The following is a 144,179-nucleotide window of genomic DNA, read 5'->3' on the forward strand; positions in this document are numbered from 1 at the left end:
AGGCCTGTGTCCGTAGCCTATAGCCTATTGCGCACAGGAAGAGAGAGGTTAGAGTTGTGTAACAGAAGTAAGAAGCTAAATATTAGCTAGATATTAGGCCATTCATTAGCTAAATAGTAGGGCTATAAATATTTACCTGTCAGGTGCAAGTGGAAGGAAAAAGTTAACAGATTATGAAATGGCACATCTGTGCGTTCCTCCAGGCTTCACTCGGCAGTCCCCGGGCATGCAAAACTTGTTATTAGACAATAATTTTTTTTTAACCTAGGCTACAGCAGCATGTATTTGTATCTAGTGAGAGTCCACAATTATTGTCTAGGACTTTAAACTGCAGTGATGTAGGCTAATTTGAATAACCATTTGAAAGCATGTTTCATTCCGAAATAATTATCTAAGCTTGATTAGGCAACCATTTGGTTCAGTAATTGGTATTTTCTCAACAGGCCAGTCATAGTGTGTGAGGATGTATCTGCGTTAACAGAAGCCATCGGAAAATATGGCCTTCTCATACTGATGGAAAATAAAACACTAGTATACAGTGCATTCAGAAAGTATTCAGACTCCTTGACCTTTTTCCACATTTTTGTTATGTTACAGCCTTATTCTAAAATGGATGAAATTGTTTTTTCCCCCCCTCATCAATCTACACACAATATCACATAATGACAAAGCAAAAACAATGTTTTGCAAATTTATAATAAATAAAAAACTGGAATCACATTTACTTAAGTATTCAGACCCTTTACTCAGTACTTTGTTGAAGCACCTTTGGCAGAGAGTCTTCGAGAGTCTTCTTGGGTAGGACACTACAAGCTTGGCACACCTGTATTTGGGGAGTTTCTCCCATTCCTCTCTGCAGATCATCTCAAGTTCTCAGGTTGGATGGGGAGCGTTACTGCGCAGCAATTTTCAGGTCTCTCCAGAGATATTAGATCGGGTTCAAGTCCGGACTCTGGCTGGGCCACTCAAGGACATTCAGAGACTTGTCCCAAAGCTACTTCTGCGTTGTCTTGGCTGTGTGCTTAGGGTCTTTGTCCTGTTGGAAGATTAACCTTTTCCCCAGTCTGAGGTCCTGAGCACTCTGGAGCAGGTTTTCATCAAGGATCGCTCTGCACTTTGCTCCGTTAATCTTTCCCTCGACCCTGACTAGTCTCCCAGTCCATGCCGCTGAAGAAAGTCCCCACAGCATGATGCTGCCACCACCATGCTTCACCGTAGGGATGGTGACAGATTTCCTCCAGTCGTGATGCTTGGCATTCTTTAGGTGCAGGCACCACCAAGCCTGTTTTCACTTTGTCATTATGGGGTATTGTATGTAGATCGCTGAGGAAAAAAAATATTTAATACATTTTAGAATAAGGCCATAACGTAACAAAATGTGGAAAAAGTCAAGGGGTCTGAATACTTTCCGAATGCACTGTACCTTGAGTCTGGATAAGTCTTTAAGAGCTTATTCTTAAAACAATTATTCAAGCTCTGTCAAGTTGGTTGTTGATCATTGCTAGACATACATTTTCAAGTCTTAGCATAGATGTTCAAGTAGATTTAAGTCAAAACTGTAACTAGGCCACATTCAATGTCATCTTGGTAAGCAACTCCAGTGTATATTTGGCCTTGCGGTTTTGGTTATTGTTCTGTTGAAAGGTGAATTTGTCTCCCAGTGTCTGTTGAAAAGCAAACTGAACCAAGTTTTTCTCTAGGATTCTGCTTGTGCTTATCTGCATTCTGTTTCTTTTTTATCCTGAAAAACTCCCCAGTCCTTTATGATTACAAGCATATCCATAACGAGATGCAGCCACCAATATGCTTATAGAGAGTGGTAAAAAGGATTTTACCTGTGCTTAGCTCTATTTATTTTCTTTTTATTGCAGATAATACACAACTTTACATTTCTGTGTCACCAGAGGATTTTAGCTCCACGGATAAATTATTAGACCGCATTAGTGATTTAAATTCTTGGATGACTCACTACTTCATCCAGCTAAATCAAGACAAGACTGAGGTACTTATTGTTGGAGCCAAAGCACAGAGAGAGAATCTGGCCGCACATTTTAATTCACGTCAATAAAGACAAAACACCAGGTTAAAAACCTAAGTGTTATTTTAGACACAATTTTGAATTACACATTAGGAATGTGACTAAAATAGCTTTTTACCACCTGAGGAATATTGCCAAGGTGCGGCCGTTTCTCTTTCAGGCGGATACAGAAAGACTCATCCATGCTTTTATTGCAAGCAGGCTTGACTACTGTAATGCTCTCCTGTCTGGTCTACCCAAGAATGCCATTGGTCAACTGCAAAACATACAGAATGCTGCAACACGGGTACTGACCAAGACCAGACGGAGAGCACACATTACACCGGTTTTAAGGTCTCTGCACTGACTGCCTGTGAGTTTTAGAACACATTTTAAGATTATTCTATTGGTTTTTAAATCAATCCATGATTGTGCACCCCAATACATGTCAGACATGCTTTTAAGTTATGTACCCAGTAGGTCCCTCAGGTCCTCTGGCACTGGCCTTTTAACTATCCCAAAGCCTAGGACCAAAAGGCATGGAGAGGCAGCCTTTAGTTACTATGCCCCCAGCCCTCTGGAATAGCCTGCCAGAGAACCTGAGGAGGGTTGAAACTGTGGACATATTTCAAATACATCTTAAAACACACCTCTTTAGCTTTGCTTTTCCTTTGGGTACTTTTTAGTTGTTCAGTTTGTGTCATTATTGAGTTTTTTTATCTAATGTTTGTTGTGTAGTAAATATTTCAGCTTTTATTTTCATTGAATTTTATTCGTTTTTTCCCCCCTGTAAAGCACATTGCGTTGCATTCCATGTCTGAAATGTGCTGTATAAATAGTGTGATTTGATTATTTGTATCCCAAAAACCTAGTCCTTGCCGATGGCAAGCATACCCATAACATGATGCTGCCACCACCATGCTTGAAAATATGAAGATGGGTACTCAGCAAACATAATGCTTTTTATTGAGGACAAAAAGCTAATTTCTTTGCAGTATTACTTTAGTGCCTTATTGCAAACAGGATGCATGTTTTGAAATATTTATATTCTGTACAGGCTTCCATCTTTTCACTCATTTATTGTAGAGTATTGTAGAGTAACTACAATGTGGGTGATTACTCCTTAGTTATCTCCGTTCACAGCCATTAAACTCTAACTTTTTTTAAATCACCATTGGCCTCATGGTGAAATCCCTGAGCGGTTTCCTTCCTCTCCGGCAACTGGGTTAGGAAGGGCGCCTGTATCTTTGTAGTGACTGGATGTATTGACACACCCTCCAAAGTGTAATTATTCAACATGCTCAAAGAGATATTATTGTTATTTAACTAGGCAAGTCAGTTAAGAACAAATTCTTATTTACAACAACAGCCTAGGAACGGTGAGTTAACTGCCTTGTTCTGGGGCAGAACGACAGAGTTTTACCTTGTCAGCTTGGGGATTTGATCTAGCAACCTTTCAGTTACTGGCCCAACACTCTAACCACTAGGCTACCTGCCGACCCAATGTCAGCTATTTTTTACCCATCTATCAATAGGTGCCCTTCTTTGCGAACCATTGTAAAACTTCCCTGGTCTTTGTGGTTGAATCTGTGCTTGAAATTCCCTGCTTGACTAAGGGACCTTACAGATAGTTGTATGTGTGGGGTACAGAGGTGGGGTAGTCATTTAAAAATAATTTTAAAACCTCTACAACCTCATGCTAATCACATTAGCTCAACCGTTCCGCGGGGGGACCGATCCCGTAGAGGTTCAACACTATTATTATAGTGATTACATGCAACTTATGTGACTTGTTAAGCAGTTTTACTCCTGAACATTTCAGCTTTTAAATTTTTTATTAATTTGTAAAAAATTAATAAAAACATAACTTTGACATTGTTGGGTATTGTGTGTAGATCAGTGACTCAATTTTAAATGTTGTAACACCACAAAATGTTGAAAAAGTCAAGGGGTGTGAATACTTTCTGAAGGCACTGTATTCAGGAAGGTTTACCGTGCGCTCTACCTCCGCTTCAATAGAACCCGTTTTTGATTGGTTGTAAGTGTTTTATCGTCTGAAAAAATAGATCTGAAAGTGATCCAAAAGATAGCTCTTGTTATCGTTCTCCACTTTCTTTTTGTTATCATTGTAGTCTGAACGCTCCTGTTCACTTGAATTAGAAAGATTTGAGTTTATCTTTGTAGTTATCGTCCTTTGTGTAGACAGACGGTCCTTTAGACAAGTTGTAAATGCAACAAGTACTGATATTGCATCATATAATAGCACTCGCAGCTTTTAAAGAAAACAAACATGTTGATATTTATGGTCTGTTTACATGTACAGTATTTTAGAGGAAAATGTGTATAAAACCCATATAAACTGTATTTATAATTATATAAAAATATGTTTTGTTGACGTTAATTCTATTACACAATCACATGCATTACTTTTGTTTTCCTACTAGTAGCCAAGTACAATAAAATAGTCAGTTAACCGATTTCAATTCTCACAAGACATTTTATTGGCTGATTGATGTCACCCTGTTCATCATAGGCATGTTGCCACGGTTACATCAGGAGGTAGCAGAGGGACACTCAAGACCACTTCTGAAGATAATTTAATGCGAAATTAAATCAACTTTTCCGAGCACTGAGGTCAGTCGTCATTTTGGCCAATTGGTAGTGAAAATTTGTTTTTCGGTATTGTCATGCCAACACAGAGGGCGATATTCTTCACAAGTCAGCAAAAGCTGTCTTAAAGGGGCACTCCGCCCTTTTTTCAACATCATCTCCAGCACTACCCCAAAGTGTGTAAACTGAGTGTTTCTATGTTTTGTAGTCAAGAAGATAAGTATTTCCGATGACGTCATCCGGAGACATTGACGTCATCAACTGGTGTACGTCATGTGATTTAAAACCAACTATGAGCAGGAAAGGTTCCTTTACTTCCACACTTTAACCTACACTCTTAATATGTTGGTTAAAGAGATCTCACTTTATCCATTTTATAATTGTATTAGTAGTACAGAAGAAATTATGTTAACTCTAAAATTGATCTTGGAAAGTGTAAAGCCTCGTGAGAAAAGAAAATTAAATAGTTTTTTTAACGATCTAACGGGACATAAATAATGATGATCCATTACAAGTGTCTCTTTGAGGGCTGAGTGGTTTGTGGTTTAATAGTAATGGAGTGGAATTTAATCACACATACACACACACACACACACACACAAACTTGGTGACGGAGGACGCTAAATAAACTCACAGCAAGTGAAATTGCCCTGCACATGCAAAATAGTTATTAACAGACACATACGTAAACAGAACATGCGCACCAATCCAAGGCACTGTGAGGTTATTTTACACCTGTGAGAGACCCAATAACAGCAAACACTTGATTAACCCTGTTTCCATTGAGGCCAGTCCTCCTACACTTCCTCAAAACAACCATTTGAGTGTGTGGGATGTGTGTGGTCATTGTCATGGTGTACACAATCATTTTCTTATTTTCTCCCTTCCCACAGGAGTCATAGAACTCAACACAGCGGGATCTCACAGTACTGGGAATAATCACTATTTACCTCAAGTTCATTCCTAGGGGTGTTTTTTTCTTCTTCTCGGTGTACCATTGAGCACGACAGTATGACCACGTATGGATAATAACTGTTGTGTTCTTTTTTTTTCTTCCCCTTGTGCTATCGAGTCTTCCCTTGGGAGTTAAAAGCTTACCAATTAATCCCACGCTCTTTCTCTCTCACGTACAGTTACACACATGCACACACATTCCCGAACCCAACCTTATATATAGTTGCCTTCTTTAGCTTTCATCAATCCTATGTGCATCAGTCATTTGCCAAAGGAGAACCTCTCAAATACTGGTGTGATCTGCCGAAACCAGTATCAAAAGCCTTAACAGAGAGATTCATAGGCACACCTCTTTTATTTTTTTTCTTTATAAAAAAAGTACACGACTTTGTCCGAACGACGATCCGGTTCCATAGCCTTGCATGCGGAGAAGAAAACAACGAATGAACGTGTAGAGGTGAGTCTCTTGTAATCTAATAATGTGTATGATGCTAACACATTACTATATGAAGCCTTTTAAACATACAACTTGTGACTAAGTATAGTCACCTGTCAATTCCATTGACTATGTTACCAGTCTCAATCTCAATGGCAGTTAGCATGTTAACATGTCTTGCATCCCAAATGACTATTTCTAAGGCTGGGATTCAATCATTTGCAGATAGTGAATTTCCAGATAGCGCTTTCAGAAGTGCATTTGATTTACACAGCAGACGGAGGGAGTTGACAGTTGATATGAAATTTGTCAGTCTGGTTGCATGCACTGGACAACTTTTCAGCTAGGTTTGCCGTCGAAACACTATGGTACTGAAGAACTAGAACCGTTTGTCCCTGTAGGAGAACCCTCTAAAAAAGGTTCTAGATAAAAAAAACTTTTTGGTTACAAATAGAACCCTTTCAAGGGTTCTGTTTGGAACCAGCGATTCTATGTGGAACCAAAAAGGGCTGAATATGATCCAAAAAGAGTTCTATCTGGGGTTCTACAGCAGAAAACCCTTACTGTCAAACCACGTGAATTTCACGTGAACTTGAGAAGTGTTCTGAAAGCACGTGTTTTCATGTGATCACATGTGAAGTTAAAGTGATAACATGTGACAACATGTAAAGCAACATGAAACTACACACATGAAAGCGTGAAGTGTTCCAAAAACACCTTTTCACATTTCCACATGTGAAAGTTTTGGCTGAAGGGTCACATCAGGATTTCAAAATTCAATGGAGTGCTGCACAGATTTTCTTTTGACAAATTTGCAGGTCAAAATCAATTTGCGGGCCAGAAATAGTGCAGTAAACATTATTTTTTTTTTTACAAATATGTTTATTATCATTTCTACATAGTGTAATTTCTATTTGGTTTTAGACGTTCACTAGCGGCCTGGAGTGTTTTTTTTTACCAAAAAGAATACTCCCCCACAGCGGGCAGGATTGAATGGGATCGCAGGCCGGATCAGGCCCACCCCTGTCCTACATGGACAATTGGTTCCAAATGCCACTCTTTTTTTCTGAGTGTAGATGAAACCAAAGTGAGTCCCATAAAGGTGAACCACAGGCAGCGCAGATTATGTTTTTCAGCTGTCCCCATAGGAGAACTACTTTTGTTTCCAGGTACAAACCTTTCAGGTTCCATGTAGAACCCTCTGTAGAAAGAGTTCCGCGTGGAACCCAAAGAGGGTTTTACCTGGCACGTGGAACCCAAAAGGATTCTACCTGGAACCTAAAGCATTCTACCTGCAACCAAAAAGGGTTCTTCAAAGGGTTCTCCCATGGGGACAGCTGAAGAATCCTTTAAAGTTCTTGATATCATCTTTTTTTTAAGAGTGTGGCAGTCCTTTGAGAAAAAGTTGCTGAGTGCCTAAAATCCTTCTGGACCTATGAACAAGGAAGCTTGACCTTTGCCTGGGGATCAAGCATTCACCAGCCATTCAAGAGTTTACATTAAACCCTGGTGTGGCAAAAAAAAAGTCAATTACATTGTTTTGTTGGACAGTTTGTAATGCAAAAAGAAACTAAGGAAATTGTGAAAAGATATGTGTGATTAAATACCTATTGGGCTTTTGAGGAGATGTCCATGCATTAACTCATGCTCATTGATAAACCAAGTGCCCACCCCTTTCCTGTTTGGTACGGTAAGTAAAAAGCTGTGACGCTGAGAATTCACATCTATAATTATATTTCCATAATTCTATTTTGATTCATGTCGGAGACTATCAGGATCTCTATTGGTTATAAATGATAGTGACTCGGAACTTCTGTGATTTACTTTCCAGAGTTATAAATTCCTTCCAGAGTCATTCCAGATTTATTCTCTCTGGCTTCCCTGTTTTACAGAATTTACAAGAAAGTGTATAGAAGCCCCATAACTGGTGGCTTTTATAAGAAACATATAAATGGAGGGGATTGAGGTCTTCATTATGTTATCATATGTTAGTATCTATGGACGACCCACATTAGCATGCAAAGCTAACCAGGATCTGCTGAACAGAAAAACATTACCAGAGACAAAGAATTGTGACATTTTATCTGGTTTAAACATCCCCTCCACAGACATTATTTGTATGAATTTTCCAGCCAAGATGTACCGCCTGAGCCAATGGTTTTCCATGAGAATATGAACGTCATTCTTCTTCTGCCATGCTGAATTGCACCGCTCCTCGTCTTTTCAAGTTTTCTTTTAAAAACCGCACTGGAGGTTGTGACTGCACGCTATTGAAACATGCTCGTTTTGGAATCTGTGCATGCTTTCTTACCCTGCGCATATATCTCAAAAAAAGTAACTTGGCAACATAGATGAGTTATTAGTATACCGTAAAACATGAAATATTGACCATGTCTCTGCCATTTGTTTTATAGTGCGGTTGCGGATTGGAAAACGGGAATAGCCTGATTATAGACAAAGCCTTTTGGATGTCCATGTAAGTGTTGTGGGTTTGGATAATGCCTGTTGTTTTGGTTGGTGATAGGCCTACACAGGAGATAAGTTATTATACCGTTGATTGTTGTTGAGGCTGAAGAAAAACACTGTTATTGTTCAGGCGATATGTCCAAATTGTGGGTGGAATCGTTAACTTTTTCATAAAAGCATGAAACTTGGCACACACACACAGTTTGGAGCCCTGAACATTTTCAAAAATGGAGCTATAAAAATAAAAAAACAACCACTGTGGGTAGCCATTTTTCTATTCCGCCATATCCGGACAATCTATTATTTTTCTTGCCCAAATCTGAATTGTGTTACTTAATGAACTGGTTTTAAATTATTTTGAGATGATTTGGGCATGAAATGTAATACATGCTAAATAGGGAAGATACATGGGGTTAGATGAGGAAGTGGTATGGAAATGCTAATATTGCTCATTGTGGTGAAGTTTAAAATACTAGAACTGTTGATGAGGTTAAGTCTTTCCCCTTGGTCACACGTATTATCTAATGGAGCACCATGCCCTGACCACATTGCCCTGAGTGGCACCAGCTTGGCTCTGTCTATTACCATGGAAACCACTCTCACGGTTTAAGATTGTCCCTCATTATCACAGTTTGCGTTGGATTGACGCTCTTGTGTTGAACTGATGTGTGTGTGTGTGTGTTTAGGTTATGACATTGATTTATGTAATCATGGCCACTCTTTACAAGGTTAGAGAGGAGACAAACTGGTCTTTAACTAGTCAGTCAGTCATGACATCCATAAACATTGAACCCTAGATAGGCTGATGTCATAGAGCACCCCCCCACCCACTGGGCAAATCATCATTTCTGAATCATAATTTTTCCCCCCACATCATTTAATCCCAAAAATTCAATGTGGAAAACTGAATCAATGTGGATTACTGATTTGGATTTGCAAAAAGGTCATCAACGTAAGGGATTTTTATTTTATTTTTTTACCCAACATTTAACATAAATTCAATGACAAGGTGACCCTGTTTGGTTGATTTCACATTGAATTCACATTAGTTGGCAATTCAATCAAATGTGTAAATCAAAACTAGACGTTGAACTGATGTCTGTTCCCAGTGAGCCTATACATCAGAATGGCACAATTTGTCAGTGATTTTAAATGATTGGAATGTCAACTAGAATTCTGATATAACTTATATAATGTACTGATATATGTGTGATATGTGATGACATCAACAGTGTTTATTATTGCTTATTATAGTAATTAAAAAAATACAATAAAAAATACAATAAAAATTAAGGAAAACGTTTTAAAAACTAAAACTATAATAAAAATAATATTTTTGATTGCAAAACGAACCAAAAAATCAAAATCATAAATTATGTAACGTTTTTATTATTGTTTGGGGGGGGGGGGGGGGGGGGGGATCGAATGGGATTTGCAAGCTTTTTTTGTAATGGGGTTTTCGAGCTTCTGATTCTGGGGGGGTAAATGCAATGCTACCAGAAAATGGCAATGTTTCAAATAAGCCTAGTATGTGCATCAATGTCACTACTTGTCACCAGAGAGGAAGAGGCAAAGAGAGAAGATGATCTCTGGCTCAAAATCTGTCCCCGCAAGATAAGAGGTATATGAGAGACTGTCAAATTATGCAAGGCTTATTTGATGAGATGTTAAGGTTGTTACACATTTACTGATATAAGTGGCGTTCGGGAAAACTGTAGTTCACACGCGTATCTGCCCTCTCATTGGCTAGAATAGCTTGTCTCCTTCCGTCTGGGGACATGTATTTTTGGTTAGAGCGGTTACTTGAACATCTTGCCAAAATACTAGATAAGTTTGCTATCACTAGCTAACAACAGGGAAGAAATCTGTCAGAGACAGTAGAGAAAGACAGAGACCCGTAAAAAAAAATCTGATTGTGGCGGGGCCTCTGGTCTGCTTGTTGCGCTTGTCCTGCAAAGGGGGTGCCCCAGAGCGGTACGTCTCACAGGCAATATTTTTCTGGTCGGGGCAGGGTGCAATAAGCAGACAATGGTTACATTCCACTGCTCAGACACTGCATGCATCAACCAATGGCTGCGTGCCACATCATTGACTGTGTCATCGATTGACATGTTGCTATAACATATGATGAGGTTAGCTGATACTTAAATACTCATCCAGGCGTTGTAAAATCTGTCAGGTAGTCAGCGACGTCTATGCTCTGGAATGCGGCCTAAGATTGATTTATAATTGAAACCTAACCGAACCTATGACTATATTATCTTATTACTGCCCCACGGTGGCATGAAGTGACATCCACAAACAACTCTAGCCATAGGCCTACAACACATGAATGGCTCCTAGCTTCCCACGCATATAGGCTATTTTATATCCCTAACACTAATACTGAAACAAAATAATATAAAAAACAAAATAGAAATGTTTTTTTTTTTTATCAAACTGAAACGAAATTAAAAATGATTAAATCAATTCTGAAAACTAAACAGAATTTCAAAAAAAAATCTAAACCTATAGAATCAAAAACAAATATAAAAAATCACAAAAACTATAATAACCTTGTTTCGTTCCAATGAACAAATAGGCCTGTCACATTGAGTTGACATTTGCTGTGCTCAGTTGGACTCTTTTGGGGGGGGATGTCAGAAAGTTCAATAGGCGTCAAGTCGTATTTAATGAAAGTGCATTTATTTCAAGTGTTGAGTCAAAACACACTTAAGTTCATTCCAAAATCTATCAAATTGATGTTATATAGCTAGGTGTTTTTCTGGATGGCATCTGTTTTAGTGACCTAATGTTTCTTGTGTGTGTGTCATTCTTATTTACATTTTTTTAAAGATAGCTTGTTCTCAGCCGCTTCACCTGGTATAGAAAAAAAATGAACGAATTCAACTTTGTTCTTATACCTTTGAGTAATAGTTTTTAACTATTTCAAATCACGTTATTTTTCATTGTATATGATTTGCAAATTGTTTTTCTCGTGGGATAGAATCAGGATCTACTATGCATAGAACCTTGTCCACATTTTGTAAATATGTAGGTCATTGTCAGATTGTGAATTGCGGCTGTAGAGAGTGTCTTTCGGCATGTGTGTCACTGTGTCATGTTTCACACTGTGTTTAACAATGAGTGTGTGTGTGTGTGTGTGTGTGTGTGTGTGTGTGTGTGTGTGTGTGTGTGTGTGTGTGTGTGTGTGTGTGTGTGTGTGTGTGTGTGTGTGTGTGTGTGTGAGTCCCTTATTGTCGAGTCATCTCCCACGGTCACATGCTTGTCAGAGGGCTAGAGGAGGAAACCCAATCGAGGGGAATGGAAGTTGGGGGAGGGTTTGAAACCTTAGTTGGTACTCAATGGTTGCGAGTGTAGAGTGTGTGTGTGTGTCAGGGCAGAGTGTGTGTGTGTGTCAGGGCAGAGTGTGTGTGTGTGTGTTAGGGGGTGTGCAGAGCCGAGCCAGTAATACAGAACCAACCAGTCTCCCTCACTCTCTCTCTTGCTCTGCTTCTCTCTTCATCCCTTACACACACACTGCCTCTTCCTCTCCCTTACAGACACAATCCCTCTCCCTCTCTCCCTCACACACACACTCCCTCTCCCTCTTCCTTACATTCACCACTCCCTCTCCCTCTCTCACACACTCCCTCTCCCTCTCACACACACTCCCTCTCCCTCTCCCTTACTTTCACCACTCCCCTCTCCCTTTTCTCTGTGTTCTCTCCTTGCCTGTCTGAATTCACAGTGGGTTTTGACTCTGCACTACGATGTCTGCAGTTGCAGGAAGCTCTCTGCAGTGAGCACGCCGAGGTAAGCTCTGTCGGGCTCTCTCTCTCTCACTCACACACACACACACACACACACACACACACACACTCACACTCCCTCTGTTTGGGGCAGTCGGGTTCATTGTCTCCACTCACCATGATTACGTTGTTGACTGCAAGCTCACAGACACACAGCTCAGACTCCACTCACTTCTGTGACTGTCAGTAAAAAAAAAAGAAGTGTTATACATTAACTGTAGCATCGTGAATGTTTTTCAAGTAGAGATTTGCTCCAGCTATGCTTGTTATGCTGCGGTTGAAGCCCCTCGCTGTACCTACACTTACCAGGAGAGTTGCTCTGGATAAATGAAATTATTTAAATGTATGCATCGCCATCCCCTTATTCCCTTAAACTCTGCTGTCTTTCTCATTTTGGGTTTCGGTGTGAAGAAGAAGAAATGTCCTCTGTCCTTTGTAAATGCAAGCCTCTAATAAGCAGTTGTAATGTTATCGTGTCACATAGGGAGACACAGAGGAGGTTTTGTTAGAGTTTGGCGTGTCATTGTGTGTGAATCTGTCGCGCATGCAAGGAATTGGAGGGAGGGAGGGGGGGGGGGGGTGTTCCTATCTGTTGAGTGAAGTGAAAGAAGAATAAGAAAAAATGGGAAGTGTTCCTGTATTTTTATGACTGTTTCCTGTTGGACGGTAAGACAGAATTCTCTCCGTTTTGTACCTCCAGCTGACTAGCTTGAGTCTGCATGAACTTTTTTGTTGAGTGAGGAGGGATTTTTTTTCTTCTCTGCCATTAACACACACAACATGTACTGAGGGGGATGCGATGAAAAATCATGTCCTTATGCAGCTTTCAGTTTGTACTGAGCTCTCAATGTAGTCTTTGTCTTGTGAGGTAACACCTGTCTCTTTCGTTTCTATACATTTTCCACCAATCCCTCTATTTGTCTCTTTCTTTCTCTCTTTGAGAGGAGAGGAATGATAAGGTCTTGAGTTACAGATGGTGTCTAACCCATGATATCGGCTATTTACGGAGACTTCAACGTTACACCTGTGTAAAGCCACATTGTGTCTTACTTCAGCAAAAGGAAATCGTTGTGAATGATAATGACCAAATCAAATGTTATTTGTCACATGCGCCAAATACAACAGGTATAGACCTTACAGTGAAATGCTTACTGACAAACCCTTAACCAAAAATAGAGTTTTAATTAAAAAAATACCTGCTAAGTAAAAAAAAAGAATGTGTGGGGGCACTGGTCATTCGAGGTAAATGAGGTAATATGTACATGTAGGTGCCCAAGAATGTAGGTGCCCAACATGTAGGTAGAGTTATTAAAGTGACTATGCATAGATAATAACGACAGAGAGTAGCAGCAGCGTAGAAGGGAGGGGGGGAATGCAAATAGTCTGGGTAGCCATTTGATTAGTTGTTCAGGAGTGTTATGGCTTTGGGGGTAGAAGCTGTTTAGAAGCCTCTTGGACCTAGACTTGGCGCTCCGGTACCACTTGCCGGGCTGTAGCAGAGAGAACAGTCTATGACTTGGGTGGCTGTAGTCATTGACAATTTTTAGGGCCTTCCTCTGACACTGCCTGGTATAGAGGTCCTGGATGGCAAGAAGGTTGGCCCCAGTGATGTACTGGGCCGTACGCACTACCCTCTGTAGTGCCTTGCGGTCGGCGTCCGAGCAGTTGCCATACCAGCCAGTGATGCAACCCGTCAGGATGCTCTCGATGGTGCAGCCGTAGAACCTTTTGAGGATCTGAGGACCCATGCCAAACCTTTTCAATCTCCTGAGGGGGAATAGGTTTTGTCGTGCCCTCTTCACAACTGTCTTGGTGTGCTTGGACCATGTTAGTTTGTTGGTGATGTGAACACCAAGGAACTTGAAGCTCTCAACCTGCTCCACTGCAGCCCTGTTGATGAGAATGGAGGCGTGCTCGGTCCTCCTTTTCCTGTAGTCCACAATCATCTCCTTTGTCTTGGCACCACACGGCCAGGTCTCTGACCTCCTCCCTATAGGCTGCCTCGTTGTTGTCGGTGATCAGGCCTACCACTGTTGTGCTATCGGCAAACTTAATGATGGTGTTGGAGTCATGCCTGGCCATGCAGTCATGAGTCAACAGGGAGTACAAGAGGGGACTGAGCACGCACCCCTGAGGGGCCCCCGTGTTGAGGATCAGCGTGGTGGATGTGTTCTTACCTACCCTTACCACCTGGGGGCGGCCCGTCAGGAAGTCCAGAATCCAGTTGCAGAGGGAGGTGTTTAGTTCCAGGGTCCTTAGCTTATTGATGAGCTTTGAGGGCACTATGGTGTTGAACACTGAGCTGTAGTCAATGAATAACATTCTCACATAGATGTTCCTTTTGTCCAGGTGTGAAAGGGCAGTGTGAAGTGCAATAGAGATGGCATCATCTGTGGATCTGTTGGGGCGGTATGTAAATTGTAGTGGGTTAAGGGTTTCTGGGATAATGATGTTGATGTGAGCCATGACCAGGCTTTCAAAGCACTTCATGGCTATAGACGCGAGTGCTATGGGTCGTTAGTCATTCAGGCAGGTTACCTTGGTGTTCTTGGGCACAGGGACAATGGTGGTCTGCTTGAAACATGTTGGTATTACAGACTCAGACAGGGAAAGGTTAAAAATGTTAGTGAAGACACTTGCCAGTTGGTCAGCACATGCTCGGAGTTCACGTCCTGGTAAGCTGTCTCGCCCTGCGGCCTTGTGAATGTTGACCTGTTTAAAGGTCTTACTCACATTGGCTACGGAGAGCGTGATCACACAGTCGTCCGGAACAGCTGATGTTGCTCTCATGCATGTTTCAGTGTTACTTGCCTCGAAGCGAGTATAGAAGTAATTCAGCTCGTCTGGTAGGCTCATGTCACTTCCCTTTCTAGTCTATAGACATACTAGCGTGTAGCCTCTAATTTTTGAAAATACAAACCTCTTATCTTACAAAGTTAATCTTGCCGTTATAGAATATGCTCAAATATTATAATCTAGGACCAGGTCCCTCCCCCTGTCCATGTAACTAGGATCTAAAGGGCAAAACTGGACTAGCACTCCACCTCTGAGACACTTTGAGAACACCGGCCAAGGTTACACAAACCAAAAACAAAATCAATTTTAAGCATATTTTATAACGGCAAGATTTACTTTATACATGACGTACTTATGTAAATAAGTATTTTTTTTTTTTTTTATACACAAGCAAACATTTCAAAATAAACTTTTGCTTTGTCGTTATGTGGTATTGTGTGTAGATTGATGAGGGGGGGGGGGGGGGAGGAATGTAATCAATTTTATAATAAGGTTGTAACGTAACAAAATGTAGAAAAAGTTTTAGGGTCCGAATGCACTGTAGCCCTATTGTCGCTGATCAAAAGTAATGTACTACATAGAGAATAAGGGGCAGTTTGGGATCCAGCCCAAGTTATTATAGAGGGCAAACTAGGCCAGTCAGCTAGCTCTGATCAACTTTGACCAAACCAGGGAATGTCAATTACTCAAGATGGTGGGAATGACATGTACTGCAGACCTTATGAGGTCATGACCTTATTTTCAAAATGCCCTAGTGGTTGCCAACACTATTGACCTCTATTTTGATTGGATGATGATGGGCAACGTCGTAGACCAGAGAAACACTTTGAATGAACGAGAAGGAAATGAATGGAATAGAATAGAGTTTCTAAGAGTGGTTCTCATCTGCAACCATCAAAGCAGTTATGCTTTTCAATCCATTGCACCCATATTTAGGCCATTTTACATTCGCATCAGGGCTCACAATCCGATAGTAAGTCTGCCCCAGAGTGCCTGAATATTAGATGTGGTTTGCTGCTGAGTCACTGTCCTCTGTTACCTTGAGTCATACTGGTAAAGGAGAGGAGCCGGGGAGAAGAGAACAAAAATATATTATTCTGCGGTTTTCTATTTTCACTTCTCTTTTGTAGGCCTTCTCAGGTGTCATACATACTGAAATATACTGTATATATGCTATTTAGTTGAATATAAGCCTTCTCAGGTGTCAAACATACTGAAATATATATGGTACTATATATGCTATTTAGTTGAATATAAGCCTTCTCAGGTGTCAAACATACTGAAATATATATGGTACTATATATGCTATTTAGTTGAATATAAGCCTTCTCAGGTATCATACATACTGAAATATACTGTATATATGGTATTTAGTTGAATATAAGCCTTCTCAGGTGTCAAACATACTGAACTATACTGTATATATGCTATTTAGTTGAATATAAGCCTTCTCCGGTGTCATACATACTAAAACATTTTGTTACGTTTACAGCCTTATTCTAAAATGTATTAAATACTTTTTTTGCTCATCAATCTACACACAATACCCCATAATTACAAAGCAACAACAGGTTTTTAGAAATTTTTGCAAACGTATTAAAAATTTAAAACAGAAATACCATATTTACATAAGTATTCAGACCCTTTGCTATGAGACTCAAAAATAAGCTCAGGTGCATCCTGTTTCCATTGATCATCCTTGAGATGTTTCAACAACTTGATTGGAGTCCACCTGTGGTAAATTCAATTGATTGGACATGATTTGAAAAGGCACTCACCTGTCTATATAAGGTCCCACAGTTGACAGTGGATGTCAGAGCAACAACTAAGCCATGAGGTCGAAGGAATTGTCTGTGGAGCGGATTGTGACAGGATTGTGTCGAGATCTGGGGAAGGGTACCAAAAAATGTCTGCAGCATTGAAGGTCCCCAAGAACACAATGGCCTCCATCATTCTTACATGGAAGAAGTTTGGAACCACCAAGACTTTTCCTTGAGCTAGCCGTCCAGCCAAACTGAGCAGTCGGGGGAGAAGGGGCTTGGTCAGGAAGGTGCGGAGGTGGAGATGGGAGAACCTTCCAGAAGGACAACCATCCCTGCAGCACTCCACCAATCAGGCGTTTATGGTAGAGTGGCCAGATGGAAGCCATTCCTCAGTAGAAAGCACATGACAGCCCACTTGGAGTTTCGCAAAAGGCACCTAAAGAACTCAGACAATGAGAAATAAGATTCTCTGGTCTGATGAAACCAAAATTGAACTCTTTGGCCTGAATGCCAAGCGTCACGTCTGGAGGAAACCTGGCACCAATCCCTATGGTGAAGCATGTGGGTGGCAGCATCATGCTGTGGGGATGTTTTTCAGCGGCAGGGACTGGAAGACCCGTCAGGATCGAGGGAAAGATGAACGGTTAACCTTGATGAAAACTTGTACCAGAGTGCTCAGGACCTCAGAATGGGGTGAAGTTTCACCTTCCAACAGGACAACGACCCTAAGCACACAACCAAGACAATGCCGGAGTGGCTTCGGGACAAGTCTCTGAATGTCCTTGAGTGGCCCAGCCAGAGCCCGGACTTGAACCCGATCTAACATCTCTGGAGAGACCTGAAAACAGCTGTGCAGCGACGCACCCCATCCAACCTGACAGAGCTTGAGAGGATCTGCAGAGAAGAATGGGAGAAACTCCCCAAGTACACTTGTGCCAAGCTTGTAGCATCATACTCAAGAAGACTCTTGAGGCTGTAATCACTGCCAAAGGTGCTTCAATAAAGTACTGAGTAAAGTGTCTGAATACTTATGTAAATGTGATATTTCAGTTTTTTGTGGATTTGTTGAATTGTTTTTATTTTTAATGCGTTTGAGCCAATCACTTGTGTTGTGACAAGGTAGGGGTGGTACACAGAATATAGCCCTATTTGGTAAAAGACCAAGTCCATATTATGGCAAGGACAGCTCAAATAAGCAAAGAGAAATGACAGTCCATCAGTACCTTTAGACATGAAGGTCAGTCAATATGGAAAATTGCAAGAACTTTGAAAGTTTCTTCAAGTGTAGTTCAAAAACCATCAAGCACTATGATGAAACTGGCTCTCATGAGGACTGCCACAGGAAAGGAAGATCCAGAGTTACCTCTGCTGCAGAGGATAAGTTCATTAGAGATACAAGCCTCAGAAATTGCAGCCCAAGTAAATGCTTCACAGAGTTCAAGTAACAGACACATCTCAACATCAACTACTGAGGGGAGACTGCGTGAATCAGTCCTTCATGGTCAAATTGCTGAAAAGAAACCACTACTAAAGGACACCAGTAAGAAGAAGAGACATGCTTGGGCCAAGAAACACGAGCAATGGACATTAGACCGGTGGAAATCTGTCCTTTGGTCTGATGAGTCCAAATTTGAGATTTTTGGTTCCAACCGCCGGGTCTTTGTGAGATGCAGAACGGATTGTCTCCACATGTGTGGTTCCCACCGTGAAGCATGGAGGAGGAGGTATGATGGTGTGGGGGTGCTTTGCTGGTGACACTGTCAGTGATTTATTTATAATTCAAAGCACACTTAACCAGCATGGCTACCACAGCATTCTGCAGCGATACGCATTTATTCTGGTTTGCGCTTAGTGGGACTATCATTAGGTCAATCATGACCAAAACCACCTGCCACCTGAACAGCTTTTTCCCGCGCGCTTCACCAGCTGGCCACCTGGTCCATGATGGTCTTCTCATTCATGGACTTTCATTCATGGACTTTGCACTATCATCCTAGAACTGTACATTGCTCTTTTGCACTCTCTGCACATTCTTGTATGCACCTACCAATTTGCACTCTTCCCACGGACTGACTCTTACATATATATTTTCCCCATTACACATAATTCTTAAAAAATGTATTGTTTATACACATTGCACATGCCAAATTTATAGCTTAGTTTATAGTTTTACAGTTTAGTCTGTAGTTTTTAGTGCATTCCAGTTATTGTGTATATTCACCAGGCCAAATTCCTGGTACATGTGATTCTTAACTGTAAGGAATAAGTAAAAAACAGCACACTGGTTTACAACCTGGACTCAGGGGTAGACGTAAGATAGTAAATGTAAGGTGATTCTTAACTGTAAGGAAGAAGTAAAAAACAGCACACTGGTTTACAACCTGGACTCAGGGGTAGACGTAACATAGTAAAAGTAAGGTAATTCTTAACTGTAAGGAAGAAGTAAAAAACAGCACACTGGTTTACAACCTGGACTCAGGGGTAGACGTAAGATAGTAAATGTAAGGTGATTCTTAACTGTAAGGAAGAAGTAAAAAACAGCACACTGGTTTACAACCTGGACTCAGGGGTAGACATAACATAGTAAAAGTAAGGTAATTCTTAACTGTAAAGGAAGAAGTAAAAAACAGCACACTGGTTTACAACCTGGACTCAGGGGTAGACGTAACATAGTAAATGTAAATCTGTCTCCCTCCATTTATAATGATATGTTATGTTTTGTATGGTATGTATTAATTTGTGCATTTCTATCATCTATTTCATATGTTAAGAATGACAAGTTCTACAGCTGTACCATAAAGAGCATCCTGACCGGTTGCATCACCGCCTGGTATGAAAACTGCTCTGCATCTGACTGTAAGACATACAGCCCAGTATATCACTGGGGGCCAAATTTCCTGCCGTCCAGGACCTATATACTAGGCGGTGTCAGAGGAAGGCCCCGAAAATTGTCAAAGACTCCAGTCTCCTGAGTGGCACAGTGGTCTAAGACACTGCATCTCAGTGCTAGAGGTGTCACTACAGACCCTGGTTTGTTTCCAGGCTGTATCACAACCCGCCGTGATTGGGAGTCCCATAGGGTGGCGGACAATTGGCCCAGTGTTGTAGGGGTTAGGATTTGGCCGGGGTAGACCGTCATTGTAAATAAGAATTTGTTCTTAACTGACTTGCCTACTTAAATAAAGGTTAAATTAAAAAACCAAAGTCATAGACTGTTCTCTCTGCTACTGCATGACAAGCAGTACCAGAGCGTCAAGTCTAGGTCCAAAAGGCTCCTTAATAGCTTCTACCCCCAAGCCATAAGACTGCTGAACAATTAATCAAATGGCCACCTGGACTATTTTCACTTTAACCCTACCTACATATACAAATTCCCTCGACTAACCTGTACCCCCGCATATTGACTCAGTACTGGTACCCCCTGTATATAACCTCGTTATTGTTATTTTATTCTGTTGCTTTTTATATTCTATTACTTTTTTACTTTAGTTTATTTAGTAAATATTTTCATTAAGTGCTTGTAAGGAAGCATTTCACGGTATCCCTGTTGTATTCGGCACACGTGACAAATACAATTTGATTTGAATTGCAATTTGTACAATATGTTACGAATTTGCAATAAGTATGATATGTTACAAATTCATTTTTTTGTGGCTACTGTTAGCTAGGTGACTAACGCTTCCGTTACCTAGGCTAAGGGGTTAGGGTTAAGGTTAGGATTTAGGTTAAAGGGTTAAGGTTAGGGGCAGGGTTAGCTAACACGCTAAGTAGTTGCAAAGTTGCTAATTAGCAAAAGTTGTCCGTGATGATATTCGAACAGGCAACCTTTGGGTTGCTAGATGTTCGCGTTTTACGCCAACTAATCCACCCGACCAAACCCCCTCCTTTCATTTTTACATTAAGTAACCTTCTTGTCTTATGTAACCATACCAAACGTAACATATGGCTTGCCGTCTTACCATCATGCCCTAAAATCTAAAGTAGAGTCCCTCCTGGCCAGTCAAATATCTTCAGAGTACACGTCACTTTCCAACAACCTTATGTTCCGTGAATGGCTACAGTGCCAAAACTTTGATCAAGTCTGACCAAACACGTGTAGCTAGGGTCTTCTATCCATACGCTCACTAGCGTTGCGTAAACAATCATCTTTTCACACACACATTTTTAACCCCATAATCCCTGGCAGGTTGCCTAACATGGACCGTGTGTAGCGCTTTGCTTCAGTAACAGGGACCACCGCTTACAAATCCACCATGGATTGACCTTAACATTCCACCGACCCACATCAACAACAAAGGCAAGAGTAGGTACAACGTGGTAATCTCCTTCATCCCTTTTGCCATTCTCATTGTTTAAATGCTGGCTGGCGAATCTGGAGCTTTTTTCCACTCAGCGCTTTTATTATCGATTTTATATTATTAATATCTGATTTATCCTTGATCCAGCAATACTGTCCGGAGGCTACGTATGGAGGGTGTGACGTAATTGCAGAGCCTTCAGAGGCTTGCAGAGGCCAAATGGAGCTCTGTACGACGATACGGTGCGCCTCACAAAGTTTTGTAACAATGCGGAGGGCTCCGTATAGTTCCGCATTGACATGATTAGTTGACGGTAGGTGGAGGGCGGGAGGTCCTGTATAAACACAAACTCACTTCCTTGACAACTTCCTTCACAACAGCCCTGCTCTGCTCCGCGAAGCGCAAGAAGAATGAAAGCCCTGACTTCTACAGAGGCCCTATCACAATAAATGCTGTATGGCCCATTGCAGAAGTCAAATTGACCATGCAGAGTCTTTTAGCTTTTTTGCATCTATGAGGGAGGAGGTGGTGCCAGGGGTTGAGGGTCCTCGCCAGAAATAACCATGGTCCCTTTGTGTAGCCTTCGGATGCCTCATTTATCAACCGTACATTTCTCACTAAATTCTGGCATACGTGGAGATTCTAGGGTTTGCCTGCGTTACAAATGATTGGGATTTATCACTGTTGCACGCAACATATACGCAGAAACAGACTGCTGTATTTGTGCGCTTGTGAACAAGTTTTTACAACCCCACCTGGAAAACGCCCTCTATTCACCTTTTATGGTAACAAACACGCCCTCTATTCACCTTTTATGGTAACAAACACGCCCTCTATTCACCTTTTATGGTAACAAACACGCCCTCTATTCACCTTTTCTGGTAACAAACACGCCCTCTATTCACCTTTTATGGTAACAAACACGCCCTCTATTCACCTTTTATGGTAACAAACACGCCCTTTATTCACCTTTTATGGTAACAAACACGCCCTCTATTCACCTTTTATGGTAACAAACACGCCCTCTATTCACCTTTTATGGTAACAAACACGCCCTCTATTCACCTTTTATGGTAACAAACACGCCCTCTATTCACCTTTTATGGTAACAAACACGCCCTCTATTCACCTTTTATGGTAACAAACACGCCCTCTATTCACCTTTTATGGTAACAAACACGCCCTCTATTCACCTTTTATGGTAACAAACACGCCCTCTATTCACCTTTTCTGGTAACAAACACGCCCTCTATTCACCTTTTATGGTAACAAACACGCCCTCTATTCACCTTTTATGGTAACAAACACGCCCTCTATTCACCTTTTATGGTAACAAACACGCCCTCTATTCACCTTTTATGGTAACAAACACGCCCTCTATTCACCTTTTATGGTAACAAACACGCCCTCATTTGCTGTACGATTTGTAGATGTTGGAACTGGGCCATGATAGTTCCTAAAAGAGAAGCGCAATGGCAAGTTTGATCACATTTCTGTAAAAGTGTGGGCAGAGTGTGTTAAGTTTTTTTGCAGTGACTTTTTCAAACTTAAAATGCATGCCGCCTATAGCGAGATACTGGCCGTGCATTCTGCAACATTGATTGATTGTCTATTTGAGCCATTTAAAAGTAAATACTTCAGCCATCACTTTTATACAGAAGATGAATTGTTGTTCAGTATTTTGTTATTAATACATAGTGTTTTATATCTTCTGCCTTGGTGGCTCTGAGATTTAATAGCCTATGATGTCGTGCTCCAACTGCACAGCATTACTGTAGCCTACCCATACTGTCAAATATTTTAAGTAGGCTACCGGTCTATTTACTTTTATTTATTTATTTATTTATTTTTTAAATATATATTTTTAAATTTTATCCCATTTTCTCACCAATTTTTCGTGGTATCCAATCGCTAGTAATTACTATCTTGTCTCATCGCTACAACTCTCGTACGGGCTCGGGAGAGACAAAGGTCGAAAGCCATGCGTCCTCCGAAGCACAACCCAACCAAGCCGCACTGCTTCTTAACACAGAGCCTCCAACCCGGAAGCCAGCCGCACCAATGTGTCTGAGGAAACACTGTGTACACCCTTAGTTAGCGCGCACTGCGCCCGGCCCGTCGCTGGAGCGTGATGAGACAAGGATATCCCTACCGGCCAAACCCTCCCTAACCCGGACGAAGCTATGCCAATTGTACGTCGCCCCATGGACCTCCCGGTCGCGGCCGGCTGCGACAGAGCCTGGGCGCGAACCCAGAGACTCTGGTGTCTATTTACTTTTGAGCATGCTTGGCTATTGAGGGATGGATAAATGGTAGCATAATATTTATCCTGCAATATATTATTTAGGCCTATATAATAAAAGTAAAATAAACATATTAGGCTCCATGCTTCTCTGAGATCTCCTTACTAAATGTAAATGCCTTTCTGTTATCATTTGGCCCACATTTAAAAAATTTTTTTTTTATTAATCTTCCATTATTAGATTTCCTGTGCATCAAACCACCTCCATTTCTCCTAAGGGAACAATACACTGGATTAACCAGCATGGTCTGAGGTATACTTGGAGATGTGCACACTTTCCTGGAAAAACTGGGGCATGCTGGGTTTAGAGTCTTTTTTTGTGTGCACACACCTTTTGATAAATGAGGCCCCTTGCTCTCTGGGGCTTTAAACAGTCAAAAATAGGTCGTCAGAGATGTCAACACTTCACTTAACGCTGACATGTGCAGTATGATGCGGTTACAATGCATTGTAAAACGTGTTATAAGAATACCGCTTTTTTTTTTACTGAGAATTCTTAGCGATACCTCATTATAACTGAATTTCAGTGTGTTCAAAAGAGGTTAACAGCCCCTGCCGTGGGTTCTCCAGAGGGGACTAGAAGTAAAGTCAGCTGGAAATACTTTTATGTCTTCTATAGTGTTCTTTATGATACAGAATCAGTGTGCCGGGAGCAGTATCGATTTGATATCAGGGAGAGATGGGTCATGATTTAGTCCTCAGATGGCTCTTCCACTTTAATGAAATGAAGGTTGAACTGAAAGGGATGATAACGTAATCAGAGACAGACTGACACACACACACACACACACACACACACACACACTGCTACAGTATGTAGGAGTAATATTGAGACTTATGTCATCCCCTTATTGCTCTCTTACGCGCGCGTGTGTGTGTGTGTGTGTGTGTGTGCGTATGAAAGGGATGATACCGTAATCAGAGACAGACTGACACACACCCACAGACTGCTTCTGTATGTAGGAGTAATATTGAGACTTATGTCATCCCCTTATTGCTCTCTTACGTGTGTGTGTGTGTGTGTGTGTGTGTGTGTGTGTGTGTGTGTGTGTGTGTGTGTGTGTGTGTGTGTGTGTGTGTGTGTGTGTGTGTGTGTGTGTGTGTGTGTGTGTGTGTGTGTGTGTGTGTGTGTGTGTGCGTGCGTATTTGTGTGAGTCTGCCTGCTTCTGTGTCCTAGTCTTTGAGGGCTTTCAGAGTTACCACTTCACCATAAGATGGATAATTAAAGATGAAAGTCGTACCTCAAGCAGATGCAAACACTCTGTAGTGAGTGACGACAATATCCACACATGAATTATGCTGTGTAATGAACTCCCCCCGTGACATCACATGATTCAGCACGTATCTGCACTGTGGATCCACCACCCCTACTCCAAAATAATAATATATGATTGTCACATGTTATACATACATAATATATAAGTATCATATCATTCCCAACCAGGAAGTGTCAGAGGATACCTTTAATGAACATCCTCCATCCCGTTTCTCCTCCCCAGTTTACGGATGTACTATTTCCGAAGGCAGTAACCTTGCAGCAGTGACCTTGTTGATGTAAACCGTACTGACACTCTTATACTCCAGTGGTGAGACGGAGTATTTACACTTATCACTTGAAGGAAGAGAGGGGTACATCGCAATAGTCTGAGGTGATGCCCTCTCAGTTCAGTAGATGTAACGGGTCAAGGATGAAGAATGATGAGGAGAGGAATCACCCTGTAGACTATTGAGATGCATCCATGGGAAACAGGAGATATGGCTCCCATTTGGATTATACAAAAGTGAGAGAAACTTTAAACGAGACCAACATAATGTCAATACTTGACCTGAATTTGCATAGCATCACAATAATGGTGTGGAAAATGCTGACTGTGTCAATTTATTTACTGAAATTATTTGGGTTATACATTCGGGGGATTTCCAAGTGGACTCTGCCTACACGATATGGCAACCCCACTATCTGACCACGGGCCAGGACAGGGTTTCTGCTTCCTCTCCTCATCCCTCATTCCTGACCCGTTACATCTACTGAACAGAGAGGGCATCACCTCAAACTATTGAGATAGTGGCAAGCCCTCACTATCTGACCACGGCCAGGACACAATCTGCCAACCCTGACCCTCAAGCGCTGCGTTGGGATGTTCCTGCGTGTATGAACGTCATCGAAGGGAAATTTGTCAAGATATTGTCCTGTTATCTAAATACCAGGTACCAATCTGGCAACCCTGACCCTTAGTCGCTGCTTCTAAAAAGCATACACAGACTCATGATAACTGCTATATGTTATTCTCTGTTGAGGAAAAACTCTCCAACTAACAGAGAAGCTCTACACTGTTTTAAGTGTTTATGAATGTTATCTCACTTCTATCAGAGATGCGAAGCAGTGAGTGAACTCGGTCAGTGTTATTGGGCTGGCACTCGCACCATTGTTTGGCGGTAATGTGACCAACTGTGCTTCGACACGGGTCAGCTTCGCACCACTGTACTGTTAGCCCACTGAGCTAAGGCCTAGGCATTCGCTCGGGGAGCTAATGTAAGTCTTCAGATTTCAGGCAAAGTTACTCATCACGTAAACCAGGTGGCCACTACCATAATAGACCATGGTAACACCAGCTAAGTGTTACAAGATGCTGCCTGTCCAGCTGAATGGATTTTCTCCCTCTGGAAAAATACAGCCATTGGATGTTGTGGTCTTGCCAAGGTGGATACATCCTAATCTCGTCTAACCCATTCAGAACAAGTCAATGCTTAGCAGTGTTTTCATGTTGAAGCTATCACACATGTTTTCATAATGAAACTATCACACATGTTTTCATAATGAAACACGCTCCCATAAACTCAGTGCTAGAGAGATTTATTGCTGTTGTTATTTGCCACTGTGTTGGCCCCATTTAGAATCACAATACTGTGATTGGCGCAGCGGTCTAAGGCACTGCATCTCAGCTGTAGAGGCATCACTACAGACCCTGGTTCGATCTCGGGCTGTATTACAACCGGCCGTGATCGGGAGTCCCATAGGGCGGCGCACAATTGACACAGCGTCGTACGGGTTAGGGGAGGGTTTGGCCTGGGGGTAGGCCGTCATTGTAAAATAAGAATTTGTTCTTAATTGACATGTTAAATAAAAGTTACAAAATTACATCTTGTTGTTCACTCAAAAGGGGTTGTCTGTAACGATGTGCGCTGAGAGTCGGGAAGCAAGTTCAGGGAGTGAGTATTTTAATAAATAAACACAACATAATACAAAATAAGAAACACGAACAACGTACAGACATGACACAGGAACAGAAACATCTGGGGAAGGAACCAAAGGGAGTGACATATATAGGGAAGGTAATCCGGGGAAGTGATGGAGTCCAGGTGTGCATAACGTTGGTGACAGGTGTGCGCCATAACGAGCAGCCTGGTGACCTAGAGGCCGGAGAGGGAGCACACGTGATATTGTCTCATGGTCGATATGGTAAAGCCTTTAATATGGTTAGGGTCAGGACCCTGTGACCTGTCCAGGAAAAACCCTAACCCTACTTATAACTGTTATATTATTATTTTGTTAGGGCCCTGACCTTTACCCTGGTCTGGTGACATGGCCCTAAGTGTGTAAATGATATTGTGACAATATTGTTATGGACTTATAATCACTATGTAGGAAGTACAATGAAGATGTTCATTGATATCATTTAAATCACTACCCAAATTAAAATGTGCAAATAAAAAAAAAGAGTGACTTAATTTACCGATATTAAATTTGATCAAGACGAACAATACAATTCCTGTCCTTTTGTTGTTGTTGCAGGTTATGCTTCTCCAAAGTCCTCTGTTGAGTCAGAAACAGAGTGAAAAGGGCTAAGGACTGCGTCACGACATACTGCCCTGACCTCGTGACCCCGCACGGAGCCATGAGTAACCCTAAGGATGCCAGCGACGTCGCCACCAACACCAAGACCGCGGTCACGTCAGCTGTGAGTTTAAAACTTTACACATTAGTTACTCTAGACCAGGGTTTCCCCAAACTCGGTCCTCGGTGACCCCAAGGGGTTCACGTTTTGGTTTTTGTCCCTAGCACTACACAGCTGACTCAAATGATCAACTAATCATCAAGCTTTGATCATTTGAATGAGCTGTATAATGTTAGGTCACAAAACAAAACATGCCCCCCGTGTGGTCCCGAGGACCGAGTTTGGGAAACGGTGCTCTACACACACGTTATTTGACATTTATTTATGTATTTATTTGTTGGTGTTTTTACTTATTGGTCAGGTAATGCTTACATTGCACCCAGTAGTACCTGAAAAGCCAATTCCATGCTCTATTACAAATGAATCAAAAACCAAAACCAACTACCACCCCCATGTGTATGGCTGTTTGTTGGAGACTGTTCCGCTGTGTCGTGACCCCAACGAGTAAATGTGGTTGAAATGACATCATTACAACCATTATGACATAATTTCAATCAGTTTTGCTCAGTTTTGCCTGCTGGGGACATGAGCTAAACCCCGCTAGCTAAGACCCAGTTTTGCCTGCTGGGACATGAGCTAAACCCCACTAGCTAAGACACAGTTTTGCCTGCTGGGGACATGAGCTAAACCCCGCTAGCTAAGACCCAGTTTTGCCTGCTGGGACATGAGCTAAACCCCACTAGCTAAGACCCAGTTTTGCCTGCTGGGGACATGAGCTAAACCCCGCTAGCTAAGACCCAGTTTTGCCTGCTGGGGACATGAGCTAAACCCCACTAGCTAAGACCCAGTTTTGCCTGCTGGGGACATGAGCTAAACCCCACTAACTAAGACCCAGTTTAGCCTGCTGGGGACATGAGCTAAACCCCACTAGCTAAGACCCAGTTTTGCCTGCTGCGAACATGAGCTAAACCCCACTAGTTAAGACCCAGTTTTGCCTGCTGCGAACATGAGCTAAACCCCACTAGCTAAGACACAGTTTTGCCTGCTGCGAACCTGAGCTAAACCCCACTAGCTAAGACCCAGTTTTGCCTGCTGGGAACATGAGCTAAACCACTAAGACCCATGAAGTGTTTAATTTTTTTGCCACTGTTGGCTAGTTCTTCTCAGACATGGGTGATATGTGGTGGTACGACGCCCACACGCCAGCATTCCTGCCTAGATTTACTTATTAATACCAGCTTTGACTTAACCCCAATGCTCATATCGGGGGTGGGAGGGAGTGCTTGTGGGTGGGCGGTTAAGGTGGTCGTGATGACGCTTGCGTGACTGGGAGTATGTGTGTGTGTGTGTGTGTATGTGTGTCTGATGAATGCAATTTCCTCCCCCTCTTGTCCGTTTTGATCTTTGAGGGATGGTTGCTCTCGGTCAAACAATAGACAGCCCAAAGAATTGCAGCCCAAATAAACACCTTTCATTACTATGGCAACCTGACGGACCATACGCACCTGTCAATCACTGCTGGGGTTGGTGGGGCATTACCACTCACTGGCCTTTAGCAAGGTTTTGCTTACGATCTTTTCTCATCGATGCAACTCCCCAACGGGCTCGGGAGAGGCGAAGGTTGAGTCATGCGTACTTCGAAACATGACCCGCCAAACCGCGCTCCTTAACACCCGCTTGCTTAACCCGGAAGCCAGCTGTACCAATGTGTCGGAGGAAATATCGTTCAACTGACAACCAAAGTCAGCCTGCAGGCGCCTGGCCTGCCACAAGGAGTCGCTAGAGCGCGATGAGCCAGGTAAATCCCCCCCGGCCAAACGCTGGGCCAATTGTGCGCCGCCCTATGGGACTCCTGGCCAGTAATGACAGAGGCTGTAGTGGCGCCGCAACACTGCAATGCAGTGCCTTAGACCGCTGCACCACTCGGGAGGCCAGAATTGAACTTTCAAAGAATGTGTGGAATACACTGAGTATAACAAACTTTAGGAACACCTTCCTGATATTGAGTTGCACCCTCTTTTTACCCTCAGAACAGCCTGAGTTCATCGGGGCATGGACTCCACAAGGTGTCGAAAGCGTTCCACAGGGATGCTGGCCTATTTTGACTCTAATGCTTCCCACAGTTGTGTCAAGTTGGCTGGATGTCCTTTGATACACACGGGAAACTGATGAGCGTGAAAAACCCAGCAGCGTTGCAGTTCTTAAAAAAATACAATTATTTACCCCTTTTTCATGCTATCCAATTGGTAGTTACGGTCTTGTTGCATCGCTGCAACTCCCATACGGACTCAAGGTCGAGAGCCGTGCGTCCTCTGAAACACAACCCAACCAAGCCTCACTGCTTCTTGACACATTGCCCACTTAACCCAGAAGTCAGCCGCAACAATGTGTCGGAGGAAACACCGTACACCTGGCGACCGTGTCAGCATGCACTGCGTCCAGCCCACCACAGGAGTCGCTAGTACGCGGTGGAACAAGGACATCCCTGCCTTGCCAAGCACTCCTCTAACCCGGGTGACACTGGGCCAATTGTGCGCCGCCAAATGGGTTGCCGGCTGCGACAAAGCCTGGACTCGAACCCAGAATCTCTAGATAAGGATTTAGACCACTGCGCCACTCAGGAGACCCAGCACTACAGTGCTCGACAGACCGGTGTGCCTATCATCTACTACCATACCCCATTCAAAGGAACTTAAATATTTTGTCTTGCCCATTCACCCTCTGAATGGCACACATACTTAATCCATGTCTCAATTGTTTCAAGGCTTTAAAAAATCCTTATTTAACCTGTCTCCTTCCCTTCCTCTACCCTGATTGACGTGGATTTAACAAGTGACATCAATAAGGGATCATATCTTTCACCTGGATTCACCTGGTCAGTCTTTGTCATACTCGGTATATTGACTCATGTATTCAGTAAGTCAAGTGACAATGTCGTCCTACCAACAGTAGCCTCTATGGATACTGATTCTATAGCCAGCAGAGTTCCTCACAGAGTATCTCATTAACTTAAACAAAAACATGTTTTAATGTGTGTGTCAGTGTGAGAAAAAAAATGGCCTTGTGTGTAAAATTACAAAATAATTAAAAGCTAGAGGTTTTCCAGAGCTCTAGTAATTGAACCAATGTTGTCCTACCAACAGTAGCCTCTATGCAACTAATAATTAAAAGCTACACCTCTAGTAATTGAATCAATGTTGTCGTTCACTCACTGTCCGTGAGTCTGTGTTCTTCAAGGAGTTACACATTAGCCGGGCTTAATGTCACTGTTGGTGCTTGACTGGGAATGACAGTATTACCATACATCTATTTTGTCTAGGTGTTTTATGTTCCCTGTGAGGTGTGTGTTTGATTGAGAGTCACAGTTTGTTCGTCTAGTGTGTGTGTGTGTGTGTGTGTGTGTGTGTGTGTGTGTGTGTGTGTGTGTGTGTGTGTGTGTGTGTGTGTGTGCTCTGCATGCGTAGAACCCCAAGGCGGCCTGGTAATCTGCACAGAGATTACCTGCAGTCCCAAATGGCACCCTATTCCCTATATAGTGCACTGCTTTTAACTAGAGCCCAATGGGCACTGGACAAAAGTACTGCACTATATAGGATATAATGTGCCATTTGGGACTCCGGCTATGAATCTTATACGGGGTCATTATGTCACCGGACAAGGTCTACTTCCTGTCTGGACGGACTACTCTTGTCATGTGACCAGAGGCGTTCCAAAAAACTGCCCAAACGTAGCTTTTCCCTGCTACTTTAGATTGCCCTTTTTGTTGTAATGCTCGTCATGAGCAGCTAGCGTCCTTTCGCTACGTGACTGTGACAGATAGCTGATGCTACATGGACTTCCTGCTTGAAATCAAGGTGAGTGCCCTGTGGGCTGTTCCAGACAGCTGGATCAATGAGTTACTGGCTAACTGTTCAAAATTACTAGCAACTTATTATGTAAAAAAATATATAGACCAAAAAATGTACAAGGTACAATTGATTCGACAACCAATATCCAAATATAGCTTTCTTAATCAACCAGAAAATCAAGATTCATAACCCACAGGACACACACTGGTTGAATCAATGTTGTTTCCACGTCAGTTCAATCAAGTGACGTTGAACCAATGTGGAAAAGACGTTGAATTGACGTCCGAGCCCAGTGGGATGTGGCTGTTTATCAGAGTTAGCTGACTAACTTAATAATTCTATGGATGTAGCCATCGGGGTGAACAACGTTGATAGAGGCAACAATAACAGTGTTCTTTCATGAAATGATTTAACTGAAACGGTTTAATAAGTAACTTCTACAAATGATTGAATGGACTTGGCACACCATCAATTCCTGATCATATGTGGAGTGGAAAAGAAAAGATTCGACAAGAAAATCACCTTGAAAATATTATATTCAACACAGTTTTGATTTCATTCTATTAAATGATTTAATCATAGCACAATTATCTATTTGTCCAGACAAGCTGTACTGAGCCCGCAATGTGATGCCAAATTCCTGTTTATATAAAACATTGATTTGCTGTTTCCAGTGAAACATGTTGTTTCCAACCTTTAAAGCTCATACACAGTGGTCTAATCACTACGGACTGTAGTTTAGTGAGACTCAAGGTCTCCTCCCCTTCAAATGGATAACTGGATAACATACTGTAACTGGGCAAAACTGAACGTTTGTTTACAGCAACCTTCAAGATCTTCACAACACATTCATCTCAATCACGACCCAGCTAATATCACTCAATCAGTGTGAACATCACAGTAAAGACAAAAAATCAATTCTAAGAATAAGTATATCAGGATAGTTGAACGTGAAGATTACTACAACCCTTCTCAATCAAAAGGGGTTTCAGTACGTATTTATGTGGTTAACATTGTGTTACAAAAAATGATAACCCGGGAATTGGAATAACATCACGGATTGGATCCCAACACACCGCAGGGGGAGAAAAGGCCACGAAAGAATCAGACGCAGTTACATAACACCACAACAGACTCTTAAAACCACCTCCCAACACAGCGGGTCAAACCAAATGTCTCTGCCTTTGGTGGGAAAATGAACAGCAACACAGCCTAGAGTTTCAAATCTTAGTGAGCAAAGTAGCTGTTGACTATGGTTTTGATTCATAGGTACGTCAGGTATCTGGGGGGGGGGGGCAGATAGCCTACTAGTTAGAGCATTGGGCCAGTAACAGAAAGGTTGCTGGATTGAATCCCCGAGCTGACAAGTTAAAAATCTGCTGTTCTGTCCCTGAACAAGGCAGTTCACCCACTGTTACCCCAGTAGGCTGTCATTGTAAATAAGAATCTGTTCTTAACTGACTTGCCTAGTTAAATAAAGGTTAAATAAATAAAAAACATTAAAGAAATATGCATGTATTCACTAAGATACAAGTTGGGACAACTGTAGGTTACAATATACAACAAATGATGTAGATGCCAGCCAACCAGCGAAATCAAATATATCAAGTTATCACGTGACTGTAGTAGCAGTGCCTGCCTTCCATAAAGGATGGACTATTTATAATACAGAGACAATTCAATAGCAGGTCTCAGGAGGCCATTCCATTTCTATGCTAAATGTAACGCTACACAGCCATTCCTCAGTGTTATAGCTCTCTGGCTTTCTTTAAAACTCCTTCGGGATCGGTGTCCCGTCCAAGGGACGGTTGAGCTAACGTAGGCTAATGCGATTAGCATGAGGTTGTAAGTAATAAGAAAACCTCCCAGGACATAGACATATCGGATAGTGTCAGAAAGCTTAAATTCTTGTTAATCTAACTGCACTGTCCAATTTACAGTAGCTATTATATATAATACCATGATGTTGTTTGAGGAGATTGCACAATTTTGAACGTGAAAAGTTATTCATAAACAAACTAGGTACATTTGGGCAGTCTTGATACACATTTTTGAACAGAAATGCAATGGTTCATTGGATCAGTCTAAAACTTTGCACATACACTGCTGCCATCTAGTATCTGAATTGCAACTGGGCTGGAATAATACATTATGGCATTTCTCTTGCATTTCAAAGATGATGGGACAAAAAAATACAAAATAACCGTTTTTTTTATATTATCTTTTACCAGGTCTATTGTGTTATATTCTCCTACATTCCTTTCACATTTCCACAAACTTCAAAGTGTTTCCTTTCAAATAGTATCAAGAATATGCATATGCTTCCTTCAGGGCCTGAACTACAGGCAGTTAATGGGGCAGATCCAGCTAATATCATATCTACTTAACTGTAGAAGACAAGTCCATATCAGCTAATATCATATCTACTTAACCAACAGTGCAGTTCAAGAAGAATAAAACATTTACCATGTAGACTAAAATAAAAAGTAATAATAAAAAGTAACACAATAAGAATAACAATAACGAGGCTATATACAGGGGACACCGGTACCGAGTCAGTGTGCGAGGGTACAAGCTAGTTGAGGTAATCTGTACGTGTAGTTGGGGGCAAAGTGACCATGCATAGGTAACAAACAAGCAGCGAGTAGCAGCAGTGTACAAAAGGGATGTGTTTGCTCCATAAAAATAAATACATGTGGTAGTCACCTTACAGTCTGTGGCTTTAAATTGAGCCCCTAATAGTGTTGAAATATTTTTCTCGTCGATATTGTATGTAAAAAGAAGGTGTAGGTAAGGTGGGTGACTTTCAAGAGGAGAGTAGAAATTATCAAGCAAAACAAGAGATTAATCCGTGAGCTAGTATTCAACAGATTTAATAGGTTGTTTAAGCAAGAGTTTTTTGACCTCTATTGGAGTCAGGTGTTACTGATTTAAATTAAATGAGACACATTAGTGTGTGTGTGTGTGTGTGTGTGTGTGTGTGTGTGTGTGTGTGTGTGTGTGTGTGTGTGTGTGTGTGTGTGTGTGTGTGTGTGTGTGTGTGTGTGTGTGTGTGTGTACGCACTATGATGACTGTTTTTTAATCATTCTTGAGACACTTTTTCTATGTGTGTGCTGTAGTATAGTTGTACGATATTAAGATATTTACTTAAGTAGCACTAGTAATTAGGTCTCGTATGATTTGGACTGTTCACTTTTGTGACCTTTTCATAATTGACCTGTAGTATCACTCAGCTCTTTTAAGATTCCCCTGATGCAAGCATCTGAAATGATATTGCAAATGGAAATGTCAAGCTCTGAGCAGATGAAAAATGTGACTGTTGTCCCGTCCCTGAGGAGCTGTGTCATGAAACAAGATGGCTGCTTAATAGGGAACCTGAGGTTAATCCTTTGTGACGTAGAAACGTTTATTGTTGTGAGGATGTGGTCTGTTGATTTATCTTAGGACTCACTGCTCAGAGAGGGCATTGCCGAATCACAGGAAACAACTTTTACTTTCACTCACTGGGTACCTGCCCGAAGGCTGATATACTGTGTGTAGCTATGCTAGCATTAGCTCAATGGTACCATACCTTTTGCATTTGCGATTGTGGCTCTGGTTAGCATTAATATTACGATGACTAACCCTTGCATTTTGGGTATTTGTTTCTCCCCTATAGATTGTGCTATGAGTTTGAGACTATGTTTGATTAAGTCAAACTCGTATTAGCATAGATTGTGGCCTATTTGATAGAGGTTTTTTTTGTCCTGTATTCAAAAAATAAAAAAACCTTATGAAGGTAAAATGTCTAAACGACACCAACCTAAGTAACAAAAGGATGCAGGCTTGAGCTCAAACTAAGTGAACCAATGTCTCCTTGACTTTTCCCTTCCTTTTATCTAACCTCGTAGCCTTACCACAAAGAGACAAAACCTCAGAGACACTACTGTTTATGTAGCCATGGGGGTTGCGTTAACCCGAAGGAGGCTAGCCTTGGGCCTGTATTCATAAAGTTCTTCAAATTAGCTGATCTAGGATCATCTGTCCATGTAATATTATTTATTATGATCTAACAGGCAAAAACTCCTACTTTGCGAATATGAACCCTGGCATCGGCGGGGCAATATTTCCCCTGCTACCCAGAGGTGGGCCTCCTCTGAAAACAAACTCTGTTGGATGGACCAAAAGCATGCGAGCCACCAGTGAATCCTTGTGATAACATCCCCTAAGTTCTACCCTTATCGATTACATCCCACAGGCAGCAGGGGGCTGTAGCCTCCACCCTCAGCCCCGTTGTCAGAACATAAGTCAGTTTACTGTTCATGGGGGTGATCTGGTTCAGTTTCATAGCATTTCATAACATTTCAAACTGTTTGTTTGAATAGGGACAGATACAATTAAAACATTGACACATTGAATACACAATCAGCCGGAGATGCATTGCATCATGACCCTTTAAGCATATGCTAATGTGCATTGTTGTCTCTGAGATGAGAATGATAGGTTTGTATCTGGTCATCACTGTTTTCTTAAATAGTTTTCATGGAAATACTTAGTCTCATAATGATGCGGTTGACTTGTTAAGATCTTGATATTGTTTACAGGTTGGAAGTACAGTGCTTGGTTAAATACAGCCTATGAATTTTATATATATTATTTTAGTAGAGGGCAACGTTTTAAAAAATATTTTTATTTAACTTGGCATGTCAGTGGCAGACTTTGTTGTTTTGTTACCACTTTACCTGCATTTTATTTTATTTATATTTTTTTACCTTGATTTAACTAGGCAAGTCAGTTAAAAACTTCTTCAGGATGGGTGGGTCCCCGGCGGGATGGTTGAGCTAACGTAGGCTAATGTGATTAGCATGAGGTTGTAAGTAACACAAACATTTCCCAGGACATAGACATATCTGATATTGGCAGAAAGCTTAAATTCTTGTTAATCTAACTGCACTGTCCAATTTCCAGTAGCTATTACAGTGAAAGAATACCATGCTATTGTTTGAGGAGAGTACACCGTTTTGAACATGAAAAGTTATTAATAAACAAATTAGCCACATTTGGGCAGACTTGATACAAAATTTTGAACAGAAATGCAATGGTTCATTGGATCAGGCTAAAACTTTGCACATACACCGCTGCCATCTAGTGGCCAATCTAAATTGCACCTGTGCCGGAATAATACATTACGGCCTTTCTCTTGATTTCAAAGATGATGGTACAAAAAAACATTAAAAAGTTTGGTTTTTTCTTTGTATTATCTTTTACCAGATCTAATGTGTTATATTCTCCTACATTCCTTTCACATTTCCACAAACTTCAAAGTATTTCCTTTCAAATGGTACCAAGAAAATGCATATCCTTGCTTCAGTGCCTGAGCTACAGGCAGTTAGATTTGGGTATGTCATTTTAGGCGAAAATTGAAAAAAAAGCCCATGTGTGTTTTAATATATAGGAAATTTAGGAGTGTATCTATGGATGATATGTCTTTGTTGGTACTATAAGTTTGATACAGCAATGGCCCTGGTACAATATGTATATATATATATAAATATATATATATATATATATATATATTGCAATGAAATTCAGTACTTGAAGTAGTATCAAGTCAGTCACCTGGCATGTACCAGTGACTTTGTCTCCCCCTAGTGGTGTCTATGATGTCATGCACTTTGCACTTCCATGTCTACCAATCATATCCTCTAGCCTTAAAACTTAATTCTGGACCTCGAAGCCAGTTCCACTGAATTTTTTTCATGGTTCCCCTCTAATCAGGGACTGATTTATACCTGGGACAGCAGGTGTGTGCAATTAATTATCAGGTAGAACAGAAAACCAGCAGGCTCCAGACCTCATAGGGTAAATTTGAATACCCCGGCTCTATAGCATAGCACATGAGCAGTTTAATGACGATGCACATTTACTGTTAGCAATTATGCAATTGGCATGCCTTTTCTTGAATGTCCTAACAAAAAGTTGCTCTAGATGTAATGTAATGTAATTGTAAATCCGTGCTGAAATCATCACTAACCTCTATCCACCCATACCCTCCTCCCCCCACCGCCGCTAGCCGGTCCAGCCGCCGCCCTCTCCTCGGCGGATTGACGATGACGAGGACGAAGAGCGGGACCTGAACAAGACCCTGGGAGTGCAGCGGTTCCAGCAGATCCTCCACCCGCCGGCCCGTGGACCACCAGAGAAGCACCGGGCCTATAACGAGGAGGACTTTGAGTGTGAGCCACCCACCACTGATTTAGCCTAGTTACCTTTCACATCGATTCAATCACTGTTTCATGCAGTGACCATGTAGGGCTATGTAATTACATTGTGTTTGAAAATAACCTGCATAGACAGAGACAAATGTGGCAAATGTGTGTTCGCTTAATATGCACATCCCTGCCAGTTAAATACCATAGGACTTGGATAGGGAGCCATCTTCTCTACCCTGTGGAAATGACCACACTACTGTGGATTCTGTTTGTCTTTACTACGTTGACCCTGTGGAAATGACCACGCTACTGTGGATTCTGTTTGTCTTTACTACGTTGAACCCTGTGGAAATGACCACGCTACTGTGGATTCTGTTTGTCTTCACTTCCTTGTTTGCGTTTGACATCAGTCATATCGATCAATGTCTCCAGACCACCGCCACTCCTCTCATCACATCCACCACCCGCTGTCCAAACTTCCCCCGGAGGGGAAGAAGAAGAAGAGCAACAAGAGGAAGAAGGGAACGGGACGGAGAAGAGGATCTGGGGCCGGAGGAGCTCCCACCATAGAGGAGGACGAGGAGGAAGAGGATGTGGAGGAAGAGTCCTACAGCCAGTACGATGGAGAGGGAGGGCAGACCACCACACCTGATACAGACATGGACACACAAAACGAGGATGTGCAGGTGGAGTCACAAGCTTATAATGGTTTATACAGTACAAAGGGTATACACACCATACATACTATAAAACACGCACACACACACACACTATAAGACACACACGCACCCTATAACACACACACACACACACACACACACACACACATACACACACACACACACACACACACACACACACACACACACACACACACACACTATAACACACACACACACACACACACACACAAACACACACACACACACACACACACACACACACACACACACACACACACACACACACACACACACACACACTATAAGACACACACACACACACACACTATAAGACACGCACACAGACACTCACACACTATAAGACATGCACACACACACACACACACTATAATACACACACACACTATAAGACACGCACACACACGCACATGCACACACTATAAGACACACACATACACTATAAGACACGCGCACACACATACACACACACTATAAGACACGCGCACACACACACACGCACACACACACTATAAGACACGCGCACACACACACACACACACTATAAGACATGCACACACACACACACACTATAATACACACACACACTATTATACACGTACACTCAGCTCCTTTCCTTTTGAATAGGTCGTCTTCTTCCTCATTGACCCTAGTCTGTCCTTTCTGTAGTTCTTTGTGTCTGAGGATGACTGTGCCAGTGCCACTCCTACTCCCACGCCAAGCCAGCCTGGCAGTGCCAGCTTTCCCAGACGCCTCACCATCGTACCCGAGACTGCCCTGGGCACCGACCTGCCAGAGGACGCCACACCTACTGAGTGAGCAACACACACATGCACAGACTGATATAGCAATACAAACATTAATACGAATTCACACAGAGCCTCTGTCTGTATATCTGTCTGTCTCTCTGCATGTCATTGCCATGGTACCAGTAAGCCAGTGGATTCGGTGTCGGCCCCTCACAAAGGGAGGAACGGCCTGTCCTCCGGCCCCTCCCGGGAGTCCCCCAGCCCCTCCACATTGGGTTCCATACCTCCCTCCTCCAGAGCCCCGCCCCCTGGTGGTAGCCGCAGCTACGACCTGCAGGAGCGCCGGCGCTCGGGCAACATGACGTGTGGGCTGCAGGAGCATCACCAGCGCCAGGCCACTGACGAAAGCGAGGCACAGATGCTGGGGTCCGCCGACCTGGATGGGATCAAAAGTAAGTACCAATCAGTCAGTCAGTCAATCAAGTAATCAATCACTTTTTTCCGACCTTGAACCGACCTTGAACCGACCTTGATTTCAATGACTACACAGAGGGATGATTCCCATTTCACTGTGACATCATATAAGGATTTAATGACTAAACTATTAACTTTGGTTCTTTAACATGTTTTAATAACTAAACTATTACCTTTGGTACCTGTGAAATGTTTTAATGACTAAACTATTAACCTTGGTTCTGTGACATCATTTCAATGACGAAACAGGGGATTCATTTTACTATTACTACGACACCATTGCAGCACCATTTTAATGACTTTACAGGAGACTAATGTTATACATTACTGTGACATCATTGTAGCATTATTTCCATGACTTCACCTGGGATTAACTTTGATATTACTGTGACATCATAGCAGATCTTCCATGAAAACACAATGGGATTAACTTTGATATAACTTCAGATTTTACCATGACATCACTTTAGCATCCCTACATATGGCTATCATCATTATGACAATTTTTTCATTTCTGATAACACTTTACTGTGACATCATTATATGGCATTAATATGAGACCATGCAAGCAAATTACAAATTATTTTTGATATACAGTGCCTAGCGAAAGTCTACACATCTATTGCAGAATTTTGGAAAATGGATTACATCTTTTTTTTATGTAATCCACAACCTACTCCACATTTTCAAAGGGAAAGAAAATTATAGAAAGTTCAAAAAATATATAAAAAAATAACCTGAAGATGTTAATACGTGGTACCTTTGGCATTACAGCTGTGAATCATTTTGAATAATATTCTACCAACTTTGTCCTACAACACAACTATGGGGCGTCGTACTCTCGCAAATCACGCCTGACACGGCCAATGAAATACGCGCCTCGCTGAAAGTCACGCCTTCCACAGGTGATAACTCTGAGGCTCGGATTAATTCCTTCCAATTCTTCAGCTCTTCACCTCGAACGATTCATACCACAAAACAAAAACAATTGTGCCAACTAAACTGTCACTTTGTCGTAGAGCGTGCTCACCCCCTGAATGTTGTGTGCTGGAGTTTGCATTTGTTTTGCTAGTTTCCTAACTACAAACCAATTACTTATTCTTTGGATTGGAGGCCTGGCTGTAGCAATGAGTCAGATGGCTAACGCGACCGAATGACAAAGGCTAACAAGCCAGGTTTGGATTCATGACCCAGATAAATAAAAAGATACCCACGATTGTTGTTTTGAATGTCTCGGCTCGGTGCATGCTCTGGCTGCCTTCGCTCTAATCAGTTTGTATGTGGGAATGACGGTGTCAGTAACAGTGGCTTGCCTGCGGCTGGCACTGTTCTTCTAGTGTCCGGCGTAGGTTCTCTTGACAATTGTGTAGCATTCTTGAGGGGGTTGGTGTTTCCGATAGTGACCTCCTCTCTCTCTGAGTTGTGGGATGCGGAGATGGATTGGGTCTTTGGTCGGGGCAAATGTCTTGTCTGCCTGGGCGGTAGTTGCCCCCGCTCATCCCGGCTTTCTCCCGGCGTTATAGCAACTCCATTCCTATTTCCAGTTCCTGGAGTTGGAGGGAATGGAGGAAGCGAGGCTTGTGTGTACTTCTGATGAGGAAGAATACCCCAAACTCCAGAGTGAGGGGCCTTAGCATAGGTCTGAGCGATTAATCAAATTTCAATCAAATTTATTTATAAAGCCCTTCTTACATCAGCTGATGTCACAAAGTGCTGTACAGAAACCCAGCCTAAAACACCAAACAGCAAGCAATGCAGGTGTAGAAGCACGGCGGCTAGGGAAAACTCCCTAGAAAGGCCAGAACCTAGGAAGAAACCTAGAGAGGACCCAGGCTATGAGGGGTGGCCAGTCCTCTTCTGGCTGTGGCGGGTGGAGATCATAACAGAACATGGCCAAGATGTTCAAATGTTCATAGATGACCAGCAGGGTCAAATAATAATAATCACAGTGGTTGTCGAGGGTGCAACAGGTCAGCACCTCAGGAGTAAATGTCAGTTGGCTTTTCATAGCCAATCATTCAGAGTATCTCTACCACTCCTGCTGTCTCTAGAGAGTTGAAAACAGCAGGTCTGGGACAGGTAGCACATCCGGTGAACAGGTCAGGGTTCCATAGAAGCAGGCAGAACAGTTGTAACTGGAGCAGCAGCACGGCCAGGTGGACTGGGGCAGGCAAGGAGTCATCAGGCCAGGTAGTCCTGAGGCATGGTCCTAGGGCTCAGGTCCTCTGAGAGAGAGAAAGAGAGAAAGAGAGAGAGAATTAGAAATAGCATACTTAAATTCACACAGGACACTGGATAAGACAGGAGACATGCTCCAGATATAACAGACTGACCCTAGCCCCCCGACACATAAACTACTGCAGCATAAATACTGGAGGCTGAGACAGGAGGGGTCAGGAGACACTGTGGCCCCATCCAACAATACCCCCGGACAGGGCCAAACAGGCAGGATATAACCCCTCCCACTTTTCAGCGATCAGTGCGTCCCTCCACAAAAACATTACTGTGACAACAGTTCCCCCACGTTTGGTTACTGCTAAACGGGATACCATGTCAGCCATTGCCAGAGCCCCTTGTGCACATAAGGGGGCTTCATGCAGGCTATACAGTCTTGTGGAAGCACTACGTATGTTGAACGCTTGTCCATGTTTAAACCCCTAGAGTTGATTGACACAATTGAAGTAACATAATTTTAAAAATCGCATCAGAATCCCTCAGTTTAAGCTAGAGATATGTTTTTCAATCCACCACATCCGCCAATATCGCACTTCTACATCTGCGGTGAAAGGTGGCAGAGCTATGAAAAGCTGTCTGTCAAGTTGCTAGCTGTGCCACTAGAGATCCTGGTTCGAGTCCAAGCTCTGTCGCAGCCGGCCGCGACTGGGATACCCATGGGGCGGCGCACAATTGGCCCAGCGTCGTCCGGGTTAGGGGAGGGTTTGGCCGGCACGGATGTCCTTGTCCCATCGCGCTCTAGCGACTCCTGTGGGGGCCCGGGTGCATGCACGCTGACACGGTCGCCAGATGGACAGTGTTTCCTCTGACACATTGGTGTGGCTGGCTTCCGGGTTAAGTGGGCATTGTGTCAAGGATCAGTGCAGCTTGGTTGGGTTGTGTTTCGGAGGACGCATGGCTTTCGCCCTTTGCCATTCCCAAGTCCGTACGGGAGTTGCAGCAATGAGACAAGACTGTAACTACCAATTGGATAGCACGAAATTGGGGAGAAAAAGAGGTAAAAGTAATTTTAAAAAACAGACCATGAAACATCCCGGAAATCGTTCTACAAACTATTATGACCACTCTATGGACAACGGGAGACTCTCACGAACACGATTCCTTTGTTTTCGGGCACCAAAGCTCCAACGCCTGCCACTTAAACGCATACAGCCCTCCTTGATTATCCTCGGCCAGAGTTTTGGGGTCTGTGGTCTTGGCTACTATTCGTCTGCAACGGCGTATGCATTTAAGCGGCAGGCGTTGGAGTTTTGATGCCATAATAAAATAATTTATAAAGGAATAATAAAGTAATCCTTTTCAGAGTGCTCTGGGGAACATTTGAATGTTCCTACAGGAGCAAGGTTATTCATTCTCCACTTTGAAAGTGTATATGGTGTCTATGTCAGTGCGTCATGTAGGAATTGATGGCTTGTGACCTGGCGGTGAGGTTCCTAAAAGGGTGTGCGCTGTCCTCAGACTTGTTCTAGACCTATCGCGCTCCCACTTTGGATATTAGCTTTGCTTTTGGATGCTCTGTGTGAAGCCCCTTTGAACCATTGGAGTCTGTGGATCTGAAGATCCTCTCCTACAACAAAAGAAACTCCTCGCTCGTGGCTTTGGCCTCGGCTAAACACGTTGGGGATCTCCACCCGTTATCCATACACCCTTCCTGTATGTTGTGTCCTACATTTACATTTTTTACATTTAAGTCATTTAGCAGACGCTCTTATCCAGAGCGACTTACAAATTGGTGCATTCACCTTATGACATCCAGTGGAACAGCCACTTTACAATAGTGCATCTAAATGCCGGCCTTTGTTCCATTGGTCATGACTATGTCCTATAGGTCTCGAGCTTTGAGCTATTGCCCATTTCGCCTCCTCCATTTGCTTCTGAGAATCAATGGCGGTTACATGCCCTGTGTCCAGTACGAGCTTTACACGCTTACATTAAGCGGACCTGGGATATCTGGTTAAGTGACCAGCTTCTTGTCTGTTTTATTAATCCAGCTTGAAGGCAGGGCACTCTCTAAGCAGCGTCTATCCCACTGAATTATGGGAGCTATCTTCCTGGCATATAGCAGAAATAGGTAAGGGTTAACTAACGGTGTACTCCCCCACTCCACCAGGGGTCCGGCAGCGTCTTGGGCTGTTATGGAAAGGGTTAACAGTAGGGGATATTTGTTCTGTGCGCAACTTCACACTTTTTTGAGAGGTTTCATCGCTTGGATGTCACTGTTCCCAGTGTAGCCCACACAGCGTGTTTATAGCTGGGACAGGATCAGGGTCATTAGGCTGCACGCGGTGTGCACAACACCCAGACTACAGCATCTTGCGAGGTGGAGGTCTGGGTGGTCTGCCATGGGCCGTTTTCATTTGGTATTTGTTGGGGCCAGATTTTAATTTCCCCCGTAGTTGTGTTGTACCCGAGAGTACTGACTGAATTGGAACGTAACGTTACGACTATAACTACTTTTCCCTGAAGGAAACGAGGCACCTCGCCGCCCAGTTTTGGTCTCTCGGTGAAGAGCGATACTGATATAAAGGAATGAATCCGTGCCACGGGGTTATCGCCTGTGGAAAGAGCCTTGTCAGGCCTGATTTTGAGTTCTTCAATCGAAGCAGAGAAAGAACGACTTCTCCATAGTTGTGTTGTATCTCGGTTCCCTCCGGGGAACAGTAGTCATAAAGTTACGTTTATTCACCAGAGTGATGTCCTATTTTTGTTCATCAAATATAACCTTAAAATCTGTGTGGTAATTCGGTGGCAAATTAAGGTTGCAATTAAGATCAGCAAAAAGTACATTTATTTGCCGTGTTGTCTTGCAATGTCACTTGTTGCTAACCGAATGGATGATATGGAGTGGATTATTTAACACAGGCTTGCTTCTTTTCACTTTGTCATACAGGCCAATATCAAGTTTATTTTATTTTATATAGCCCTTCGTACATCAGCTAATATCTCGAAGTGCTGTACAGAAACCCAGCCAGAAACCCCAAACAGCAAGCAATGCAGGTGTAGAAGCACAGTGGCTAGGAAAACTCCCTAGAAAGGCCAAAACTTAGGAAGAAACCTAGAGAGGAACCAGGCCACAATAATGTGGAGTAAATGCGATGTTGTTGATCCCTTTGTATTTTCAAGTATTGTGGTGGCAGCATCATGTTATGGGTATGCTTGTCACCATCAGGGACTTGGGAGTTTGTCCGTATCAAAATAAATTTGAAAATAAGCAAAGCCCAGGTAAAAAGTTAGAGGAAAACCTGCCATAGTCTTCTGAAAACCCTGGGATAGAGTTAATTTTTTTTCTGTGGGCCAATTACTCAACGTTTTATACCAAAGATACACCATAATGGCTTTCCAAGAGGTGCTGAGTGGTCCACTCTGTTTTTACTGAAATGTGCTTGAAAACAGAAACAAGGTTTTAATATTGTTGTCCATCAATGATTCCCAACCAAATTTACTGAGCGTCAGCAATTTTGACAAAAGCAATGGATGTATGTTGCCCTAAGAGTTGTGCAAGGTTGGAAGAATATTCTTCAAATTATTAACAGCTATAATGGCTGCCAAATGGGCTTCCACCAGGTATTAACTCTGGGGTGTGAAGACATACACAATCAATACATCTTCACTTAATTCATTTAAAAAATGTTCTATACATTTTCTTTCACTTTGAAAATGTAGAGTAGGTTGTGTAGATCGGTGGGGGAAAATCAAATTTAATCACATTTTTTAAATTTAGTTTTAAGGCAGCTAAATGTGAAGACTGTGCAAGGGGTGTATAGACTTTCACTAGCAACTGTATCTATGTCATTATTTAGACATTTACATTTATTTATTTTTTTACCTTTATTTAACATGGTGGAATTACTCAGATTTTAACCTATTAATTTATTAGATATCTCGTAAACATCACTTTGGCTGTATGTTAAGGTATTTGTCAGTAACTTTAATGGACAACTCATCCAAATGATATCACCTCTAGGGAAAATGAAAGAAACTGAAATAAAGCTTTGACCAATAAATGTTTTTATGTCTGTCCTTACCCTGATGAAAAGCTTACAAAACCCTAATATTTAGAGACAAAAAGCCTATTCTCCACAGTCAATTTGCATTTGTTATCTTAAATCTGAGCCCAATATGGAATTGATTGTTCTGTGTACAGGCAAACAAGGCTGTCCATCCCACTGTGCACCGTCGGAATGTGAGCATTTTCAAAGAGCACAAAGCTGCCCACCACTGTACTACTTTCCCAGTTTTGCATTGTTTGGTTCATGTTCAGATAAAAGTCTGTGTGTGTGTGTGTGTGGTGTGCGTGTGCGTGTGTGTGTGATGTGTGCTCATCCGTCATTCTTTGGAAAACAATCATTCATTTTGCCCCAAAGTGAAGCAAGGTTTGTTGCTGTGTTCTGAAAGTCAAAAGGTTACAACTGCGCCCTTTCTTTGTGTCAGAGGAAAGATTTTTGTAAGTATCCATGATATAATATACAATTCAATTATTATGAGATTGTTATCATTTATAATACTATATGTTTGATTATCTTTTCTTTGGGTTTGACTGCCTGTTTAAAGTTCTTGCGTTTATTTGCAGGTTTGTAATTCAGATCTACTGATCTAAATGGTTAGTCGTGATGTTAGTTTGATAGCCACGAATCTGCCTCTATTTGAGCTATGAGAAGTGAGTAAAAAAAAAACAATAAGTCGGCTAGTTAATAAGGGTGGAGTTGGTCTTGATTCACTAGTCTCACACACCATGAGTCCTTGGAAAGCTTTCCTATTGTTAAAAGCCAATCCTGAAATGTTGTTTTCACGAAAAGTACTCCCGTGGGAATCTGAGTGTGTTCTCACCGGGATTGTTAAAACACACTGCAGCGGGCAAAACTAGCTGCAAATGACGTTAATCTGATGTCTTTTGTGACGTGATGGTCATTTGTATTCTGATAGTAAAAAAAAAAAGGATGTTTTTAAGACATAATTTTAGTGACCAGAAAATTACATCTTTAACTGTTTGTAATCTGGTCAGATAACATCCAAAATATGACGTCTTTCTCAGACAGTTTGATGTTGTCATTAAAAAAAAAAATATTTGTCTGATCTGATGACTTAACAAACAGAAAATCAGTTTGGGACCAGAAAATGACTATCTCTCTATTTTTCTCTTTCCATCTCTCTTTCTCACTGTCCCCACTCCCCATGTCCCCTTTAGGCCACAGGTTCGAGGATGTGCCTGCGGTTCGCCGTCACCTGGTCAGGAAGAGCAACAAGGGTCAGGTGGTACACATCAACAAGGACCACAAGGAGCCTAGTGCCCGCAGCCGCAAGTTGGATCGTACCCCACATGAGGTGGGTACTAGGGGGGTGGGGGGGGGGGACTGGTTTATATGGCCCAATTCCACATTTCTTTCCTTGCTTGAACATCCATTTGGTAGACACGGTGGCAGTATTTGTTGTTTTGCTACCACTTTACCTGCATTTTTTATTTAACCTGGCAATTCAGTTAAGAACAAATTCTTATTTACAATGACTGCCTACCCCGGCCAAATCCTAACCCGGATGATGCTGGGACAATTGTGCGCCGTCCTATGGGACTCCAAATCACACCCGGTTGTGAAACAGCCTGGAATCGAACCAGGGTCTGTAGTGACACCTCTAGAATTGAGATGCAGAGTCTTAGGTCCATCAAGTAGACTTATATGACACTGTCATATGCTATTACACGTTGATTCGACCCCCTACTGCGATGTAGGCCAGTAGATTTACTGCTGGTTACAAGTAACAGGCACTGACGTGTGAGTAGCACATGTCAAGTCGTTATTATGATGAGAGTTTGGTTTTAAGAAGTAAATGTGTCACCTGTACTTCAACTCCCTGCTTTGGTACATAGGTCAGTTAGAGAAAGGTGGGAGAGAAAGACAGAGACGTTAGAAATGAATGAAGGGACAACTTTCACACGCCACAAGAAAAAAGAGGAGAGGTAACACGACACAAGGGGGCTCTAAGAGGTAAGCCAGGGAGTTAAGTTTGTTGTATTAGGGTAACCAGGTAAAGTTCACTCTCTTCTGTGTCTGTGTGTGTGTAAGGTAAGGCTGCTCTGTCAGATTTGTCAGTATCTCTGCTTCTCGCTCAGCCAGGCAGTGGTTGTGTATCGATCCACATCTCTGTTGGACAGAATGGTTCGCTTGGAGTTCGTGGGTCGTATGGCACGGCACCAGAAGGTAGGGTGGTTTTGGACTAGCACAACACGGTTTTAGCCTAGGTCACTGTGGACTTGTCGTATTAGCCTGCAGATAGAAGTTTAAGTAACTGTGCAGTCAAAATCTAACACCATGCCTATACAGCATGGTGTGTTTGTAAGGGGGAAACCTAGTCAGTTGTACAACTGAATGCATTCAACTGAAATGTGTCTTAAGCATTTAACCTGGGGGCTGCCATAATCAACATCTTCAGCCGTTAACTGCCTTGCTCAGGGACAGAACAACACATTTTAACTTTGTCAGCTCAGGGATTTGATCCAGCAACCTTCTGGTTACTGACCCAATGCTCTAACCACTAAGCTATCTGTAGAGAGTTGATGTATGCTGAATACATGTCCTAATATCTTCGTGCACCTGTCCTAAGTTCATTGGAACATAGTCTGGTTGATACAACACTTATTTTGGATAGGGAAACTTCAGGATTCACAGCAATAACGATAGAAATGCAAGTGTAGTCTAATGTGCACATTTTTTGGGGGGGTTATGTTACACATGAGTAGGAAGTCACCTAAAATGGGAAAATGGGTGTGTGTGTGTGATTCTCGTTGTGCCAATTTTGAATTATAAAAGCCTGTTATATTAAATGATGTGCCCTTTAATATAAAGCACATGGACGTTTAAAAAAAAAAATCTGATTTCCCAAGTGGCGCAGCGGTTTGAAGGCACTGTATCTCAGTGCAAGAGGCGTCACTGAAGTCCCTGGTTTGAATCCAGGCTGTATCACATCTGGCAGTGATTGGGAGTCCCATAGGGCGGCGCACAATTGGCCCCAGCGTCTTCTGGGTTTGGCCGGGGTAGGCTGTCATTGTAAATAAGAATTTGTTCTTAACTGACTTGCCTAGTATATATAAAGGTTCAATTAAAATAAATAAATAAAGACTTGCCAAAAATCTTCATTTTGACATGTCCCTCGTCATGTTTTTCTGATTTTAACCTCCTTAAGCCCAACATTTCTCCTAAGTTTGCACCATCATTGTAAAACCCTAGTTATTTTTGTTGCTTTGACAAAGTCCTTTCTAAAGATGATCATTTATTTCATGTGATTAGTAATTAATTTACATCTGTCCGTAATTTTAAGGTCGATCTTGTTACGCAAACATTCGTTTTAATATGGTAAAACTATTATTTTATTATTATTATTTTTTTTTACATATAATAGTCAAATAATAGTGTAAAAGCAGGTGAGCTGCTTCTTCTGTACTCTTTTTTTGCCATTTTCTGGTGTTTTGTGGTGGAAAACGGCATCGAGCATTACACGGCAACCCTGTTACCCATAGATAGATAAGCTAGAAATGTTGTAACAATTAAAAACTCTATATATATATATATATATATATATATATATATATATATATATATATATATATATATATATATATATATATATATATATATATATATATATATATATATATATATATACATACATACATACATATTTAAGTCATTTAGCAGACGCTCTTATCCAGAGCGACTTAGAAATTGGAAAGTTCATACATATTCATCCTGGTCCCCCCATGGGAATTGAACCCACAACCCTGGCGTTGCAAGCGCCATGCTCTACCAACTGAGCCACACGGGACCAGGAAACTGGGAAAAACTGTTATTTAAAATTTAGTGAAGCTTGCATTCAGTTGCCCCTTCTTGAAATGGGGAAAATATGTTTTTATGAAGTTGAACATGTGCTCTTTATGACAGATTGTTAAAATCAATTTAAGATTTTTTTTATTATACTACCTAAAAATGCACTCTATTGGTGGAATGACCCATATGACTGCATGCAGAAAACCCTCTCACAGACCTTCTCACAGGCTCTCAACTTGATATACTTGATGACCTGCTGATGAGCCATCAAAGGTTTTCCATTGTATTCAAACTGTTTAGGTAGGTAGACTCCCAGAAGGGGTCCAGAACATTCATACCTGACCCAATGGACAATCAGCAAGCAGTTGTCTGGACTTCACAGAGTTGTGGAAGTGATCAGAAAAGTCAACATTTACACAGTTGCAATGTTTTATAAAACCAATATATATCAATATATATTTTCCAAATCGGTGCCCATGACAAATAAAAAACCATTCTATTGTATAATGATAATAACAATGAATAATAATAATTAATTACAATTGAAAGCATTTTTCATTATACAGAATAATCTCAAAGTGCATAAAATAAAAGTTTTTGACAAAGAACAACGTTGACGGTACACGTGACAAGGGCACCAAGGAGCACAAATATCAACAGAAAGCCTTCCTAAGCCCTCTGTGGTGCCTTCAGGTGGTCCGGGAGGGCATTCCAGAGGTTAGGGGGGGGGGGGTGGGTTGAGCTGAAAACCCAATCCCTTGAAGAGCGGAGCTTGGTCCTGGGGGCGTGGAGGAGCAGGTTATTGCTTGATCTGACGGTGGGGTTATGGAGGGAGAGCAGTTCTTTGAGATAAGGAGGGGCATTGCCACGAATACACTGCAAAGTCAACAGGAGGGGTTTGAATTCATTCCTGAATGAGACAGGGAGCCAGTGCAGAGATACCAGGATGGGTGTCACTCTCACCAGGATTCTGGCAGGGCTGTTCTGGATGTATTGGAGCCTCTGGAGACACCTGCCAGGGTTCTCGATGAAGAGGGTGTCGCAGTAGTCCAAGGGGGAGCATGTACAGAACAAACAGGATGGGGTCCAAGAACAGATCCTTGTGGGGCACTGCAGGTGACGTGGTGGGAGCGGGACTTGGACCCACCTAACGACCCATACTCAGTCCTGTCTAAGAGGTAGGAGTGGAACCAGCTCAGAGCTGGTCCAGATAGTCTGTTGTGTCCCGGAGGCGCTTCAGGAGGATGGGATGGTCGACAGTGTCAAACGCTGCGCTCATGTCCAGGAGGATGGGATGGTCGACAGTGTCAAACGCTGCGCTCATGTCCAGGAGGATGGGATGGTCGACAGTGTCAAATGCTGCGCTCATGTCCAGGAGGATGGGATGGTCGACAGTGTCAAACGCTGCGCTCATGTCCAGGAGGATGGGATGGTCGACAGTGTCAAACGCTGCGCTCATGTCCAGGAGGATGGGATGGTCGACAGTGTCAAACGCTGCGCTCATGTCCAGGAGGATGGGATGGTCGACAGTGTCAAACGCTGCGCTCATGTCCAGGAGGATGGGATGGTCGACAGTGTCAAACGCTGCGCTCATGTCCAGGAGGATGGGATGGTCGACAGTGTCAAACGCTGCGCTCATGTCCAGGAGGATGGGATGGTCGACAGTGTCAAACGCTGCGCTCATGTCCAGGAGGATGGGATGGTCGACAGTGTCAAACGCTGCGCTCATGTCCAGGAGGATGGGATGGTCGACAGTGTCAAACGCTGCGCTCATGTCCAGGAGGATGGGATGGTCGACAGTGTCAAACGCTGCGCTCATGTCCAGGAGGATGGGATGGTCGACAGTGTCAAACGCTGCGCTCATGTTCAGGAGGATGGGATGGTCGACAGTGTCAAACGCTGCGCTCATGTCCAGGAGGATGGGATGGTCGACAGTGTCAAACGCTGCGCTCATGTCCAGGAGGATGGGATGGTCGACAGTGTCAAACGCTGCGCTCATGTCCAGGAGGATGGGATGGTCGACAGTGTCAAACGCTGCGCTCATGTCCAGGAGGATGGGATGGTCGACAGTGTCAAACGCTGCGCTCATGTCCAGGAGGATGGGATGGTCGACAGTGTCAAACGCTGCGCTCATGTCCAGGAGGATGGGATGGTCGACAGTGTCAAACGCTGCGCTCATGTCCAGGAGGATGGGATGGTCGACAGTGTCAAACGCTGCGCTCATGTCCAGGAGGATGGGATGGTCGACAGTGTCAAACGCTGCGCTCATGTCCAGGAGGATGGGATGGTCGACAGTGTCAAACGCTGCGCTCATGTCCAGGAGGATGGGATGGTCGACAGTGTCAAACGCTGCGCTCATGTCCAGGAGGATGGGATGGTCGACAGTGTCAAACGCTGCGCTCATGTCCAGGAGGATGGGATGGTCGACAGTGTCAAACGCTGCGCTCATGTCCAGGAGGATGGGATGGTCGACAGTGTCAAACGCTGCGCTCATGTCCAGGAGGATCAGAGGACAGGGAGAGCCGCCATCAGCAGGTCGTTGGTGACCCTGAGTAGGGCCTGTTTCAGTGCTGTAGGCCGGCTGGAAACCTGAATGGAACTTCAGAAATTGGTTGTTCTGATTGAGAGCTGCACAGCAACCACTTTTTCCAACACTTTGGAGAGGAAGAGAAGATTAGATATTTGCCTGTAATTAGCCAGCACTTCCGGGTCCAGGGTGGGCTTCTTCAGAAGAGGGCTGATAACAGCGGTCTTAAATGCAGGTGGGACACTGCCAGATTGGAGGGAGTGGTTATCAATCTGGGTTGCTAGAGGGCTGAGTGCAGAGGTGCATGATTGGAGCAGGGCTGTTGGAACAGGATCCAAGTTACAAGAGGAGGTTTTCATTATGGAGATAGTTTTATATATTTTATTGTATGTGTGACCTCTCTTCCAGGTGTTTGTAGAGCTAAACGAGCTGGTGATGGATAAGAACCAGGAGTTGCAGTGGCGGGAGACGGCTCGCTGGATCAAGTTTGAGGAAGACGTGGAGGAGGAAACGGACCGTTGGGGAAAACCCCACGTCGCCTCGCTCTCCTTCCGTAGTCTCCTGGAGCTCCGAAAGACCATCTCCCACGGTGAGAGAAAGAGGGGAGAGTGAGGGAACAAAGGGAGGGAAGGTAGGATGAGTGAGGAATAGAAGGGGGAGGAGGGAGAGAAGGAGTTGGGAATAGAAGGTGTGGGAGAAGGAGTTGGGAATAGAAGGGGGGGGGGTTGGGAAAGGAGAGGAGAGGGTGAAAGAGAGAGGTGAGAGGGGGAGGTAGAAAAAGTACATATGAAGATAGAGAGGAAGGGAGAGATTGGGGAGGAAGGGAAGAAAATGGGGAAGAAAAAAGGGATGGACAAAGGCAAGAAAACAAAATAGTTGTGTTAAATGGAAACTTTGGGGGTGTGTTCTTTAGGTGCGGTGCTGCTGGACTTGAAGCAGAAGACCTTGCCTGGCATCGCCCATCAGGTGGTGGAGCAGATGATTATCTCTGATCAGATCAAAGTAGAGGACCGGGCCAATGTCCTCAGAGCCCTACTACTTAAACACAGGTACGTCTCTCCTCTAGCTGTCTATGATCCGCCTGCTACCCTGCTACGTACATTCTGTCACTAACATAGACACACGGTACATATTCACAGTGTTTATTTACATCATTTGTCACTTCTCAAACTCAGGTATTACTTTAGTTATACTACACAAACTCAGTTCAGCCGTTCTCTCTCTCTCTCCTCCTCTCTACCCGCAGTCACCCGAGCGACGAGAAGGAACACAGCTCTTTCACGCGGAACATCTCTGCCGCCAGCCTGGTCTCACTGATGGTGAACCACCAAAACAGCAGCAACCACACAGGCCAAGCCGAGCCCTCTGTGACTGACCCCCTCATGGATGGAGGAGGGGCTGCCGGCACCCTCACAGACTCCCGCATCGACATGGAGAAGAGCGAGGTCTTGGAAGTGTGGATGTGTCTTTGTGTCTCTGTGTACGGGATGTTTGTGTGTCTGAGCGTTTTTGCGAGCTCTGTGTATTAGTGTGTTTTTTGAGTTGTGTTTGTGGTGTGTGTTTATTCATCTTTACCCTCTTGTCTTTGGGTGAGTGTTTTATGTTTTTTTTTTAGTCTGAATGTGTGCGTGTTGTTGGTGTCTAAACTCCAGTGTTCATCTACAGAAGGACAATCCTCCCATATTGGGCATGCACAGGTCCAAGTCCAAGCATGAGCTCAAGTTGCTGGAGAAGATTCCGGAAAATGCAGAGGCCACTGTCGTCCTCGTAGGTGCGCCTTGCTATTTCACTCACATTTCCTGCTATGAGGCAGACGTTCCCACATTGGTGGCAGAGCCGATAGTGTCAATTATGGTAGATTAACATTTTGTTGTTGTTATTAATATCTGTATTAAAGCATGAATTTTTGCATGATCCTCCATTAGGATTTTGCTTCAATTGTACTCTCTAGTCTAACACACCGGATCTGAAAGTGAAAAGCCCCACTGAGTCTGATAGTACGATCATCCTAAATTCAATAATCCATCAAGTTCAATTAAATGTAATAACTGTCTCCCGCAGGCGCCGTGGCCTTCCTGGAGCAGCCTTCCATGGCGTTTGTGCGTCTGCAGGAAGCCGTCCTGCTGGAGTCCGTGCTGGAGGTTCCTGTTCCCGTGCGTTTCCTCTTCCTCCTCATGGGCCCGCCCATCGCCAACATTGACTACCACCAGATTGGCCGCTCCATCTCCACACTTATGTCTGACAAGGCGAGTTAATAACTGTTGGGTGATCCATACTGCCCTGTTGTGGATCAGTTGGTTAAACTGTTGTGTGACCCATACTTCCCCACATGTGGCTCAGTTGGTTATAGCGTGATACTAGCAACACCAAGGTCGTGGGGTGAACTCCCACAGGGAGCACGTACACATACAACAAAAACGATGCAGTCCCTCTCCTGTAGATCACTTTGAATAAAAGCATCTGCTAAGTGGCGTATTGTTACTGTCTGATGAAAACCTTGGAACAATTTTTTACAAATTTTCATTATTTTACGTCTATTGAAAGCAGTAACTCCCCTCAATGTACTCTGAACATTTCATGACACTAGGACCAAGAAATGTATCCTAAATAGCTTCTGAAGTTTGGTGATTGTATGTTCGTTAATGGTAAAATATGGCTTTTTTTTTTCTCCATTTCCTGAAAAGTTTCTGTTTTGGAGATAAGAGATTATCATCAGACAGCAACGATATATTATTGTTATCATTTTACCACAGCACTTCCATGAGGCGGCATACTTGGCGGACGAGCGGCAGGACCTGCTGAATGCCATCAACAGCTTCCTGGACTGCAGCATCGTGCTGCCGCCGTCTGAGGTGGGTGGCGAAGAGCTGCTGCGCTCGGTGGCTCGCTTCCAGAGAGAGATGCTCCGCAAGAGAGAGGAGCAGCAGGGCAAGGAGCTCAAGGTCAAAGAGTCAAAGAGCCCAAAGGATAAAGGTAATAGAGACAGGCATACACAGATATACATACGTATACTACAGAGGAACAGGAGGGCAAACTACAGACCAAAAGCCCAAAGATTCCATGGCCAAGGGTGATAAAGGCACACATTGAAGGAAAGAGCTTGAGGGATGACCACCAAATAACCCTTTCCTTCTCTCTCCCTCAGCTCTGCAGGCGCCCTTTAAACCTGGGGTCGACCCTCTGCGCCGTTCAGGCCGCCTGTTTGGGGGTCTGATCCGCGACGCCGCACGGCGCTACCCCAAATATGCCAGTGACTTACGTGACGCGCTCAACCCCCAGTGCATGGCCGCCATCATATTCATCTACTTCGCTGCCCTGTCGCCCGCCGTCACCTTCGGAGGACTACTGGGTCAGTCAGTCGTCAGTCAACCATTGGGGGAGGGAAGTCAGGGAGACAGTTAAAAAGAAGAGGGACAAAATTGGAGCACTGACGGAAAAAAAATGTATGAATCGAAATTAAGCTAAAAAGAGGGATAGAGTATATTGGTAGTCATATCATTTTGAGTTGGTATTCACTTCCTCTTCTTCTTCTCTAGGTGAAAAAACAGGGGGGTTGATTGGCGTGTCGGAGCTGATCATCGCCACGGCAATGCAGGGGGTTATATTCTCTCTCCTTGGGGCGCAGCCTCTCCTTGTGGTGGGCTTCTCTGGACCCCTGCTGGTGTTTGAGGAGGCCTTCTACTCGGTGAGCAACTAACCTAATTCTTCCTAACTCCCCCTTCTCCCCAAATTGGGCACTTGTTCACTCACCTGGCAAGAATTTACAAAGAATTAACTGGTTGCAAAATCCCTAAGAGTTTTCTTTCTTTTTTTTTTTTTACAAATCCTGTTTAGAGGAGTTAAAGGATTCCTTCCTAATTCCAAAAATTCTTCAACTGAAAAATAAATGATAAAAATTTGGGGAAGTTTCTGGAAATGTGCAACCCTAGCTGGTGTAAGGAATATGGTTAAATGTGAGCATGATAATGACGTTTTCTGAACATCACCCAACATTTTGTCTCGTGTTTCTGTCATGCAGTTCTGCAATGCCAATGACATGGAGTATCTGACGGGCCGGGTATGGATTGGCTTCTGGCTGGTGCTCATCGTTGTCCTCATAGTGGCCTTCGAGGGAAGCTTCCTGGTCCGCTTCGTGTCGCGCTTCACCCAGGAAATCTTCTCCTTCCTCATCTCCCTCATCTTCATCTACGAGACCTTCTCCAAACTGGGCAAGGTGAGGTTGGAAGGAAGAGCGCCCATAAACAATGGGCTGGAGCTGATTGGGTTAGATTGTCCACTGGCTACCAAGTTTGCCATTCATAGCTAGCATAGATGCAGTAACGAGGTCAATGGAACTCAACCGAAACAATAGAAATGCCATGGAAAAGCGTGGGGGAAAGATGCCGAAGGGGGAAAGACCCCAAATCTCCTCATTGCCCCTCAGCAAAAAAAAGTTACAATACATCAATCATGACGGATTTGACAAATATCCACTTTGTTAGATCAGATTGGTTGAATGTGTGCCAATCCGACATCCTTCTTATCCCCACGGTCTACGTTCCATTGACCTCTTTACCGCATCTATACCGTTGCATGCATTATGACACCGTCGAGAGCATTTGAAACTGAGGTCATCTACAACACACCTGACACAGATGTCATAGTGCAGGAAGGTATGAGACTCATAAGAAAACTGTCTGCCTGTCTGTCTGTCTGTCTGTCTGTCTGTCTGTCTGTCTGTCTGTCTGTCTGAACGAAAACCGACCCAGATCTTTCAAGAGCATCCTCTTCAACGCTGTTACCTAGTCAACGGCACATGGACGTCATCATCATGCAACCACACTGTGGTCGACGTGCCTGACAAGGTGGTAGGAGAGCCCAACACAGCCCTTCTGACGCTGGTGCTCATGTCTGGAACCTTCTTCATTGCATTCTACCTGCGCAAGTTCAAGAACAGCGCCTTCTTCCCTGGCAAGGTAAGTACAGACCAGAGTCATACAGTGTTGGCCAAGGGAGAAAAAAAAAGTATTATTCAAAATGCCTTGACAACTTGTGGCAGTAAGCAACCATATCATATTCAATCCGACATGTTCTGTGTCTCAGCTCCGTAGGATGATTGGAGACTTCGGGGTTCCCATCTCGATTCTCATCATGGTGTTGGTGGACTACAGCATAAAAGACACCTACACCCAGGTGAAATATAGGTCACGATCAAATATAAAGAGAGTCCAATCAGAAGTGAGAATAGCCCAGGCTGACCTTATCCCGTTGACCCCCCCCCCCTCCCCCTATACAGAAGCTGAGCGTGCCCACAGGTTTCTCGGTGACCAGTCCTGAGAAGCGGGGGTGGCTGATCCCCCCGCTGGGCTCGGACGGCCAGTTCCCTGTCTGGATGATGGGTGCTAGCATCCTACCCGCCCTGCTCGTTTTTATCCTTATCTTCATGGAGACGCAGATCACCACGTAAGAAACCCCTTCAACCCCTCACCTCTGCAACCCCATCTTACATACAGTATTATAGAGCAATTGTTTTTTTTATATAAATAATGGAGCAAATGTGTGACATTGGCGTCAACATTTCAAAATGGTTTGAAACAAACATAAAAAAAGGATTTTCATGCAGTTCCACATGTGTACTTAGAGGAATACAAGTGAATATATATGTGAATCGGCCCATAACTCCACCAATACAACCACATAGGCCTAGGACTATACATCCTTTAAGCAGGGTTCATACAGACATTGAAGTTCACAGAAGTAGAAATAAAACATTGGTTTATTTTACAGAAACAAAGCATGTCTGACTTTTGTTAATAAAACATTTGTTTTACTCCAGGCACCATTGGGGCTCATTGGGGTTCCCTAGTGGTGCAGCGATCTAAGGCACTGCATCTAAGTGCTAGAGGCATCACTACAGACCCTGGTTCGATTCCAGGTTGTATCACAACAGGCCGGGATTGGGAGTCCCATAGGGCGGCGCACAATTGGCCCAGCGTCGTCCGGATTAGGGTTTGGCCGGGCTAGGCTGTCATTGTAAATAAGAATTTCTTCTTAACTGACTTGCCTAGTTATGTCTATTTCATATTATGGAGATGTTATCTATATGCATGCAGCAGCAACTACACTTAAACCACTTGATGCTGCATTACTGGTGATGGTTCTAGAACTCACCATTGGGCCCTTAGGCTTATTACTGGTGATGGTTCTAGAACTCACCATTGGGCCCTTAGGTTTATTACTGGTGATGGTTCTAGAACTCACCATTGGGCCCTTAGGTTTATTACTGGTGATGGTTCTAGAACTCACCATTGTTCCCTTAGGTTTATTACTAGTGATGGTTTTAGAACTCACCATTTGGCCCTTAGGTTTATTACTGGTGATGGTTCTAGAACTCACCATTGGACCCTTAGGTTTATTACTGGTGATGGTTCTAGAACTCACCATTGTTCCCTTAGGTTTATTACTGGTGATGGTTCTAGAACTCACCATTGGGCCCATAGGTTCAATTTCAGCGAGCAAGCCTTTTCTAATCGACCTAGCCCGGGTATCCTGGGAGGATATAGACCTCACCCCTTCAGTAGACGTTTCCTGGTTATTCTTTAAAAATGCCATCCTCGCCATCTTAAATAAGCATGCCCCATTCAAGAAATTTAGAACCAGGAACAGATTGGTTCTCTCCAGACCTGACTGCCCTTAACCTTTCACGAGTATCTACCCCGGGTCCGGGATCACCCCCCACCCCCCCCCCACACTGAGTAGCATAGCCTAGCATAGCGTCACAATTAAATAGTAGCATCTAAATATCATTAAATCACAAGTCCAAGACACCTAATGAAAGATACAGATCTTGTGAATAAAGCCACCATTTCAGATTTTTAAAATGTTTTACAGGGAAGACAAAATATGTAAATCTATTAGCTAACCACGTTAGCAAAAGACACCACTTTTCTAACTCCATCAGTTTCTTACTCCATCAGGTGCTATCACCAATTCGGCTAAACTAAGATATTGATAGCCACTAACCAAGAAAAAAACTCATCAGATGACAGTCTGATAACATATTTATGGTATAGGATAGGTTTTGTTAGAAAAATGTGCATATTTCAGGTAGATATCATAGTTTACAATTGCACCCACCGTCACAAATGGACTAGAATAAATACATAGAGCAACGTGTTTACCTAATTACTAATCATCAAACATTTCGTAAAAATACACAGCATACACTAATCGAAAGACACAGATCCTGTGAATACAGACAATATTTCAGATTTTCTAAGTGTCTTACAGCGAAAACACAATAAATCGTTATATTAGCATACCACATATGCAAACGTTACCAGAGCATTGATTCTAGCCAAAGAGAGCGATAACGTAAACATCGCCAAAATATATTAATTTTTTCACTAACCTTCTCAGAATTCTTCAGATGACACTCCTGTAACATCACATTACAACATACATATACAGTTTGTTCGAAAATGTGCATATTTAGCCACCAAAATCATGGTTAGACAATGACAAAAGTTGCCCAGCTGGTCAGACAATGTCATGCGCCATATTAGACAGTGATCTAGTCGTATACATAAATACTCATAAACGTGACTAAAAAATATAGGGTGGACAGCGATTGATAGACAATTTAATTCTTAATACAATCGCTGATTTACATTTTTTAAATTATCCTTACTTTTCAATACAGTTTGCGCCAAGCGAAGCTACGTCTAAAAAGATGGCGTCATAAGCGATTAACATTTCTCGACAGAAACACGATTTATCATAATAAATTGTTCCTACTTTGAGCTGTTCTTCCATCAGAATCTTGGGCAAAGAATCCTTTCTTGGGTCTAATCGTCTTTTGGTCGAAAGCTGTCCTCTTGCCATGTAGAAATGCCCATTGCGTTCGGCATGAACTGGAACCGTGCCCAGAGATTCACAGTGTCTCAGAAATAAATGTCCCAAAATCGCACTAAACGGATATAAATTGCTATAAAACGGTTTAAATTAACTACCTTATGATGTTTGAGACTCCTATAACGAGTAGAAACATGACCGGAGAAATATAACTGGCTACACTAATGCTTGGAAAAAGAGCAGGGTCGGTGTCCACCGCGCGCCCGACGCATCTGGAAAAGAGTTCCTACCTACACGTGTTTTTGTTTTATAGGGGCTGTGATTGCGCAATCGATACCATTCAAATCGTCATCACGTAAAGGCATCCAGGGGAAGACGTAAGCAGTGTCCGTATCCTGATAGCGTTCACAGTGGCCTTTAAACTGACTCCAGATCAGGGGCCAAAATGTGTGAAATCTGACTCCATGTCAGGGAAATTGCTGTAGAATGAGTTCTGTTCCACTCAGAGACAAAATTCCAACGCCTATAGAAACTAGAGACTGTTTTCTATCCAATAATAGTAATAATATGCATATTGTACGATAAAGAATTTAGTAGGAAGCCGTTTAATCTGTAATGCAATTATGCTAATGAGAAAACAGCACCCCCTGTAGTCGCAAGAAGTTAACCAACACAAAAACATCCTGTGGCTTTCTGCATTAGCCTCGAACAGCCCCCTTGAAATGCAACTTTTCAAGCAAGTTAGAAACCAATATACACAGGCAGTTAGAAAAGCCAAGGCTAGCTTTTTCAAGCAGAAATTTGCTTCCTGCAACACAAACTCAAAAAAGTTCTGGGACATTGTAAAGTCCATGGAGAATAAGAGCACCTTCACCACCGATAAATCCACTATACTTGAGAATTTCAATAAGCAGTTTTCTCCGGCTGGCCATGCTTTTCACCTGGCTACCCCTACCCTGGTCAACTGCCCGGCACCCCCCACAGCAACTCGCCCAAGCCTTCCCCATTTCTTCTTCTCCCAAATCCAGTCAGCTGATGTTCTGAAAGAGCTGCAAAATCTGGACCCCCACAAATCAGCCGGGCTAGACAATCTGGACCCTTTCTTTCTAAAATGATCTGCCGAAATTGTTGCAACCCCGATTACTGGCCTGTTCAACCTTTCTTTCATGTCGTCTGAGATTCCCAAAGATTGGAAAGCAGCTGCGGTCATCCCCCTCTTCAAAGGGGGGGACATTCTTGACCCAAATTGCTACAGACCTATATCTATCCTACCCTGCCTTTCTAAGGTCTTTGAAAGCCAAGTTAACAAACAGATCACCGACCATTTCGAATCCCACCGTACCTTCTCCGCTATGCAATCTGGTTTCAGAGCTGGTCATGGGTGCACCTCAGCCACGCTCAAGGTCCTAAACGATATCTTAACCGCCATCGATAAGAAACAATACTGTGCAGCCGTATTCATTGACCTGGCCAATGCTTTCGACTCTGTCAATCACCACATCCTCATCAGCAGACTCAACAGCCTTGGTTTCTCAAATGATTGCCTCGCCTGGTTCACCAACTACTTCTCCGACAGAGTTCAGTGTGTCAAATCTGAGGGCCTGTTGTCCGGGCCTCTGGCAGTCTCTATGGGGGTTCCACAGGGTTCAATTCTTGGGCCGACTCTCTTCTCTGTATACATCAATGATGTCACTCTTGTTGCTGGTGAGTCTCTGATCCACCTCTACGCAGACGACACCATTCTGTATACTTCTGGCCCTTCTTTGGACACTGTGTTAACAACCCTCCAGACAAGCTTCAATGCCATACAACTCTCCTTCCGTGGCCTCCAACTGCTCTTAAATACAAGTAAAACTAAATGTATGCTCTTCAACCGATCGCTGCCTGCACCTGCCCGCCCGTCCAGCATCACTACTCTGGACGGTTCTGACTTAGAATATGTGGACAACTACAAATACCTAGGTGTCTGGTTAGACTGTAAACTCTCCTTCCAGACTCACATAAAACATCTCCAATCCAAAGTTAAATCTATAATTGGCTTCCTATTTCGCAACAAAGCATCCTTCACCCATGCTGCCAAACATACCCTCGTAAAACTGACCATCTTACCGATCCTTGACTTCGGCGATGTCTCTCAACAAATTGGATGCAGTCTATCACAGTGCCATCCGTTTTGTCACCAAAGCCCTATATACTAACCACCACTGCGACCTGTACGCTCTCGTTGGCTGGCCCTCGCTTCATACTCGTCGCCAAACCCACTGGCTCCAGGTCATCTCAAGACCCTGCTAGGTAAAGTCCCGCCTTATCTCTGCTCGCTGGTCACCATAGCAGCACCCACCCGTAGCACGCGTTCCAGCGAGTATATCTCACTTGTCACCCCCAAAGCCAATTCCTCCTTGGCCGCCTCTCCTTCCAGTTCTCTGCTGCCAATGACTAGAACGAACTACAAGAATCTCTGAAACTGGAAACACTTATCTCCCTCACTAGCTTTAACTTCTACTTGGTACTCATCCCGGATCCGGGAGCACCCTCATCAGTAAAAAAGCTGACTAGCATAGCCTAGCATAGCGCCACTAGTAAATACTAGCATCTAAATATCATGAAATCACAAGTCCAAGACACCAGATGAAAGATACACATCTTGTGAATCCAGCCAAACATTTTTAAAATGTTTTACAGGGAAAACACAATATGTATTTCTATTAGCTAACCACCATAGCAAAAGACTCAACCGCATATTTTCACAATTTTTTTACCGCATAGGTAGCTATCACATATTCGACCAAATAAAGATATAAATAGTCACTAACCAAGAAACAACTTCATCAGATGACAGTCTTATAACAGATTTATTGTATAGCATAGGAGAGAGCGAGATGTGTTGTATTAGGGTCTTTCTATGAACAAGGGTACCAGTGAGGATTTCCTACACTGGACAACTTGTTACAGGTGTTGATAAGTCATATATATATGTATCTCTTCTTCACTTCCCCTTTTTCTTCTCCACACTATCTTTGCTCTCTCTTTCTTTCCATCCGTCAGGCTGATAGTCTGTAAGAAGGAGCGGATGCTGTTGAAGGGCTCCGGCTTCCACCTGGACCTGCTCATCATCGTGGCCATAGGTGGGGTTTCAGCCCTCTTCGGCCTGCCCTGGTTGGCCGCCGCCACCGTGCGTTCTGTCACCCACACCAATGCCCTTACCGTCATGAGCAAGGCGGTGGCCCCCGGCGATAAGCCCCGTATCCAGGAAGTGAAAGAGCAGAGGGTGACGGGCTTCTTCGTGGCTCTGTTCGTTGGTAAGTATGACCCCTCTAATTTAGGGACCAGGCTTAAATCGAGATCAGGGTTGAAAAATTCCAGAAACTTTCCCAAAATTCACAGGTTTTCCAAAAAAACTGTTTGGAGGATTCCGCAGGAATCAGGAGAGAATAAGCAGGGAGAGGATCCTCCAACTGAGAAACCTCCAACCAGGATTTCTGAAAGACCTGGGAAGTTTGGAAACTGTTCTGAAGTTTTGCCACCCGAGACACATGTATGTAAATGTGTGTTCATTTCCAAAGGAAAAACTATCTTCTCATGTCTAGGTTTGTCCATTGTGATCGGAGATCTCCTGCGCCAAATTCCCATCGCCGTGCTCTTTGGGATTTTCCTCTACATGGGTGTCATGTCCCTCAACGGTATCCAGCTCACCGAGCGCATGCTGCTGCTGCTTATGCCCCCCAAGTATCATCCTGACCACACCTATGTCCGCAAGGTCAGTACCGCAAAACCCTAACCACGCCCCAACACCCAAATGCTGTGCTGCAGCAAAACTTTATTTCATACAACACTGGTTTTATCTTGTAAAGGTGAATTTGGGATCTAAAGGGAAGGATTCTACTGCTGCTATTGCTACTGCTACTACTATTACTACTGCTGTTACTATTGCTACTGCAACTACTACTGCTACTACTGCTACTACTACTACTGCTACTACTACTACTGCTACTACTACAAGTGATACTACTATTACTACAACTGATACTACTACTATTACTACAACTGATACCACTACTACAACTGACACTACTACTACAACTGATACCACTACAACTGATACCACTACTGCAACTGATACTACTACTACAACTAACACCACTACTGCTACTGATACCACTACTACTACAACTGATACCACTACTACTACAACTGATACCACTACTACAACTGATACTACTACTACTACTACTACAACTGACACCACTACTACTACTGATACCACTACTACTACACCTGATACCACTACTACAACTGATACTACTACTACTACTGCTACTGCTACTACTGCTACTACAACTGCTACTACTACTACTACTCCAACTGATACTACTACAACTGATACCACTACAACTGATACCACTACAACTGATACCACTACAACTGATACCACTACAACTGATACTACTACAACTGATACCACTACTACTACTACAACTGATACTACTACTACTACTACAACTGATACTACTACTGCTACTGCTACTACTGCTACTACAACTGCTACTACTACTACAACTGATACTACTACAACTGATACCACTACAACTGATACTACTACAACTGATACCACTACTACTACTACAACTGATACTACTACTACTACTACAACTGATACCACTACTACTACTACAACTGATACTACTACTACTACTACAACTGATACCACTACTACTACTACAACTGATACTACTACAACTGATACCACTACAACTGATACCACTACTACAACTGATACCACTACTACAACTACAACTGATACTACTACTACTACTACAACTGATACCACTACTACAACTGATACCACTACTACAACTACAACTGATACTACTACTACTACTACTGCTACTGCTACTACTGCTACTACAACTGCTACTACTACTACTACTACAACTGATACCACTACAACTGATACCACTACAACTGATACTACTACAACTGATACCACTACAACTGATACTACTACTACTACTACAACTGATACCACTACTACTACTACAACTGATACTACTACAACTGATACCACTACAACTGATACCACTACTACAACTGATACCACTACTACCACTACAACTGATACCACTACTACAACTGCTACTACTACTACTACTACAACTGATACCACTACAACTGATACCACTACAACTGATACCACTACAACTGATACCACTACAACTGATACCACTACTACTACTACAACTGATACCACTACTACTACTACAACTGATACTACTACTACTACTACAACTGATACCACTACTACTACTACAACTGATACTACTACTACTACTACAACTGATACCACTACTACTACTACAACTGATACTACTACTACTACTACAACTGATACCACTACTACTACTACAACTGATACTACTACAACTGATACCACTACAACTGATACCACTACTACAACTGATACCACTACTACAACTACAACTGATACTACTACTACTACTACAACTGACACCACTACAACTGATACTACTACAACTACAACTGATACTACTACTACTACTACAACTGACACCACTACAACTGATACCACTACAACTGATACCACTACAACTGATACTACTACAACTGATACCACTACTACAACTGATACTACTACTACTACTACAACTGATACCACTACTACTACTACAACTGATACTACTACTACTACTACTACTACAACTGATACCACTACAACTGATCCCACTACAACTGATACTACTACTACAACTGATACCACTACTACAACTGATACTACTACTACAACTGATACCACTACTACAACTGATACCACTACTACAACTGATACCACTACTGCTACTGATACTACTACTACTACAACTGACACCACTACTACTACTACTACAACTGATACTACTACTACTACAACTGATACTACAACTGATACTACTACTACTACAACTGATACCACTACTACAACTGATACTACTACTACTACAACTGATACTACAACTGATACTACTACTACTACAACTGATACCACTACTACAACTGATACTACTACTACAACTCCTCCTACTGATACTCTCATACGTGTGTGTTCCAGGTGAGGACCCTGCGGATGCACCTGTTCACAGCGATTCAGCTGGTGTGTCTTGCGGCTCTGTGGGCGGTCATGTCCACCGCGGCCTCGTTGGCCTTCCCCTTCGTTCTCATCCTCACCGTGCCCGTCAAATGGTTCCTGCTTCCCCGCATCTTCACCACACGCGAGATGCAGTGTGTAAGTCTAACCGCATGGATACACGCACACACACACACACACACACACACAGTCTAGCACTGTTGCTTAAAGTAATTGGGGTTTTATTGGTTTTCTTATAGAGTTGGATGTTGCTTCGGGGGCCTTTGCCTGGGAAATAACCCTGGTCATAACCTTTACCCTTGACTTTTACCCCTGGTCTCTCTTTGTGTCTTAGTTGGATGCAGACGACGCCGAACCTAAGTTTGATGAGAGGGAGGGACAGGATGAGTACACAGAGATGCACATGCCTGTATAATGATTGGTTGGGGCCAACGTGATGAACATCCTGCTGACCAATAGGCACCCAAGTCCTATACTCCAGGAAGTTGCTCCTAACCCACCAAATCCTTTGTTTGTTAACCTGATATTTTATAAATGCACCACTGATGGTTTGAACGGTTTTATTTGTATTTTATTGAATTATTTTTAAACGTTTTTAGAGTCCCAACTCCCAAATCATGTTTTTTTTGGTCTGTTTTTACTATTTTGCTTTTCGGAAGGTGGATATATACTTCTAAATTGTTTTAGTCATTGTTACAATGTTGAATCCTGTTTTTATGTATCTTTAGGGTATTGTGGGGTATGTTTTCATTTCAGGTGGGAGTTGGATTTGCTATGTGTCAAAGTAAAGGATTGGTGTACACATAAAAGCTGCTGTTTGCCATTGTAGTGTAAATCCCCACCCCCCTGAGAAGCCTATATTCGGCGCCTATTCAAGACTTCTGGTGATAGCAGATATGAATTATTTTCTGGTTTACAGTGTCTTCTGTTTGCTTCTGTGGTGGTGTTATCACATATGCTATGTGGCTATGCAAGTTGGTTATGATGATATACGGTCTGTTACAGTGTAATCAAGCACGCCAAAGAGTTCTGGTTTTGTCTCAGTAAGTTTGTTTTAGAATCGGGTACAGTGGGTAAGTGACTGAACGTTGTTGTCTTCTAGAGGACAAGGTCTGTTCAGGTGTGGGGGGGTGTTTACAGGGGTATGATACATTAAGAATAGGGGTGCCTACATCCATTATACTGTTGTTTAAAGAGCAACTGCCCCTTAAAACCAACTTCTCATTTAGAAAACTTCCTATATGGCATCAGTATGAGTCAGAAACATTTATTTTACTGTCAAGATTTACTACAACGTGTAAATAGGATCATTTTGGTCATGAAGTCAGTCTAGTACAAAACTGAGTTTTGCAAGACTTGTGGTCATGACTGCATCACAATGTAAATCAATGTTGGGTTTGTTTCAATCCTGCTGGCAGCCCACAAGCAATCATCAATTCCGAGAGCAGCTGCACGTGACCCGGTCTTAATGCCGGTGGTAAATTTGGGCTGACTTTGGATATTCCTATGGGGCTAGTTAGGGACCATGGTAAATGACACAATGTATATGGGACATTATGTTAAAATTACAATAGTTCCACATTTCAATGACTTAAAAATCTCAAACCAACTACAAAATGTAGAAATTCCTATACAAATATTGAAAGCATTTAATGAGAACTAAAAGGTGTGCAACATTTACATTGTGTAATTTATTGACGGCCCCTAACTAGCCCCGGAGATAGGCTATCCAAAGTCAAACCAATTTTGTCACTGTCGCACACCAGCCAGCTGAAGCTAATTTGCTAAATAAGTCTTCCTACCTGTGAACACACACACACACACGAGACACCCACGTCAGACCACACCCCAAAACCAACTTGAGGTTTAAATTCAGTCTTGGCAGCTAGTATTTCTTACGGAACCTAATGTAAAATGAGGCCATATTAGGAAGTGCAGTTACCCTTTAAAAGCAGCCCTCATTCAAACGGATTAATTACTTGCAATTGAATGAATACAGGCCTAGCAATAAAGTAGCACTACAGTACCCCTGGTGTATATTTGGGATGGTACACGGCGGAAGTCTTCATTTGGCAATCTTTGCCTCAGGAAGTTAATGTGTCCAAATTTTTTCCCCCTATCCTGTAGGACTGACAAACACTGTATATTTTTTGAAGAGCACATACTGAAAGTGACTTTCGACCGACCCTTTGCTGCTTAGATCTCACCACTGTGCTTTTTCCCAACATGTTTAAAGATGTTTGGTCCCATTACATAAATCGTCCATCATACCTGTATACACTACATACCACTTTTAAGTGAGTCACTTGATTCTCACTGCCATGCACTCCTACCGTAGTCATGTAGTCTTTACCTCTCCACCCATGTCTCTTGACTCCATTTAACTGTAGTAAATGCCTACTATGTATTTTGTATATGGAACCTTGTCTTGTTCCAGAGTATGATTATGGCCTTCCATGCTTTATCTACATATGACGACCAGCTATGTGATTGTGCCTGAAAGAGTTAAAGCGACATTCACTACAAATCGGCGTGATCTGAAAACACCAATGTAAAAAATGCAATCAGTTATTAAGCCAACTGAGCTTTTGGGAGGGAAATCACATGACGTTTCAATTGTGTACTACAGTTTTAAGTATGATTATGGCTTTAATGTACAGTCACCAAAAAGTCGGGAGACATTCTATTCCATACAAATTAAGGCATTTGTAAGTATGTATGCACATCTATTTACTTGGGGCCCAGTAGTTACTCATGTCTATAAACCCAATAAGGCTAGTCCATTCATAACTGCTGTTTCCATCTTAAAATGTCACTGAATGTGTTGTAACAACACATGCAGCCATAATCAAAGTTATTGATATTATGTTTACTTTTTACCACATTAAAGTTAAACCACATGCAATACAGTTCTTTGCAAGTATTCCAAAAGTAATGCAGTAGGAATACTGTCTCATTGAATCACTGCAAATGAAGAGCACTGGATGCCTTGTATGTGTTTGTTATCATGTGGTCCTCCTCCCCCCCCTCCTAAAAGAAATTGCCTCTGTTGCAGATTTGCTAGCATCCAGAAATATGCTAAAATATTAACTAATGTTCTCTCACATTTTATTATTCTTTTTTTTTTTTTTAAACTGCAAATATTATAGCATTTTATATTTCAAATCTATTGTTGACATGCAGGGATGTAGAAATGAGATTGAGAAGTAAAGAAGAAATAAAATATATTATACAAGTATATCCATATATTTTCGTAGGACTCAATCATGGTTCAAGTGCTTTCGGGCTTTAGCTACATTGCAATATGTTAAAAATAAACAATCTTCCTTGCTCTAGCCTTGCCAAGTTTGTAGAATTAGAGCTTTAACTGATTGTAAATGTTATTTGTTTTTTATATATATATGTACAAATAAATGAAGCTTAATAAACTGAAACAGATGTGTGTAAAAGTTGTTTTTTCTTTCCAATTTTCAAGGCGGGCAGCAGGTAGCCTAGTGGTTAGAGCGTAGGGCCAGTAACTGAAAGGTTGTTGGATTGAATCCCTGAGCTGATAAGGTAAAAATCGGTTACTGTTCCCTGGTAGGCTGTCTTAACTGACTTGCCTAGTAAAACAAAAAGAAAAGATGTTTCTGTCCCTGTACAAAAGTGTTTGTAAAGGTGTTAAGGCAGATACCTGAACATTTAAAGTGGATATATGTATTTTATATTCATTTAACTAGGCAAGTCAGTTGAGGACAAATTCTTATTTACAATGACAGCCTACACCGGCCAAACCCGGACAACGCTGGGCCAATTGTACGCCGCCCTATGAGACTCCCAATCACTGACGGTTGTGATACAGCCTGTAAATATAGACTATACATTATGTATTGTACACATTCTTCTTGTCATAACCATACATGATGTATCACCTAAACTCCCATAAAGGAAATGTGTATCAATCACTGCTTGCATGTGAAAGTTTGAAATAAAAAGTATAATGAGTGTATGGCAAATAAAACGGGATGATCATAGAAAGAATAGGTTCATCATCTTTAATTACATTGCCTACTGCTGGGTACCGCTACATGTAGGCCTATAAATTGCTCAAATCACCAGCTCAGCTTTTTCACGTGACACACCACAGGCCACAGCCTATCCTGATAGGTCTACAGTTGTGCTACGTTCATATAATGTCGGAAACTCGGAAATGTCTGAATTGCATACTCGTATTATGATATAGATATATGATATAGGTACCTGCGTTTCCCACTTGGGAAGTATCAGAACCGACCAATTGGAAGCTCTGCGCTAATAACTGACTTTAATTTGAACTCAGAAGTCCCGAGTTTCCAACATGACGTGAACGCGGCCTTATTATTACATTCCAGTTTCAAATAGATGAGGGATTGCAGTGAAGGGCCGTCTCCTCCTTTCCTCGTCTATTGGCCAGTTTCACTTAATTCCACAGAAGTGAAATGTGCGTGACGGCTGTGTTGTTAGCCCACATGAAAGGGAGACAGGGAAAAGTAAAGTATGTCCGCGGCCTATTGTCATTTCAGATTATGGATAGGCATTAGCAAACAAGAGTTTAGATATTTGCAGGACACATTGCTTGCTAGTGCTACAGTAGAGCTGCACTACTTGAACGTTTCATTTATTTCCTCATGCCTCTCGATTCCGAGCCTTGGATGAAATTAGTTATTGTCCATCCCTGGATCTCTCAAATCCCACTGTAGTTCGTTTTCTGAGGCCCTGTAATTCCTGGAAACCTGTGGATAGGGTAGGCTAATCGGTTTAGCACTTCATGGACACTGCTAAAATGAAGGGGGTGGCGGATAAATGTCTAGCTAGAATTAAGTATATTATTTAATAATCTCTTGATAATCTCTATAAGAATGAAAGAGTCATGAATTGTCTACAAATATATAAATGATTTAAATTGATAAAATGTGTAAACTAAATGCGCTATTCATTAAAGATAAATTACAGCATCACGACCAAGATATTTCTTATGAAATACTGCCGTATGTTTTTAGTTTCAGCCTCCGCCTTTGTCTCCTTCTTTCTCGCATGTTTTTACTTGGAGTTCCTCCCCCTGCGGCGCTGGGCGGAGTTTCATACCGAACAAGACGCTCCTTTTGTCGGATCCGTTCCGACCTGACTCCCCGGGGTTTACGGCTGAAAAAACGACACTTAAAACAGCCCTAAAATAATTAAACACGAATACCTTGATTTGTAGTAACAACGCTGGTTTCTAACTGCCACGAAAGGTGAGTGAAAAGTTGTTTTGATGGCGTTAAACGCGATTTTTAAGTCGTGTCTCCCCGAGTCTTTATAACATTCATGGCGGCTCTGCAGTGAGAGCTTTGGGGCGAAAGCAAGCAGATGCGTTCGCTCGCGTATCTGTTTTTCAGCAAGTTCTAGCTTTATAAGCATTTCTGAACTTTTCACTTACTGCTTTTGGTAGTTATAGAACCACATTGACAGTTAAATGCAATCTCCTCCAAATTACAACATTTAAAAAACGACTTTTCACAAATTTACGATTTAGACTATGCTACAAAATGCACGTGCACTATACACATCCAGTCTGCTAATAGTGCATTGAGTCTATAGTGGTTTTCTTGTCAATTTACTTAGTGTAACATATAGAAAAATCGGTTTGGTAGCCAGTTTATGCCAGCGGAAGCTGCGTTTTGACTCCTGCCTGAATAAGGGCGCCATTACTGGGGTAGCAGGCAAAGAACGGTCGGTGTTCCCAAGACAAACTTAAAGGCTGTAGCCTTGATTCAAAATAGAAAGACATTAAAATAGTAATGTCACGGCCCCTCGAAATATGTGAATGCAGTCTGATGAGCGTAGCATTTTATGTTTTCATAGTTTTAGGCTGTGAAATACTCACAGGATTGTTATCGGTAGATGTATAGATGGATGCGACAATTTTTTAATGCAATGTAACGTTAGGCCTATTTTCTTTAAGTTTGCAATCTGTTTTTCCCGAAGTTTGACCTTGTGAGCGGGCCTCGATGACACTACACCGAGAAAGCGACGCCTCGGTCGGGTGCACAGCTGCGCCACAGCTTGGGGGAAGCGGGCGGGGGCAGGCGCGCATTTTCTGGCAGTTCGATTCAGCCCTCCGCCACGGAATGTTCAAGCGTTCTATTCCCTTGTCTAGAACGCTCCCTTCATCCTATAAATTTAGGCCTATTATCTAGCCTAGGATATTTTAAGGGGTTTCGTATCACCCCATGTGGGAAAGGGGAAAATATCTTAATTTTAAAAATACGTAGGCTACATTTGTTGTTTGAGACAGTTGTGGATGTATTTATGTAGCCTTGTCAAGTAGCCTAGGCTAAGACTAATTGGATAAGGCACAACTGTCAGATTGTTCAGCGGCAGGAGTGGTTTTTTGACCGGTACGTGGTGACGTTTTGCGGCCGAGCGGTCCCCAATGTTGACACTTTTTCACAAATATGCACTCAAACCTGAAAACAAATGTTTGATTTAGGTCTAATCGTGTAACTTAATCATTGGGCTATGCCTTAACTATACATAGGTATTACACCAGGCAACTTAAAACCCTATCGACCGACACAGTCGCGGTTAGTTAGCCTATCTAGGCTATGCAGTTCAGGGGTATAGGCCTGATGAAAAGAAGCTGAAAAGGCCAACGGCTGCCGCGGAACTATGCGCCCCCGAAACTATGCAACCCCGAGATGACTGAATCCCCTTTGCGTCCCACTTGGTACAGGGACCGTGCGTTTCTCAAATGATGCATTATTCATTTTCAGAACATACCGCAAAAATGAATAAATAACGGTTGCATATAGCGCTCATTTGGACTATATTAGCCTACAGTAAATAGCCTATAGGCCTAGGCTATTATAAGCGCCTTGACGCGCTCCTGTCTACCGGGTGACAGGCGAGGGGTTGGCAGGCACACAGCACTTGCGTCTCACGTCCGGAGTCGAGACCGAGGCTTCGAATTTGGAAACGCCCGTGTTTGGATTGCTGGGCTCAGCACTAACTCACATTTTTAAAGATACTCTGTTCTAGGTTATTTCAACGCTTATTTTAAGCTGTAGCATTTTATCAATTGCTCAGTTGACAAGCAAAAACTTCAGCTTGCTCTCACCGCGCCGTCACTTCGGTAAGCTATCCAACACAGTGAAAGGTCAGCTGCGCTTTGCTGCTTTTCGGAACGTTATTATCAAAGCGAGCCATCTCCAAACGAATTAATATGATGTATCCATTCGGCTGTCGTTCAAAAACAACACGATGAAACAATAAATTGATCGGTCCTCTCGGTAAATCGTATTGTGTGTCACTCTTTCCAGAAGTACACGATGTTCCCTCATATGGGGAAAGGATGGGTAGACTTGGGCGGAGCATCCGCATGACCGACTTTTCCTGTATCAGAAATACACGTGTCGCTATTTTGTGTTAAAAGTGTAGCTTTTGAAAACTTATTTGTGCATTTCCTATTTGTTACCCTACTTGTAGTGAAGACGTTTGACCTTGAGTGTAAAGGTGCTTTGTCAGCTGAGTAATTGTCAGGACGCGCAACTTCTCCAGATCAACTAATTTAGTCGTGGATGGAACCATAAAATTACATTAGAACACCTGGATGGAACGTCATGAGTCAGTTCTTGAACTGTAGATACATTCTTGTGTAGATACATATCTTTACGCATATATTGGAATTGGGGAGTTTTTAGCAGACTGTAGCTCAAAGACAATTATCTCCTTGCTATTTCCACTTTTAGCCATAGTTAATTTGTTTATAATAGGAGTTTTTTTTTTTTTCTAAAGTCGGGACAGACAGGACCCTAAATATTTGATGCATTTGTGGTTCTCCAGAATCTCTAGAAAGCCGGGTCAGTTGAGCTGCCCACAGACGCTGCACCATGAACGGCAGCAGCAGTGTGTCCTCTGCCTCCCAGACCATCCAGATCAAGACAGAACCAGGTGGGGGTACATAACCAAAGCCACCCCCTTCGTCAACCACAAGATGTAGTATTTCTTCTCGTTTTGTGGATCCTTCCATTATGTGTGTCCCAATTGGATGATTTCTTGGTGTATTCTTGCCTTTTTAAAGTTGTATAGGTGGTAGCCTAGGGGTTTCTCAGTCAGGATAATTGAGGTGTTCAATTCTGGTTGACTATTGAAAGATCAGTGTTTTTAATTTTTTTTTTACTTAGATTTGTCTGACAGTTGTTTATCTATTCTGGGGTCAGCTTGAGGTTTATTGTGTCTAATAAAAAAAGACAAGACAAAACAAAACAGCACACCTGCTCTTTGATGTTGCTTGATGGATGTGTGTGCGGTTGTGTGATTGTCTATGCTCCAGTTGTGGATACATGGAGTAAGGAGGACTGCCTCACTCTTTTGGAGAGAATTCGGAGCCTGTTGCCTGATGGTGATGCCATGAAATACAAGACCACCGAGTCCCACTTTGACTGGGAGAAGGTCTGCTTCGGAGGCTTCACCGGCGACATGTGCAAACAGAAGTGGGCGAAGGTGTCCACCGAGGTTAGCCAATTACAAGTCACAATTTTAGCCAATCACAACAGCCGAAAAATCTATTTTCTGTTTTGAATCTGTGGAGGGAAGTGTCACAAATTACAGAAAGCAATGTCTAGCTTCTTTTTCTACTGGAAATATCTTACTGTTGCGAAATTAAACACGGCACCATGATTGTTTTTTTTTTTTTTACAACAATTTCAGGTTAGGCCTTAATCCATTTAATACTATGTGTTCAGGTGCGGAAGTTTAGGACTATGACCGAGCTCATAGTTGATGCCATTGAGTTTGTGAAGAACCCATACAAAGGGAAGAAATTGAAGGTAAGCAATCAGGTTTTACTTTGTACCCATGAAATGTCACAAAATGCTAGGGTTATACTTGTCAAGCTCACGTCTTCTACCATACAAATGACCATTGTTTTGTTTTCCACCCTTTTAGACACACCCAGACTTCCCAAAGAAACCCCTTACACCGTATTTCCGGTTCTTCATGGAGAAGCGAGCCAAGTATGCTAAGATCCACCCGGAGATGAGCAACCTTGACCTCACCAAGATTCTGTCCAAGAAATACAAGGAACTCCCAGAAAAGAAAAAGGTGATGGTCAAGTCTACCATGTCGTTTCATTATGCCTTTGGGATAATCTTTATTTAATTCAAAGGCAGAGCCCAAATCTGTACATAACATTACTGTATAGAAAACAGAGAGTAGTTTGTGACTAGACAACTACCTGAACCAATTACTTACTTTTCTTGCTTCTGAATTGATAGCTTTCTATACAGCCTCTCTTCTTCAATTAAAAAAATTAATAATTTAACCTTTTATTTAACTAGGCAAGTCAGTTAAGAACAAACTCTTATGTACAATGACGGCCTACTCCGGCCAAACCCGGATGACGCTGGGCCAATTGGGCGCCGCCCTATGGGACTCCCAATCACGGCCGGATGCGATACAGCCTGGATGTATCACATGGGAGTAATTCTGTTAGTTTTTCAGTTAATAACTAATTGAGTGAGGGTTATTCTTTGTTACCCAACAGCAAAAGTACATCACAGAGTTTCAGCGAGAGAAGGAGTCCTTTGAGAAAAATATGGCCCGATTCAAGTGAGTGGCATTTTCTGTCTCGTTCAAGCCAGCCTTCAGTGGCCAAATTAGCTTAATCTGCTGAATAACAAGCAACACTTTCCAAAAACTGACACATTTTCCTTAAAAAGATCCCAAGTGATCACTTTCCTCTATCTGTTGGTTGAAAGGGTATACCACCCATACACAGCTGCCTTAACGTCTTTGCTCTTGTTACCCAGAGAGGACTACCCGGAGTTGATAGAGGAAAGAAAGAAGTCGGACCTCCCTGAGAAGCCCAAGACGCCCCAGCAGCTGTGGTACAACCACGAGAAGAAGACATACATGAAGCTCCACCCTGATGTGAGTGTGTACAGTGGAACCCGCCCAGCTAAGTCTGGGATTTCATGAAATGAAACTGTCAAGTGTTGTGCTTCCTTGAATTTACCCTAAAAAAAAGAAAATGTCCCCTTTTGGAATTCTTTGTGGTGAATGATGAATGCCATTCCTTTCTCTGGGGTTACCAGGTGAGCCAGAAGGAGCTGAAGGAAGCTCTGAGGAGACAGTGGTCCCAGCTGTCAGACAAGAAGAGACTTAAGTGGATCAGCAAGGCCCTGGAGCTGCAGAAAGACTATGCGGTAAGAGGTTTGGTGTGAAGGGGTGCCGGAGTTCAGAGGATTCGAGACACAACTCTGTAATCCTCTACAATCCCCCCCCCCCCCCCCGGTAGAAGAAACAAACAAATTTGCCACTTTGTATGTGATATACACTGCCTAGAGAGTAAGGCTGCGTTTACAAGTTTCATTAATTGGTCTTTTGTTCAATCAGATCAGCTCTGAAAAAGATCTGATGTGATTGGTCAAAAGACCAATTATTGGAAAGTAGATCAGAATTGGTCTGCCTGTGTAAACGCAGCCTTGCAAGCACATTCTAAATAAATAGAATACCCTTTTTGTGGAAATACCGCACAATCAAAAACATTTTTTTTTTTAAATTAAAGGCTTGATGAGGAGAAATTTTTTTTTTTTTTTATTGTCACCCAAAAAGTTTGAATCCATGGTTATCTCTACAGGGTTGTATGAGAGTCTACCAAGAGGCCCATCCAGACGCTGAAGAGCACGTCAAGTCCGTCCTCACCAAAGCCGAGCGGCAGCTCAAGGACAAGTTCGACGGCAGGCCAACCAAACCACCGCCGTAAGTTGCTTGATCGGAATCGCACAATTTCAATAAAATAATATAAGTGGAGAGGGACTGAGGTGGGGCTCACACCCCCATGATCATCATGATTTAGTATCAGCAGAGATACCAGACTTTGGCACAGCCTCTTGACAGTTCTGAAAAGACCAAAGGGTATTTTTGCCCTTAGGCATTTTTTTTCTCAGAGATTTATGGATTGGAGATTCTTATGCAAACAGTAGCTCTTGGTTTCTCAGTGACAACATCTGTTGAGTTTTTTTTTAAAGATCTTTGTCGTTGAATTCTATAGCGCTGAACTAGGTTCTTGGCTTTTTTGGTCTTCAGGAACGGTTACTCCCTATACTGTGCCGAGCTGATGGTGAACATGAAGGATGTTCCCAGTACGGAGCGTATGGTGCTGTGCAGTAAGCAGTGGAAGGTGATGACGCAGAAGGAGAAGGACATGTTTCAGAAACGTTGCGAGCAGGTCAGTCTTGTTCAGCTCCGTTCAAAGGGGGAAATGCAATGAATCACCAGTATTTTCTCTGTCGTAGACCGGTCCAGCACAGCATCCTTAATAGGTGCTTTAATTATTTTGGCCTCTATAGGTTTCAATACGTAATGTGAAGGTTTGAAAGGGTTTTTGGTTTGGTGAGCCATGATGAAAGTTTTTTATTTTTGTCATTCACCAATCGTATCAATGCTCTTTCACCCCTGTGCTGGTGTGTCTGACTACAGAAAAAGAAGCAGTATGAAATTGACCTACAGAGGTTTCTCGAGGTAAGTAGAACTGAATATACCCATAGTACTGTAGTACATATCACACTACACATTCTTGGCTGACCTGAGTTTTAGTAGTGGAAGTCTGGCAGCCTACATGTCAGTTCTCTTTCTCCAGAGTCTCCCGGAGGAGGAGAGGGACCGAGTGATGACGGAGGAGAAGCTGGGTGGCTCGCGGCTGGGCATGGGGGGTGTTGGCAGCCCTCACAGATCCAAGTCCCCTTCCGCCAAGGTGGGTCTCACAAAACTACAACAGGTATGTCACCACCCTTTCAGACACAAGGTGAGCTTTCTGTTAGGTTACAGTGAAGCTGGGCTATGGCTTTCTGTTAGGTTACAGTGTAGCTGGGCTATGGCTTTCTGTTAGGTAGGGCTGTGGTAGTCGTGAAATTTTGTCAGCCGGTGATTGTCAAGCAAATAACTGCCAGTCAAGGTAATTGACCATTAATTAACATAAACACATTTAGCATCTCCTGGCTTCCATACAAGCCACAGGTGTGGACCTTTGGAACTTCTACATTTTTAAAAGTCTAATAAATAAATGTAATATAGCCTACCCCATCACAATAAATCCACTATTTATTTTAGACAGGTCTAAAGAAATGTAGTCAATTAGAATACTCTGAGTTGTCCTTATGTTAGGCCCTGATCTGGCTATGCCATATGGCTGTGGGCTACACTAGTTCATTTAGCATGCAAGATTTGCTTAGAATTCCATGGAATTATTTTATAGTATGAAGAATACAATTGAACATAAAGTAAAGTAGAAACTATATTTTCTCCAAACTATTTCAGAGGGAATGCACACATGTCTATTTTGTTGAGCGGTTAACAAAGAAACAGGTCCTCCTGTATGCTTAATTTAGAGTTATTTATGCAACTTCAGTTGTGATATGTTTTGATTTTCTTGGACAGGCTGCACACATTTTATCAGTCTCTTATTAAAAATTTCACAAGCGCTTGATAATTCCTCGAATTTCGCGGCAGCATCACCCTAGTGTGGTCGTAATGCCCTCTAAAATCCATGCCTTTTGCGGCCAGTGGCCGTTGTGCTGCATGATGCAAAAAATAAAGTTGGATGAAAGGCATATGCTGGGTATCAATCACAAGCGATAATATTGTCTCCCGTCAGACTATTCTTCATTTAATCTGGTCTTTACATAAACTTAATGTGTGAAATTAGTTTTGATTTAGGTGCATGATAATGGTCCATTCGGTCTCAGAACCGGGGCAGGAGAAAAAAATACATGTAATCGTTGCACTTAAATAGCGAATGGAGGACGTTTTTCCTGTGGTTCATTTTCATCCCAGCCAGGTAGGCTACACTCCTGTTGTAAAACAAAGTGATGTGCTTAATATTAGGATAGTTGATAAAAAAATATTGTAGGTCTAGCCTATAGAAAGCTGATGGGGTACTCCTCTTTTTAGTAGAAGCCATCATTCTGTTTTCTCACGCAATTGCATAGCCTATAGAAATGTTGTGCAACATGAGCTCATGGGCTCACATGAAGTGTTTAATTTCGATTTTCGATTACATTTGCATTAATGTCAGAGTGATTAGAGGGACAATAGAGTGCTGAGTACCAGGCAGTTAGAAAGTTTGGTAGGCTACTAATGACAATCAGCAGCTTGGAGAAACCTAATTACCGTGACTCAACGGCCATGTGAAATTTGACTGCGGTCAAGACTGGTGACAGCCGCTGTGGCGGTAATACAGTCATCGTAACAGCCCTACTGTTAGGTTACAGTGAAGGTGGGCTATGTCTTTCTGTTAGGTTACAGTGAAGGTGGGCTATGTCTTTCTGTTAGGTTACAGTGAAGGTGGGCTATGTCTTTCTGTTAGGTTACAGTGAAGGTGGGCTATGTCTTTCTGTTAGGTTACAGTGAAGGTGGGCTATGTCTTTCTGTTAGGTTACAGTGAAGGTGGGCTATGTCTTGCTAAGCTACAGTGAAAGTTTGGCACCTGGTCAGTCACTGGGAAGGTTTTCTAACTATTTCAAATGTTGGGTCAACATCAGATTTTATTGGTCAGATTTAGCAGATGTTATTGTGGGTGTAGTAGATGTTTGAGCTATGTCACCTGTTAAGATTTTACGTTTAAAGGTATACTAGGTACACAATGTATATGCCACCTGCGTTGACACCAGGTCTGTCTCTGTATGGGATTCCTTCAGGAGCGCTGTCGCGAAGCTGAGCAGGGGCACTGGGTACACTCCGGCCTGACGGCGAAAGAGAAGCGCGATGGCAAGAAGAGGACCAAACTCCCTGAGACACCCAAGACTGCCGAGGAGATGTGGCAACAAGGCGTCGTAGGAGACTACCTGGCCAAGTTCAGGGTGAGAAAGAGGGACTATTATGATTTTATCTTAATTAATTTAGGGCCATATTCATTTTTATAGTTCTCTATCTGGTTTTAGTGTTTCACATTTAGATTGAAGTAGTTGTTTTCTAACAACTCAACAAACCATATTCTTTTACAAACACTGTATACTGTGGCGGGTCAAATTAAATTGGCTCGTGGGCCAGTTGTGGTGCGCAGACCACCGGTTGAAGTCCCATGCTGTACAGCATCTAGGAATGCACTTTTTAATCCGTACAGTACTAAAGTGAAAAATAAAAAACTTATGTGTTCCATGTCTTCTGGTTACAGAGTGACCGTAAGAAGACCCAGAGTGCCATGGAGTCAGCCTGGAAGGCCATGGAGAAGAAGGAGAAGATCCCTTGGATCAAAAAGGCGGCTGAAGACCAGAAGCGATACGAGGTTCAGTACCGGCCCGTGGTCAGTGACCAGACGTTTTGACCGCTGTCTTCTCCAGTTGTGCTGAAGAAATGTCAAAATGTTGGTCGCCCTCCCCACCTTCTGCTCCTCCCCATTCCTGTGTCCCCCACCCTCCTCCAAGCCACCTCCTCCCCATTCCTTCCTGCCCCCTACCCTCCTCCCCATTCCTACCCTCCTCCCCGCCCCCTACCCTCCTCCAAGCCACCTCTCCTCCCCACCCCCTACCCTCTTCCAAGCCACCCCTCTTCCCCATCCCTCCACGTAAAAATCATCTGTCCTCGGTTGCAACACTCACTACCGAGTTCCAAACTGCCTCTGGAAGCAACGTCAGCACAAGAACTGTTCATTGGGAGCTTCATGAAATAGGTTTTCATGGCGACGCAGCCGCACGCAGATCACCATGTGCAATGCCAAGAGTCGGCTGGGGTGGTGTAAAGCTCGCCGCCATTGGATTCTGGAGCAGTGGATACGCCTTCTCTGGAGTGATGAATCATGCTTCACCATCTGGCAGTCCGACGGACTAATCCTGGCGGATGCCAGGAGAACGCTACCTGCCCCAATGCATAGTGTCCACTGTAAAGTTTGGTGAAGGAGGAATAATGGTCTGGGGCTGTTTTTTCATGGTTTGTGCTAGGCCCCTTAGCTTCAGTGAAGGGAAATCTTAACAATACAGCATACAATGACATTCTAGATGATTCTGTGCATCCAACTTTTTGGCAACAGTTTGGGCAAGGCCCTTTCCTGTTTCAGCATGACAATGCCCCTGTGCACAAACGAGGTCCATACAGAAATGGTTTGTCCAGATCAGTGTAGAAAAACTTGACTGGCCTGCACAGAGCCCTGACCTCAACCCCATCGAATACCTTCGGGATGAATTGGAATGCCGACTGCGAGCCAGGCCTAATCGCCCAACATCAGTGCCTGACCTCACTAATGCTCTTATGGCTGAATGGAAGCAAGTCCCCACAACAATGTTCCAACATCTAGTGGAAAGCCTTCCCAGAAGAGTGGAGGCTGTTATAGCAACAAAGAAGAGGGGGGGGGGGGGCGCAACTCCATAATAATGCCCATGATTTTGGAATGAGATGTTTGAGCAGGTGTCCACATATTTTCGGTCATGTAGTGTGTGTTTGTTCGGTGTTGGAATATGTAATGTAATGTCTGTGTGTGTGTGTGTGTGTGTGTGTGTGTGTGTATAATGAGGATCCAATCAACAGTCCCTCTGTTTTTGATGTGTGTAATTTTCACGAGCCATATACCATTACCCATATGTTTTGACATGGGTTAAATATGGCAAGTACTTCCAAATACTTGATCGTCACTTGATTAAAATTTGCCCTATAAAATGGAATCCTTTTGAAAGTATTTGACATGTACAGTACACCCAGGTCTGATGCGTTGTTGTTGTGTGTGGTGAACTGTACTTGTCCTGCAGAGGGAATTGTTAGAGATGAGAACAGCCCAGGCAGGAGCAGGCCAGAGGAAACCCAAGTTTGAAGGGGAACCCAGGAAGCCACCTGTGTGAGTAACTACATCAATGACCCTGGAGTGTTATTGATGTTACTGGTCTATTTTTGTCATATGGCGTCTTTGTTTATCCTGGCCCATATTATTTATTTATCTTTTCACTTTGCCCCATCCTATTATCTATGTCTCTGCCCCCCCCCCTCCCCCCCTCCAAATGTCCTCTGCCCCCCCCACCCCCTCCAAATGTCTCTGCCCCTCCCCCCCTCCAAATGTCCTCTGCCCCCCCCTCCTCCAAATGTCCTCTGCCCCCCCCTCCTCCAAATGTCCTCTGCCCCCCCTCCAAATGCCCTCTGCCCCCCCTCCAAATGCCCTCTGCCCCCCCCCTCCAAATGTCCTCTGCCCCCCCCCTCCAAGTGTCCTCTGCCCCCCCCTCCAAGTGTCCTCTGCCCCCCCCCCCCTCCAAGTGTCCTCTGCCCCCCCCCCTCCAAGTGTCCTCTGCCCCCCCCCCTCCAAGTGTCCTCTGCCCCCCCCCTCCAAGTGTCCTCTGCCCCCCCCCCTCCAAGTGTCCTCTGCCCCCCCCCCCCTCCAAGTGTCCTCTGCCCCCCCCTCCAAATGCCCTCTGCCCCCCCCTCCAAATGCCCTCTGCCCCCCCCTCCAAATGCCCTCTGCCCCCCCCTCCAAATGCCCTCTGCCCCCCCTCCAAATGCCCTCTGCCCCCCCCCCTCCAAGTGTCCTCTGCCCCCCCCCCCCCTCCAAGTGTCCTCTGCCCCCCCCCTCCAAGTGTCCTCTGCCCCCCCCCCCTCCAAGTGTCCTCTGCCCCCCCCCCTCCAAGTGTCCTCTGCCCCCCCCCCCTCCAAGTGTCCTCTGCCCCCCCCCCTCCAAGTGTCCTCTGCCCCCCCCCTCCAAATGCCCTCTGCCCCCCCCTCCAAATGCCCTCTGCCCCCCCCTCCAAATGCCCTCTGCCCCCCCCTCCAAATGCCCTCTGCCCCCCCCTCCAAATGCCCTCTGCCCCCCCCTCCAAATGCCCTCTGCCCCCCCCTCCAAATGCCCTCTGCCCCCCCCTCCAAATGCCCTCTGCCCCCCCCTCCAAATGTCCTCTGCCCCCCCCTCCAAATGTCCTCTGCCCCCCCCTCCAAATGTCCTCTGCCCCCCCCTCCAAATGTCCTCTGCCCCCCCCTCCAAATGTCCTCTGCCCCCCCCTCCAAATGTCCTCTGCCCCCCCCCCCCCCCCCTCCAAATGTCCTCGTCCCCCCCCTCCAAATGTCCTCTGATTTCCTTTGCTCATTTTTCATGTATTTGTTCACCACCTTAATCGGACACGTTAAGCCTAGAAGATCCTAGGCTATTTACTACTACCGTTGGTGTTGCTAACTGTTAGTATGAATGTATACATGTTATTTAGATGGGCCTGTGTTCATTAGTTTGCTCATGGCTTGCAGTTTATATTGACTGCTATGTGGGTATAATTAAACCTCTGTCTCTGTGTGTGCAGGAGTGGCTACCAGATGTTCTCCCAGGAGTTGCTGACCAATGGCGAGCTGAATCACTTCAGCCTGAAGGAGCGGATGGTGGAGATCGGCAAGCGCTGGCACAAGCTCAGCCAGAGTCACAAGGACAAGTACAAGAAGCTGGTGGAGGAACTGCAGATTGAGTACAAGGCCGAGCTGGAGGCCTGGGTCAAGGTAAGGGCCATAGGTAAAATCATTTATTTCTTAGGCAGCTTTCTGAAATGTGGACACCCAATGTCGCTTGCCTCAAAATAATCAAATAAGCCTCCCGGGTGGCGCAGTGGTCTAGGGCACTGCATCGCAGCGCTAACTGCGCCACCAGAGTCTCTGGGTTCGCGCCCAGGCTCTGTCGCAGCCGGCCGCGACCGGGAGGTCCGTGGGGCGACGCACAATTGGCATAGCGTTGTCCGGGGTAGGGAGGGTTTGGCCGGTAGGGATATCCTTGTCTCATCGCGCTCCAGCGACTCCTGTGGCGGGCCGGGCGCAGTGCGCGCCAACCAAGGGGGGCCAGGTACACGGTGTTTCCTCCGACACATTGGTGCGGCTGGCTTCCGGGTTGGAGGCGCGCTGTGTTAAAGAAGCAGTACGGCTGGTTGGGTTGTGCTTCGGAGGACGCATGGCTTTCGACCTTCGTCTCTCCCGTGCCCGTACGGGAGTTGTAGCGATGAGACAAGGTAGTAATTACTAGCGATTGGATACCACGAAAATTGGGGAGGAAATGGGATAAAATAAAAAAAAAAAAAATATTAATCAAATAAACATTTTAAAATATCAAACGCGTCACAGGAGGAGACAGTGGTACACAAGGCGCGTACTCCGAACCTATGCATTGTATTCGTTAAAAAAAGCATTAAATAGTTAAATAATAGATACAATGTTAGCGACAGCACCTTTTGGAAGAAATCAGTCTTGTAATTTCTTCCCCCTTTCTGTCTGTCTGTCCCCTTCAGTCTCTCTCTCCCCAGGAGCGAGCGGTTTATAAAGAGTTCTCCACCACGGTGAGTTTCACGCTGTCAAATACGCATGGTGTTGTGTTCTTGACACTGACTCAACGCAGCACTTCATATTACAATGCCCTTCACACTCATGCTATATGTTTTATTCTACATTCATATCCCATGGCTATAGGTACTCTTTTCTCTGTAGCTGGAGTTCTTAAAACCTGACACCAAATACATTTGTCAATTTAAATTTGCTTTATCTGACATGACTGCCTTAGTGAATATCTGTACTCACAAGCTGGCATCCAGCATAACTGCATATAAACTCAGCAAAAAAAAGAAACGTCCTCTCGCTGTCAACTGTTTATTTTCAGAAAAGTTAACGCGTGTATGAACATAACAAGATTCAACATAACCTGAACAAGTTCCACGGACATGTGACCCTGAACAAAGGGGGGGCGGGGGGTCAAAATCAAAATCAAAAGTAAAAGTCAGTATCTGGTGTGGCCACCAGCTGCATTAAGTACTGCAGTGCATCTCCTCCTCATGGACTGCACCAGATTTGCCAGTTATTGCTGTGAGATGTTACCCCACTCTTCCACAAAAGGCATCTGCTAGTTCCTGGACATTTCTGGGGGGGAATGGCCCTAGCCCTCACCCTCTGATCCAACAGGTCACAGATGTGCTCAATGGGATTGAGATCCGGGCTCTTGACTGTCCAAGGCAGAACACTGACATTCCTGTCTTGCAGGAAATGACACACAGAACGAGCAGTATGGCTGGTGGCATTGTCATGCTGGAGGGTCATGTCATGATGAGCCTGCAGGAAGGGTACCACATGAGGGAGGAGGATGTCTTCCCTGTAACGCACAGCGTTGAGATTGTCTGCAATGACAACAAGCTCAGTCCGATGATGCTGTGACACACCGCCCCAGACCATGATGGACCCTCCACCTCCAAATCGATCCCGCTCCAGAGTACAGGCCTCGGTGTAACGCTCATTCCTTCGACAATAAACGCAAATCCGACCATCACCCCTGGTGAGACAAAACCACGACTCGTCAGTGAAGAGCACTTTTTTCCAGTACTGTCTGGTGCAGCGACGGTGGGTTTGTGCCCGTAGGTGACGTTGTTGCCGGTGATGTCTGGTGAGGACCGGCCTTACAACAGACCTACAAGCCCTCAGTCCAGCCTCTCAACCTATTGCGGACAGTCTGAGCACTGAGGGAGGGATTGTGCGTTCCTGGTGTAACTCGGGCAGTTGTTGTTGCCATCCTGTACCTGTCCTGCTCTGATGTACCGATCCTGTGCAGGTGTTGTTACACGTGGTCTGCCACTGCGAGGACGATCAGCAGTCCGTCCTGTAGCACGGTCTTAGGCGTCTCACAATACAGACATTGCAATTTATTGCCCTGGCCACATCTGCAGTCCTCATGCCTCCTTGCAGCATGCCTAAGGCACGTTCACGCAGATGAGCAGGGACCCTGGGCAGCTTTCCTTCTGTGTTTTTCAGAGTCAGTAGAAAGGCCTCTTTAGTGTCCTAAGTTTTTATAACTGTGACCTTAATTGCCTGCTGTTAGTGTCTTAACAACCGTTCCACAGGTGCATGTTCATTAATTGTTTATGGTTCATTGAACAAGCATGGGAAACGGTGTTTAAACCCTTTACAATGAAGATCTGTGGATTTTTACAAATTACTTTGAAAGACAGGGTCCTGTTTCTTTTTTTGCTGACTTTACATGGAAACAGAACATCATCCTATTAACATCTAGCTACTAATCATCAATGCTTTGAGCTTGATTGTGTGCTGGTCTTATACCCCTCCATCTTTCCATCCACCTGCCCATTATCCCTCCCTCATTCCCTCTCCACCTCACCCCCCCCCCCCCCCCCCCTTCATGCAGAAACGGCGGAGCACCACCAAGGCGCGGGGGGCCCCGGGGGCTAAGGTTCGCGTGACTGCAGTGAAGGGGAAGGCGGTAGGTGCCAGAGCCGCAGCAGCAGGGGTCGGGGGGGGCAAGCGGGCCATGGCGTACCGGGCCAAGGTAACCGTGCCGTTCTCGCCGGACTGCTTCCCTCTCTCACACACAGACGGAGACACACAGGCATGCACTCAATCCAGACACGCACACACTAATGCACTCTGATTTTGAAGTGGTGGCATGGATGTGGGCGCTGTGTGTGTGGTCCTGACATTTTTACCGTGATTTTACATCTAGCGTGCTTATGTTCGTTTTAACCTGTTATGTCCGGGTGGTTGTCTTATGTGTGTGTCCTATAATTGTGTATTCCATGTGCTGTTGTAAGCAAGGGTTGGAACCGGTTCATGGAAAATAATGAAATAATTTGAGGAACAGAACCGAAAGTAATCTATCCTGTTCCGGAACAAAACTGTTATTTTAGAACCAGTTAATAACATTAGTTGACGTTCCGGGAGAAGGATGGATTCACTTTATCAATACTACAGTTATCACGTTTCACATTGGATTTATTAACTACAAAAAAGTAAGATGCTTTTAATTCTAGTGCTGCTCTGCACACACACACAAGCTTGTTAGTTAGCGAACGTTTGCTCTGGTCCAACGTTAAACCAACTTTGAATGTCTTTGAACTTTCAAGTTCCTCCATAGAAGCCACTCCTCCGTAGGTATAATTCTGTGGGCCTAATTCAGATAATGCACGTCATAACAAGATACCTAGCGCTTCAAGGCAGCACAATGTGTTTGTCTTTCATTGTGATTAAACCATGCTGTTACGGCAAAATGCTATTTCCCGACTTTCCTAACACGATTTTAAATCGCATACCCGCTCCACAGCAAGCAGCTCTGTCCTCACTGATTGGTGAAGTAATTTAATGTCAGTTTGAAATGTACATATCAATCTATACTTACAGTACCAGTCAAAAGTTTGGACACCTACTCATTCAAGGGTTTTTCTTTACTATTTTCTACGTTGTAGAATAATAGTGACGACATCAACTATGGAATCATGTAGTAACCAAAAGTGTTAAACAAATCTAAATATACTTGAGATTCTTCAAAGTAGCCACCCTTTGCCTTGATGACAGCTTTGCACATTCTTTCAACCATCTTCACCTGGAATGCTTTTCCAACAGTCTTGAAGGAGTTCCCACATATGCTGAGCACTTGTTGGCTGCTTTTCCTCCACTCTGCGGTCCAAACCATCTTTATTGGGTTGAGGTTGGGTGATTATGGAGGCCAGGTCATCTGATGCAGCACTCCATCACTGTCCTTCTCAGTCAAATGCCCCAAGCAAGTCTCTTCATCTTATTGGTGTCCTTTTAGTAGTGGTTTATTTGCAGCAATTTGCCATAATATGGACTGTTCTTGTAGTAATATGGACTTGGTCTTTTACCAGATAGAGCAATCGTCTGTATACCACCCCTACCTTGTCACAACACAACTGATTTGCTCAAACGCATTAAGAAGAAAATAAATTCCACAAATTAAGGCACACCTGTTAATTGAAATGCATTCCTGGTGACTACCTCATGAAGCTGGTTGAGAGAATGCAAAGTTGGCAAAGGGTGGCTGCTTCGAAGAATCTCAAATATATTTTGATTTGTTTAACAGTTTTTTTTGGTTACTACATGATGCCATATGTGTTATTTCATAGTTTTGATGTCTTGACTATTATTCTACAATGTAGAAAATAGTAAAAAAAAAAAAAAGTAAAAACCATTGCATAAGTAGGTGTGACTGGTACTGAATGTATATTCCGATTTACCGATTTCGAACGGGTTCAGAACTTTATTTTGCTGGTTGGAAGAGTGGAATGGAATAATGGTTCTCGTTCAGAATGATTGGAGAATTAAGGTTCCAACCTCTGGTTATGTAGCGCCTTCAGAAAATATTCAGACCCCTTGACTTCATCCACATTTTGTTACTTTACAGCCTTATTCTAAAATGGATTGAAATGTCCCCCCCCCCCTCAGTCTACACACAATAATGACAAAGCAAGTTATTTTTGCTAATTTATTAACCACCCTGGAAATATGACATTTACTAAAGTATTCAGACCCTTTAGTCAGTACTTTGTTGACGCAGCGATTACAGCCTCGAGTCTTCTTGGGTATGATGCTACAAGCTTGGCACACCTGTATTTGGAGAGTTTCTCCCATTTCTTCTCTGCAGATCCTCTGAAGCTCTGTCAGGTTGAATGGGAAGTGTCGTTGCTCAGCTATTTTCAGGTCTCTCCAGAGATGTTTGATCGGGTCAAGTCCAGGCTCTGGCTGGGCCAATCAAGGACATTCAGCCACTCCTGCGTTGTCTTGACTGTGTGCTTAGGGTTGTCCTGTTGGAAGGTGAATCTTCGCCCCAGAAGTCCTGAGTGCTCGGGAGCAGGTTTTCAGCAAGGAATCCTCTGTATCCCATCTTTCTGGTTGGTGGCTGGTTGGTGGAGTGCTGCAGAGATGGTTGTCCTTCTGGAAGATTCTCCCATCTCCACAGAGGAACTCTAGAGCTCTGTCAGAGTGACCATCAGGTTCACCTCCCTGACCTAGGCCCTTCTCCCCCGATTGCTCAGTTTGGCCAGGCGGGCTAGCTCTAGGAAGAGTCTTGGTGGTTCCCGACTTATTCCTTTTAATAATGATGGTCGTTCTATTCTTAGGGACCTTCAATGCTGCAAAACAATTTCGGTACCCTTCACACAATCCTGTCTCGGAGCTCTATGGACAATTCCTTCGACCTCATGGCTTGGTTTTTGCTCTGAGATGCACTGTCAACTGCAGACAGGTGTGCCTTTCCAAATCATGTTTAATCAATTGAATTGACCACAGGTGGACTCCAATCAAGTTGTAGAAATGGAATGAATGGAAACGGGATGCACCTGAGCTCAATTTCGAGTCTCATAGTAAAGGGACTGTATACTTATGTAAATAAGGTATGTTTTTTAAATGTAATACATTTGCCAAAATTTCTAAACCTGTTTTCGCTTTGTCATTATTGGGTATTGTGTGTAGATTGAGGGGATAAAAAAAAATCTATTTTAGAATAAGGCTGTAACGTAACAATGTAGGGAAGGGGTCTGAACACTTTCCGAATGCACAACGTTCTGTAAATGGGTGAGTCTGCAGTAGAAGCGTGACCCTGTGCTCTACAGCAGGATACGTCCGACTCAGACGACGATGACAAGACGGACTCGTCAGACTCCGACGACGACGAAGAATCATCCGGCAGCTCCGACAGCGAAGATGATGTGAGTTTTCCAAGCCAGGGGTCATCCGCACTATGCTTTAGTGTAGACTTGGGTCAAATACATTAAGCAAAAATATTCAAAAGTATTTGAGGTCTGCTTAATTTACCTCGTGTACATCTGATCAGTTCCATTGTACTGGGCAAACCACATCAAAAGCTGCACAAGTATTTGACCCAGCTGTTGTCCTGTCCCTGTCCTCTAGAATGACCCAGCTGTTGTCCTGTCTCTGTCCTCTAGAATGACCCAGCTGTTCTACTGTCTCTGTCCTCTAGAATGACCCAGCTGTTGTCCTGTCTCTGTCCTCTAGAATGACCCAGCTGTTCTACTGTCTCTGTCCTCTAGAATGACCCAGCTGTTGTCCTCTAGAACGACCCAGCTGTTCTACTGTCTCTGTCCTCTAGAACGACCCAGCTGTTCTACTGTCTCTGTCCACTAGAACGACCCAGCTGTTCTACTGTCTCTGTCCTCTAGAATGACCCAGCTGTTGTCCTGTCCCTGTTCTCTAGAATGACCCAGCTGTTGTCCCGTCTCTGTCCTCTAGAATGACCCAGCTGGTCCTGTCCCTGTACTCTAGAATGACCCAGCTGGTCCTGTCCCTGTACTCTAGAATGACCCAGCTGTTGTCCCGTCCCTGTCCTCTAGAATGACCCAGCTGTTGTCCTCTAGAACGACCCAGCTGTTCTGTCTCTGTTCTCTAGAACGACCCAGCTGTTCTGTCTCTGTTCTCTAGAACGACCCAGCTGTTCTGTCTCTGTTCTCTAGAACGACCCAGCTGTTCTGTCTCTGTTCTCTAGAACGACCCAGCTGTTGTCCTTTCCCTGTCCTCTAGAATGACCCAGCTGTTGTCCTCTAGAACGACCCAGCTGTTCTACTGTCTCTGTTCTCTAGAATGACCCAGCTGTTCTGTCTCTGTTCTCTAGAACGACCCAGTTGTCCTGTCCCTGTCCTCTACAATGACCCAGTTGTCCTGTCCCTGTCCTCTACAATGACCCAGTTGTTCTACTGTCCCAGTCCTCTAGAACGACCCAGCTGTTCTGTCCCTGTCCTCTAGAATGACCCAGTTGTTCTACTGTCTCTGTCCTCTAGAATGACCCAGCTGTTCTACTGTCCCTGTCCTCTAGAATGACCCAGCTGTTCTACTGTCCCTGTCCTCTAGAACGACCCAGCTGTTCTACTGTCCCTGTTCTCTAGAATGACCCAGCTGTTGTGCTGTTCTACTGTCTCTGTTCTCTAGAACGACCCAGCTGTTCTGTCTCTGTTCTCTAGAACGACCCAGCTGTCCTGTCCCTGTCCTCTACAATGACCCAGTTGTCCTGTCCCTGTCCTCTAGAATGACCCAGTTGTTCTACTGTCCCAGTCCTCTAGAACGACCCAGCTGTTCTATCCCTGTCCTCTAGAACGACCCAGTTGTTCTACTGTCCCTGTCCTCTAGAATGACCCAGCTGTTCTACTGTCCCTGTCCTCTAGAATGACCCAGCTGTTCTACTATCCCAGTCCTCTAGAACGACCCAGCTGTTCTACTGTCCCAGTCCTCTAGAATGACCCAGCTGTTCTACTGTCCCTGTTCTCTAGAATGACAAGCTGTTGTCCTGTCCCTGTCCTCTAGAACGACCCAGCTGTTCTACTGTCCCTGTTCTCTAGAATGACAAGCTGTTGTCCTGTCCCTGTCCTCTAGAACGACCCAGCTGTTCTACTGTCCCTGTTCTCTAGAATGACCCAGCTGTTCTACTGTCCCTGTCCTCTAGAACGACCCAGCTGTTCTACTGTCCCTGTCCTCTAGAACGACCCAGCTGTTCTACTGTCCCTGTCCTCTAGAACGACCCAGCTGTTCTACTGTCCCTGTCCTCTAGAACGACCCAGCTGTTCTACTGTCCCTGTCCTCTAGAACGACCCAGCTGTTCTACTGTCCCTGTCCTCTAGAATGACCCAGCTGTTCTACTGTCCCTGTCCTCTAGAATGACCCAGCTGTTCTACTGTCCCTGTCCTCTAGAACGACCCAGCTGTTCTACTGTCCCTGTCCTCTAGAACGACCCAGCTGTTCTACTGTCCCTGTCCTCTAGAACGACCCAGCTGTTCTACTGTCCCTGTTCTCTAGAATGACCCAGCTGTTCTGTCTCTGTTCTCTAGAATGACGATGACCATGATGACGACGACCAATCTGAGGGCTCCAGCAGCTCTTCCTCAGAGGACAGCAGTGACTCAGACACAGACTAGCCCCCCCACCCCCAAAAGAGGAGGGTCTGTGCGGGACACGCTTCCTCGTGAGTCAGGAGCAGTCATGGTGGCGTCATCAAAACGCTTGCACGTTGGCTCCTCCCACCTCTTTCTCACAAGGAGAAATGAGAGACAGAGAATAAATAAACGGAGGAGTCTTGCTCCACCTCCAGTTGTTGACCCGGAGGACTTTTATTCAAACGGGACGAGTTCTCTTTTACAGGGCTTTGTTACGTGTTCAATATTTTATTTTTTTTGCCTTTATATAGGTGTTATTATGAACTTGTTGCAACATTTTCATTCTTTTTTAAACTTTGAGAAAGACATTTTAAACTTAAGCCGATGAGTTTTTTTTTTAACAAGTCTGACTTGGAGGGGCATATTGAGGAGTTTGCCGTTTTTTGTCCATGGGTCTCTGACAGTCCGTGCAGAGGGAGGACCGTTGCTGCTTTCCCTCCATTGAAACATCTGGTCAAACCCTCCAATAAAATGCACTTTTTTCTCTTGTATTCTGTGTGATTTCAATCATTTTGATTTATTTTGTACTGGATATCATTTAATGTAAGAGAGAGGTATGCTCAGCTCTGTCACTTATGGTGTGTTGTGCAACCAAAATGGCAGCCTATTTCATATTTTTATGAAGGGATGATCCACTCAGAATACAGCCATTTTTTTTTTCTCCAATGACCTTGGCTGTAATCAATTCCCCAATACTTGTGTGTATTTTGTTTAAAGTTTAGCAACGTATTCCTTTCTGAAGAATGTGTCTGCATAAGATTTGAGGTCTCTATTGCAGGTAAGGCCACTTCTGAATTCTGTCAGTGATTTCACTCAACAGCTTTCCATTTCAAGACTTTATACAAATCAAATTTAAATGATAATTTTGTTGTCTTCAATCTACCAATATGGATATTTTCATAAATATTTCACGACAGACGTTGCTTTTTTTCATTCTTTTAATATTTTTCCATCCTTCTTTCCCCAAAAACACACTCACATCCTCTGTACCAGCGGCATTATACCAATAAATAAATACTAACTCAACCACCTGCGCATAATACATCATTTGTAAGGATCCATAGGCGAATGCATTCATTAATATATTACACACAGGTGACTCAGTTACCCTTGTCTATATCTGAAAGGCTCCATAAACAGAGCAAAGACAACGCACCCAGTAATACTGGGGTGGATTTACATCACATAAGCCATTTCTGCTTTACCTTACACAGTTCCAAGTGTTTGGGGTCATGTACAAAGCTAATGGACTCATATTTGTATCGCTTAGAAATAAAATGTTTCACTGTATGACACAATCACCTCATTAAAATGGAAATTAGGCCAGGGTACGATTTCAAATACCAAGGGAAGGTTTTCAGAGAGACTATCCACTTGTCTTTTTCATAGCAATTCTTTGGGACCTTCCAATAAAATTCTCAAATTTAAACTAACCTGGGGCCTCATTTATCAAATGTGTGTATGCACACAAAAAAAACACCCTTGCATGTGCCACTTTCTCCCTGTAAAGATATACATTTGAATGTGGGAAAGTACAGCTCAGACCATGTGTACGTCTGGTGGTTACCGGTAATCAACTGTATTGCACACACATTGTTCTTATGGGGAATTGGTAGTTTTGATGCACAGGAATTTTAATGGTATATTAAAACAAAACGTGATCCTAATGATAACACAGATGCATTTAGTATGGAGATCTCAGAGAAGCATGTAGCCTAATATGTTTATATTACTTTTATTATATAGGCCTAAATCATATTGCAGGACAGCTCTCCTTTTCTGACTGGTTTATTCCTGCTGCACAACTAATTAGGATACCATTTATCCATCGCTCATTCAATAGCCAAGTATGCTCAAAAGTACATAGACCGGTAGCCTACTTAAAATATTTGACAGTATGGGTAGTCTACAGTAATGCTGTGCTGTAGGAGCACGACATCATAGCCTATTAAATCTCCGTGTTTTATATCTTCTGCCTTGGTGGCTCTATGTATTGATAAAAGAAAATATTGAACAATTCATCTCCTACATAAAAAATGTGGGCTGAAACATTTACTTTTTAAAATTGCTCAAATAGACAATGTTGAATAATGCACGGCCACGGCATTTTAAGTTTGAAAAAGCCACTGCAAGAGATGAACACATTCTGTCTACATCTACAGAAATGTGATGCAACTTGCCATTGTTTTTTTCTTTCAGGAACTATCATGGCCCAGTTCCTACATCTCCAAATCATACAGTTTTTGTTACCGTGAATAGAGGGTGTTTTTGCTACCATAAAAGGGTGAATGAGGGCTATTTTCCAAGCGGGGTTGCAACGCTCGTTCACGAGCACACAAATATAGTATGGCGCTAGTTTATCAACGAAAACATATGTGCATGTGACAGTTTGTAGGATTTGCGTGGGCAACAATTTATCTCCACGTACGCCAGAATTGAGCGAGATGATAAATGAGGTCCCAGGTATCTAGCAATTCCCTCCTGGAAAACTTGTGTTTCATTGTCAATGCAGTTGGTGGGAACTCACTGGAGGAAATCACACATTCCTCTCTGAATACAGTCATTCATTAAAAATGTCACAGGTGAAGTGGCAAAGACAAAACAAAGAGACAAAGTTGATGTCGGACTTCGCGCTGCTTTGTTCTGGACACCGGAAAAGCCGTTCCAGCATTCACAAAAAAACACATTAACTAGATTTATAAATGTTCATCCCTCATTAAACATCCTACAGTCCATTAGTCTACATACGGTGCACCAGTATTAGAAAACACTATGAAGAAGCCCCGTTTGTCCTGTATGAACAGTCATGCGTTACAACTGGAGTTAAACAATAGAAAATTACACCACCCCCCCACCTCTCCCTCAAACACCACCAGAACATTGTCATCTCTGTATGACTATAATAATTATAACATCTTATTCCCCCACACAAAACTACAACTATGGAAAAACAAAACTGTTTTGTCATGCTACTGTGATACACTAGGAACAGTCCGTAGGCAAGATGGTCAAGAACGGTTGTGAAGTGACAATAAACGAGATACCAAGCGTGGCAACATGATACGAGACACGTCATCAACTGGGTATATGGCTCGTTGCAAATAGCCTGGCGCCATTTTGATGAATGCAAGAGCAAAATTGCACAAAAAAACCCCCTCTAACTTTAGACTTTGACCAGGGTTTGTTCTCTACCCCAAACCATCCCCTTTTCCCAACCCCCTGTCATATCCCAAGCAGTCGCAATGGCTTACGCACGCACACACACACTCAAGTCTTTTGTTGTCATAAGGGGACCTCCAGGAGCTTTTTGTGGAGGTACTGCTTCACCTCCTCTATGCCATTCAGCTTCTCCAGCTCGTGATAGGGCAGCTGCGGAAGAGGGACAAGAGGATAGAGAAAACCCAGGGAGAGATGAGTTAAACTAACAGTGGTACGTACTACCTTATTTGGGCACAGTGGACCGTTAGTTGTCCCTGGTACCAATTAAAAAGCGTAATTGGATGATTGTAATGGAGTTAAAGGGAAGACTGAAATGAGGGTTGTAAGCAGTGGAGGCTGTTGAGGGGAGAACGGCTCATAATAATGTCTGGAACGGAGCAAATGGAATGGCATCAAACCATGTGTTTGATGCCATTCCACATCTTCCTCTCCAGCCATTACCACGAGCCCGTCATCCCCAATAAAAGGTGCCAGCCTCCTGTGTTTGTAAGATTGTTGAAATGTGGTTGTATGTATGATGGTAATGGCTCACCTGCAGAATGACGTATCCCAGGAGCAACAGATGACGGTCCCTCATGGCTCGGGAGCCCACCAGCACCTCAGAGTTGTGACAGTAGTGCCACTTGTCATTCACCGACATGACCACTCTGAAAAGAAGAAAGTTGTATTTCGCAATTAAATAGTTATTTCTCTATTTTGAAATAAATGACTTATGCCGCGAATACACAAGTGACGAAAGACGGTAGAAAAATACCGGTGTCTGCCATGAAGACGAGTCAGACTTCCCAGCAAAACGATCTTTCTGAAAGTTATTTGCTAGCTAGCATGGCCCCACCAAAGAAGCATAAATCAAGCGCTTCGTAGTTGGGTAGTATGTATAAAATGACTAACTACACAGATTTGGGGATTCCATCAGCACCGACCTCTTAACTTGCCGCTGGTCCCCCACTGCCCTCTCTGTGTCGGTTCGATCGGCCGGGTGCAGCTGAAGTGACGAGGTGGGCCCCACGTCCCCGGCCAACCCCTCATAGAAGACAGGGAGCTCGCAGTCGGGCCCTGGCACCCCTCCCTCGTCCTCCAGGATCTTCCCAATAGAGAACTGGAAAAGAGAAACAGGAGCAGCTGTGGTGGATCCTCCTACCCCGGAGGCCATTGGCTGGGCCAGGCTGTCAGAGGGAGGGCTGCTGAGTGTGGAACTGTCCTGACTCTCCAGAGAGTGCTCCTTGGCCAGGCTGGAGTAGTAGTCAGCAGGCGTGTAGTAAGTGTTGTAGTCAAGTGGGCCCCCGCCGTTAGGGGCTGCCCTCTGGACCGAGGCAGGGTTTGCCCCACGCTGCATGTGTTGTGGCAAGAGGGTTACCGACTCGTCCCCTCCGACGGGTCGCTGGTCCCCCCCTTCCTCTAGTGGGGCGAAGGGGGAGAACTTTTGAAAGTCTGAGGTGAGGGCTGTCACGGTCACGGATCCCTGTGGGGCTTTGTGGGTAACACCTTGGGAGGCCCCTGTCTGGATAGGGAGAACCTGGCCAGAACCGTCGATCCACAGCAGGAAGTCTACAAAGGAATGGGAATATACAGAGGTTTAGGGTTGCAACATTTATTTAACCTTTATTTAACTAAGCAAGTCTGTTAACAAATTCTTATTTACAATGACGGCCTACACCACAAACCCGGACGACGCTGAGCCAATTGTACACCGCCCTATGGGACTCCCAATCACGGCCGGTTGTGATACAGCCTGTATTTGAACCAGGGTGTCTTGTAGTGACGCCTCTAGCACTGAGATGCAGTGTCTTAGACTGCTGTGCCACTCAGGAGCCACATTTGACAGTAATCGTATAATTATGAAGAGAACATGACATGTTACTCTGATGTTTCCTCCATCAGCTGTCTGAATTATCTCTAGAACTGACTTTTTCATAATCTCTCTGACAGACAAACACACTCCCGTTGAAAACACCTTATATATATATATTTTTTTTTTAAGTTACAAAAAAAAAGTCCTTGGTTCTCTATAGAACTTTCAGATCTTATGAGAAAAATCAGGCCTGGGCCAAGGCTAGAAAAACTCTGTTGCTGGTTGGCAGCTTGTCAGGCAATTGAGAAATAGATCCGACTTCCTCAATCATGATGTAAGTTGTGTCAACATCAAGTAAAATCTTTGTCAAATTTAAAAAAATACAAAAAGAGGGGCAGAACTCTAAATCATTCAGTCAATTAATTCTGGTTATCGACTATGGAGATATCGTCCATATGAATGCAGCTACTACTGTATTGAAGCCATTGGACACAGGTTATCATAGTGCTTTATTGCAGCCGATGTGTAATCAACCTATCATTGCATATTTTATCAAGAAAGTAGGCTGGGCCTCTGAAGTCTCGCGCTCTTTTTTTTTATTATCAACAAAGCCATCTTGGATAAACTTCAGCCATCATTGTTAACCTTCAGACAGGTAAGTTATCAGACCCCCGGACTCGGGAAGTCTGTAAATAAGAATTTGTTAACTATGACGGCCTACCACGGCCAAACCTGAACGACGCTGGTCCAATTGTGCGCCGCCCAATGGGACTCCCAATCGCCGGCCAGATGTGATACAGCCTGGATTCGAACCAGGGACTGTAGTGACGCTTCTTGCACTGAGATGCAGTGCCTTAGACCGCTGCGCCACTCGGGAGCCCATAGACATGTAGAGTGTAATTGCCGTGTGTATAGATATGTAGAGTGTAATTGTTGTTTATCGATGTGTTCACACAAGGCTCATCCGCGAAAGAGCATGGTCTCAGCATGACTCCCTGCTTAAATAAAATGTTTTCCCTAATCTTCCTCAAGTTTTTGTAATTGTACAAGAGGTTACAGTACTACAGAATGATATATACACCATTGTGTTCAGTAACAGTGCGACATCTTAAGAGTGGCCTTTGAACAAACACCAGAGCGTGTGTTAAATCCAATGTACCTGTGTAATAACCAGGGGCCAGAACCTCGTCTTGTTTGTAGCCGTGCTCTCCAACCAACTGTCTGAGGGCTTCAGCAACAAGACCCTTGTAGCTGAAACACACATACTTTGAGATTCACTGGAATTTGCAATGAAAAAAGGCAGATGTAAAATTCAACTTTCAAAATTGAAGACAACTTACAGTTAGTCAACTAATCACCCCTAGTACTGCACCGTACCTGTACTTGCGGTTGACCTCGTCAGCGGTCAGCGCGTGGTCAAACATGAGCACCTTGTGCGTGTCCTGGAGCCGTGGACCGGTGTAGTCCCTGTACTCCAGCTCCACCGCCGCGTCCAAAAGAGACAGGTAGCGACGCACGATCAGAGCGTAAGGACTGTCTACAAATGGGGGAACAATAAAATCGACGGAAACAAGGACATGAGCGGGAGCAACGGTCAAAAATTTCCTAACGTGAAAATTAAGCGCATCGGAGTGAGTTGAGGTATGTGGCGGTAATATTCAACTTCATGCATCAAATGTGTGTGTGTATAATATATATATACACACACGTACGTACGTACGTACGTACGTATGTATGTATATATGTATGTGTACATATTCAGACCTTGACTTTTTCCACATTTAGTTACGTTACAGCCTTATTCTAAAATTGATTAAATAGGTTTTTCCCCCTCAATCTACACATAATACCCCATAATGAGAAATCAAAAACTAAAATATCACATTTACATAAGTATTCAGACCCTTTACTCAGTACTTTGTTGAAGCACCTTTGGCAGTGATTACAGCCTCAAGTCTTCTTGGGTATGACACTACAAGCTTGGCACACCCGTATTTGGAGAGTTTCTCCCATTCTTCTCTGCAGATCCTCTCAAGCGCTGTCAGGTTGGATGGGGAGCGTTGCTGCTCAGCTATTTTCAGGTCTCTCCAGAGATGTTCGATCGGGTTCAAGTCTGGGTTCTGGCTGGGCCACTCAAGGACATTCAGAGACTTGTCCCGAAGCCACTCCTGCATTGTCTTGTCGGTGCGGAGCAGGTTTTCATCAAGGATCTCGCTGTACTTTTCTTCGTTCATCTTTGCCTCGATCCTGACTAGTCTCCCTGCTACTGAAAAACATCCCCCACAGCATGATGCCGCCAGGTTTCCTCCAGACGTGACACTGGCATTAAGGCCAAATAGTTCAATCTTGGTTTCATCAGACCAGACCATCTTGTTTCTCATGGTCGGATAGTTTTTAGGTGCCTTTTGGCAAACTTCAAGTGGGCTGTCATGTGCCTTTTACTGAGGAGTGGCTTCCGTCTGGCCACCCTACCATAAATGCCTGATTGGTGGAGTGCTGCAGAGATGGTTGTCCTTCTGGAAGGTTCTCCCATCTCCACAGAGGAACTCTGGATCTCTGTCAGTGACCATCGGGATCTTGGTCACATCCCTGACCAAGGCCCTTCTCCCCGATTGCTCAGTTTAGTCGGACGGCCAGCTCTAGGAAGAGTCTTGGTGGTTCCAAACTTATTCCATTTAAGAAAGATGGAGGCCACTGTGTTCTTAGGGACCTTCAATGCTGCAGAAATGTTTTGGTACCCATCCCCAGATCTGTGCCTCGGCACAATCCTGTCTCGGAGCGCTACGGACAATTCCTTCAACCTCATGACTTGATTTTTACTCTGAAATGCAATGTCAACTGTGGGACTTCATATAGACAGGTATGTGCCTTTCCAAATCATGTCCAATCAATTGAATATACCACAGGTGGACTCCAATCAAGTTGTAGAAACAGCTCAAGGATGATCAATGGAAACAAGATGCACATGAGCTCAATACTTATGTAAATAAGGTATGTTCTTTTTAATTTTTTATCCATTTGCTAAAATAAAAAAAATGGGGTTATTGTGTGTTGATTGAATAAAAACAGTTCGTAACAAAATGTGGAAAAAGTCAAGGGGCCTGAATACTTTCCGACGGCACTGTATATATAAATTTATATCAGCAGATGTCAAAGTGATATACAGAAACCCAGCCTAAAAACCCAAACAGTAAGCAATGCAGATGTAGACACACGGTGGCTAGGGAAAAACTCCCTAGAAAGGAAGAAACCTAGATACAATCTCCACCCCTCAGAGCCTGAGTCTTAAGAGTACATGGCCATGAAGACCAGACTGTTCTTTAATTAGTCATGTAAACAGTACTCTGCTTATCTTAAATTGGCGTACGGTCATAATCGAAGTAAGCATACACCGATTAAAACATCTAGATATTGGATTTTTTGTTGTTGTGTGAATTATTGCAAAAAAATATATATATATATATATATAAAAAAATGATTTCCAGCTGTATTTGTTCTGTGCATATGCTAGCGGGACCAGCACGAGGCTCTGTCTTTTGCGCTAGTGAAGTGAGTAAGGAAAACGTGAAAGTTTGCACGTTAGAAATAGTTCACATACAAATGCTGTGTCCCAACTCATAACCAAATATGCTTCCCAAAAATAACATGGTCGCTGTGGTTGAACGTTTATTTTGATTGGTGATTTTCTGCATTTATCAGAGTGCCACCAGGTAGCCTGATCTTAGATGTGTCCATGGAAACAGGATTATTAGGGAAATTGTTTTCTTGAAGAGCATGAAAACAATTTAATCAAACTATTATCTTAATCTGAATCTGAATATTCAAAATAATCGTATTATTGAACGCATGTAAACATACTCCTTAGTTATTAATTTGGCTTGAGGTTTATTGTGTCTACTGAAAGGGGCCAGTCGAAAAACAAAAGAAACATAGCTGCTCTTTGATGTTGCTTGATCGCTGTGTGCGTCTCCCCACTTACTGGTGACGTTGCTGATGAAGGCGGTGGAGAAGACCTTGTGCAGCACCAGGCCAGGGAAGTGGCCCAGCTGGAACAGGGACATGAGGATGTTGACTGTGGCTAGTGGGGAGCTCAGGGCCTTTAGCTCCAGCACCACTTCCAGCTTGGAGAAGAACTGGACCTCGTTGGACGGGCGGTAGCTCATCCGGCTGAAGGGGAACACAAGCTTTTGGATTACCTTGTGGAGAGAAAAAAAAGAGAGAAACCCATTATCATGACATTACCAAGCATTATGATACTAATTACTAAGTGTCGCACGCGATAACTGCTTTAATCAAACCCATATCAACCACATTTTCCCACCAGAGATGTGTTTCCACCAAATTGACTTGTTGCGGATAAAAACATAAAAAATATAAAAATAACTTTTGTGGTTAAATTCCCATTTTGCCGGGTTTCTGTCGCATTTTCAACTGTACTGATTGTTTTGTCACAAAAAAAATGCTGCGTTATAAAGTTTAAAGTTTAAATCATGGACTCTTACTGACAGTTGGCTGCTTTGCGTGATGCATTGTTGTCTATACCTTCTTGCCCTTTGTGCTGTTGTCTGTGCCCAACAATGTTTTGTGCTTCTGCCATGTTGTAGTCATGTGGTGTTGCTACCATGCTGTGTTGTCGTCTTAGGTCTCTCTTTATGTAGTGTTGTGTTGTCTCTCTTGTCGTGATGTGTTTGTCCTATATTTTTAATACCAGCCCCCATCCCTGCAGGATTCCTTTTGCCTTTTGGTAGGCCGTCATTGTAAATAAGAGTTTGTTCTTAACTGACTTGCCTAGTTAAATAAAGGTGAAATAAAAAAATAAAAATGGGCCCACTCTGGTCTTTGTACCAGTGGAGGATCCTCAGAGGAGGAAAGGGAGGACCATCCTCCTCAGTGAACTTCAGAAACATAGTGAAAGTTTAGATAAAACTATACTAAATACATTCACGTCACCCAATAATTATTAAAACACACTGTTTTGCAATGAAGGTCTACAGTAGCCTCAACAGCACTCTGTAGGGTAGCACCATGGTGCAGCCGGAGGACAGCTAGCTTCCGTCCTCCTCTGGGTACATGGACTACAATACAAAACCTAGGAGGCTCATGGTTCTCACCCCCTTCCATAGACTTACACAGTAATTATGACAACTTCTGGAGGACGTCCTCCAACCAAATCAGAGCTCTTGCAGCATGAACTGATATGTTGTCCACCCAATCAAAGGATCAGAGAATAAATCTAGTACTGGAAGCATAGGCTACAGCTAGCTAACTGCATGCTTTCCCGAGTCGTAGGGGGAGGGCCACACAGCATATCATCGCGTAACTCCCAAGTTGACTTCGATATGATGGTAGTATATCAATATTTGAGCATACAGTTTCCACCGCAATTTCTTACATAATTAATTTTATCGATACAAAAAGACCACCTTGTCAAACGTATTTTGTTTTGTTTCAATCAGGTCTTTCGTGACATGTTTATCCAACATGTACTTTACTGGCATAAAAAAGGTTGGATGGAACCCTGGTTATTGATAGCTTCTACTATGGCGTAACGGCCACCCTTTACACTCTAGAATGCCTTTCAAACCAATCAGAAACAAGAATTCAACAATGCCATGGTATAAGAACCCATAATGTGTGTAAATAAACATCTCATTTCAGGTGTAATAGCCTTCATAATATCCAACAAACACAGTGTACCCGAGTCGCTCAACAGCTGTTTAAACATATGACAGAGATTTTGTAGATGAGTGTGCCACCTTACCTTGCTATCCAGGTATTCTCCCTTCTTGACCAGGAAATCAGCGATGGTGTCGAGGAGTCGAGTCTCTCTGAGCCGGTGGCGGGCGATGTATTTGGCAATGAGGGCCATGGTGTATGGGGTTATGCTGTCCACCTTTTTAGGCAACTCCTCTATTAGAAAAAGACAAGAAGGTTATCTTGGGAATGATAAGAAAGATGGAGAAACCGACAGATTAAAAAACAGCTGTCAGAGAATGGCAGAGGAGCAGAGAGGAGAAGAAAACTCACCAGCCAGGCTGCACACAAACCTCTCCTGTCTGTTCTGGTAGAATAGGTGGGAGCTGAAGATAATCTCCAGGCTCTTGTTACTAGCCTCACGTACGCATGTAGCCAGCATCTCGTCCAGCAGCGCCATCTCCTGGTCGCGCACGCCACTTACGCTAGCCAGTGTGTGCTTGACCAGTCGGAGGATCTTCCTGTTGGTAGGTTGTGCGGGACAATGGTTTGGAATTTGGTATCATGACAACGTTCATTATCGCAATACTAATTATATTGAACAAAAATATAAAACACAACATGTAAAGTGTTGGTCCCATGTTTCATGAGCTGAAATAAAAGATCTCTGAAATTTTGCATATGCACAGAAAGCTAATTTCTTTACATTCTTTGGCACAAATTTGTTCATGTCCCTGTGAGCATTTCTAATTTGCCAATGGTACATGACAGTCCACTTGGAGTTCGCCAAAAGGCACCCAAAGACTATCAGACCATGAGAAACAAGATTCTCTGGTCTGATAAAACCAAGATGGAATGCATTAGCCTGAATGCCAAGCGTCACGTCTGGATGAAACCTGGCAAGATCCCTACCGTGAAGCATGGTGGGGGCAGTATCATCCTGTGGGGATGTTTTTCAGGCAGGGACTGGGAGACTAGTCAGGATCGAGGCAAAGATGAACGGAGCAAAGTACAGAGATCCTTGATGAAAACCTGCTCCACACAGCCAAGACAATGCAGGAGTGGCTTCGGGACAAGTTTCTGAATGTTCTTGAGTGGCCCAGCCAGAACCCGATCGAACATCTCTGGAGAGACCTGAAAATAGCTGTGCAGCGACACTCCCCATCCAACCTGACAGAGCTTGAGGATCTGCAGAGAAGAATGGAAGAAACTCCCCGAATACAGGTGTGCCAAGCTTGTAGCGTTATACCCAAGAAGACTCGAGGCTGTAATCGCTGCCAAAAGGTGCTTCAAAGTACTGAGTAAAGGGTCTGAATACTTGTATAAATGTGATATCAGTTTTTGATTTGTAATAAATTAGCAAACTTTTTTTTTTTTAAACAGTTTTTGCTTCATCATTATGGGGTATTGTGTGTAGATTGATGAGAAAAAAAACAATTGATTCCATTTTAGAATGAGGCTGTAACTTAACAAAATGTGGAATAAGTCAACGGGTCTGAATACTTTCAGAATACACTGTAGTTTTAGAGAACTTGGCAGTACGTCCAACCGGCAGACAAGGTGTAACGATGCAAGCTATGGACCTCAACGTGTGGTTTCGCCAGCGGGAACTGATGAAACTGTGCAGAAAATCTTCAGTTGTGCAAACCCACAAAGTGTCAGAAACCGTCTCAGGGAAGCTCATCTGCGTGCACGTCGTCCTCACCAGGGTATTCACCTGACTGCAGTTTGGCGTCGTAACGAACTTCAGTGGGCAAATGCTCACCTTTGATGGCCACTGGCACGCTGGAGAAATATGCTCTTCACAGATGAATCGCGGTTTCAACTGTACCGGGCAGACGTGTGGGCGAGCGGTTTACTGATGTCAACGTTGTGAACAGAGTGCCCCACGGTGGCGGTGCGGTTATGGTATGGGCAGGCATAAACTACAGACAATGAACAATTACATTTTATCGATGGCAATTTGGGCTGATATTTTGATGAGATCCTGAGGCCCATTGTCGTGCCATTCATTCGCCTTTATCACGTCACGTTTCAGCATGATAAGGCACAGCCCCATGTCGCAAAGATCTGTACCCAATTCCTTGAGGCTGAAAATGTCCCAGTTCTTCCATGGCCTGCACACTCAGACATGTCACCCATTGAGCATGTTTTGGATGCTCTTGATCGACAGCGTGTTCCAGTTCCCGCCAATATCCAGCAACTTCGCACAGTCATTGAAGAGGAGTGGGACAACATTCCACAGGCCACAATCAACATCCTGATCAACTCTATGTGAAGGAGATGTGTCGCGCTGCATGAGGTAAATGGTGGTCACACCAGATACTGACTCTTTTTTTTTTCTCCACACCCCTACCTTTATTTTTAAAGGTATCTGTGACCAACAGATGCATATCTGTATTCCCAGGTATGTGAAATCCATAGTGCCTAATGAAATGTATTTTCAATTGACTGATTTCAATTGACCGAAATGTAACTCACTCAATTCTTTGAAATCGTTGCATGTTGCATTTATATTTTTGTTCAGTGTACTAAGTATCTCCATAACTGTTTTTAATCACAATAACTGACATTTAAAATTACACTCAGGAACAGACCACACCTAGATTGTGTTCAGTAAACAAAAATGGGATAAAAGGTTTTTTAAACTGAGGTAGAACCTCTGTAAGGCATGTGCAATAAGAATACTAAATTGTTATTTTTGAAAACATGTCCTCCATTTATGACTATCGAGAGTGACCCAGTTGTACTGCTTAACTCGCATTTCCTCTACTTGGATGGCCTCTTACAAACAAGAGAACCACGAACGGGTAATCAACCACCATCCCAACCCTACCTGTTGGCCAGGAGCTGTTCCGGGTTGGGTGGTACATTGGCCACGATCTCGGTCGTTGCAGCGTCGCTGGATTGCAGCAAGCGCCACTTGAGGCGGTAGTAGGAGAGCAGCAGGAAGAGGGTCTGCGGGTGACGCTCCCGCTCCAGGTTCTTCTCCAAGCCCGCCAGGCAGGCCTCGGTGAGCGGGTGCTGGCTGCTGGGGTGCAGCTTCATGCTGGAGCTGAACACCATGGACACGTCCTTCTGGTTAAACTGGCCCAGTCGTGATTGGGACTCAGCCTCCAGCACCTGCACCACCCGCGAGTCGCTGGGAAGGCCTGGGGGAGGAGGCGGGACTTTTAGGGTTTATTTGGTTTACTTCATTTATTTTTTTCAAGGAATGTAAGTCAGTTTAATATTCCAGACAAGTGCAATCAGGTTTGTTATATGTACACAAATTATTTTCATATCTATACGAAACCCAAGTGAATACACGTATAAAGTAGTAGATGCCATTTCACAATGTTATAAAAAGCAATGAACTAAAAACGCCTGTTGATAATACACTAGCAATATGAAAAAGATAACTTTCACACTCCCAACAAATCCAAGTAAGGTATGGGAAACAGAGCTGCCTCCATGAGATCACCTAGACTCACCTAGGGCAGCCACAGATCACCTAGTCTCACCTAGTGCAGCCACAGATCACCTAGTCTCACCTAGTGCAGCCACAGATCACCTAGACTCACCCAGTGCAGCCACAGATCACCTAGTCTCACCCAGTGCAGCCACAGATCACCTAGTCTCACCCAGTGCAGCCATAGATCACCTAAACTCACCTAGTGCAGCCACAGATCACCTAGACTCACCTAATGCTGCCACAGCGTACAGGCAGTTGACGATGCTGAAGTTGTCAAACTTGGCACAGTCCCTCACAATGGAGTCGCACAGCGTCTGGAAGTCCTGGTGCTCCAGGATCTGTCGACCTTCATTCGCCACTCTTTCTCCTCCACCGACTCCGGGAGAGGGAACCAGGGCTGCCTCCGAGCCACCTCTGCCGCCCCCTCCTCCTCCAACCCCAGCTCCGGCCTGTAGTAGCTGGCCAATCTTCTGAAGGGCGATGGGGTAATGGTTGTGTGAAATCTTGCCTGGGTTCTGTGTCACCCAGCGCAGCACCTCGTCCGCTCTCCGCGAGCGTTCGATCAGCCTCTTCATGGTGAAGAAGGTGTCGTAGCTCATCTTCTCATGGATGAAGTTCCATGTCTTCTTGTTGTTGCTGCCGGCGGCGCCAACAGTGCCGCGGTGGTGCAGGTGGGCGTGCGTCTGGTAGTGAGGGTGCGGGGGGAGGGGTGGAGGCGGAGGAGGGGCCAGGTGCGGGTGGGGATGGTAGTGCTGCTGGTGGTGGTGGTGACTGTGGAAGTGGGGCCCCCGGTGAGGGTCAGGGCGCCCCTGGTAGACAGGCGGGTAGCTGGGAGGTGGAGGGGGCACGTGGTGGGGATGTTGGTGTGGTGGGAGAGGGTGGTGGTGGTTCTCCAGCATGGGCAGTCCTCCACCCCCCAGGCCCGGCCGGCGTCCAGGCTTTCCTCCACCACCACCACCACCTACTGCGCTGTACAGCCGGGTAGTGTACATGCCGGCGAGGGCGAGTGCGAGGACGCTAAGGCGGCAGGCGTGTCGCTGGCAGAGGGGCGAAGGGATTATGCTTTCGCAGCTCAGGAGGCCTGGGCTGGAGGACAGCCACAGCATACTACACAGGCTAGTACACCCCTGAGGCACTGCAGACTACACCTACAGGGAGAGAGGAAGGGAGGGAAGAGGGGTGGAAAGGGAAAGAATTTACTAAACAAAACACACATTCCAAATGAGAATCCGTGAGAATCCCTGGAGATTCCCATTGTACACACACACACACACACACACACACACACACACCTAATTGCAAAGCAGTACAGTGACATCAAGTAAATGATTCAAACACAGCACAGGAAACAAGAAGAGAGACATTAATGAAAACAAATAGGCTACATTGAGATGAAAACCTTCCTTGAAGGCTGTTCAGACCAAGATCAAACTCGATTGAGGATGTCAGGATGGCCTGACTGGATTCAGAGTTCCTCCAGATCTGTGAGTCTTCATCAGATGGCATGTTCACATTCTTCATGTTTGGCTACACGCTCATCTCGTCTTTAGTTTACGGGATTCACCTCACTAACGGTAGCGCCCTTTTCATCAGCCTCTCTCGCTCTGTCCGGAAGGATTTCCTCCTCCGCCACCAAAGCAGTACCGATCAAGTCTGACTACTGCATTCGGATGGCCAGATGTCATAATGCTTTGCAATGACGAGCGCATTTGCTTTTGTACATTAATCTAGCATCTCACATGTAGGGTTTTCCACAAATGCTTCCAACGTAAAGTCCATGGCTTTATTTTTATTAGCCTGTGTGTTCATGCAACTTTCAAAACTATTCCACAAAACTCTAATAACCTCTCAGGGTGGATGTCAGTGACTCTACCACAAAAAGTGTATTTTGAACACTCCAATATCTTGGCACAGCAGAGCTTCAGATTAGATGACTAGAGCGACTACCATACTCATGGGAAACTAAATTCCGGACGAACACCCATTTCCCAGCAACAAAAACAAATAATGATGTCACTGACAACAACCAAAACAGTTGGGTTTTTAGGAGGGGTTCTGAATAGACACTCATGTGGGTGTCCACTGAAAGCAACAAGTGGAACTGAATTTGATCCTTTGTTCGTATTGCAGGGCAATTGAACTTAACGCAGAGGCTGCTCCGAGACACCGCCAGCGGAGAAGAGGTAATCGGAGTGGACTTCTAGTCCAACTCAGGAGGCGTCCACACCATCCACCGCTTCAGAGTATATTACTCGCAAATGTTCAGTCCCTGGACAATAAAGTAGAGCTCAGGCTAAGGATCTCCTTCCACAGAGACATCAGGGACAGTAGCATTCTCCGTTTCACGGAATCATGGCTCTCTCTGGATATACTGACCCCGGCCATGCAACCAGCTGGGTTCAGTAAATAGTGCAGACAGGAATAAAAGAACTCTCCGGGAAGAAGAAGAAAGGCCATGGTGTATGTTTCATGATTAACTACTCATGGTGTGATCAAACCTGTGACGTCACTTCCTGTTGAATCTGCAGACGTGTTGCTGTGCGATTTGCTGCGAACTTTACTTTACTTTGCTAGCTGACAACTTTACGTTTTTTGTTTTGTTTCTGTTTTTAATTACCGTTTATATTTTTAGTTTTTCCATCGCAACTTTTTTCCCTCATTCAACCTTTTCACTCCGGACGCTTTATCTGGACATGGTTCGTCAACACCTTCAACAGCCGAAGCTAAGTAGTAACATTAACATGATGTCTTCTAATTGCAGTCGCTGTACTCATAATATACAGGAGAACGATCGCCTTACGGCGAAAATAGCCGTGCTGCAAGCCCAGCTTCAGACGCAATCGTTAGGCAAGGGTATTTTCAGTGTAGGAAAGGAAGAAACAGCGTCTGTGCCACCAGTAAGTACAGATAGTAACGTTAGTATAAATCCCCCCGCACAGTCCCCGCAGCCGGACAACTTTCTCATGGCTTCTGGAGGGAAATGCTGTTGGAATGCTCAACCGGTGTCGCTCATTCAGCCGACAGAAACTTTCAACCGGTTTTCCCCATTATGTAGCGAGTCGGAGTCTGAGTCTGAGTCTTCTCTTGTCTCTACTCCTCCCGTTACGGGGTCTGAGACGCCGAAGGCTCCCACCGTTAGCTCTGACAAATTGAAAACCCTAGTCATTGGCGACTCCATTACCCGCAGTATTAGACTTAAAACGAATCACCCAGCGATCATACACTGTTTACCAGGGGGCAGGGCTACCGACATTAAGGCTAATCTTAAGATGGTGCTGGCTAAAGCTAAATCTGGCGAGTGTAGAGAGTATAGAGATATTGTTATCCACGTCGGCACCAACGATGTTAGGATGAAACAGTCAGAGGTCACCAAGTGCAACATAGCTTCAGCGTGTAAATCAGCTAGAAAGATGTGTCTGCATCGAGTAATTGTCTCTGGCCCCCTCCCAGTTAGGGGGAGTGACGAGCTCTACAGCAGAGTCTCAGCACTCAATCGCTGGTTGAAAACGGTTTTCTGCCCCTCCCAAAAGATAGAATTTGTAGATAATTGGCCCTCTTTCTGGGACTCACCCACAAACAGGACCAAGCCTGACCTGCTAAGGAGTGACGGACTCCATCCTACCTGGAGGGGTGCTCTCATCTTATCTACCAACATAGATAGGGCTCTAACTCCTTTAGCCCCACAATGAAATAGGGTGCAGGCCAGGTAGCAGGCTGTTAGCCAACCTGCCAGCTTAGTGGAGTCTGCCAATAGCACAGTCAGTGTAGTCAGCTCAGCCATTGAGACTGTGTCTGTGCCTCGACCTAGGTTGGGCAAAACTAAACATGGCGGTGTTCGCCTTAGCAATCTTATTAGGATAAAGACCTCCTCCATTCCTGCCATTATTGAAAGAGATCGTGATACCTCACATCTCAAAATAGGGTTACTTAATGTTAGATCCCTCACTTCAAAGGCAGTCATAGTCAATGAACTAATCACTGATCATAATCTTGATGTGATTGGCCTGACTGAAACATGGCTTAAGCCTGATGAATTTACTGTGTTAAATGAGGCCTCACCTCCTGGTTACACTAGTGACCATATCCCCCGTGCATCCCGCAAAGGCGGAGGTGTTGCTAACATCTACGATAGCAAATTTCAATTTACAAAAAAAAAAATGGCGTTTTCGTCTTTTGAGCTTCTAGTCATGAAATCTATGCAGCCTACTCAATCACTTTTTATAGCTACTGTTTACAGGCCTCCTGGGCCATATACAGCGTTCCTCTCTGAGTTTCCTGAATTCCTATCAGACCTTGTAGTCATAGCAGATCATATTCTAATTTTTGGTGATTTTAATATTCACATGGAGAAGTCCACAGACCCACTCCAAAACTCTTTCGGAGCCATCATCGACTCAGTGGGTTTTGTCCAACATGTCTCTGGACCTACTCACTGCCACAGTCATACTCTGGACCTAGTTTTGTCCCATGGAATAAATGTTGTAGATCTTAATGTTTTTCCACATAATCCTGGACTATCGGACCACCATTTTATTACGTTTGCAATCGCAACAAATAATCTGCTCAGACCCCAACCAAGGAGCATCAAAAGTCGTGCTATAAATTCTCAGACAACACAAAAATTCCTTGATGCCCTTCCAGACTCCTTCTGCCTACCCAAGGACGTCAGAGGACAAAAATCAGTTAACCACTTAACTGAGGAACTCAATTTAACCTTGCGCAATACCCTAGATGCAGTTGCACCCCTAAAAACGAAAAACATTTGTCATAAGAAACTAGCTCCCTGGTATACAGAAAATACCCGAGCTTTGAAGCAAGCTTCCAGGAAATTGGAACGGAAATGGCGCCACACAAAACTGGAAGTCTTCCGACTAGCTTGGAAAGACAGTACCGTGCAGTACCGAAGAGCCCTCACTGCTGCTCGATCATCCTACTTTTCCAACTTAATCGAGGAAAATAAGAACAATCCAAAATTTCTTTTTGATACTGTTGCAAAGCTAACTAAAAAGCAGCATTCCCCAAGAGAGGATGGCTTTCACTTCAGCAGTAATAAATTCATGAACTTCTTTGAGGAAAAGAGAATGACCATTAGAAAGCAAATTACGGACTCCTCTTTGAATCTGCGTATTCCTCCAGGGCTTAGCTGTCCTGGATCTGCACAGCTCTGCGAGGGCCTGGGATCGGGAGAGACACTTAAGTGTTTTAGTACTATATCTCTTGACACAATGATGAAAATAATCATGGCCTCTAAACCTTCAAGCTGCATACTGGATCCTATTCCTACTAAACTGCTGAAGGAGCTGCTTCCTGTGCTTGGCCCTCCTATGTTGAACATAATAAACAGCTCTCTATCCACCGGATGTGTACCAAACTCACTAAAAGTGGCAGTGATAAAGCCTCTCTTGAAAAAGCCAAACCTTGACCCGGAAAATATAAAAAACTATCGGCCTATATCGAATCTTCCATTCCTCTCAAAAATTTTAGAAAAAGCTGTTGCGCAGCAACTCACTGCCTTTCTGAAGACAAACAATGTATACGAAATGCTTCAGTCTGGTTTTAGACCCCATCATAGCACTGAGACTGCACTTGTGAAGGTGGTAAATGACCTTTTAATGGCGTCAGACCGAGGCTCTGCATCTGTCCTCGTGCTACTAGACCTTAGTGCTGCCTTTGACACCATCGATCACCACATTCTTTTGGAGAGACTGGAAACCCAAAATTGGTCTACACGGACAAGTTCTGGCCTGGTTTAGATCTTACCTGTCGGAAAGATATCAGTTTGTCTCTGTGAATGGTCTGTCCTCTGACAAATCAACTGTACATTTCGGTGTTCCTCAAGGTTCCGTTTTAGGACCACTATTGTTTTCACTATATATTTTACCTCTTGGGGATGTTATTCGAAAACATAATGTTAACTTTCACTGCTATGCGGATGACACACAGCTGTACATTTCAATGAAACATAGTGAAGCCCCAAAATTGCCCTCGCTAGAAGCCTGTGTTTCAGACATAAGGAAGTGGATGGCTGAAAACTTTCTACTTTTAAACTCGGACAAAACAGAGATGCTTGTTCTAGGTCCCAAGAAACAAAGAGATCTTCTGTTAAATCTGACAATTCATCTTGATGGTTGTAAAGTCGTCTCAAATAAAACTGTGAAGGACCTCGGCGTTACTCTTGACCCCGATCTCTCTTTTGACGAACATATCAAGACTGTTTCAAGGACAGCTTTTTTCCATCTACGTAACATTGCAAAAATCAGAAATTTTCTGTCCAAAAATGATGCTGAAAAATTAATCCATGCATTTGTTACTTCTAGGTTAGACTACTGCAATGCTCTACTTTCCGGCTACCCGGATAAAGCACTAAATAAACTTCAGTTAGTGCTAAATACGGCTGCTAGAATCCTGACTAGAACCAAGAAATTTGATCATATTACTCCAGTGCTAGCTTCCCTACACTGGCTTCCCGTTAAGGCAAGGGCTGATTTCAAGGTTTTACTGTTAACCTATAAAGCGTTACATGGGCTTGCTCCTACCTATCTTTCCGAGTTGGTCCTGCCGTACATACCTACACGTACGCTACGGTCACAAGACGCAGGCCTCCTAATTGTCCCTAAAATTTCTAAGCAAACAGCTGGAGGCAGGGCTTTCGCCTATAGATCTCCATTTTTATGGAACAGTCTGCCTACCCATGTGAGAGACGCAGACTCGGTCTCAACCTTTAAGTCTTTACTGAAGACTTATCTCTTCAGTAGGTCATATGATTGAGTGTAGTCTGGCCCAGGAGTGTGAAGGTGAACGGAAAGGCTCTGGAGCAACGAACCGCCCTTGCTGTCTCTCCAGGGCCGGTTCCCCTCTCTCCACTGGGATTCTCTGCCTCTAACCCTGTTACTGGGGCTGAGTCACTGGCTTGCTGGTGCTCTTTCATGCCGTCCCTAGGAGGGGTGCGTCACTTGAGTGGGTTGAGTTACTGACGTGAACTTCCTGTCTGGGTTGGCGCCCCCCCTTGGTTGTGCTGTGGTGGAGACCTTTGTGGGCTATACTCGGCCTTGTCTCAGGATTGTAAGTTGGTGGTTGAGGATATCCCTCTAGTGGTGTGGGGGCTGTGCTTTGGCAGAGTGGGTGGGGTTATATCCTTCCTGTTTGGCCCTGTCCGGGGGTTTCTTCGGATGGGGCCACAGTGTCTCCTGACCGCTCCTGTCTCAGCCTCCAGTATTTATGCTGCAGTAGTTTATGTGTCGGGGGGCTAGGGTCAGTTGGTTATACCTGGAGTACTTCTCCTGTCTTATCCAGTGTCCTGTGTGAATTTAAGTATGCTCTCTCTCGTTCCCTCTTTCTCTCTGAGAACCTGAGCCCTAGGACCATACGTCAGGACTACCGGGCATGCTGACACCTTGCTGTCCCCAGTCCGCCTGGCCTTGCTGCTATTCCAGTTTCAACTCTTCTGCCTGCGGTTATGGAACCACTACCTGTCCCAGACCTGCTGTTTTCAACTCTTAATGATCGGCTATGAAAAGCCAACTGAGATTTATTCCTGATTATTATTTGACCATGCTTGTCATTTATGAACATTTTGAAAATCTTGGCTCTCTCTAATTTTCTCCTTCTCTCTTTCTCTCGGAGGACCTGAGCCCTAGGACCATACGTCGGGACTACCGGCCGTGGTGACTCCTTGCTGCCCCCAGTCCGCCTGGCCTTGCTGCTATTCCAGTTTCAACTGCTCTGCCTGCGGTTATGGAACCACTACCTGTCCCAGACCTGCTGTTTTCAACTCTTAATGATCGGCTATGAAAAGCCAACTGAGATTTATTCCTGATTATTATTTGACCATGCTTGTCATTTATGAACATTTTGAAAATCTTGGCTCTCTCTAATTTTCTCCTTCTCTCTTTCTCTCGGAGGACCTGAGCCCTAGGACCATACGTCGGGACTACCGGCCGTGGTGACTCCTTGCTGCCCCCAGTCCGCCTGGCCTTGCTGCTATTCCAGTTTCAACTCTTCTGCCTGCGGTTATGGAACCACTACCTGTCCCAGACCTGCTGTTTTCAACTCTTAATGATCGGCTATGAAAAGCCAACTGAGATTTATTCCTGATTATTATTTGACCATGCTTGTCATTTATGAACATTTTGAAAATCTTGGCTCTCTCTAATTTTCTCCTTCTCTCTTTCTTACTCTCGGAGGACCTGGGCCCTAGGACCATGCGTCGGGACTGCCGCCCGTGGTGACTCCTTGCTGTCCCCAGTCCGCCTGGCCTTGCTGCTATTCCAGTTTCAGCTGTTCTGCCTGCGGTTATGGAAACGCCACCTGTCCCAGACCTGTTGTTTTTCAACTCTTAATGATCAGCTATGAAAAGCCAACTGAAAATTATTCATGATTATTATTTGACCATGCTTGTCACTTATGAACATTTTTGAACATCTTGGCATAGTTCTGTTATAATCTCCACCCGGCACAGCCAGAAGAGGACTGGCCACCCCTCATAGCCTGGTTCCTCTCTAGGTTTCTTCCTAGGTTTTGGCCTTTCTAGGGAGTTTTTCCTAGCCACCGTGCTTCTACACCTGCATTCTAGCTGTTTGGGGTTTTAGGCTGGGTTTCTGTACAGCACTTCGAGATATTATCTGATGTACGAAGGGCTATATAAAATAAAATTGATTGATTGATTGATTGATCCACAAAAATTTCCCAAGAGGCAAACAAAAGAAAACACACCAAACTTAGACAGGAAGAAAATCTAAAAGTTTAGCAACATGAAAACAGGGATGAGCAGACAAAGGAATGTTTTTCTAGAACTCAAATAGGGAGCACCAACTAAAAAGGTGTTGACCCTGCACATCTCTCAAGACAACTGGAGCACTGGGCCACTTAAATAGAACCTGGACCAGCTCAGGTGAAACACCTTCCCGACTAATGAGATGGACAAGCCAGCACAGGTGTAACACATACTGACTAACGAGATGACACCCTATGTGCTATACATGATAAAAGGTCCAACCTCAACATAAACGGAAAAACCAAAACCTGTAACACCTGCCGTTTGTTCATTGCAATAATGAGGTCAGACTGAGTTTAGTCTGATATATGGGAGGCTTCACTGACAAAATGAGGTGAGTTATGCGATCTGTCCCAAATGGTCCCCTTTATGTAGTGTACTTCTTTTGACCAGGGCAACACAGAATTGGGGTGCACATGGAGTACAACGATAAACCTTCCAACTAGTGCAGGACTAGGCTGTGGGCTAAGAGACTAATTCTATCGACCATAGACTAGTCTACAGACTCTGCACTCACAACAGGGTCACAGGTAGCCTGCAACTAGAGGGGGAGAGGGTGAATCCCTCTAAAACAAAGAATGGGGATGAGGAAGGGGAGACCTCAAGAACCGTTCTGAAAATGGGTTATCATACACCTGATTGGTGTCACCACCACATCAACTAGACATGTTTGTTAAATGTTTTGTAGCGTGAAAATGTAGGCTACAATCAAGAAAAACGCAAAATAAAATCTATAAATTGTATTAGTCACATGCGCCGAATACATCAGATGTAGACCTTCCCGTGAAATGCTTACTTATAAGCCCTTAACCCACAATGCACTAAAATAGCCTTTTTTTAACAAGGCTAAATAGTACCAAGTCAATGTAAGGGGGTACAGGTTAGTTGAGGTAATATGTACAAGTAGGTAGGGGTAAAGGGATTATGCATAAATAAACGGCGAGTAGCAGCAGCGTAAAAAAGAGGGGGTGGGTCAACAGTCCGGTAGCCATTTGATTAGCTGGTCAGCAGTCTTATGTCCTTTGTGTTCACTAATTGGTCAACGAGAGACAACTGTCAACTTTATAATCTGTCATAGGCAAGTACTACTTCTAATATTTCCGGAGGTAGTCAATCCTAAAAGTATGCTACGTCAAAATATACTGATTATAGCTGATCATTAAACATGTTGACAGGGCTGTCTCTTTTTAGTTGGGCCTAGAATAGAGTATTCAGTTACACTGCAGTAATGTTAGTTGGGTACACATGTACTGAGTCAGTAAAAAATCCCATTCGCATACCCAACCTCCCCTAAAGTAAATTTGAACAGGTAACTAACCAATTTGCCCTTCAGCATAAGGAATGTTCACTCAACCTTTGACGATTTCCCTAAACTTACTAATGCCATTGTTAGTTAGCTAGTTGAGCTATCCTGAAGACAAACACCCTATCCAGAAAACCAAGCGTAGGATAATGCAGCGCAGTGCTATCTAGCATGTTTTAGTAAACTAGTTGGCTAACGTTACAGTATGTGTAGCTAGCCTGGTTAGCAGTAGGACGCTAAATGTCAAACTGAACTGGCATAACGTAAGCTAGTTAACTAAACTGCAAATCTAAAATAAATCAAAGTCTAGTTGCATTGATCACATGCGCCGAATAGAACTTGTTATGCCAGTGAAATGTATATACCTGTTAACGTTAGTTGCAAATAACGCTGGGTAAATCATTCAAATTAGTTAGCAAGTATCAGTGGAAATGTTATGTAGCCAACACTACTAGCAGGAAAATATGCCATTGGCAACAAGTGTCTAGGGCCGGGGGCATTTCAGGTAGTGCTGTAAGAATAGTAGCTATTAGCTAGGACGGCTACAAGGCGTCAGCTGGCCCAGCTACGTAACCATCGAATGGCTTCATATAAAAAGCAATGGGTTAATATGGTAACAAGCTAGCTACAATGACAATCACGAACATGTACTTACATGTTTGTCAACGCAAGAGGAATATCCAGATGGGTGGTGCCGTGAGTAGCCAACGGGGAGCAATGACAGTCTGTCATCTGACGGTGACACTCCCAAGAAGTTAGCGAAACATAGGAGTGACAGCCAGCCCGTCAATAAAACGTTCCCTATATCGGTTGACCATTTAACAAATGTAATTAGCTAGTTAATCGTGGAATAATACATTGTAATAGTTCATATGTCATGGACGTCCATGCAATGACACATTTTTTTTGCAAACTGTCTGACCTAGCTAACGTTAGTAGGCTAGGTTTCAATTCGACTCGTTCTGTCCCCTCTATCCAGGAGCGGACATGGGTTGGTGTTATTGACAAGGCGTTTGACTTGTTCACACTGACAGAAGTATTCTTTGCCCCGGTTGTTCGGACGCACCTATACCGGAAATAGTTTTAAAACGATTGATTGCATTTGCCGCAAGAACTGTATTCGGTTCCCCGTCCTCTCATTCTTCACTATCCGCACTGGTGTCGGCCATCTTCCCAGCATGCAACTTTTTGGTCTTCTTCTGTTGATGGCTTTGCCAACATTTGGTTCACTACAGCAAAGATTATGGAAATACTGACAAGATGCATGTCTCTCCGCCCTAACAATGGGAGTCGTTGCCCAGTGGGCTGTCTAGCTCCCGCCTATCCTTTCTTTGGATTGGTGGATGTTATTATTATCACCCTCTTTTGAATATTCGATTAGGATTATTGACGTCAACCGCATGTACTCAAGGGAGAGATGCAATCCTACTAGCCATCTCGAGACAACGCTGATATAAGTGTTTTTTCTTCGTTACCAGGATGTCACGTTCTACTTATCAGTACACTCGTAACAACTTAAACATTAAGACATTTCTATTGGATTAAATAAACCTCACATGGCAAATGTTTTGTTGCTCAAATTCGACACTCATTGACCTCGTTTGACAAAACGAAAAACGCCACTTGCTGGATGGAGGCTGAGTTGGGCCTCTCTTCCTCTGATCACAGCCACCTACTGGGCTGGAGGGTCTACTTGTGCTTTTCCGGCAGACTTGAGGCAAAGATTTTTTTTTAACTACCTCAAGATTGACCAGAGCCTGTCGTTTCCATTGGGAGCAAATTAACCATAGTGGGAAGAACAAACAAGGAGGTGGGCAGAGCCAACCACGAGCTAGTGAGATCCTATTGGCCGCTCATGCATTTATTTGCATATTTCCATTAGGGAACGCCTACTTCCCCTAAACAACGCCATTTTTTATACTTTGGCAAAGGGTAGTCCACTCTGTTACATTATAGTTTTGGAAACAGAAAACTGTATGGAGACAATGTCTGTCAATCGATCTTGCTCCATCTTCTCCCCTTACCGGCCACTGGGCTTCCTCTCATCACCATATTTCGTAGTGAGTGGAAATGCCAACCTTATGGTTCACATTTATACGTCTGGTGAAATATCTGTCTCATTGTTCTATCTGTGCTAGAGGCACTTCTTTGGTGTATAATGGGGTTCGCAACAATTTGAATTGAAATAAAGTAACCCAGAAATGTATGCACAAAAAAAGCATTTCTCAAATGTTGTGCACAAATGTTTACTTCCCTGAGCATTTTATCCTTTAAGATAATCCATCCACCTGACAGGTGTGGCAAATCAATAAACGGATTAAACAGCATGATCATTACACAGGTGCACTTTGTGCTGGAGACAATTAAAGGCTACTCTAAAAATGTGCAGTTTTATCACGCAACACAATGGCCTCAAGTTGAGGGAATGTGCAATTAGCATGATGACAGCAGGAATGTCCACCAGAGCGTTTCCATGTTAATTGCTCTACCATAAACCGCCTCCACTGTCATTTTAGAGAGTTTGGCAGTACTACATGATTCCATGTGTGTTATTTCATAGTTTGTCTACACTATTATTCTACAATGTAAAATAAATAAAAACCCTTGAATGAGTAGGCGTGTCCAAACTTTTGACTGGTACTGTATATATATATATATATATTACCCACCCGCACAGGTGGCGAAATGCACAAGTATACTGAACATAAACAGAAACGCAGTAAATCAGGCCGTAATCTATGGATTACACATGTCTGGGCAGAGGCGCAGCCATGGGTGGGCCTGGGAGGGCATAGATCCACCCATTGGGGAGCCAGGACCAGCCAATCAAAATGGCTTTATTATAGATACAAATAATCCTCAGCACCACCCCTCCCCTCTCTGACAATCCTGCAGGTGAAGAAGCCGGATGTGGAGGTCCTGGGCTGGTGTGATTACACATAGTCTGCGTTTGTGAGGCCGGGATCCCGAGTGGCGCAAGGCACTGCATCTCCGTGCTAGGGGAATCACTACATGCTTTATCACAAACTGCCGTGATTAGGAGTACCATAGGGCGGCACACAATTGGCCCAGCGTTCTCCGGGTTACGGTTTGGCCGGGGTAGGCCATCATTACTTTATGATATGAAGGTCAGTCAATGCAGAAAGTGCAGACACAAAAACCATCAAGCGCTATGAGGAAACTGGCTCTCATAAGGACCGCCACAGGAAAGGAAAACCCAGAGTTACCTCTGCTGCAGAGGATAAGTTCATTAGTTACCAGCCTCAGAAATTGCAGCCCAAATAAATGCTTCAAAGTTCAAATAACAGGCATCTCAACATCAACTGTTCAGAGGAGACTGTGAAATCATGGTCGAATTGCTGCAAAGAAACCACTACTAAAGGATACCAATAATAAGACTTGCTTGGGCCAAAAAACACGAGCAATGGACATTAGACCGGTGGAAATCTGTCCTTTGAGTCCAAATGAGATTTTTTGTTCCAACCGCCGTGTCTTTGTGAGTAGGTGAACGGCTGATCTTCGCATGTGTGGTTCCCACCGTGAAGTTGCAACATTTTACATTGACTATTCAATAACATATTGCTTCGTCTGCAAACACCTGACACGTGGCCAGACTTTTTACACTTCTTGCATTGCATCCGATTTTGCACGAATGACCTCACGGCGTATCTTATATTTCCCAGTAGATACATCAATAATGCAGATAAACGTAACTCCTTTTCTCATTCTCCGTACGGGTCAAGCGACGTGCATTAATTACTCCTGGAATGTCTAGCCTAAGATACTGATTTCCAATGTCCAACCGGGACGCCAGAGAACACCTTTTACCGATGCCCGCTCCGAAAATCAAAGCTTTCCACTTTTTAATTGTTAAAAACAAATTATTATTTACAATGACAGCCTACCGGGGAACAGTGGGTTAACTGCCATGTTCAGGGTCAGAATGACCTTTTTACCTTGTCAGCACGGTGATTCAATCCAGCAACCTTTCAGTTACTGGCCCAACGCTCTAACCACTAGGCTAATTTGCAAGCCAGAATACATGCTCCTTTTGCCCTTTAGATATCAACTCCATACCACTCCTGGTTACTTTGACTACATCCAGTTTTCCCAGAGCCACCTTCACCATCCTTGTGACTTCAAAAGGTTTTACCAAATGAATATCCTTGTTGTTACGTTCCCCAGTTTCTGTGTTCTGTTGTATTTGAGTGTGTGTTTCAGGAGATGGCTTCCTGAAGTACTCCCCAACCAGCTGATTGGTCAACCCCAGGCTAATTGGTGATTGGAGCTGACCCCGCCCCCTCGTCAAGAAGCAGCTGACTCTAATCACCATTGCCACCTGAAGATAAAAGCCAGTGTTCTGCCCAAGAGAATGGAGATTGAGAGAGAGAGGAGAGAGATGAGATAAGGAGTAGAGATTTGGAGATTGAGAGAGAAATTAGATTGTGATATAGTGTTGGTTGTGTATCAGAAAGTGTGGTATGTAGTGTTGTTGTTGGTAGCAGTTTTTCTATGTCCTGTGTTTGTGAAATCATTAATAATTACTCTGTTTCGTTTGTTCCCAGGGGGGAAGGAGAAGGCACTTTGGGAGTGCTTAGGCAAGAGGCCCGAGGGCATACATATACCCGTAGTATATTTACTGTCTAGGCACACTAGGTAAGACCTGGGCGGACCACCCCCTGTATTTTGGTTAGGGCACCAGGCGGTGTTAAGTTAGGTAAGTTAAGTGGGTAGGCAGGTTAGATAGGAGAGGGGGAACTTTGATATTTACTTTCTTTGCTTTGGTTCCGTCCAGCCCCTTTTCCCCATATTACCGTGTAAGAAAATAAATTCTAGTAAACGGTAAATTCTGCTTTTGTGTCATCCTTGCTCGCACCTACAGTCCATACCTCTTGCACTTCAGAGAGTTGAGTTATAGCAGGGAGTTGCGTTCCCTCTTCTCAGAGGCTTGCGTAACACTTGTCAAAAAAAAGTACTCCAACAAGCGACGATTAACACATTTTCCACAACAATTTTAGCCCTTTTTGTTCCATTATTGGATTTCACTGTTGTCCGTCCACCCATCCTTCTCACTAACTGTACTCGACACACTTTCAGCTTCAAACAACACTTCTGCTTCCGCCATCTCAACCTCCTTCCCTCCGGCACTCGCCAAGCTCTACCGACCGACTAGAGGCTCTATTGTGTATTGCTGTCTTTCTCAGGTCGGTGTGCAAATTACACATCTAATAGTCTCACACGTTGACAAAGTGTTGTCAACTTTGTTCCTAGGGCAGCTCTGCCTTGGGGATGGAAGGAATATGATTGGCTTGCTCAAATGTCAATGGGCGGAGTTACCACGTTCACAGCACTAGTGCTTGCTATTTTATCTACAACCATTCTTACAATGCTAACTATGCACTGACTAATACAACAATAGCTAGCTGATGTTAGCTTGATAGGTGGGTCGTCAATCCATGTAGCTATCTATGTCAGGTAGATTGTTATTAACTCACTCTCTCCCTCAGCCGGGTCAATCACTGTCAAATAGAGAAGTCATTTGTTTAATATGATGTACATTCAATAAACCCCTACTGCCCCCCCCCCCCCCAATGCAGGCATGCATCCCTGAGCATGGTTGGGATGGTGGCTCTGGGTGATTTAGTGCTCCTGCCCCACTCCCGTGTCACGTGAGGGTAGTCCCTGACTCCCTTGTTGCTCCTGCCCCAGTTACTGCTGTTAGTTTAGTCCCCGACTCCCTTGCGTAGCCTCTCACCCCCTTGATGACTCTGTTGCACTGTCTCTCTTATAAGTTATGCTGCAAAAGTCATAGAAATGCTGTCCGTAGTTGCCTTTCTATTGGCCCCTGCAGCTCCTGCAGGGGCCAATAGAAATACTGTATATTTTTTGTTGACCTTGTGTTCTCTGTTACTGTTTCTCCTCACTGTCTGAGGGGCACCTGAGCCCCTCATAACTACTGAAGATACCAGTTTCCCAAATGTCTGGCTTGATTGTGTCCCTCTTTCCCCATGGTGCCGCTTGGACACCGTGTCCGTCTATCCTTGTCTCTAACTGAAATGTTCAGGTAATTGACAATTCTCACATTAAATTATGCCAAAGGGAGTTTATGTACAGTTGAAGTTTACATAAACGAGTTTTAATGACTCCAACCTAAGTGTTTCAACCACTCCACAAATTTCTTGTTAACAAACTATAGTTTTGGCAAGGCGGTTAGGACATCTACTTTGCATGACAAGTCATTTCAGACAGTTTATTTAACTTATAATTCACTATCACAATTCCAGTGGGTCAGATGTTTACATACACTAAGTTGACTGTGCCTTTAAACAGCTTGGAAAATTCCACAAAATTATGTCATGGCTTTAGAAGCTTCCGATAGGCTAATTGACATCATTTGAGTCAATTGGAGGTGCACCTGTGGATGTATTTCAAGGCGTGCCATTTTGCTTGACATCATGGGAAAATCAAAATAAATCAGCCAAGACCTCAAAATATTTTGTAGAACTCCACAAGTCTGGTTCATCCTTGGGAGCAATTGAAGGTACCACGTTCATCTGTACAAACACCATGGGACCACGTAGCTGTCATGCCGCTCAGGAAGGAGACGTGTTCTGTCTCCTAGAGATTAACGTACTTTGGTGCAAATCAATCCCAGAACAGCAAAAGAACCTTGTGAAGATGCTGGAGGAAATGGGTAAAGTATCTACACTGCTCAAAAAAATAAAGGGAACACTTAAACAACACATTGTAACTCCAAGTCAATCACACTTCTGTGAAATCAAACTGTTCACTTAGGAAGCAACACTGATTGACAATAAATTTCACATGCTGTTGTGGAAATAGAATAGACAAAAGGTGGAAATTATAGGCAATTAGCAAGACACCCCCAATAAAGGAGTGATTCTGCAGGTGGTGACCACAGACCACTTCTCAGTTCCTTGCTTCCTGGCTGATGTTTTGGTCACTTTTGAATGCTGGCGGTGCTTTCACTCTAGTGGTAGCATGAGACGGAGTCTACAACCCACACAAGTGGCTCAGGTAGTGCAGTTCATCCAGGATGGCACATCAATGCGAGCTGTGGCAAAAAGGTTTGCTGTGTCTGTCAGCGTAGTGTCCAGAGCATGGAGGCGCTACAGCATGTGAAGTTTATTGTCAGTGTTGCTTCCTAAGTGGACAATTTGATTTCACAGAAGTGTGATTGACTTGGAGTTACATTGTGTTTAAGTGTTCCCTTTATTTTTTTGAGCAGTGTATATCCACAGTAAAACGAGTCCTATATCGACATGAAAGGCCGCTCAGCAAGGAAGAAGCCACTGCTCCAAAACCGCCATTAAAAAAAGCCAGACTAAGGTTTGCAACTGCACATGGGGACAAAGATAAGACATTTCTCCAAAAAGTACAATGGTCTGATGAAATAGAACTGTTTGGCCATCATGTTTGGAAGAAAAAGGGGCTTGCAAGCCGAAGAACACCATCCCAACCGTGTAGCACGGGGGTGGCAGCATCATGTTGTGGGGGTGCTTTGCTGCAGGAGGACTGGTGCACTTCACAAACTTAGATGGCATCATGAGGTTGTCAAATTATGTGGATATATTGAAGCAACATTTCAAGACATCAGTCAGGAAGTTAAAACTTGGTCGCAAATGGGTCTTCCAAATGGACAATGACCCCAAGCATACTTATTGCTTAAGGACAACAAAGTCAAGGTATTGGAGTGGCCATCACAAAGCACTGACCCTAATCCAATAGAAAATTTGTAGGCAGTACTGAAAAAGCGTGTGCGAGCAAGGAGGTCTACAAACCTGACTCAGATACACCAGCTGTCAGGAGGAATGGGCCAAAATTCACCCAACTTATTGTGGAAGGCTACCCGAAACGCTTGAACCAAGTTAAACAATTTAAAGGCAATGCTACACTCAATTAGAATTTGGTATGTAAACTTCTGACCCACTGGGAATGTGATGAAAGCTGAAATCATTCGCTACTATTATTCTGACATTTCATTCTTAAAATAAAGTGGTGATCCTAACTGACCTAAGACAGGGCATTTTTACTAGGATTAAATGTCAAGAATTGTGAAACTGAATTTAAATGTATTTGGCTAAGGTGTATGTAAACTTTCGACTTCAACTGTAGCTGTTTTGCTGGGTGATAAATACCTTCACCCTAACCCTCCCCGTACGCTAGTACACCACAAGCACAGGGCCACGCCTATGTTGTAATTATGTAATACTTTACTCAGTTAAATCACTAACTGACAACTTTTGAATCGTTGATGTACCAGGCTTAGCTATATGTACAATTGGCAAGGTACACTGGTCTACATAAATGCAATTGTCAGCTGAAATTTGAAAATGGCAAGTAGTGAAAGACATGCAAAGTCTAAATGACATACCTACTAGTCTAGACGAATTAGCTCCTTTGGGACAAACAAATGTACTACATTTTAGGAAAATTCAGATGCATTCTTCAACGTAGCATAAAAACCAAACATCTCTCTCACCAGCACATTGCCGCCCTGACATGCGTAAGAACAAAACATTCTCCTGCACAAAGGACACAGTCCTGCCCTTTGCGCTTCACCTAACATATTAATTAATGACATTAAATAAGCTTTGAACTGACAGCAATCCATTTCAAAATGTAGTTACATACCTTTTTTTGGCCCAATAGCTGTACGGCAATGGCTGCAGACTTTAATTCAAAGAAGGATTATACTGTATATTATGTATAATTCTTAGTGCAGAGTTGGAGATAATCCAAGATGACAAATGAGTGATACACACCTAATTGGGCAAATAGGTCAAGGTCTAAAATTTGGCCGAATGACACACGTGCTCGGTTAACTCGGTGCCAAAGTGTACTACTTACATTTATTTCCCAATAATATTTTTGTAATGCTCTTTTTAAATTTAATATAACATAAATGTTTAAGACCAATTTCTCCATGTGGATACAAGTTAGGAATGTGTAAATTTTACCATTATTGTGTGGACATCATTGCTCGCACTGACCTTCTGCTTTGGGTGGTCAAATGACTGACATGCCTTAGCTTCTGCAAACATTCTGGAAGGTAGTTACTTTTTAACCTATCCACAAACAATAACTTCACCAACATGACAAGAGGTCAATGACCACAGGTTTAATATATGGAAGGGGTGATAGCGGTATGTCTCCATCACTGAGGCTGGTGGGAAGAGCTTTAGGAGGACGGGTTTACTGTAATGGCATGAATTGAACAGTCAAACGTGGTTTCCATATGTTTGATACCTTTCCAGTCCAGCCATTGAGCCTCCTATAAATCAAATTTTATTTAGCTAAAAATAGATAAACAGCGAGTAACAACAATGTAAAAAAAGGTGGTCAAAGCCAATAGTCTGGGTAGCCATTTGATTAACTATTTAGCAGTCTTATGGCTTGGGGGGTAGAAGCTGTTGAGTAGCCTTTTAGACCTAGACTTTGCCATGCGGTAGCAGAGAGAAGTCTGACTTGGGTGGCTGGAGTATGATCATTTTTAGGGCCTTCCTCTGACACCGCCTGGTATAGAGGTCGTGGATGGCAGGAAGCTTGGCCCCAGTGATGTTCTGGGCCGTTCACACTACCCTCTGTAGCGCCTTGCAGTTGCCATACCAAGCGGTGATGCAACTAGTCAGGATGTTCTTGATGGTGCAGTTGTAGAACCTTTTTGAGGATCTAAGCCAAATAAATATTTTCAGTCTCCTGAGGGGGGAATAGGAATTGTCATGCCCTCTTCACTACTATCTTGGTGTCCACATCACTAACAAACTCATTGTCCAAACACACCAAGGAACTTAAAGCTCTCGAACCGCTCCACTACAGCCCCGTAGATGTGGAGGGCGGTGTGCTCGGCCCTCCTTTTACTGTAGTCCACAATTAGCCCCTTTGTCTTGCTCACACTGAGGGAGAGGTTGTTGTCCTGGCACCACACTGCCAGGTCTCTGTCCTGCTCCCTTAGGCTGTCCCATCATTGTCGGTGATCAGGTCTACCACCGTTGTCGTCTGCAAACGTAATGGTGTTGGAGTCGTGGGTGAACAGGAAGTACAGAAGTGGACTAAGCACGCACACCTGAGGGGTCCCTGTGTTAAGGATCAGTGTGGCAGATGTGTTGCCCACCCTTACCACCTGGGGACGGGCTGTCAGGAAGTCCAGTTGCAGAAGGTGTTTAGTCCCAGGGTCCTTAACTTTGTGGGCACTGTAGTGTTGAACACTGAGCTGCAGTCAACGAACAGAATTCTCATGTAGGTGTTCAATTTGTCCAGTTGGGAACGGGCAGTGTGGAGTGCAACAGAGATTGCGTCATCTGTTGGGGAAGTATGAAAATTGTAGTGGGTCTAGGGTTTCCGGGATGATTGTGTTGTGACCCATGACCAGCCTTTCAAAGCACTTCATGGCTACAGACGTTAGTGCTACAGGACGTTATTAATTTAGGCAGGTTACCTTCGTTTCCTTGGGCATAGGGACTATGATGGTCTGCTTGAAAAATGTAGGTATTATAGACTCGGTCAGGGAGAGGCTAAAAATGTCAGTGAAGACACTTGCCAGGCGGTCAGTGGATGCGTCCTGGTAATCTGTCTGGCCTTGTGAATGTTGATCCGTTTTTAAAGATCTTTCTCACATTAGCTATGGTGAGCGTGATCACACAGATGTCCGGAACAGTTGGTGCTCTCATGCATGGTTCAGTGTTGCTTGCCTAGAAGCTAGCATAGAAGGCATTAGCTAGTCTGGTAGGCTCGCGTCACTGGACAGCTCCCTGCCACATCCGAGCTGGTGTAGTAGGATTCAATCTTAGTCTTGTATTTAACGCGTTGCTTGTTCATTGGAGGGCATAGCAGGATTTCTTATAAGCGTCCGGATTAGTGTCCCGCTCTTTGAAAGCGGCCGCTCTAGACTTTAGCTCAGTGCAGATGTTGCCTGTAATCCATGGCTTCTGGTTGGGATATGTACGTACGGTCACTGAGGGGACGACGTCGTCAATGCACTTATTGATGAAGCATACTCTTCAATGTCATTGGATGAATCCCGGAACATATTCCAGTCTGTGCTAGCCAAACAGTTCTGTAGCTTAGCATCCGTGTCATCTGACCACTTCCTGCATTAGTTTTTACTTGTAAGCAGGAATCATGGTCAGATTTGCCAAATGGAGGGAGAGCTTTGTACGCATCTCTGTGTGGAGTAAAGGTGGTCAAGAGTTTACTTTTTTTTTTAATTTAGGTTGCGCATGTGACATGCTGGTAGAAATCCGGTAAAACATAAGTTTTCCTGCATTAAAGTCCCCGGCCACTAGGAGTGCCGCTTCTGGGTGAGCATTATCTTGTTTGTGGTCTCAGTGACTGCATCGGTTTGTGGTGGTAAATAGACAGCTATAAAAATATGGATAACTTTCTTGGTAAATAGTGTGGTCTACAGCTTATCATGAGGTACGTTATGAGCAAAACCTCAAGACTTGTTGTGCACCAGCTGTTATTTACAAATAGACAGACCACCACCCCTTACCGTTGTTTGCTGTTCTGTCTTGCCGATGCACAGGAAACCAACTGTATATAATCCATGTTCTCGTTCAGCCACGGCTCATGAACGAGGACATGGATTTATTGTCACGTTGGTATGATAGTCTCGAAGGGATCTCATCCAGTTCATTCTCCATTGATTGCACGTTTGCGTGTAGGACAGATGGTAAAGGTGGATTATCCACTTGCCGATGAATACTCTGCGGCCCCTGTATCAGCGTCTCAGGCGAATGACGAGGATTTGGGTCTGGTCCGGGAGGAACCGTAAATCCTTCGCCTTTTGATTCATTAAAAACGGACAGATTTATGGGCATTTTACTATTGTGCCAATTAGATCTCCTTGGGGCATGGACCTTAGGGGGTTGTCCGAGCTGAGGAATCGCTGTTCTGATGTCGAGATGGTGGCAGAAACAATGTGAAAAAAAACACAGAATAGCATGATTGGTTAGAGGCCCGTAAAACGGCAGCCATTCTTGTATTACAGTCAAGGTTGTGGGGTAAATACTATGTGTCTCTATAAAAGTTTTTAATTAAAACATTTCCATCCACAGTTTTTATGCAAGTAATGTCATTCGGTACAATTTTACAGACAGATTTGTTTGTTCGACATGGTGGGATCTTTTGTCGGTAAAATTCATAGTGAGAAATATGAGCAAACATTGATTTAATAACTGTGACGGAAACACTAAAAAAGGACCTGATGGAAGATTCTCCCCCAGTCTCAATCTACACCCACCCCCCCCCCTCCGTGGGCAGTAAGGCCTTGGTATGAGGAACTAACAGACATTGTGCCCAAACAAGGAGAAGGAAGTACAACACCAGATCCTCGAGACGCAGAGTGGTTGCAGATACTGAAAAAAACTGAAACTAGAAGGAAGCGGTGAAATGTGTGTCGCAAAAATGTAAATGTGTGCAGACAGCAGTGAGGGTTGACTGGGTCCCGAAAAGAGTATATAAGGAGAATGCCTTCATTTATAGGGTGTGACTTGACTTATCACTGAACTCGTGATACTTCAAACTAGCATCAACCTAAAAGGTCATATCTGGCTTTCATACTCTAGAACAATTGTATCTTTTGACTTCTGATTTATGAATGAGACATTGAGTCGATTACCATATTACACTCCTCACCCTGAATATATCCACCAAATTGGAGTGGATGAAGGGCGTAGTGGGTGCTATGAAGGGTGTTGTTCTCGAACCGTCTCTTCACTAATTAGTAAATCATAGTGCGACTTCTAGTAGGAGAAACAGATACATATCTGAATTTCATACTCTAGAACAATTGTACCTTTTGACCGCTGGTTTTTAGGCGAGACCTACTGAGTCAAGTACACCTTACACTCTCAGCGGTGTTACACAGGGTCTTGAACTACGATAGCAGTCTCGTTACTAATCAAAAAAAAATATACAAAAAAAGAAAAAAGGTCATGGTACAACTTCTAGCAGGAGGAACAGATACTGAAGTGATTGGCTAAACCGGTAGAGCAATTGTGAGTTGAAGAACATACTCTCCGGGACCCAATCAAGTCAACGTAATTAACTGCTTGTTGTAATACATAAGATAAGGCATTGAGAATTTCAAGTGTTTTGATGATTATTGATGGTTCATTGGAAAGACGTATAGAAACTGTAATGACGTGTATAACTGTGTGCTTTGCAAACATTGAATAAAAAGTAGAAGCTTGGTCTAAAGCACTGTGGGAGAAAACGCCTCCGACACTCCCACATATACATTTAAGTCATTTAGCAGACGCTCTTATCCAGAGCGACTTACAAATTGGTGCATTCACCTTATGATATCCAGTGGAACAACCACTTTACAATAGTGCATCTAAATCTTTTAAGGGGGGGGCGGGGGGGGGGGGTTAGAAGGATTACTTTATCCTATCCTAGGTATTCCTTAAAGAGGTGGGGTTTCAGGTGTCTCCGGAAGGTGGTGATTGACTCCGCTGACCTGGCGTCGTGAGGGAGTTTGTTCCACCAGAGCAGCGAACAGTTTTGACTGGGCTGAGCGGGAACTGTACTTCCTCAGAGGTAGGGAGGCGAGCAGGCCAGAGGTGGATGAACGCAGTGCCCTTGTTTGGGTGTAGGGCCTAATCAGAGCCTGAAGGTACGGAGGTGCCGTTCCCCTCACAGCTCCGTAGGCAAGCACCATGGTCTTGTAGCGGATGCGAGCTTCAACTGGAAGCCAGTGGAGAGAGCGGAGGAGCGGGGTGACGTGAAAGGGAAATAAGCCTGGTTTCTACACAAAAGACCATATAATGGTTTGGACAGAATACTAATTTTACTGTAACAAGTATCCTCTATATTAATATTCAAGTAGTATTAGTCGACGGACATAGACTATAAATCGTAGCTTGCGTGAGTCTAGATATAGGAGCATACAAAGGGAAAGTGAAGGTAAAATGAGAAGGTTCTGCTTAATATTGTCTAAGGTCCCGAAAAACGCCTAACGGCACCACAATAAGGCTACTCTCCGAATAAAGGGCAGGATACCTAACCAGGTCAGTCCGGCGGACCTGTGAGTCACCTGTTAGCCGGGTGACATAAGAACTTGAGTGAGACTAATTGTGTCACTCTCGACGGGGGTACCTCAATGGTCTTATAGCAAAATCCACTACCGCGACAACCATATTGACGTAAACTTGGAGTCACGCTATGATATGGTGTGTGTGTGTGGTCCTCAAACTACAACTCAAGAAACCATGCAGTTTATTCGGCTACAGATTAAATAAATTATGATGAACTTCACGGCTAGTCTACATGATAAGAGTGCAAATATTTTTTATTTGTCAAACGGCAATCATATCACCAGAATAAGACCTTCATGATTTCACATACTATGGATAACTTTTGTTTGCGTTTTAATGTTACGATCTATATAGGAATAGCATACACAATGATGGCTCAATCAAATAAGGACAAAGTAACCACTATCCTCCCACTGAAATATGTCCTTGTCTGCATATTTTGAGGAACGCAGATGTTCTAGAATGCATTCAGCTCTCTGTATTAAACTACTTTCTCTGTCACAATGCTGCCAGTTCCATGTTCTGACAGAAATCACAACAAAAACTTATCCCAGTACTGACTTGCATTGTTCACGAGTTTCTCATCTAATCCAAATCAAGTGATCACGAGTCTTAAGTCATTTTCTTTGAGGCTGAAATGCGACTCGAGTTTCCATCTCTGGTATGCACTGATGAGCTAGCAGATCCTCTGACTTGCTCAGAGCAGCAAAAGTGTGGCTATCAAATGCAATGTGTTCTAGCTTAAACTATGGAAGGGAATAGGGTTCCATAGTCATAATAATTAGTACAACATTTAAAGTGTGGCTGGGATGACCTGTAAAATGTAGGCTCACTAATCGTGTGCATTGATTGCAGTTGTCTCATGAGCTGCATGACACAAAATTCAACCTACTATCAATATTGATGCTGCACTAAACCAATTAACGTCCACATACAGACTATAATACTGTCGAATCACCGTGATAGGCACCATCTCCTGCTCGTAGTATATCGACTCATAGCATGTATGCTAGCCTAACATAGGCTACTCATCCTTGTATGGACTAGGGATGATTCTCCATGATGGGGTGTGTTCATGGAGAGCACCGGCTTTACCCGAAAGCTGGTTTTGGGAACAAACAAGTTGGCTATATAACAAGTGCTCAGCATACGTGGGAATTCCTTCAAGACTGTTGGAAAAGCATTCCAGGTGAAGCTGATTGCAAACTCTGGGCCTTTTCTCAAAGCTGTCAAGGCAAAGGGTGGCTATTTGAAGAATCTCAAATATATAATATATTTTGATTACCGGTACTAGGTTATTCCATATGTGTTATTTCATAGTTTTGATGTCTTCACTATTATTCTACAATGTAGAAAATAGTAAAAAATTAAGAAAAACCCTGGAATGAGTAGATGTTCTAAAACTTTTGACCGGTAGTGTATGTTTTATTTAACGAGGCAAGTCCGTTAAGAACAAATTCTTATTTCCAATGACAACTATCTTGTTTTGCACGCTTTGTACAAAATAACAAAATGCAGTACTACAGGATATTTCTTAACATAGCTCTTTATTAGCTAGCTATATCTGGCATGTTCACGTATCGCCAACCAGGATCAAACTGACCATCACCTAACCAATCCTAGCACAGTATATGGCGGTAAAATACATCCAATTATAATTCAGTATGTTTACACATATGAATATTACATCCACCTTTTAAATAAAAATGTTTACATATTCTAAGCGTTTCTTTTGAAAACATGCTCTGCAGTTTGAACTCAAGGTAAGTAACCATTTATATTGCATACTATACCAACTGAATCAACAGACTCTGAAACAATAATCCAACATACTGTTACTTTTCAAACAAGGGATTCTCAGCAACTCAGCTTTCACTGTAGAAATAACATCGTAACATTTCAAACAAATACAATACCAAAGCATTTCAAGTTAACTTTCAATAACAAGTTTACAGTCGAACTCTTTTAGGGCAGCGATCCGCCTACACCTCTTTGACATTTCACAGGTCTAGGACAGCTCTGGGCTTGACCTCTCTTCCTGACCTTGTGCGATATGATGCTGAGCATGCTTCTGTGTCAGTCAACAGTTTTTGTGGTGTTGCAGGTAAGTATGTTGTACTGTGTGTGTGTGTTTAGTCCATGTTCTCTTTCAGGGGAACAGTTCATCTAATCTGTGTTGTTCTTTTGTGTTCAGTAGGTGACGGCGACTGCGGCGGTACACTGCTCTTTCTGCGGTGCGGACGTGCTATGAACGTTCAGTGTTAGCTGGCTGGATGACGACTGCTGGCTTCCAAAGGCCATGCTCCTGGATTCAAACTGACTCTCTGTCGATCAGTGGTGGCAGTGGTCTAGCTGACCTGTCGTAGTATCGCTTTTGTTGTTGTCTCTGTGCACGTTTTCCATGCATTTCCTTGTAGCTGACGACCTCAGGTTGTAGCTGCTGGTTGGTGCTGGGAAGGATTGAGCGAAGTCTGCGGCTCATCAACAGCTGGGCTGGTGATTTGAAGTTGTCAACTGGAGTGTTGCGTTATTCAAGGAGACTAAGGTAGGGGTCTCTTGTCTGCTTTATCCATGAGTGATTTAGAAATCTGCACAGATTTTTCAGCAAGGCCATTACTTTGAGGGTAATGCGGGCTTGTGTTGACATGTGTAAACTCCCATGCTTTTGTGAAGGATTCAAACTCATTTGATTTGTAACAGGGCCCATTGTCAGATATTAAAGTCTCTACAATGCCATGCCTGGCAAAGGCTGCTTTCAGCTTGTGTATCACAGCTGCAGATGTGGTGCTGTCGAGTTCGAAGTATCTGCTGTAGTAGTCCACTGTTACGATGTAGTCCTCGTTGTTCTAGTTGAACAGATCGGTTGCCACGACTTGCCAGGGTCGGTCTGCGATACAGTGAGGTAACATTGGCTCTTTGGTGTTTGAGGGGCGTTGTTCAAGACAGGTGGAGCATTTACCAACAATGTCCTCTATTTGTTTGCACATTCCGGGCCAAAACAAAATGTCCCGTGGTCTCTGTTTGCACTTTTCCATGCCCATGTGTCCAGCATGGATTTTTGTCAAAATCTCCTCAGACTGGTAGGAATAATGATTTTCTCTCCTTTGAAAATTATTCCGTTGATCTGTGATAGTTCATCACGATGGTTCCAGAAATCTGAGACGCTCTGAGGACATTTTCTCCTCTCAGGCCATCATCCTGTATGACTTTCCTCAGCTGTGCGTCCTTTTCTGTTTCTGCTTGGATCTCCTTCAGTTTTGTGTCACTAACTGGTAAGTTGCTGTACACAGTGTGCACTTGCATGTCCATGCCTTCACTGAGGCTGCTGTCCTTATAGGTAGAAACTTCCTGGGGAGTGTGTCTGCGACAGGGATGTCTTTGCCTGGACGGTGAGGGATTGTGAAGTTGTATTTTTGTAGTTGAAGGATCATTCTCTGTAGCCTTGGCGGGGCTGCGGCTAGTGGTTTCCTCATAATTGACTCAAGGGGCTTGTGGTCGGATTCCACAATGACTTGTCGTCCATATGTGTACTGATGGAAACGTTTACACCCGAACAGAATGGCGTAGAGCTCCTTTTCAATTTGAGCGTTGTTGATTTCACAGTCTGAGAGATTTGGAAGTGTAGCCGATGGGCTTTCCTTCTTGCAGTAGCACTGCACCTAGTCCATACTTTGACGCGTCCACTTGGAGTCTGAGCTCTTTGATGGGGTCGTAGTAGGCACGGATTGGTCTTGGTTCTCTCGTGGTCAAGTCTTTCACATTCTGGAAAGCAATGTCATGTTGCTTGTCCCAGAGAAACTCACTGGACTGCTTTAGCAGTTGACGCAGGGGTGCATTAGCATTGGAGAGGCTGGGTGAGAACTTGGCTAAGTAGTTGACCATGCCAAGCACTGTTTCCAGCTCTGCACGGTTCTTTGGTGGCTCCATTTCTTTTATGGCTGAGATCTTCTGTGGATCCCAAAAGGCAGGCAACGGAACCTGTAGCGTCCAAACGGTGTGTTGAATGTTGTGAGCTTAGATGACTCTTCTGTGAGCTTGATAGCCCAGTAGCCTGATCTAGCGTCCATGACACTGAAGTAGTGTGCTCCCGCTAGCTTGTGTGTGATGCCATCTAGCGTCGGTAAAGGATAATGGGGGTGTTTGATAGCCTTGTTCAAGTCTCTTGGGTCGAGACATACTCTGAGCTTGCCTGTGCGTGGTTTCTCCACCACCACTAAGGCGTTTACCCAGTCAGTCGGTTCTGTAACCTTGGTGACTATGTCAGATTGCTCCATGCTCGCCAACTCTCTGACGGGCACGGAGAGCAAGGGGAATCTTTCTCGGTGGGTAGACCACAGGGGTTGCGTCTGGGTCAAGGTGAATGGTACATTCTCCTGGGAATAATCCTATTCCTGTAAAAACATCAGCAAACTCCTTCAGTACATTGTCTGTCACTGATAAAACTAGCTTGATGAGGTCCATGTCTAAACATGCTTTAAGACCTAGCACTGCAGGTGCTCTAGTGTCAACAACGTACAAGTCCAACATGTCACTTACCTTGTATTTGCATTTGAAAGTGCATGCACCTTTTACTGGGAGCTGTTCACCACCATAACCAGTCAGTCTGCGCGTGGTGGGCTGTAGCTCGCACTCAGATGTCAAGCTGTGGTACTTATTCATGTCACGACTTCTGCCGAAGTCGTTGCCTCTCCTTGTCCGGGCGGTGTTCGGCGGTCGACTTCACCGGCCTTCTAGCCATCATCGATCCATTTTTCATTTTCCATTGGTTTTGTCTTGTCTTCCCACACACCTGTTGTCAATCCCATTCATTACCTGTTGTGTATTTAACCCTCTGTTTCCCTTCATGTGTTTGTCAGAGATTGTTTTATGTCAAGTGTTGTTTGATTGGTGTATAGGTGCGCGACGGGTCCTCGTACCCATTTTTTATTTAATGTATATATATTTCTCGTGTTTGGAGCATGTCATGGTGATTTATTAAAAGTCTCCATCTACACTTCATTTACTCTCCTGCGTCTGACTTCCCTGCCACCTATACACACGACGTTGACAATTCAGAGGAATAATGTTTACTTGTGCACCAGTGTCTAGTTTGAACGTTAGCTCTGTGCCTTGTGTTCCTATCTCAATGTCAGCAAAAGCTTGCTCTGTCTCTGATATTTGACTTTGTGTCACTGAATCAATAAACAGTTTATCAGCGTTTGACTCTGACATTTCATCTTCACTCACTGTGTGTACTGTTTTTCCACGGTAAGCTCTGCACACTTTTGCACAGTGATTCCATTTTCCACATTTAGTACACTGTTTGCCTTTCGCTGGGCAATTTCCTTGTTCGCCATGCACTTTGTATCCACATGTTTTGGAGTTATGTCTCTCTCCTCTCTGTGCACCGGAGGTGTGCTTTGACGTCTGTCTGACTGCGAAATGGTTTTCATCTGAGCCTGTGCTAGCTCGTGAGATCTGGCTATGTCGATAGCTTTGTCCAGCGTTACCTCAGACCCAACATTCAAAAGTTTCTCACTCGCGGTGAGTGTATTCCAAATACATTACGGTCCCTGACCATCTCATCCTTGTTTACATAATCAGTCTTTCACAAGCAGACGCAGTTCTGTCACAAACTGTTCAAACGATTCACTTGCTCCCTGTACTTTCTCATGGAATTTGTACCTAGCGAAAATCGTATTGGTCTTCTGTACAACATATGCTTCAAAACGATCGTAGTATGTTTTTAGTACCTTTTGATTCAGCCTCGGTAAGTGTCCATGTGTTGTAAATATCTCTTCCTTTTTCACCGATCCAGAGAAGCAAGTAGCTACACTTCCTCTTCTCCGCTTTCCTTCAGAGGATCCGTGAACATGAGCTCCTCATGCTGTTTGTACTTACGCCATGCATCGGGTAAGTTTGTAGACTCCCAGTCCATTCGCGGTGAAGGAACTCCAGATAAATCCATCTTGTAAGACCTTTTACTCTGACACCATGTCTTGTTTTGCACGCTTTGTACAAAATAATAAAATACAGTACTACAGGATATTTCTTAACGTAGCTCTTTATTAGCTAGCTATAACTGGCATGTTCACGTATCGCCAACCAGGATCAAACTGACCATCACCTAACCGTTTGGGTGGTCTTAACCAATCATAGCACAGTATGTTATGGCGGTAAAATGCATCCAATTATAATTCGGTATGTTTACAGATATGAATATTACAACAACCTAAGGTTGCTGTCTTTTTCTGTGCATAAACCAACTAGGCTCATAATTTAACGTTTTTATTTACAGATGAAATACAAGTTCAAGGCACATGAAAGTTCACATGTTCCAGATTTTCGATAAATAAAAAAAAAGTGCGTTCAAATGTCTCTGCTGTGAAAGTAGTGACATACATTTGTGACTCTTTTCAGGAAACTAGGCGTATGTCATGGCTAAGCAGCAGTCTACTGAAAAGCTCTTGTCTCAGTCTTCTGCTATATAACCATGTATGCCTTTTCTATTCCAATTTCAGTCAGGCAAATGCAACGTTATCATGCTCCGATAGCATGGATTCAGTTCATATTGGCTATCAGGACCCTTCAGCGGGCAGTCTGCTCAGAGGCAGTCCGTATGATGGCTTTATGGGTTCTTCACTAAATGTTCCTTAACTTTTTTAATCCTACATGATCTCTTAAAATGTGTTTGCATTATGAACTCTCACATGTTAAACTTACTCTCAAAAACCCCTAGATGAAAGAATTAGCATGGAACATCAGGTCGTCACCACCAGAACTAACACTGCTTTGCCCTCTCTCTTTCATGTTATGCTGCTTGCATGCGGAACATGGGCAGTACCTGGTGAACCTCTGTTCAACATTGATGCAGTGACAGAAGATGGCCCAAAATAAAATGAGTTCACGTTATGGGAATGATGTTTCGCCTCGTACAATATTTTATTAGAGGCAGTCTGTCATGGCTTTCTATGGGTGGAATATACTTCGTATTCATTTCTATTTAATCGTTGCATGATCTCACGATTTCTGACACTCACCTGTTCACCATGTTGGTAAAGTATTCTTAAACTGATAGGAAGGGTAAAGATAGTGCAGTGGTAATTGCTCAAACTAATCAATCAATCAATCAATTTTATTTTATATAGCCCTTCGTACATCAGATAATATCTCGAAGTGCTGTACAGAAACCCAGCCTAAAACCCCAAACAGCTAGAATGCAGGTGTAGAAGCACGGTGGCTAGGAAAAACTCCCTAGAAAGGCCAAAACCTAGGAAGAAACCTAGAGAGGAACCAGGCTATGAGGGGTGGCCAGTCCTCTTCTGGCTGTGCCGGGTGGAGATTATAACAGAACTATGCCAAGATGTTCAAAAATGTTCATAAGTGACAAGCATGGTCAAATAATAATCATGAATAATTTTCAGTTGGCTTTTCATAGCTGATCATTAAGAGTTGAAAAACAACAGGTCTGGGACAGGTGGCAGTTCCATAACCGCAGGCAGAACAGCTGAAACTGGAATAGCAGCAAGGCCAGGCGGACTGGGGACAGCAAGGAGTCACCACGGGCGGCAGTCCCGACGCATGGTCCTAGGGCCCAGGTCCTCCGAGAGAAAGAAAGAGAGAAGGAGAAAATTAGAGAGGGCCAAGATTTTCAAAATGTTCATAAATGACAAGCATGGTCAAATAATAATCAGGAATAAATCTCAGTTGGCTTTTCATAGCCGATCATTAAGAGTTGAAAACAGCAGGTCTGGGACAGGTAGGGGTTTCGTAACCGCAGGCAGAAACAGTTGAAACTGGAATAGCAGCAAGGCCGGGCGGACTGGGGACAGCAAGGTGTCAGCATGCCCGGTAGTCCTGACGTATGGTCCTAGGGCTCAGGTTCTCAGAGAGAACGAGAGAATTAGAGAGAGCATACTTAAATTCACACAGGACACTGGATAAGACAGAAGTACTCCAGGTATAACACTGCTTTCTGTCCTGTTTCATGTTATGCCACCTGCAATGGCGACCACTGGCCATGCCGGGCGATCCATTATCTATCGGTGTGGCAAACCAATGACGAAATACTGGTTTGTGTCACGGCTCCGTCTATGCCAACGCTGTGTGCTAATCTCCTGAGCTATACGTAGGCCATTAATTTCACGTCGGTGCTGCTTCAATATCTGTCCTTGCGTCCACACTGAAGATCAAGGGGCCATTGTTCCTCTGTTTCCTACGAAAGCTATATTCGATTAAATGCAGAGGAGATTTTGGATGCCCAAAAGTGAGTTAGTTCCTCTGCGAGTTCCATGCCTTTATATAGTTCGCTATGTTGGCGTTCAGCCCACAGTCAATAGCATTGCTTTCGTGGTTCTCGTAATAAAGTTCAGTGCATTACCTACAGCTGGTTGGCTGGGTGCATATTGCTTGTTAGAGTTCATACATCATGTAGGCACACAGACAATTAGGCTACTTGTATAGTTCAGTGAGAGCACCCGGCGTGTGTGGGTCTCTAGGGCGGCTGGGTTCACTCTGCTACGTTGGCAAGGGGTGTGGATCAGAAAACCAGTCAGTATCTGGTGTCACCACCATTTGCCTCATGCAGTGCAACACAGCTCCTTTGCATAGAGTTGATCAGGGTGTTGATTGTGGAACGTTGTCCCACTCCTCTTCAATGGCTATGCAACGTTGCTGGATATTGGCGGAAACTAGAACAAGCTGTCGATCCAGAGCATCCCAAACATGCTCAATCGGTGACATGTCTGAGTATGCAGGCCATGGAAGAACTGGGACATTCTCAGCTTGCAGGAATTGTGTACAGATCCTTGCGACATGGGGCCATGGATTAACATGAGGTGATGGCGGCGGATAAATAGCACGACAATGGGCCTCAGGATCTCGTCATGTTATCTCTGTGCATTCAGATCGATAACATGCAATTATGTTCGTTGTCCGTAGCTTATGCCTGCCCTTACCATAACCCCACCGCCACCATGAAGCACTCGGTTCACAACGTTGACATCATCAAATCGCTTCCTTACACAACGCCATACATGCCATCTGCCCAGTACAGTTGAAACCGGGATTCATCCATGAAGAGCACACTTCTCCAGCATACCAGTGGCCATCGAAGGTGAACATCTGCAAATCAGGTCAAGACTCTGGGCCCTCATTTAACAATGTTGCGTACGCACATTTCTAAGCAATGTGTGGGATTTATCAATTTGTACTTGAATGTGCGTAAATTTTACACACACCTCTAACCATGCGTACCCACAACACCTTGTGGTAGAAAAGTCAAACTGCTAGTGAAATACCATCCACCAAATGGAGAAGGGATTGACATACTGGAACAAATCAAACTATGAAGAAAGATTAATACATGAATAGTTTATTTATTTTATCGACATTTAAGCTAGTAATGTTCTCTCAGGGTGCTATCGAATTCATAAATAAAACTTACTTTAAGCCTAATTGAATAATAAAGTAAATTAGAAAGAGTTGAATGTAAGGTTGGAGGCAATTTAGTTAAACAATATAAAAAGGCAAACTCTTGCATTGCTGGAGGATCTGGCACAAGCTACATTACGCGTGTTTTCAATGATCGTGCAGATTGTTTTGCTGAGAGCAATGCTTGGCTTATTAGTAGATTTCGTTTCCCAAGGCATATTTTATTGTATCTCTGCAACCAACTCTCTCTAGTATTAGAAAGGGAGACGAAACGCACCAAGTCCTATCCACCCTTGGAATATTCCAGCAGGAGATTGCAGATTGATCTGGCATTTCACAACCAACCACGAGACAAATATTGCCTGTAATCCTTCATGGCATTATTTCATTGACCCCACAATACATGGTTTCCATACACTGCTGTGCAACAGGACGGAGTGAAAAGGGTTTTCCATACCATAGCTGGATTTCCCAATGTCATTTGAGCAATTGACTGCACCGTCATTGAACAAATTCAACTTTGTCAACAGAAAAGGTTTCCATTCTGTCAATGTGCAGGTCATCTGTGATTCACATTTGACTTTGTTGAATTTAGTGGCCAAATGGCCAGGTGGGAGACACGATTCATTCATTGTGCAGAACAGTTCAGTCGGGCCTTAACCTCCAGGAAGGAGCTGTTGAGGATGGTGTGGCGGATGAATCAGAATTAGTTTGGTAAAATAGATAATTAAGCCTATTATGCAAGATACTTGTCATTAGAATGTATCCCTTTGGACTCTAGTGTTGGCAGTTGCACTTTTCCCTCAGATAGGGTTCAGGCACTTGGGGCCCAGAGAGGGGAGAGGTCAGGCTTGTCTTTCACATGTCCCTGGTGCTATGCAGAATATCAGAAAGGGAAGAGGACAGAATGGAACATTGCCTCCATATGTGAATGTGTCTTTACCTATTCTTATACCATGTGAAGGGATGGTGTGATTAATGGGGAACCAATTACTTGTTTCCACAATGTCTGTGCGCCAGTCACTCACTCCTTTCCCATTGAGGGGAGGTGTATGGCAGTGTATGGCCTCTCTGATCTTACACTTATCCTGGGATAGTGTATGACCTAGAGGCTCACTCCCCTCAGTGAGCTTGTCCAAGAGTGGGTTTACTTGATGGGAGTATCTAGAGTTGACAATTTATGTTTTTGTACTATGAAGTACGAGGAACGAGATTAGAACCTCGTCTTAGGGACCAAACTGAACAATAATTTATAGCGAATGCTATCTGGCTATGGAATACTACTCTCAAGTAAAAGTCTATCTTTGTGAACGGTTCCTAAATATCTGGTTTGTCATGTCAAGGGGGGTGGATCTTTGCTATAACAGATCTCAGTAGCCATTGTGTTGACACTCAACGGTTCATTAGAAATGGCAAATCGTTGAATGTCAAGTGCTAATGCAAAGTGCTTATTATTAAAGATGTAGTTTTAAGTATAATTTCTGTATTACCAAATGAGACAAACTTCACACACCAGTCAGAGTTAAACACCACAATGGCTTATTAGTAAGTGACTTATGTTTTATTTGCCATGTTAGACCTCTACTGGGAAACAATATCTGTTGTACTAATAACTGCAGGAGACCGGGGCTACCCATTAAAAACATGGCTGACTACTCACAAACCAACCAGAGGCAAGGTACAGCCAAGCCCACCGCACATACAACAGTGGAGCGCACCATAAGCCTGCTGAAAGGGCATTGGCTGTGCTTGTCTGGGACAGGAAGCACACTACAATACCAGCCTAGCAAAGTTTGCCTCTGAAATGACATTCCTTCAAATGCCATTTACGTGAATGTAATACAATGTGCAAGCTCCTTTTTTAGGTTTGCTACATTGTCAAGGCTTGCCGTGTGCTCCACGACATTGCAATCAAAAATGGCATTCCACTGAATAATCCACCCAGACCTGATGGGGAATGCGTTTCCCACCACCCATAGCTCTGGCACTGAGGACGAGTCAATATCATACAACCGTTTTAGGCATCTGTTCTTCCAAATATTGTAATCAAAATCGACAAGGAAAACACATTTTACATTGCACCAGAATTTGTCTCGCATGTTTGACACAATCAACAAGTTCTTTCAATGATTGATTTCTCTTTCTCAGGCCGTTACTTCCTCCAGCTGCTGTTTGAGTCCAAGAATTGATGTTTCAGGACTGCGTCAGTCAAGACATGCGGCGCAGCTGAAGCGCTCGCCAAAAAGGACACCCTTCTTGTAGACCTGGGAATGGCTGAGAGTCAGGCAAATCACCCACATTTGAAGATTTCATGTTTTGTTACATATAGTCAAGAAAAAATATTTAGACGTGGTGCTTGACTTCAGTTGGTGTGTCTGGTATTCCCTCAGTATCACCATCACAAATGATGCCAGACACGGAGGTCTCTCGAATTATGGTGCTAACGCACAGGTCCATAGCAGACAGTGAAGAGTCACTCTGCCCTCCCCCGTTGGTAGATCATATGTTTTCAAATCAAACCTTTTAATTTCATTACCTGTTCTGCTCCCAAGCAATATTTTTTTCTCTTTGTCAAGCCATTGCTGAGGGCTCCAAAAAGTATGGCTTGTTTTGCCTCCACTTCGGTATTCAAAAGTTCTATTTGTGATTTCTCCATGTTGGCGGAGAGAAATTAGTGACATTTCTTGCAGCTTTAAAGGGAAGATTTGTGACCCTAAATGAGTCTTCACGTGCACTACCACAGTGTATTAGAACATCTTATTTATCAAGGCAAAAGACACAGGTGTGTGTAAATCAAGTGTACAAGCAATTGATAAATACCAACTTTTGGACATTCTCAATTTTCTTCGTACGAGTTAATTTAGAAGCTTTTTTACACAACATTGATAAATGAGGGTCCTGGTGAGGACAATGAGCTTCCCCGAGACGGTTTGTGCAGAAATTAATTTGTTGTGCAAACCCAGTTTCATCAGCTGTCCGGGTGGTTGGTCGCAGACGATGCCGCAGGTGAAGAACGTGGATACAGGTGGTCTGCGGTTGAGGCCTGTTGGACGCACTGCCAAATTCTCTAAAACAACATTTTAAGACATCTGTGGCATGTTGTGTGACCAAACTACACATTTTAGTGGCCTTTTATTGTCCCCAGCATAAGGTGCACATGTGTAATGATCATGCTGTTTCATCAACTTCTTGATATGCCACACCTGTCAGTTGAATTATCTTGGCAAAGAAGAAATGTTCACAACATTTTTGAGAAATAAGCTTTTTGTGCATATGTAGAATCAAGATAAGACAACTAGAGCCTGCAGGACTTGCTTTTTGGAGTGTGTTATCAAAAAGAAAGCATCTCTTTTATAATGGACAGACCTCTCCCAATCTTTAAAACAGTTTAGAATCTAAGGTAACACCAAGTAATTTATTGTCTCAACTTGTTCAACAGCCACACCATTCATTACCAGATTCAGCTGAGGTCTAGAGCTTTGGGAATGATTTGTACCAAATACAATGCTCTTAGTTTTAGAGAAGCTCGCAATCAAGCTGAAACGTTTAATTTATTTATTGAAAAGTTATCTACTCATTCAACCAACATCTTGGATATGGCAAGCACAAAATAACTCTGTTAGCTAGCAAGCTAAGTAACAGACACCTGCCGTGGTGCATTGTGATAACGGTCAGACTTGCGGAAAAAATCTTGTTGCCTCGAGCAAACCATGCCTCTACGTTTTTGCAACAACCAATGATAACGCTTCTGCTCTAATAGCATTCGCTACACTTTATGGCATAGGTGCAGGCTAGTATAGAGAAATGACAACAGCTTCCTTGCTATTTCGCTCTGCCATTTGAGCATAACAAGAGAGGGAGATTCTCTTTACCACCCCCAGTTAAGTTTTTAGGGGGTGGATCAGCTTTAATTTGTGGACAGATTGTTGCTTCCATCAATGAAATTGTCTGCATCATTTCCAAACCCCCATACTTTTTTGTGTAAATATATATCTAAATACACAAACATTCATACCTATACACACACTTAAAAAAAAGACCTTTATTCCCTGCAGACACTTCCACCCCTCCAATTGGATTAAACAAGAACACTTAGGCTTCTACCGTCAGTTTATACATATTTTACAATAGTTTTTGTTTTCAGTCCTGGCCTTCCTCTCTTTCTGATGTCCATCCAGTTTGATTTGTATTTCACAACATTTCGAAACCTATATACATTTTACAGACCTCGTATGTTTTACATTTGTTATCTTGTTATTGGTCCCACCCTTCTGCTCCATTTAGAATTTCTATTTTCCATATTTGAACTGTGCTGTGACGCTACACAAAAGTACTGAACCTTTCTTTTCTCATAAATTAAAGAAACATTTTTGCTAAAATAATTATTGATCGATTGACTGCCTTTTCAAATCACCCAATATTGCTATCTGCAGCGTTAGTTCTAGGTCAATGTTGCAATTCTTACGCCATTCCTGGACCTGTGACCAAAAACGAGCTACATATGGACAGTACCAAAATAAATGATCTAATGACTGCCTCCTCACAGCAAAATCTGTTGAGCTGGAAAGATTGTATCCCATATATATATATATATATATATATATATATATATATATATATATATATAACATTATGGGTTGCACCATCTACTTGCCTCTTACATTTTTGTGGTAATGCTGCAATTAGTTGGTTGTAATTTTGTGTAGAGCAGACACTTCCATATGTCTGTGTCAGCTGCATGTGACATAACTCCACCAGTCCTATTTATGATATCATTCACAAAGATTAGTTGTATGTTTTTTTTATTTTCAGGTGGATTAAACTGAAATTGCAACCAACTTTCTAAGGCTTGTTGAAATAACTTTTTTCGATTATTTTGTTTTCAAACAACCAAACGTGAGCAGTTGTAATCTGAATAAAGGGAAAAAGGCCATTCTTGAACATTCTTACTAATTTACT

General features: G+C 43.6%; 3 protein-coding genes and 1 long non-coding RNA gene across 11 annotated transcripts; 2 read left to right on the plus strand and 2 right to left on the minus strand.

Moving 5' to 3' along the window:
* Positions 1 to 5,837: 5,837 nt before the first annotated feature.
* Positions 5,838 to 69,278, plus strand: LOC129823679 (anion exchange protein 2-like). 3 transcript variants are annotated; one of them, XM_055882581.1, is made up of 24 exons: positions 11,957 to 12,278; positions 27,227 to 27,392; positions 37,231 to 37,393; positions 37,802 to 38,055; positions 38,740 to 38,885; positions 39,003 to 39,271; positions 46,714 to 46,850; positions 47,639 to 47,722; positions 52,281 to 52,461; positions 52,786 to 52,921; positions 53,119 to 53,317; positions 53,538 to 53,643; positions 53,934 to 54,118; positions 54,626 to 54,845; positions 55,018 to 55,221; positions 55,409 to 55,557; positions 55,891 to 56,085; positions 56,621 to 56,827; positions 56,955 to 57,044; positions 57,148 to 57,314; positions 62,751 to 63,004; positions 63,293 to 63,462; positions 65,809 to 65,982; positions 66,179 to 69,278. In XM_055882581.1, the coding sequence occupies exons 2-24, from the start codon at positions 27,330 to 27,332 to the stop codon at positions 66,257 to 66,259; spliced, it is 3,834 nt and encodes a 1,277-aa protein (XP_055738556.1). In that variant the 5' UTR covers positions 11,957 to 12,278; positions 27,227 to 27,329; the 3' UTR covers positions 66,260 to 69,278. The 3 variants fall into 3 exon arrangements, with proteins under 3 accessions (XP_055738555.1, XP_055738556.1, XP_055738554.1); XM_055882580.1 differs by lacking the exons at positions 11,957 to 12,278; positions 47,639 to 47,722 and adding an exon at positions 5,838 to 6,038; XM_055882579.1 differs by lacking the exon at positions 47,639 to 47,722 and having other exon boundaries at positions 11,958 to 12,278.
* A 1,098-nt stretch (positions 69,279 to 70,376) lies between these two features.
* Positions 70,377 to 92,940, plus strand: LOC129823681 (nucleolar transcription factor 1-A-like). Of its 6 annotated transcripts, none has more exons than XM_055882584.1 (20): positions 70,377 to 70,606; positions 73,687 to 73,794; positions 74,177 to 74,358; positions 74,589 to 74,672; positions 74,791 to 74,946; positions 75,389 to 75,453; positions 75,654 to 75,774; positions 75,939 to 76,049; positions 76,484 to 76,605; positions 76,933 to 77,074; positions 77,326 to 77,367; positions 77,486 to 77,623; positions 79,542 to 79,703; positions 80,018 to 80,146; positions 81,582 to 81,667; positions 83,106 to 83,295; positions 84,072 to 84,119; positions 85,967 to 86,107; positions 89,184 to 89,279; positions 91,407 to 92,940. In XM_055882584.1, exons 2-20 carry the CDS (start codon positions 73,734 to 73,736, stop codon positions 91,491 to 91,493), a joined length of 2,163 nt encoding a protein of 720 aa, XP_055738559.1. In that variant the 5' UTR covers positions 70,377 to 70,606; positions 73,687 to 73,733; the 3' UTR covers positions 91,494 to 92,940. The 6 variants fall into 6 exon arrangements, with proteins under 6 accessions (XP_055738559.1, XP_055738562.1, XP_055738561.1 ...); XM_055882587.1 differs by lacking the exon at positions 70,377 to 70,606 and adding an exon at positions 70,778 to 71,096 and having other exon boundaries at positions 77,486 to 77,599; XM_055882586.1 differs by lacking the exon at positions 70,377 to 70,606 and adding an exon at positions 70,784 to 71,096 and having other exon boundaries at positions 80,018 to 80,128.
* Positions 92,941 to 94,060: 1,120 nt separating this feature from the next.
* Positions 94,061 to 117,415, minus strand: LOC129823680 (uncharacterized). Its single transcript, XM_055882582.1, has 11 exons — positions 116,402 to 117,415; positions 105,900 to 106,818; positions 105,053 to 105,368; positions 102,550 to 102,737; positions 102,284 to 102,432; positions 100,502 to 100,718; positions 97,900 to 98,059; positions 97,682 to 97,773; positions 95,654 to 96,278; positions 95,263 to 95,377; positions 94,061 to 94,880 (listed from the first exon to the last, which is right to left on the minus strand). Exons 2-11 carry the CDS (start codon positions 106,774 to 106,776, stop codon positions 94,794 to 94,796), a joined length of 2,826 nt encoding a protein of 941 aa, XP_055738557.1. The 5' UTR covers positions 106,777 to 106,818; positions 116,402 to 117,415; the 3' UTR covers positions 94,061 to 94,793.
* Positions 117,416 to 131,339: 13,924 nt separating this feature from the next.
* On the minus strand, positions 131,340 to 135,609 carry LOC129823683 (uncharacterized). Its single transcript, XR_008754665.1, has 2 exons — positions 134,346 to 135,609; positions 131,340 to 134,200 (listed from the first exon to the last, which is right to left on the minus strand). It is a non-coding gene; the product is annotated as an uncharacterized LOC129823683 (long non-coding RNA).
* Between the last annotated feature and the right edge of the window lie 8,570 nt (positions 135,610 to 144,179).

The sequence above is a fragment of the Salvelinus fontinalis genome, chromosome 26, assembly GCF_029448725.1.
Source record: "Salvelinus fontinalis isolate EN_2023a chromosome 26, ASM2944872v1, whole genome shotgun sequence".
In the NCBI taxonomy this organism is placed as follows: Eukaryota; Metazoa; Chordata; class Actinopteri; order Salmoniformes; family Salmonidae; genus Salvelinus; species Salvelinus fontinalis.

Excerpts from the sequence above, each read along its gene's own strand:
- LOC129823679 (XM_055882581.1), top strand. The coding sequence starts at position 27,330 with ATGAGTAACCCTAAGGATGCCAGCGACGTCGCCACCAACACCAAGACC. Across the intron at positions 38,056-38,739 it reads CACAAAACGAGGATGTGCAG|TTCTTTGTGTCTGAGGATGA; the intron begins GTGGAGTCACAA and ends TCCTTTCTGTAG. Across the intron at positions 57,315-62,750 it reads ATGGAGACGCAGATCACCAC|GCTGATAGTCTGTAAGAAGG; the intron begins GTAAGAAACCCC and ends TCCATCCGTCAG.
- LOC129823681 (XM_055882584.1), top strand. The coding sequence starts at position 73,734 with ATGAACGGCAGCAGCAGTGTGTCCTCTGCCTCCCAGACCATCCAGATC. Across the intron at positions 74,673-74,790 it reads ACAAAGGGAAGAAATTGAAG|ACACACCCAGACTTCCCAAA; the intron begins GTAAGCAATCAG and ends CCACCCTTTTAG. Across the intron at positions 75,775-75,938 it reads ACATGAAGCTCCACCCTGAT|GTGAGCCAGAAGGAGCTGAA; the intron begins GTGAGTGTGTAC and ends TGGGGTTACCAG.
- LOC129823680 (XM_055882582.1), bottom strand. The coding sequence starts at position 106,776 with ATGCTGTGGCTGTCCTCCAGCCCAGGCCTCCTGAGCTGCGAAAGCATA. Across the intron at positions 97,774-97,899 it reads GAGGTCAACCGCAAGTACAG|CTACAAGGGTCTTGTTGCTG; the intron begins GTACGGTGCAGT and ends TGTGTGTTTCAG. Across the intron at positions 96,279-97,681 it reads GGCCCCTGGTTATTACACAG|ACTTCCTGCTGTGGATCGAC; the intron begins GTACATTGGATT and ends ATTCCTTTGTAG.